Genomic DNA, 144,179 nt, shown 5'->3' with positions numbered 1-144,179 from the left:
TTGGACAATGGAGTAGATTTATGGAACTTACAGATAAGTGAACACAAGCCAACAGATCTCAGCTATAATCTAAGTGAGTGTAATCGAGCGAGGTGGCGCAGTGGTTAGTATACTGTACACGCATTCGGAACGACAACGGTTCAAATCCGCGTACAACCGTGCCTTCCTCATTCGCTTAGGTATGTGCTGGAATCGTTGTTGTGAAAGGGCACGGCCGATTTCCTTCTGAACCCTTCCTAATCCGAGTTTGTGCTCTCATTTATGTAGTCGTTGTCGACGGGGACATAAACACACATTTTTTTCAAGATAGGAGGAAGGGCAGCATCGTTCGTAAATTTTTAATCTGTTTATTGCAGATCGATTTCAGCTGCTGTGTAGCTGTCTTCAGTAACAAATGAATACAAGGACATAATGAAAATCAGGCACTAAAAATTAAAATTAAAATCATATCATAAATACATCAGCCTGTAAACAGTAAATTTACATATCGATTATAACCAAGTCATGATGAATCATCGTAAATATAACAGCATATGATACCACTATATCGCAGATAAATATCAGTTAAACTGAGTTTGCTGCTTATATTTCCATGCATCTAACCTCAGTATGTAGTAACTAGATCACCATTTGTGTTCCATATTTTTAAAAACTTATTTAAAAAATAAAAATGTGATAGTATTATACAAAATTACAGTGGCTTCCTTAAACTGTAAAATACATTCAGTAATAATGGTGAGACCAGAAGGAAGAATCAACTTTTTACTACATAAAAACTAAAACCAGTACTAATATTAAAAACAAGTTGTACAGTATATACGGAGTATATAGTTATCTATTTCAACCTGGCTTACACTATGAAAATTAACTTGTATCATTGTCAGGTACGAACCAGTGTTTCGATCACAAGGAAAGTGCAACGTAAAAATATCTTATAAAAACTTATCACTGTTTATTACACAAACATACTTGCTTCGAATTAATAATAATACAGATGCATGGGCTGTCAGCGGCTACTAGAAAAATGACTTGGTTCATGAATTATAAATTCAGTTCCCAGTTAATGAGCCGTTGTACAGGACAACACAGCCATACTTTTGAGATCATGCGTGTCCTTATTTGGCCTTCTGTAAGCTCCTTAACTTTATTACTTCGGTTGTTTTCAAAAAGCTCCCAAAATTGAGTGCTTCTCATTGTTATCTGCTCGTTAAGGAAAGTGGCACGGAGAGATCCAAAAATCTGCCCCCCCCCCCCTCTATGCAGCAGCTACAGTTGCTAAGTCAGATCAGGAGGACCACGCCCGGTGTCAACAAGATCAGCAGCAAAGTTTGGTTTTTCAACTATATCCATTCTCTCTAATGTCACATGAACACGAAATCTAATCTCAAGGCTTCTCCCATTTTGCTCTACATAAAAGGCTTTGCAGTCAGGACATTGTAATTTGTACACTCGTGATTAACGAAGAAAATTAGTTTTATGTATATTATTAACTAACACGTGATCAAGCCTTCTCTCATTTTGTTTTATAAAAGTAGATGCTTGTACTAACAATGCTTCAATAGGGCAATCTAATCAACTTCTTGTTGCATCATTAACTTTATTAGTCACAACATTTGTTCTTTCTTCTTCTCTTGTCTTTGCTGTTTATTGCAAATGATATTTGCGCAATATTTAGAACAGTTTCTCGTTTTTGCGAGGTATTTGTTAACCTTTGTGTTCTGCTTTGTTGTCAGAATCTGTCAGTGGAAGCTTAAATATCAATGGCAAAGTTCCTCCATTAGAGAGTCATCCCGCTGCAACCAGTAGCATCAAAAAACCTGATGAGCAAAGGTTTCCTCTCTTCATTTGGATATATACAAGATAAAGCATACAAAACAGCGATTTTTCGTCTTTGAGCTCTTTGATCAGCGTTCCTACTGCAATTTGTCCACTCATTTTGAAAAAGAGTGAAAGGAAAATGAAATTACCATACTTGCGTATCTTAATATCACAAACTACGACGAGTTCGTGTTTCAGTTGCTTGTTTCGTGTAAGAGATTATGAAACAAATCTTTAGAATAGCATGACCTATGTCGCTACATCCGTTCACTATAGAGATCCTCGATTCATCTAAGAAGATTACGCCAGTAAAATAACTTAAGTGAAACACGTTCTAAGAATTATTATCGCAAGCTTAATTTCTCCCCGTAAAGTGAGTTACATATTTAATGCAGGCCATTAATTGGTTCTTATGATTGCTTACCAGACTTGAATAGACGCTTCCCTGAAGCATATTGCCTGGGACGAATAATTGGAAAAAACAAATATCAAGAAAAAAATCTTTTCCAGAACTATGATTAATTCCACAGGTTCCAGAGGATAATTTTTGCGAGACTAAATCCCATAAACGTTTCAGTCTATCGGAAAATATATTCATGTCTTTGTTTCAGCCCTGCTCCCTCATTTTCTCTACACTTCATTCTCTCGCACGTCACAGAATACCCGGATATTTGTCTGCGTCAGTCGCGCGGGGGTTTCCTGGATGTCCGCCTACTGTGTGGCTTCTATAAAGTACAACTGACGTAAACTAGAAATGGTGTACCGAGTTAATAACGTCTGAAAACTGTTTCACTGTAACAGCAGCCTACAGTTCCAACAATATTTCAGTGACCATTCTAGAAACGTCAGGACCAGTGTGAAATCGAACATGGAACTGCTGATGGCAAAACCAAGTAGAGATGCGAAGCTTGTTAGCCTAGTTCAGCAAATGAATAAAAGCGACGTGGGTGAGGAGAGCACATTAGCTTTCATTAGTGGAGTAATCAGCTAATCGGCATTGCAGTGGACAGCGTGTTAACGTTATGCGTCCCCTCGTTAATTCTATAGGAATCATGAGGAGAGACAACGTGGAATAAAACATGGGAACGCTCTCCACGCAGCTGTCGTAGTTAAGCGAATCTGCGACTGCGACGTGTAGCTACTGTCCGTGTCGTATTCCGGTGAATTCAGTACTAGACGCAAAACGAGATGTGAGTTACGTAAGCAGAAAAATGTTTATACACAGCATAACGTTTTGACACCGATAGCGCTGTTAGTGAAACGGGAAGCGCAGCCTCTCTGAGGGTGAAACGAACTGAATCGAGACGACTGTCAACTGTGAAGTAAGTTCTGGTTTGTCTCACGTCGGCGTAAGTTAGGAAGAAATCTAAGGACTTTTTTATGCAAGCCACACTGAAATCGTACGAACAGCTGCTAAGTTAACATATTTATTGAACAATCGCTGATCAAATGGAGCGAGCTATCCGACGCCGGCGCCATTCAGTGGCCGGTCAGCGCCCTATCTCCCAATAACATCAGTAGCCTTCAGGGACGTCCGCAGCTGCCACACCGATACGAAGACAAGAGGGTCGAAGCCAACCTGTGCCATAGGACGATGGTGCGAGCCTATATCTGGTCTAGACGGTGTAGCGCACTTCTCGGTTTATAGCAGCTATTTTCTTTCTGTGCAACAGGGAAACATTGTTTCTGTCACATTGTCAATACTATCCAATCTCTCCTTGTCTCCAGTTATTATTTTTCGGTCTCATCTGCTAACTTTACCCCTCTTATTTTTATCGCTTTTCAAAACCATCAACATTTTCTCCAGATTAAATTCTTTCTTCACTGCTCCGATACAAGCCTGTTAGATACCGTTACACACAGCATAAGCAAGAAATGGTTAGCATAGTGTCAATAAGGCTGACGTTTCTTCAGTTCCATACGTTCAGTGTTTTATATTATTACTATTATTATTATAATTATGCAGGGAGAATCACCTAAAATTTGCACCCCAAATAATGCGGAAATGGAAAGTGCCATTAATGTGAAGTTTTGGTAGAATAGATTGGTAGTTATGGGCTCGCATGTTTAGCCAATAAATAGAAAGTGTATTTTTTGTGCAAAAATACTATCCTTTAAATGGAACAATACCTATCGATATTAACAAACCAAAATGTCAGCAGTGTTTGTTGCAGGATTTTAGTGCGAGTCGTTTACGAGGTATCGCATTTTGAAAAACTTCCAAACCGAAACTTATTTGTCCCATTCAACCTGCGTAATTACTAGATACAGTGTTATTATGTTTGATTACAGTGTGCTTGTACAGGGTGTTTCAAAAATAACCGGTATATTTGAAACGGCAATAAAAACTAAACGAGCAGCGATAGAAATACACCGTTTGTTGCAATATGCTTGGGACAACAGTACATTTTCAGGCGGACAAACTTTCGAAATTACAGTAGTTACAATTTTCAACAACAGATGGCGCTGCAAGTGATGTGAACGATATAGAAGACAACGCAGTCTCTGGGTGCGCCATTCTGTACGTCGTCTTTCTGCTGTAAGAGTGTGCTGTTCACAACGTGCAAGTGTGCTGTAGACAACATGGTTTATTCCTTAGAACAGAGGATTTTTCTGGTGTTGGAATTCCACCGCCTAGAACACAGTGTTGTTGCAACAAGACGAAGTTTTCAACGGAGGTTTAATGTAACCAAAGGACCGAAAAGCGATACAATAAAGGATCTGTTTGAAAAATTTCAACGGACTGGGAACGTGACGGATGAACGTGCTGGAAAGGTAGGGCGACCGCGTACGGCAACCACAGAGGGCAACGCGCAGCTAGTGCAGCAGGTGATCCAACAGCGGCCTCGGGTTTCCGTTCGCCGTGTTGCAGCTGCGGTCCAAATGACGCCAACGTCCACGTATCGTCTCATGCGCCAGAGTTTACACCTCTATCCATACAAAATTCAAACGCAACAACCCCTCAGCGCCGCTACCATTGCTGCACGAGAGACATTCGCTAACGATATAGTGCACAGGATTGATGACGGCGATATGCATGTGGGCAGCATTTGGTTTACTGACGAAGCTTATTTTTACCTGGACGGCTTCGTCAATAAACAGAACTGGCGCATATGGGGAACCGAAAAGCCCCATGTTGCAGTCCCATCGTCCCTGCATCCTCAAAAAGTACTGGTCTGGGCCGCCATTTCTTCCAAAGGAATCATTGGCCCATTTTTCAGATCCGAAACGATTACTGCATCACGCTATCTGGACATTCTTCATGAATTTGTGGCGGTACAAACTGCCTTAGACGACACTGCGAACACCTCGTGGTTTATGCAAGATGGTGCCCGGCCACATCGCACGGCCGACGTCTTTAATTTCCTGAATGAATATTTCCATGATCGTGTGATTGCTTTGGGCTATCCGAAACATACAGGAGGCGGCGTGGATTGGCCTCCCTATTCGCCAGACATGAACCCCTGTGACTTCTTTCTGTGGGGACACTTGAAAGACCAGGTGTACCGCCAGAATCCAGAAACAATTGAACAGCTGAAGCAGTACATCTCATCTGCATGTGAAGCCATTCCGCCAGACATGTTGTCAAAGGTTTCGGGTAATTTCATTCAGAGACTACGCCATATTATTGCTACGCATGGCGGATATGTGGAAAATATCGTACTATAGAGTTTCCCAGACCGCAGCGCCATCTGTTGTTGAAAATTGTAACTACTGTAATTTCGAAAGTTTGTCTGCCTGAAAATGTACTGTTGTCCCAAGCATATTGCAACAAACGGTGTATTTCTATCGCTGCTCGTTTAGATTTTATTGCCGTTTCAAATATACCGGTCATTTTTGAAACACCCTGTATGTTCCTTGACTGCATTGCGAATTGCTAGGCAGTTGGTGTGTGACAATCAAAGCAGTGGGTTGTAAGTGGGCGATGGGATCTACCAATCCAGAAAAAGTCGACATGCTCAAAGTATATGGAGAGTGTAGAAAGAATGCAGTTCGTTCTTGTACGGTGTAAGTATGCGACAAGATATCCTACGGGACGCCGACCACCTCCGCATTTATTTATCAATCTGTTGAACCAACCACGAGAAAGTGGTAGTTTAACACCTAGACAAATGTCAGACGGAAACAATTGACGACAAAAGAGGGGGAAATTAATGTTCGTGCTCCTGTTGCAGTTGATAAACACGTCAGCTCCCGTGCAGTCGCACGAGGAAGTGGCATGAGTCAGGCAAGTGTCCTACTTATTCTCCATCCTCGTACGTTCTGTCCCGCTTAAATATCACTCCATCAAGAGCTGCATGCAAACGGTTATGAGAATCGTGTTAATTTCCGTACGTGGGCATTAAGACAGGATACTCCAGATGTATCGTACATCATGTTTAGTGACGAAGCCCCTTTTACCAGTCACGGCCAGGTAAACCGCCAAAACATGCACTAATAGTCTGTTGACAGTTTCCGTTGGCTTCGTCAGGTGGAACGTCAGCGTCTATATATCTGTTTATATACTCCACTAGCCACCAAGCGGTGTGTGGCGGGGGGCACAATTCGCGCCAAAGTCATACCCCCCCCCCCTTATCTTTGAATGGTGATCATTGCGCTATTTGAAAGTTGGGGGTAATAATATATGCTCTACATCCTCAGCGAAGATCGAATTTCGGAATTTAGTGAGCAGCCCCTTCCGTTTAGCGCGCCGTCTATCTGCAAATGTGTACCACTTCAAACTTTCTATGAGATTTGTAACGCCCTCGCGATTGTTAAATGTACCAGTCACGAATCTTGCCGCTCGTCTAGGGACCTTCTCAATCTCTTGAATCAGACCCAACTGGTAAGGGTCCCATACAGATGAACAATACTCTAAGACTGGACGATCTAACGTACTGTAAGCTATTTCCATTGTTGAAGGACTGCATCGCTTCAGGATTCTACCAATAAACCGCAATCTAGTGTTCGCCTTAAACTTTACTTGCGTAATCTGATCACTCCATTTGAGATCATTTCGAATAGTCACACCCAGATACTTGACGGATGTTACCGCTTCCAAAGACTGGGCATTTATTTTGTACTCGTACATTAATGGGGATTTTCGCCTTGTTATACGCAGTAGGTTACACTTACTAATATTGAGAGATAACTACCAGTCATTAGACCACGCATTTATTTTCTTCAAATCCTCATTGATTTGTTCACAACTTTCGTGTGACACTACTTTCCTGTAGACTACAGCATCATCGGCATACAGTCTAATGCCTCTGTCAATATCATCAACCAGATCGTTTGTGTAGATCGTAAAAAGCAGCGGACCTATTACGCTGCCCTGGGGCACACCTGAAATTGCGCTTGTTTCTGTTGAATTCACCCCATTCAGGACGACATACTGCTCCCTGTCTGTTAGAAAATTTTCTATTCAACCGCATATGTCGTCGGATAGACCGTAAGCGCGCACTTTTTGGAGCAAGCGACAGTGCGGAACTGAGTCGAGCGCCTTTCGAAAGTCGAGAAATATGGCATCAGCCTGGGAGCCGGTATCTAGAGCCTGTCGTATATCATACACAGAGAGGGCCAGCTGTGTCTCGCATGACCGCTGTTTCCTAAAACCGTGCTAGTTTCTGCAGATGAGCTTCTCAGAATCTAGAAAGGTCATTATGTCTGAACACAAAATATGTTCTATGATTCTACAACAAATCGATGCCAGTTAAATTGGCCGGTAATTATGTGCATCCGATTTTCTACCCTTTTTATAGGTTGCTATGACCTGGGACTTCCTCCAGTCCTGTGGAACTTTCCGCTGTTCCAATGATCTCTTATAGATGATGGATAAGAATGGTGCTATATTTGTATCATAGTCAACATATAATTTTACGGGGATACCGTCTGGGCCAGATGGCTCCCTGGCGTCTAAGTACCTTAACTGTTTTACAATCCCAGATACACTAAACACTGTGTCAGCCATCCTTGCGTTTGTTCGATAATTGAAAGGGGGAATGATGCTGCAGTCCTCTGCCGTAAACGAATTTTTGAAAGCTAGGTTTAGAATTTCGGCCTTGTGTTGATCATCATCAGTTACATTACCCGTACTGTCAGCAAGAGAAGATATTGAATTATTTGTAGCGTTCATAGATTTTACGTACCACCAAAATTTTTGGGGTTATTTTTAGAATATGCAGATACAATATTGCTTTCAAATTCGTTAAAAGAATCTCTCATTGTCCTTCTGACAGCTGCTTTCATTTCGCATAATTTCTGTTTGTCAGCGAGGCAGTGTCTACGTTTCAAACGACTGTGCATAATTCTCTGCTTTCCCAGCAACTTCCTAAAATGTTTGTTGTACCAAGGTGGATCCTTTCCCTCCCCTATATTTTTGCTGGGCACATACTTCTCTAGCACATGGTGGACAATACCTTTAAATTCCGACCAAAGATGCTCAATATCTTTGCGTCCCGTGGTGAATGCTTGGAGCTTTCATTTGCTTCCCCAAACAAGAAAACTGTACGCTTTTTTTTTTTTTTTTTTTGCTACTTCCGCTGACATAGAAGTTACAACGACATTATGGTCGCTAATACCTTCTTCTGGATTAACATCCTCAAAAAGATCAAGTCTGTTTGTCGCCAAGATATCTAACATGTTCCCGTTTCGAGATGGTTTTCTAACCAATTGCTCAAGGTTGTATGTTGAGAGCGCTGCTAGAATAACTTCACACGAATCTTTGCTTCTGGGCCCTGTGATAAACGTGCAATTTTACCAGTCAATGGATGCCAGATTAAAGTCTCCACCTATAACAAATGGATAATGTGGATATTTACTTCCTATGTACTCAAGACTTTCCCTGGAACGTTCTGCGACGTTTGTTGCGGATGCTGGTGGTCTATAAAAACATCCTAATACAATGGTCAATCCTTGTCTGATTAACAACTTTACCAGACTATTTCACAGTCCGATCCAGTATCCATCTAAACATTGTCCAATCCGAGTTCATAATTTCACTGCATTTTATGTCAGCTTTCGGTACATAATACAATATTGGCATTTCTACTGTTTATTTCGGAGAGTAACTCGGAGATCTTGCTACAAACACTTCGACAATTTACTAACATGAGATTAAGCATATTTAAATCCTTAGGAATGACCTGCTTAGGTGAACTAACATGGAGTGTAAACTTGTGGAGTGGAATAGCCCCGTTTTTCATATACTGAACACTGAACGCGCACTAGTATCGCAGCCTCCTAACAGACCATCTTTGACGGGTGTTAGAAAACGTTCTTCTGCAGACTAGGAGGAGCCTGTGATACCAACAGCCCATAGAGCACGAAGTACTGCAGCATGTCTTTACGAGTTGTTACCAAATCGTTGGACTGGACGCAGAAGACCTGTACAATGGGTAGCTCGCTCCGCGAATTTGACGTCTGTAGACTTTTGTCTGTGGGGAAAGCTGAAAGACACTGCCTGATGTCTGATTAGATGTAACAGAGCGCCTAAAAGTCCAATGCAGCTGAAATGAATAATCTTCTTTGCAGAAATAGGCAGTCAGACACCGAGATACCAAATTGTACAGATGCTTGATGATATCCTCCGATTATTCTAGAAACTATTTCGAATTTCACTGACTGCAAGTATATTTTAGATGATCGATGACTGTGTCGAATTTAAGAAATGCCTGTTTTATTGACATTGTGCCATGCAATTTCCTCATTATTTCAGAAGGCGGTACGCATCGCATGGGGATGAGATCAGCCGATGTTGCACAACATGAAAATTGCAGATAGGGCCTTGTTGGATGTTACCCGCAGGAGTGACGCCATAAATGATATTGCAACTGTGCATATGGTGTCCGAAACAAAACGATGTAGTGATCGTTTTGTTAGGCAATCCAGCACCACGTTGGAGAGTCAGTGGTAATGCAGTTAATGTAGGACATGCAAATTGTTGTGCTCTTCAGCCAGAAGAATAATCTGATGCACCTCTTCACGTTGGTGTGTCCTGTGCAAGCCCCTTCATCTCTACATAACCACTGCAAGTTACATCCATTTGAGCCTGCTTACTGTAGTGAAACCTTGAGCCCATCTACAATTTTTACCCACAACACTCACCTCCGTTGAGAAACAGACGATTCCCCGATGTCTCCGAATGTGTCCTATCAAACGATCCTTTCTCTTAGTCCAGTTGTGCCATAACTTTCTTTTCTCTCCATTTTGATTCAGTACGTCCTCTCTACTTTTTCGATCCAACTATCTAAATTTCAGCATTGTTGTGTAGTATCACATTTCTACAGCTTGTACTTTCTCTTGTCTGAACCATTTATCGTCCACGTCTCGCATTTGAACAAGCTGCACTACAGTCAAAGACCTTCAGAAATGATTTCCTAACTTTTAAATTTATATTCGATATAATAAATTATCTTTTTCAGGAAATCTTTACTTCATATTACCTGAACGCATTTTATATCCTTCACACCTCTACCATCGTTAGTTATTTTGTGGCCCAAATAACAAAAGTCATTTACTGCTTTTAGTGTTTCACTTCCTAAACTAACTGCTTCAGTAACACCTGTTTCAATTGGATTACTTTCTTTGATATTCATCTCATACCATCTGTGTTAGGTACTACCCTTTCCGTTCGACCGATTTTCCAAGTCCTATACCTGCTCTGAAAGAATTACATCATCGGAAAATCTCAAAGTTTTTATTTCTTCTCCCTGAATATTAATTCTCTTTTAAAATTCACCCTTGGTTTCTACTGTGTACGTCTTCGTAGACAACGATAAGAAGAGGAGGGCTACATAGTGGTGCGACAACTGTCATCGTGGTAAACATAGACAGGAGCAGAAATGATTAGGGAACTAGATAACACAGAAATCAGAAAATTTACGTAAACTGTATTTCTACTAGCGTGTCAGGACTCACCCGTCATCTAGGGGTAGCATCTTTGTTTCGGAATCAAAACATTCTTCGTACCAGGTTAGAATCCCTCCACTGCTTAAATTTTGAATAAAAGTCATCATCAATGGCGGCCGAAGACTTCAGGCGTAAGAAGTCACCCTCACTCAGTCAATGCACTTGACAAAGAGGGCGGAGAAGCGGATAAAGTTTCAGAGTACTCTGCCGGCCGCGGTGGTCTAGCAGTTCTAGGCGCTCAGTCCGGAACCGCGGGACTGCTACGGTCGCAGGTTCGAATCCTGCCTCGGGCATGGATGTGTGTAATGTCCTTAGGTTAGTTAGGTTTAAGTAGTTCTAAGTTCTAGGGGACTGGTGACCACATATGTTAAGTCCCATAGCGCTCAGAGCCATTTGAACCATTTTTTCAGAGCACTCTCTTGCTCTAGGGGTGAGAAACTGCCCGGAAGGGTGGAAGAATCAGCAGTAATCAACTACATGAGGATGCAGAATACAATGGAAACCACTGGATTAAATACACAATGTGTATCTACAGGACATGTAATCTGAAATTTATAATGTCTCATGATGTTCTCTCCATTGGCAAAAGATTCTGAAATAGTCCCCCATTTAGATCTCCGGGAGGGAGCTGCCAATGGGGAGGTGATAATCAGAAATAGACTGAGTCATCAACGAAAGAATAACGTTCTACTAGTCGGTGATTGTAATGTCTGAAGCTTCAACGAGATAGGGAAGCTAGAAAATCTGAAAAGGGAAATACTAAGGTTCAATCTAGATGTAGTGGGGATCAGTAAAGTGAAATAGAAGGAAGACAATGATTTCTGAACAGACGAGTGTTAGTATCATTAGAGTCGACAGCACACCAACATTAGTTCAGGTATACATGAAGACGTTGCATGCAGAAAATGAAGAGATAGAGGAGCTATATGAGAATATTGAACGGGTAATTCTGCATATGAAAGGGAGTCGAAAATCTTATAATCATGTGGTATCTCAATGCGGTTGTACGAGAAGGAGTAGAAGAACGGGTTACTGGAGAACATGGGCTTGGTATCAGAAACGAGAAAGGAGAAAGACTAATTGATTTCTGTAATAAATTTCGGATGGTAATGACGAATACTCTTTCAAGAACCACATGAGAAGGAGTTATAATTGGAAAGGCCGAGAGATACGGGAATATTTCAGTTAGATACCAACATGGCCAGGCAGAGATCCCGAAATCCGATAGTAGACTGTAAAGTGTATCCAGGAGCAGATATAGACTCAGACTACAATTCAGTAATGATGAAGAGTAGCCTGATATTTAAGAGACTGGTCAGGAAGAATCAGTGCACAAAGAAATGGGATACGGAAGTACTATGAAATGAAGAGATACGCTTGAAGTTCTCTGCTTCTTTAAATAGTGCGATGTCGAATAGCTCAGTAGGCAGTAGAGCTGAAGAGGAAATGACTTCACTAAAGAGGACAATCGCAGAATTTGGAAAGAAAACCGTAGGTTCAAGGAAGACAACTGCGAAGAAACTACGGATAACAGATGAAATACTTCAGCTAAATGATGAAAGAAGGAAGCAAAGAAACGTTAGGAAAATTCAGGAATACACAAACAGGAGCGACTTAGAAACAAAATAAATGGGAAGTGTAGGTAAGCTAAGGCAAAATGGCTGTACGAAAAATGTGAAGACATCGAAAAAGAAATGGTTGTCAGAAGGACGGATTCAGCATATGGGAATGTCAAAACAGCCATCAGTGATATTAAAAGCAAGGGTGGCAACGTAAAGAGTTTAGTGGAATCGCACTATTAAATGCAGAAGAGAAAGAGTGCACTGAAGCCCTTTACGGGGATGAAGACTTGTCTGATGACGTAATAAAAGAAGGAACAGGAATTGATGTACGGGGAGATTCACTATTGCCACGTAGAATAACTCCGAAAGTATGATAGTAGCTGACCACTTTGAGGGAAAAATGTTGCATGGGACAATGGGGGCCATAATATGACGTCGCTTTTTTGTTGCTAAGTGGTGTCGCGTCAAAGATGTGAAGGTCAACTTTGTTTTTTTAAATGTGATGCTGTAGTTTGGTACTTAGTTTCTGATAGTGGCTATCGAGACGAATTCAAGGATTGAAGGTCAACGAAAGCCAAAAAGGTGGCATGAAAGTCCATTTACAGAAGGTGTTCGAAGTGACGACCGTTGGTATCAGTGCAGGGCTGCAATATTCTTATCATGGATTGAGTGGCATTTCTTATCACTTCGGCACTTGCCGAAGCACATGCTCTGACAGTTCTCTCTCGTATATCGTGCAAATAGTAAATATTCGCCGAATACGGCGCATCCATCTAATGTTCCGTTGACATTGAAACACCATTCGAAGGTTTTGCAGTAAGACTAGTATCGTCGAATCAAGCGAATGTGAATGACGTATTCCTTCAAAGAACAAGTCGATATGCTTCTCATTTATGGAGAATGTCAACGAAACTTAGTGAGAGCTAGAGACTTACACGCTGAAAGATATCCTCAACGTACTCATCCCAAACGTCGTACATTTAAATATGTGTATGATAAATTGCGAACAACTGGATCTTTAACGCATCGGAAATATCCGGTAAAGAAAAGTTACTAACGAGGAAATAGAAATTGGTACTCTTGCCACTGTGGTTCGAGATCCTAGTGTTAGTTCGCGTCAAATCGCAAGGGAATCTGGCAAAAGCCAGAGTAGTGTTGTTCGCATTCTGCATCGCCATAAATATCATCCTTACCACATCAGTCTCCACCAAGAATTAACTGGTACGGATTGTATGCGTAGCATTGAATTCTGCCGACGGGGGATGACGCATTTATTAGTTTGATTTTATTTACTGACGAGGCTACATTCTCGAATCGTGGAACTGTTAATAAGCATAACATGCATTGTTGTGCAACTGAAAATCCATGTTGGCTGCGGCATGTTGCACATCAAAATCTGTGGTTGGTGAATGTATGGTGTGGGATTCTGGAGGACAGAACTATAGGCCCCTATTTCATCGAAGTAAATCTTAATTGTAGGAAGTACACCGCATTCCTGGAAGAAAAATTATGGCTGTTATTGTAGGAAATACCTTTAGGAACAAGGAACAGGATGTGGTATCAACACGATGGGTGCCCGGCACATTTTTCGCCGATGTCTAGAAATGGGTTGCAGAGACAATTCCCTGATCATTGGATTGGGACGGAGGAGACGTATCGTGGCTGGCTCGTTCGCCAGACTTGAAGCCTCTGGATTTCTTCGTAAAAGACATCGTTTATAAAGACGTTGCAACTACTCCTGAAGATAAGCGAGAGAGAATTGTCAGAGCATGTGCTTCGATAAGTGCCGAAGTGTTAAGGAATACCGTTCAATCCATGGTAAGAGGATTGCAGCACTGCGTGGATACCAATGGTCATCACTTCGAACACCTTTAAATGGACGTTCACGCCACCTTTGTTACCTTCGTTGACCTTCAAAGACGTTAGTGTTACACATCATTGGATTCGTCTCGATAGCCGCTATCACAAAATACACTCCTGGAAATTGAAATAAGAACACCGTGAATTCATTGTCCCAGGAAGGGGAAACTTTATTGACACATTCCTGGGGTCAGATACATCACATGATCACACTGACAGAACCACAGGCACATAGACACAGGCAACAGAGCATGCACAATGTCGGCACTAGTACAGTGTATATCCACCTTTCGCAGCAATGCAGGCTGCTATTCTCCCATGGAGACGATCGTAGAGATGCTGGATGTAGTCCTGTGGAACGGCTTGCCATGCCATTTCCACCTGGCGCCTCAGTTGGACCAGCGTTCGTGCTGGACGTGCAGACCGCGTGAGACGACGCTTCATCCACTCCCAAACATGCTCAATGGGGGACAGATCCGGAGATCTTGCTGGCCAGGGTAGTTGACTTACACCTTCTAGAGCACGTTGGGTGGCACGGGATACATGCGGACGTGCATTGTCCTGTTGGAACAGCAAGTTCCCTTGCCGGTCTAGGAATGGTAGAACGATGGGTTCGATGACGGTTTGGATGTACCGTGCACTATTCAGTGTCCCCTCGACGATCACCAGTGGTGTACGGCCAGTGTAGGAGATCGCTCCCCACACCATGATGCCGGGTGTTGGCCCTGTGTGCCTCGGTCGTATGCAGTCCTGATTGTGGCGCTCACCTGCACGGCGCCAAACACGCATACGACCATCATTGGCACCAAGGCAGAAGCGACTCTCATCGCTGAAGACGACACGTCTCCATTCGTCCCTCCATTCACGCCTGTCGCGACACCACTGGAGGCGGGCTGCACGATGTTGGGGCGTGAGCGGAAGACGGCCTAACGGTGTGCGGGACCGTAGCCCAGCTTCATGGAGACGGTTGCGAATGGTCCTCGCCGATACCCCAGGAGCAACAGTGTCCCTAATTTGCTGGGAAGTGGCGGTGCGGTCCCCTACGGCACTGCGTAGGATCATACGGTCTTGGCGTGCATCCGTGCGTCGCTGCGGTCCGGTCCCAGGTCGACGGGCACGTGCACCTTCCGCCGACCACTGGCGACAACATCGATGTACTGTGGAGACCTCACGCCCCACGTGTTGAGCAATTCGGCGGTACGTCCACCCAGCCTCCCGCATGCCCACTATACGCCCTCGCTCAAAGTCCGTCAACTGCACATACGGTTCACGTCCACGCTGTCGCGGCATGCTACCAGTGTTAAAGACTGCGATGGAGCTCCGTATGCCACGGCAAACTGGCTGACACTGACGGCGGCGGTGCACAAATGCTGCGCAGCTAGCGCCATTCGACGGCCAACACCGCAGTTCCTGGTGTGTCCGCTGTGCCGTGCGTGTGATCATTGCTTGTACAGCCCTCTCGCAGTGTCCGGAGCAAGTATGGTGGGTCTGGCACACCGGTGTCAATGTATTCTTTTTTCCATTTCCAGGAGTGTATTACAGCCACCTCTCCAAAAATAAACCTTGAATCGTCAAACAAATACAAGCGAACGGCAAACGGAATATTAAGTAGTAACACCCAACATTATCTAGAAATAGATTCAGCAAAATGAACAGTATTTTCCCTGCCACATCATCAAATTGCCATACCGAAGCAGGTGTGACGTACCAAGACGTCACTTCACAATATTGGGTGACGATCGTCGGTAGTCAACTACAATCATCGAACTGCCATACCGTCCCAGGTGTGACAGCAAAGGAGTACTAAGACATCACTGTTTATGCAGTAAACCACAGTAATCATCATCGGTTAAAAGTACCACTCCATGATGACAATGTCAACAATTAAGACCTGTCATCACATGCTAGAGTACTTCTCTCATGATTTGTGACACCCATACAAATGAGTCGACACCTTCCAGTATTTCAGTGGGGATCGTCGACCACAGACTGACGCAGCACAAAAAGAAAAGACTGACAAAATACAAATGTAGAGTTAAGAAAATGATATAGTTGCAAAAATATTTTTTTTCTTTTTGTAAAAGTAATTATTTTATCATATATGTAAAGCCCATAATGTGATAGAGACCTTAAAATATTATGTAAAGAAAATTAATTGGTATAAGTAGATAATCTCAAAAATCCCTGTAAAGCCAAGTTAGTTTTTTTATATAAAAAAGGTTTTGGTTAATCATAGGTTGAAAGAAGATAGAATAAAGGAAAAACACTACTTCACTCTTAAAACAGTGGCACGAGAAAAATAATGCCTAAATAAATAAAACAAAGTCACACAACAGAGCTTTTGTGAACATTCACGCAAAGCTTAACTAAAGAAAAGATATAACCACACTCTAACATGATACACTGTACACTAACAAGTTTAGAAAAATTAATATTGTAAAAACAATTTTTGGAAATGAAAAAGAAAAAAAGAGACACGTACTGGAAACGACAAAGAATAACAATCTTCGTTAAGTCTATATTTGCCTAAGAACAAAACATAAATTGTAGAATTAACAATAGAAACAATACCTATAAAGAAATCATTACAAAAAATTGTTAAGAATGGCTGAGAAAAGTTTATTGGAAAATCTAAAAGAACAATTTTTACCTGACTTTGTCAATGTTTTCCTCGGCATTGACAAACCCCAGACAAAAATTTTGTCAGAAGGAGGGAGGTATGTAAGATGTCGTGGTCTCCTGACCTTTATTGCTTACATATTCCGTCCTCACAATCATATTCTGCACATCAAGACGGTTCATTCGAACCCAAACTCGATAAGATAAAGCCAATGTTGTATGAATTCATGTAAACAATATGCAAATGACTAGTAAATCCCAAGTGCACACCGAGATTGAAATACTCGAGGCTGGCGTACACACACACATTCAAGACACAACGGCCGCAGAGGCTTTTAGTTCAGGAGAGGCAACTGCACGCCAGGAGGCCGGTCCCTTCAGAGGACGAGACAACCTATCTACGTCGGCCAGTGACCGCCCGTAGAGCAGACAGCGATTGCCTGAGTGAAAGGAAGAATGACCCCATGTTCGGCTTAAAAGGAAATTCTTTACAAACATAGCACGCAGTTTCAGAGGTTTTCACAGGGAGACAGCAAACGCCAAACGCTGATGCTACAGATTTCTGGATTGGTCGCCTTAAACGAAACGTCATTCTCCCATTTTAGAAGAGCAATGCTGATTGGCAGACGATATTCCTGACGCCTTGAGCTGAAGGAGTAATGGAAGAGACTGAAAGATATACCCCTTCACGCCTGGCTTGGAGAGGGGCCGTTCCGTTCTCGCTCTTGGAGCGAAAACACGTAACGAGAGCGTGTGCGCTCGTACGTGGACTCAAAGAGCGAGTAACAAGTCGCTCCTCAGTACCTCACTGGGAGAGCACCTCTGTCAAGAGTGAATCGTAGTGCGACTCTATATTGAGTCCTTGCGATTAAGCGTTGTTCACTGCGTTGGCCGCCACACTTATTGTGCAGTGTGAATGGATAGAGTTATAGTTAAACGCGTGCGAGCGAATTTTTGAGTGGCATCGCGGTGGACTGGTTATCTGACCGGTGTACCACGCCAATAGTTAGACTAGTGGCGAATAGGAGTCCTTGTCTCCATAAAGGTGTAGGGAGAGTTTGATTGCCGAAGGTCAATCCAGATAGAACGAGAGTTATCTTATTTGTCAGCAGAGAGCGGCGCAGACAGCAGTCATCGCAGCTTACGGTATTGTGCGCTACAGCTCTTGCGAGCCCCATATTTCCTCCACAACAGTACACTTCACTGCATTTCACACGCGACAGCCTCGACCGCACCTAGCAACATTCTAACGGATAATTATTCAAGTTGAGTAGGCACGGCTCTCAGCCATTCTGCCAAGTCAATAACAATCTTAAACTTTGTATAAAAATTTCATTAGCGAATCCTATCTTTAAGAGGTAACTTCACATTCCGAAAAGAACCCGGAAATAACTTGTTCATTTCATAACTAAAAGTGCCATTGTGATTTCTCAGAATTTTTGCAAAATAAATAATAATTTTCGTTAGTCTCATGTTTTTCTTACACTAAGTAGCACTACTCCAGTACCCAAATATCTCACTAGTTACGTAAGAAATTTTGTGAATTTTTGGTCATTTCCTTACAGCGGACGACTCCAGAAGATATTTATTGCTGAAAGTTTTTCAGGCATTTCTCTTTAGAACGTTAAGAGCATCTGTCTGACTTCTGTAGTAGTGTGGGGGTGGAAATTGCATCTTGGTTGGTTGGTTGGTTTGGGGAAGGAGACCAGACAGCTTGGTCATCGGTCTCATTGGATTAGGCAAGGATTGGGAAGGAAGTCGGCCGTGCCCTTTCAGAGGAACCATCCCGGCATTTGCCTGGAGTGATTTAGGGAAATCACGGAAAACCTAAATCAGAATGGCCGGACGCGGGATTGAACCGTCGTCCTCCCGAATGCGAGTCCAGTGTCTAACCACTGCGCCACCCCGCTCGGTAATTGCATCTTGCAGGAGCCACAGGGTAAAGGGTACATCTCAGATTAATCCGTTCTGGCTGCTTTTTTTTCATGTGAGAACATATTGTACAGACTGTGGGACGGGAATAGTAGAGCTGTTAAAAATAGTAAATTCAGAATTGATAGCAAGTTTATGTGCTTCCTTAACAATAAAAACCAGTTTACTTAAATTTTCGAAGGCTTACTGCAGGAAAACTGCATTTACCCACCACCCGAAATTTGTTAAAATTAACTTACAGGAACTGATTCGCAACTTGAGTTACGCGGTAGGTATTAGGTTGTGGTTTCATCAACGCTGCTTCACACGGCCTAGTGAGTATCTTCTACTGCACAGTGAAGAGATGTCGTAAGGAAGCCGTACTGAGGTAGGTGGACAATGAATGAGAGAGAGTGTACGATCGAGTAAGGACGACACAAAAACCTCGCCCCGCCGGAGTCACAGACAACCACTCGGAGGCGCGTTATCATAACAGGTGCCATTTCACATTAACACAGACGTGGCCTTGCAATATCAAGTACCCTAAAAATAAGAAAACAGCACTTAACTCCACTCAGACGTGAAGGAGCCGCGAATTACAGCATTCCAAGCCGCAGTGTTATTATCTCCAATCCGTACAGGCGATCTTCGTGTTGCCATAAAATTTAAGCTTGCAGAGGAAACTGGGAACTTGGTGACCATGTTGCACGCGACGTCCGCTGCTCTTCCCGCAACTCGCCGCTACTAGTCCTTAAGCGAGCCGGCAAGGCTTGCCTCCGACCGATTTAACCACTCGCGGCTACTCGAGGACCATACCGGACAGACGGAGGCCCCCAAAAGCGACAACTAGCCGGCCACGTACCCTCAAGCCAACTGGCTGTAACAGGACCCGGCAAACCTCGACCAAAGAACATGGCTCACGACATATGATCAGATCGATATTGGCAACGCAAGTAGTTAGTGGCGCCAGCAGAGTGCCGTGATACCAAAATTAAAGCCGCCATCGCTCACTGCCAAAATCTGAATGCGTGAGTGTATATGCACTATGTATTCAAGAAGAGCAATACTTGAGTATTGCTCATCAGTGTGGGATCCGTACCAGATCGGGTTGACGGAGGAGATGGGAAGATCCAAAGAAGAGCGGCGCGTTTCGCCACAGGGTTATTTGGTAACCGTGATAGCGTTACGGAGATGTTTAACAAACCCAAGTGGCAGACTCTGCAAGAGAGGCGCTCTGCATCGCGGTGTAGCTTGCTCGCCAGGTTTCGAGAGGGTGCGTTTCTGGATGAGGTATCGAATATATTGCTTCCCCCTACTTATACCTCCCGAGGAGATCACGAATGTAAAATTAGAGAGATTAGAGCGGCACAGAGGCTTTCAGACAGTCGTTCTTCCCGCGAACCATACGCGACTGGAACAGGAAAGGGAGGTAATGACAGTGGCACGTAAAGTGCCCTCCGCCACACACCGTTGGGTTGCTTGCGGAGTATAAATGTAGATGTAGATGTAGAAGAACACAGCACAGTCTGCAATCCTGTTGGCCCAGTCACCAAGGTCTTCTTATTAACCATATTTCAAATGCAGTGATATCGAATTCTGAAGAACTAAATCACGAAATGAGACACTGAATTTTGCTATTTGGTGTGTCTTGTCGAATGGCGTCAGAACGCCACCAGACAATCTTTTCGAGTGTCGTGCTCGTGGCACGAAAGAACGGCAAGTGATGGACACGAGCAGCCATGGACGAGCTGAGGAGAGGCATGGATGGCAGTAGTTAGTCAATTAGAGCGATTGGAACCAACATCATCTTCTGAGGGCACTAACGCCACCGCGGTGGTAGCAGCAGACAGCCCTCGGGGCATTGCCAGGAGGCGGTTTGGCGTGACGGCCGAGTTTTCAGTTATGGCGGGCTAGGCCTGGGTGTTGGAGCTAGTCAGTTGCTGGAGAGATAAGAGGCAGACAGTTCTGAACAAAGCCAAGCCTGAGGGTCTCAAGAAGCTGGTGTGCGAGATGGTTAGCAGAAGAGATGGTGGTTAGCACGGGTGGGACTGCCGTGTGGGTAACAACCTGGTTGAGCAGTTGCTGTCTTTGCAGACCTGAAGCACAGTATTTTCAGAGCAGACGAAGGGACAGCTTCCTGAGCGGAAGTCTGTGGGGACTGCGTAGCGAGCTGTTTGCTAGCAGGGCGTGTGAAACTGTGTGCCGTGTTGCAGAGCGGTCGAACTGTATTACTGCACTCTGTGGACGTGATTGATTGTTTGGTTTGACTGCGTAATAACAATGGTGATGCTATCCATGACAGTATCAAAAATGGCTCTGAGCACTATGGGACTTAACATCTGAGGTCATCAGTCCCCTAGAACTTAGAACTAGTTAAAACTTACTAACCAAAGAACATCATAAACATACATGCCCGAGGCAGGATTCGAACCTGCGACCGTAGCGGTCGCGCGGTTCCAGACTGAAGCGCCTAGAACCGCTCGGCCCCACCGGCCGGCCTGACGGAAAGTCATCTAGCAAAATGTAAGTAACATCTGGCAATACCCAAGGAAGCGTTTTGTGCCCTCTGCTTTTTCTGATCTACATAAGTGATCTAGGAGACAATCTGAGCATCCCTCTTAGAGTGTTTGTGAATGATGCTGCTATTTACCGCCCTGTAAAGTCATCAGATGATTAAGACGAATTGCAGAATGATTTAGACAAGATATGTGTATGGCGCAAAAAGCGTGAAGTCATCCAGATGAGTACTAAAAGAACCCACTAAATTTCGATTACACGATAAATCACACAATCTAAATACTTAGGGATTACAGTTACGAATAACTTAAATTGGAGCGATTACATAGAAAATGTTGAGGCGAAAGCAAACCAAAGGTTCCGATTTGTTTTCAGAACACTTAGAAACAGTAACGGGTCTACTAAAAAGAAAACTTGAACTAAACTTTTACACCTTCTTCCGAAGTATTGTTGTGCTATGTAGCATCCACTTCAGACAGGATTGACAGAGGGGGTCAGAAAAGTACAAAGAAGGGCAGCTCGTTTTGTATTATCGCGAAGTAGTGGAGAGAGCCCCACACATATGGCACGCGAATTGGGGTGGTAGTCATCAAAGCAAAGGCGTCTTTCACTGCGGCAGGACCTTTTCATGAGGTTACGATCACCAATTTTCTATTCAGATTACGAAAATATTTTGTTGCCGCCCACTTGCATATGGAAACGTGATCATCATAAGAAAAATCAGAACTCGCATTGAAAGTGTAAGCCTACGTTTTCCCCGCGAGCTATCCACCAGTGAAATGGTAGAGAAGTAGCTTGAAGTTGGTTCGATGAACCCTGTGCCAGGCACCTGAATGTGAATTGTTAACAAACCCTGTAGATGTAGATGAAGCAGAAATTGACTATTCTGTGAGCGTAAATAAATTGCTTGCTCCAGTGGTTTTAAGAGTTCGTTGTTGTTGACTTTATCTGTTTGAGCGAGTGGTTCACTCTTGTTATTTTAATGTTTTGGCTTTATCGCTTTTTTGTGAATCTAACTGCATAAGAAGTTATTCAGGTATAAGTGTGCGTAGTTTAGTGGCATTACAAGTTCGCTGATGTTTTAGGTGTCGGGCGATAATAGTAACAGCAGATCACAGTGTAATTAGAGGCTGTATAACTGATCCTAGATAAGGTTATGTATAGCTTGGCATCTTACGTTTTACAGTTATTATTTAAGGCTAAGGCCGAATGCCAGACGTTGTAAACTGTTACGTTGTTGCCCGGCTGTCTATTGTAGGGCGAGGTTCAATTTGTTCTGTATGTGTATTTGTTTTGCTACTGTTTTAATGAGCCAGCTGGGGTGGCCGAGCGGTTCTAGGAGCTACAGTCTGGAGCCGCGTGACCGCTACGGCCGCAGGTTCGAATCCTGCCTCGGGCATGGATTTGTGTGATGTCCTTAGGTTAGTTAGGTTTAAGTAGTTCTAAGTTGGGACTGATCACCTCAGAAGTGAAGTCCCATAGTGCTCAGAGCCATTTGAACCATATTGTTGTAACGATAATTGTGCGCTTGATCCTACTTAAAGTTCTTTTAGACTACAGAAACATATCTTTTGTTTTATTGTAAGTGCTTTTCTGTTCTGGTATATGAAGTTTGGATGCTTAATAACATAATTGCTAAGGTGAGCCCCAAGTCTGCACAAACGCCAACCCCAAACCCCACTCCACGTAAATGTCGCTCTACCCTGCGGCAAACCAAATAACAATAGTAGTAGATCCAAGGAGGATGTAAAATACAGAGTGGCAATAGCAAAAAACGATTTGTGGCAAAACAGAAACATTTCAATATAGAATGTAAATTTAACTTTCAGGAAGTGCTTTCTGAAAATATTTTTTCGCAGGGTACTCTTATATTTAAGTCAAATCTGGACGAAAAACGGTACAGTCAATAAATGTATGAAAGCTTCTCTGGAGGTCTGAGTGTCGTGGACCATGGACGCGACGCCCTCTCGACTTTAGAGGACTTTCTTCGTCACAACGAAGAGAATGCGACGACGAGTACTCGGAACACTGCCCATGCCATGCGCTTCTGTGGAGCATATTGGTCAGAGCCCATTGTATCCGCTGTGTTAGTATCGTGAAGCGGGAGATTTGTAAATGGTCAGATCTTCAAACTTACTTTACCTTTAAACTGTACATTTCCAAACAGGTTGACATTCCTCCATCTTAGTATTCGGAAGGAAAATGCTGTTGATAAGGCAACCATAATAACTTAGGGGTAAGCTGGCGATTTCAAGAACATGAAATGGAAAAACATTCGAAAGCGTAAGATATTGGGATGTAATCCACAGATTGCGTTCCTGTTGCGAGTGAAATAGGAAAGATAATGATTAGCAGTGGTACAAGATACCCGCCGCCATGCACCGTGTCGTAGTTTGCGGAGTACGTATGTAGCTTTAGATTATCGACAGATGTTACGCTTTTTCCTATCTACTACACGATTAGAATAAACAACTACTGGTATTTACAGGTAATTATATAGTTATATGTAAATTTCACTATAGTATGCAACCCTTGCGCTACTCAATAACTTACTCTTCTCTACACTGGAAATCTGGTCATTAATCGCGAGTGCGGGACTTGTTAATCATTTCATTGAGTGATTCCATCTCTTGATACCCGAAAGTGTATTTAACAGAGAAGAAAGAACGATGTTCTGATGCGGCTTAGCGAAAACTGTCGAATCTGCATTACCTTACGTTTCACTACCGGGTACACCTACAGTCGCCGGAATGTGAGAGCGTTGCCAGCCGTTTGATTTGTGTGTGACAAATGCGCTGCGGGCAACTTCGATCGTTCGAAGCCTGTGAGACAAAACAGGCAGCCGCAACTGGATTTGGGGGGGGGGGGAAGGAGGGGGGAAGGAATCGCTTTATCTCACGCTCTGTTTGCCGTTCAACGTGTATAGGGTACACTCGTAACTATGCATTACCTGGCTAATGCACGCTTATGGTGGATAACCAACTCGGTGAGTGAACGCGCAATCCGTCCTTGTTTGCGGACTAAATGTGATTGAGCGCGCAAGGAGGGGAGTATTGTTGGTACCGATATTTTCTCTCCTCTACATTTCGCCTAGCTCTCCACTTTCCCACAAAGAAGAAGTCGTGAGATCTCGTCGTGTCTGGGGTATCAGACTGGTTTATAAATGAGTCGTTATCGTGTGTTCTTTGCTATTGTACACGCCAACAACAGAACTGTGTGGTGATTGCAAAAATAACACGGTTTGAAGCGGTCCTATATTTTCATTTTTCAATTAATCAACAGTCCTGATTGCATTGGATCCTGTACATCGAGAAGTGCAATCATTCAGTTCATTTCAATTAAATTCCCACAAAAACTAGCATGAATAAGTCACTGAATTGAAAGGGGTAGGTATTGGCTGGGGTGGAGGTAGATACTCAAGACCAAGTTAGCTAATACATTGACAGTAAATAAATTTCATCTTTTCACAAATCATGGGGACGTGAGTATGTACCTCATAGCACAGACACAAGAAATATCCAGAGATGAAGGGGTGGAGTGAGGTATAAAACCTCAAGAAAGTTCGTGTCCTATTTCCAGATTAATTTACTGACAAGATTCCTGATCTGAGAAAACCCACAACTTTTACGTCACTTTTAGATGCACATCCCCATCAGAAATCTGAAAGTCACAGCTACAACACCAACAGAAACACAAAACCACATTTGTAATTACCACAGGAGATATCACATAGTAGCCTCGCTACAGAAACTGACAATTTAACCAAACCACATAACTCACAAAATAATTGCTGTGTCATCATTTTAATCAGAGTTTAATCAGAATGCATCACATCATGTAACCTTATCAGAGTCCTGGCATGGTCACCGTTATTTTGGAAGGTTATCATACTTTTAATTTTTAAAGTAATCAACAACCTCTGTTGTTTGGATCCTGTAAGACGAGAGGTGCAATCAATCATTGGAAAATCCAATTATATTCTCGCATAAACTATGATGAATAAGTCACGAGATTAAGAGAAAGTGGGAGAGGGTAGAAAGCAAACATCTAAGGAAACAGCATCCTTTAAGTTCTCTGTAAGATTCTGATTCAAAGTAGATCATTTAATTTTCCTTACTTGACTCCTCAGAGGTAATTTTTTTTTTGGAGGGGGGGGAGGGGGAGGGCGGGTGTCATCAGACTTCTGATTGGTTTGATGCAGCCAGCCATGAATTTCTCTCCTGTGCCAACCTCTTGATCTCAGAGTAGCACTTGGAACCTACGTTCTCAGTTACTTGCTGGATGTCTGCCTTCCCTCTACAGCTCACTCTAATACCATGGAAGTTATTCCCTGATGTCTTAACAGATGTCCTATCATCCTGTCCCTTCCCATTGTCAGTGTTTTCCACGTATTCACTTCCTCTCCGATTCTGCGCAGAACTTCCTCATTCCTTACCCTATCAGTCAACGTAATTTTCAACATTCGTTTGTAGCACCACATCTCAAATGCTTCGATTATCTTCTGTTCTGATTTTCCCACACTACATGTTTTCAGATAGGCTGAGGGAGGGTCGGTGGCATATGGAAAGTACTGACACATTTATTGTATGGGAATACAATATCCTAGACCATAGTTTGCAGTAAATTTATTGTATGGGAATACAATATCCCATACCATTCAATGCTGTGCTCCAAACGCACATACTCAGAAATTTCTTCATCAAATTGAGGCCTATGTTTCATACTAGTGGACTTCTCTTGGCCAGGAATGCCTTTTTGGCAGTGCTAATCTGCTTTCGATGTGCTCCTTGCTCCGTCCGTCTTTGGTTATTTCGCTGCCTAAGTAGCAGGATTCCTTAATATGCTTCGTGACCATCAATACTGATGTTAAGTTCCTCTCAGATTTTAAGCACTTCAAAACAGTGGTTATGCATGAGTTTTGAGATAGGCTGAGGGAGGGTCGGTGGCATATGGAAAGTTGCAAGACTGTACTGACACATTTATTGTATGGGAATACAATATCCTAGACCATAGTTTGCAGGAAATTTATTGTATGGGAATACAATATCCCATACCATAGTCTGCAGGATAAAAGAAACAGAAATATGAAACACATTCATTAAAACATCGGTAACCTACAGATCTTAGCAATGGGCAACATAACATACCAGTAATAAAGATACACCCTCCAGACAAATAATGAGTTTGAAAATACGTGGATATTACGAGGTCCTCAATTATGTTCTCAGGTGAAGAAGTGGATCATTACGGTAATATATGGACAACGAAAGTGAGGTGGCTATTAAACACAGAATAGCTTCACTGGTTTAACTTTCGCCGTGATTTAGGAGCACGCACTGTGGTTAAAGTGCCGCCTCACTCGACAATTGACGCCAGGATTTGTGACGTATTCTTATTGCGGCAAAGAGCGTGAGAAAGCAGCTGAGAGCAACGCCACCACGAGGCGATGAGTGACCTAGAGTGACAGAGGTGTCTCACGTATGACAGCAAAGCGGCCACAGCTTGGAGCCAGCGATGGGAGCTGTGGCAGCAGTGACAGGACAACACTTCCGTGGAGGGGGTACCTCTGGTGTTGTCTTTGTCCTGGAGTGGCTGCTTCCTGGAGTTGGCCGTCCTGGTCTCGGAGCATATGCCTGAGGAGACAGGTCTCAGTCAACAAACTGATAACACAAGGAAGTGGCTTCCTATGTGTTGTTGTCTGACGGTCTGGCAGTTGGTTCAGCAGCAGCGGAGATATAGAATCTTGTAGTGTAACCTAGGGAGATGTGAGGGTTAAGGAAAGCCAAGGAGAAATGACTTAATAAGGAAGCAACAGAGGCGGCAGTGTGTGCAGTACGGATGGAGCAGTGGGGCAGCGGTGGGGGAGGCAGGTGTTGAGTCCAGGCTTGAACCTTTAGCTAGCAGCAACTTGTTGTAAACACGTAGACAGTGGTTCCTGTTCTGAGTGGATAGATGGTGCTGGCATTTTGGCTCAGTGACAACCAAGCAAGCTGTACACAGGTGATACTGCTGTGTGTTCATGGGCGGTGGTTTACAAGAAGAGTCGTGCCTGTGGTGCTCGATGGAAACATCTGTTCTGCAATCGCTCGTGATCTGGCTGTGAGTCACCTTCAAGCTGTGCTAGCAGCTGTGGGGTTCAGGGACTTCCCATTTACTATTGTCTTAACTGCGGAGCCACTACAAGGTCAGAATGTGCTTTCCTGAGATTCGTTGTAGTTGTGGAAGGTTCTATGTTGAATTAGACCTTGCAGGCGTCCTCTTATATCGTTAAGTTACTTTTAACTGCTTAATCTCTCTTATATTTAATTTGTGGGCCTTATGTTTTTTTATTTTTGGTGGACTAATCTATCTTTCCCTATAATCCATAATCGTGTTGGTCTTTTCCTGTGTTGCATAAACTGATTAGTTTTTGCTAATTACAGTTGTGATTTGTAGAATGAGCATTAGCTTTCAGATGTCTTCTGTCGTCTCTAGTTTACATTTAATTTGGGAAACAGTGTTTTCGGCTTGTGCACAGCAAACGTGTTTTATTATTGCCCTTTTTCACGTTGTGTACTTAGTTACCTGTAGAGTTGTTGAGGTACATTGTGCTCTCATGTTGTTGTAAAAGCAAATTTCATTAAAAGTATGAAAAGTTTTTCAAGTTGCTTAATGTAAATTACACAGCTCATGTATTGTATATTGGAGTTGATTGCAAGTATTATTTCATTATTTTTTATTTAAGCAGGTGCACTCTAATTATCTGTGTTGCATTATCCATATATATATATATATATATATATATATATATATATATATATATATATATATATATATGTGTGTGTGTGTGTGTGTGTGTGTGTGTGTGTGTGCGTGTAAGGGTGTGTGTGTGTGTTCCACATCTCCAAAACCATGGGCCAATTTACTTACTGTGGGGATAAGAACCAGCTATCTATAATAGTTCGGGAGATATGCCATCATAAAAAGTAAGATGTTTGAAAAACTGGCGCATGCACCTACGAAATTATACACTACTGGCCATGAAAATTGCTACAGCAAGAAGAAATGCAGATGATAAACGGGTATTCATTGGACAGATATATTATACTAGAACTGACATGTGATTACATTTTCACGCAATTTGGGTACATAGATCCTGAGAAATTAGTACCCAGAACAACCACCTCTGGCCGTAATAACGGCCTTGATACGCCTGGGCATTGGGTTAAACAGAGCTTGGATGGCGTGTACAGGTACAGCTGCCCATGCAGCTTCAACACGATACCACAGTTCATCAAGAGTAGTGACTGGCGTATTGTGACGAGCCAGTTGCTCGGCTACCATTGACCAGACGTTTTCAATTGGGGAGAGATCTGGAGAATGTGCTGGCCAGGGCAGCAGTCGAACATTTTCTGTATCCAGAAAGGCCCGTACAGGACCTGAAACATGCGGTCGTGCATTATCCTGCCGAAATGTAGGGTTTCGCAGGGATCGAATGAAGGGTAGAGCCACGGGTCGTACCACATCTGAAATGTAACGTCCACTGTTCAAAGTGCCGTCAATGCGAACAAGAGGTGACCGAGACGTGTAACCAATGGCACCCCATACCATCACGCCGGTGATAGGCCAGTATGGCGATGACGAATACACGCTTCCAATGTGCGTTCACCGCAATGTCGCCAAACACGGATGCGACCATCATGATGCTGTAGACAGAACCTGGATTCATCCGAAAACATGACGTTTTGCCATTCGTGCAGCCAGGTCCGTCGTTGAGTACACGATCGCAGGCGCTCCTGTCTGTGATATAGCGTCAAGGGTAACCGCAGCCGTGGTCTCCTGCTGCAAACGTCATCGAACTGTTCGTGCAGATGGTTGTTGTCTTGCAAACGTCCCCATCTGTTGACTCAGGGATCGAGACGTGGCTGCACGATGCCATGCCATGCGGATAAGATGCCTGTCATCTGGACGCCGTTGGATCCCATCACGGAGTTCTTTATTACCCACCTGAACCTACTGATTCCATATTCGGCTAACAGTCATTGGATCTCGACCAACGCGAGCAGCAATGTCGCGATACGATAAACCGCATTCGTGATAGGCTACAATCTGACCTTTATCAAAGTCGGAAACGTGATGGTACGCATTTCTCATCCTTACACGAGGCATCACAACAACGTTTCACCAGGCAACGCCGGTTAACTGCTAAATTGTGGATGAGAAATCGGTTGGAAACTTTCCTCATGTCAGCACGTTGTAGGTGTTGCCACCAGCGCCAACCTTGTGTAAATGCTCTGAAAAGCTAATCATTTGCATATCACAGCATCTTCTTCCTGTCGGTTAAATTTCGCGTCTGTAGCACGTCATCTTCGTGGTGTAGTAATTTTAATGGCCAGTAGTGTATCATGGTATCACATATAGTTCAGGATCATAAACACTGAGATGCGTCGAAAAATGCCATGTTGCTGTTAACTCCATTCGCAACATACACTGATGAGCCAAAACATTATGACCTACTGCTTAACAGCTTGTTTGTCCGTCTTTAGAACGAAATACATAACTGATTCTGCATACCAGGGATCCGACAGTTTGTGGAGGTATGTGGTTTATATGTCAAGACACGGGACACGTTATTCGTGTAAATAACGGTCCGCTGATCTGCGTAAGGGGTTGTGACCCAGATGGGTTCCATACGATTTACATCAGGCGAATTTGGTCGCCGAGACATCAAGTGAGGTGACTATCATGCTCAACAAACCACTGTACCACGCTTCTGGCTCCGAGACACGCACAATTAAACTACCGAAAGGTCGAGCACGAAGTAAAGCGGGTGGTCGTAGTTGTCAGTGTGTCTTCGATACAACCACTGATCCCATGCGGGCGCAGAATAATGTCTCCCGTAGCATAACACTGCTCCCACAAGCCTGCGTCAGTGGCGCGCTGCACGTTTCGTGCCGCCGTTCACCTCGTTTGTGGAGACGACCAACTACCAAGTGTAGCAAATATGTGATTCAGCCGAAGAGCCGACACGTTTCCATTGATTGACGGTCAAATGCCAATGGTCCAGTGCCCACTGCAACCGTAATTGACGATGTCGATGGATCAACGTGTGAACACGTAAGGGAGGTCTGCTACATAGCTCCATGTTCAACAGTGTACAATGAACGGTGTGCTCCGAAACACTTGTGTGTGCACCAGCATTACGCTCTTTCGGCAGAGATGCCACAGATCACCATCTGTCCTACTTTGCAGAGCAGACGAGCCTCCGAACCCCACATTCTATGAAGAGTCGGGGACGTCCAACTGTTTAGGGCCTAGCGGCAGTTTCACTGTCCATCTACCTCTTTCCACAGACGCTCACGACAGTAGCACGTGAACCATTCGATCAACTTCGTCGTTTTCGAGATACTGATTCACAGGTTCTGCGTAATAATAATCTGCCCTTTGTGAGAGTCGCTTACCTCAGTGGATTTTCTCATTTTCAGGCCGTATCTTCGTAGTGTGATCCCCCGTGCTTGTCTGCTACCCTTACGTACTTTTACTACTGCGTCATGTGCCCGCAACGGCACCAGGTAGTATCCAACGTCGCGGTCAGCAGTGGTCACGACATTTTGGCTCATCATATCCACATTTGCTCTTGAATATATCTTTGTACGACACGTTGTTCTAGAGATATGACGCCATAAACATGGACAAGCGTAAAAAATACCGCGTATTGCATGAAGTTTTAATGCATTTATTCTTCACTACAAAGCCACTCTTATAATCGAGTCAACTTCAGGAAAACCCTGGCACCTGGCAGCTCTTTTGACAGATTTCAACTGCGAAACGCAAACGGTTATTGCGAAAGCAATAGCTGTCTATAGAGCTGTGACGAGGCATTGCCGTAGAGACGTTTACAAAATAGCGTTGCAGACACTCGAAGCAGACGCGCCCATCGTATATAAACTGTAAACTACAAACACAGTTCCTTTTTGTGTTCCTTCCTAATAGAAAATTGGAAAAGTGAATACCCAGGCAGTCAGGGTTTATGAGCTAGTAAATAAGTAATATTGAAGTTGCTAACTATGCTACTTATGCTCCCACAACCCGCAGCCACTTACAACTCCCCAAGTTTCCTGCACTACAAACTATAAAGTAAAACGTAGCCACCGGATTCTCGCAAGGTGCAGTCCAAGGGATTCTCAGACAAAGAAACACTACAAAATTCATCAGCTCAACCTTACGCAAAGTAGCAAGGATGACCCGATAAATTGTATTTGAGAAAGAGGAGATACTATGGCGGGTTCAGCGGCGTTCGCGTCGCACCAGGCTGAGGATCGATGTGGGGGCTGGCCGTGTGGCATCACCCGCTCTGCCTGTGAGTGGACATGTCGCCGCTCCTTCAGCAAGGTCCGAGCACGCACACGGGGGGAGGGGTTTATTTGTTATCTGGGAGCTCCAACGTTAGGCGGGTGATGGAGCCCCTTAGGGAAATAGCGGAAAGATCTGGGCAGAAAGCTAGTGTTCACTCTGTCTGCTTGCCGGGGGGTTTCATCCGAGATGTGGAGGAGCCCCTGCCGGTGGCGATAGAGAGCACTGGGTGCACCCGACTGCAAATTGTTGCTCATGTCGGCACCAATGACTCCTGCCGTCTGGGTTCAGAGGTCATCCTCAGTTCATGGTGACGGCGGAAAGCCTTGCTCGCGGGGTGGAATCTGAGTTTAACTATTTATAGTATCGTTCCCAGAACCGATTGCGGTCCTCTGGTTTGGAGCCGAGTGGAAGGCTTAAACCAGAGGCTCAGACGATTCTTCGGAGATCAGGGGTGCAAATTTCTCGACCTCCGCTATCGGGTGGAGAAATGTAGGGTCCCCCTGAATAGGTCAGGCGTGCACAACACGCTGGAAGCGGCTACAAGGGTAGCGGAGTACGTGTGGAGTGCACATGTGAGTTTTTTAGGTTAGAGAATTCCATCCTTAGGCCTGGCAAGACGCTTCCTGAGATGGGACAAGGTAGTACTGGGCAAAATGCAACAGGGAATAACAATATTAATGTGGTAATAGTAAACTGCAGGAGCGTTTATAGAAAGGTCCCAGAACTGCTCTCACTAATAAACGGTCACAATGCCCACATAGTACTAGGGACGGAAAGTTGGCTGAAACCAGATGTAAACAGTAATGAAATTCTAAACTCAGATAAGAATGTATACCGAAGAAACAGGCTAGACAGTGAAGGGGGAGGCGTGTTTATAGCGATAAGAAGTGCAATAGTATCGAAGGAAATTGACGGAGATCCTAAATGTGAAATAATTTGGGTGAAGGTTACCGTTAAAGCAGGCTAAAACATGGTACTTGGATGTCTCTATAGGCCCCCTGGCTCAGCAGCTGTTGTGGCAGAGCATCTAAAGAAAAATTTGGAAAATATTTCGAGTAGATTTCCCGACCATGTTATAATTCTGGATGGAGATTTTAATTTACTGGATGTAGACTAGGAGACTCAAACGTTTATAACGGGCGGCAGGGACAAAGAATCCAGTGAAATTTTTTCAAGTGCATTATCTGAAAACTACCTTGAGCAGTTAAACAGAGAACGGACTCGTGGCGATAACATATTAGACCTTCTGGTGACAGACCCGATTTGAAACAGTTAACGCAGAACAGGGAATCAATGATCATAAAGCGGTTACTGCATCGATGATTTCATCCGTAAAGAGAAATATTAAAAAAGGTACTAAGATTTTTCTGTTTAGCAAAAGTGACAAAAAGCAGATTTCAGAGTACTTGACGGCTCAACACAAAAGTTTTGTCTCAAGTACAGATAGTGTTGAGCATCAGTGGACAAAGTTCAAAACCATCGTACAACATGCATTAGATGAGTATGTGCCAAGCAAGACCATAAGAGATGGAAAAGAGCCACCGTGGTACAACAACCGAGTTAGAAAACTGCTACGGAAAAAAAGGGAACTTAACAGCAAACATAAACATAGCCAAAGCCTTGCAGACAAACAAAAATTGCACGAAGCGAAATGTAGTATGAGGAAGACTATGCGAGAGGCGTTCAATAAATTCGAAAGTAAAGTTCTATGTACTGACTTGGCAGAAAATCCTAAGAAATTTTAGTCTTATGTCAAAGCGGTAGGTGGCTCAAAGCAAAATGTCCAGACACTCTGTGACTAAAATGGTACTGAAACAGAGGATGACAGACTGAAGGCCGAAATACTAAATGTCTTTCTCCAAAGCTGTTTCACAGAGGTAGACTGCACTGTAGTTACTTCTCTAGATTGTCGCACAGATAACAAATTGGTAGATTTTGAAATAGATGACAGACGGATAGAAAAACAATTAAAAACGCTCAAAAGAGGAAAGGCCACTGGACCTGATGATATACCACTCCGATTTTCACAGAGTACGCGAAGGAACTTGCCCACTTTCTTGCGGCGGTGTACCGTAGGTCTCTAGAAGAGCGCAGCGTTCCAAAAGATTGGAAAAGGGCACATGTCATCCCCTTTCTCAAGAAGGGACCACGAACAGACGTGCAGAACTATAGACCTGCATCTCTAACGTCGATCACTTGTAGAATTTTGGAACACATATGTTCGAGTTTAATGACTTTTCTGGGGACAAGTAACCTATTCTGTGGGAATCAGCATGGGTTTCGTCCACGAGACTCAGAGGGCCATAGACACGGGTTCCCAGGTAGATGCCGTGTTTCTTGACTTCCGCAAGGCGGTTGATGCAATGCCCCACAGTCGTTTAATGAACAAAGTAAGAGCATATGGAGTATCAGACCAATTGTGTGATTGGATTGAAGAGTTCCTACATAACAGAACGCAGCATGTCATTCTCAATGGAGAGAAGTCTTCCGAAGTAAGAGTGATTTCAGGTGTGCCGCAAGGGAGTGTCGTAGGACCGTTGCTATTGACAGTATACATAAATGACCGTGTGGATAACGTCTGAAGTTCACTGAGGCTTTTTGCGGATGATGTTGTAGTATATTGAGAGGTTATAACAATGGAAAATTGTACTGAAATGCAGGAGGATCTGCAACGAATTGACGCATGGTGCAGGGAATGGCAATTGAATCTAAATGAAGACAAGTGTAATGTGCTTCGAATACATAGAAAGAAAGATCCTTTATCATTTAGCTACAATATAGCAGGTCAGCAACTGGAAGCAGTTAATTCCATAAATTGTATGGGAGTAGGCATTAGGAGTGATTTAAAATGGAATGATCAAATAAAGTTGATCGTCGGTAAAGCAAATGCCAGACTAAGATTCATTGGAAGGATCCTAAGGAAATGAAATCCGAAAACAAAGGAAGTAGGTTACAGTACACTTGTTCGCCCACTGCTTGAATACTGATCACCGGTGTGGGATCCGTACCAGATAGGGTTGATAGAAGAGAGAGAAGATCCAACGGAGAGCAGCGCGCTTCGTTACAGGATCTTTTAGTAATCGCGAAAGCGTTTCGGAGATGATAGATAAACTCCAGTGGAAGACTCTGCAAGAGAGACGCTCAGTAGCTCGGTACGGGCTTTTGTTGAAGTTTCGAGAACATACCTTCACCGAGGAGTGAAGCAATATATTGCTCCCTCCTACGTATATCTCTCGAAGAGACCATGAGGATAAAATCAGGGAGATTAGAGCCCACACAGAGGCATACCGACGACCTTTCTTTCCACGAACAGTACGAGACTGGAATAGAAGGGAGAACTGATAGAGGTACTCAAAGTACCCTCCGCCACACACCGCCAGGTGCCTTGTGGAGTATGGGTGTAGATGTAAAACATTTATTTGGGGTAGAGCCCACCTAACTGAAACTCCAACATGTGGCTAGCCACGCAAAGAATACAACCACAGTTTACTCCCTATCACCATAATAGATGCATAGGAGAGATATATATGTTACGGAGAACATTTTTGCATAGCTTGTCACATCCATGAGCGATCAGTTTGTGGCAGTAAACTGACAGGCAGGCTCTGACTGCATGCACATAGTCAGTGAAATAATGTCAACTATCTGAATCTCTTTGCTTGTCACAATAAGCTTTCCAGAATGCTGAATCAGTAGCAAAATAATATGAGGTAGACATTCCTATAATGTATGATGTTCGATTAGCCCCTTGCCTGAAAGCAGGGATGGCGGTTATCGCTGAAACAACCGATTTTCGTTTATAACGGTCTACTTCCAAGCCGGTTTAATCTTACTGCTAAAACCGTTCAGAATAACCAGTTTCTGAAATAACCGCGTTTTTGTTTTTTTTATTGTTATCATTTCGTGCAATAAATGTAGCAATGGAACAAAGATCGAAAAATTCTAACTCTCTCCATTTCAAGGTAGATATAATCAAAACATTAAATTAAATAAGGTAATAAAAGAAAGCTTAGTCTGTCCACCGTTAGCTACTTTTCTCCAAATGTAATAAGTTGTTGAATACTAGAAAAAATCACCGGTATTCTTGTATTTATTCGAATTTCTTGTACCTCTGCTCAAAAATTATGATATTGTGGATCATACTACTATTTAAGCATCAAAGTCAGTGCTAAAAAGTGAAACCTGAGTCTGAAGAACTCTGTTTTCCGTATTTTTACTTTGTCCTTTTTCGAGGGCAACAAGCAGACTAAGGCATGTTACATAGACGCAGGCAGCCGATTTCAGTTTTTGTTACAGAAAAACAGTGAAAAGTAAAAATATATCGCACATGTCACTGCATAAAGGAAGGTTCAAAGTTTTATGTTCGCACAGACAGTGTAACATACACTCAACATGGCCACCAGTCATTTCTCGAGAAACACGGAACGGTAGTCCATTTAATTCCACACACCGAATCGACAGGTCTCTGTTATTGCATCAACAGCTTCAGCATTTCGACTTCCCCCACATCTCGCACAGTAGCTGCCACAGGTGGCAGTGCTAGTGATAAACCACCTGCTTGTGCAGAGGCGGATTACTGCTGAATCGGAGGCGGAACGCACGTTGCATTTGAACAATGGATTGGCTTCGCGCAAATTCCAACGCAGAAAACGATTTCTCTTGAGATGTAGTCGCCATTTTGCTACAAACAAACAACAGCGCAGCTATGTCAAAACTTTGAACCTTCCTCTACCCAGTGTCACACTATGTGTTTCTGTCTTTTATGAACTGTCTGTAAAAAGGAATTGAAATTTGTTCTTTCTGTTTGGATCATCCAGCATTATGAATCAAATGTTGTTAAGTGTTTGATTCATTTCTGTTATCACAATTTCCTTTAAAATATTTAATCTTTTAAAGTAAATGAAGCAGTAATTCATTGCTACGCCACTACGTGAAAATACACTCCTGGAAATGGAAAAAAGAACACATTGACACCGTTGTGTCAGACCCACCATACTTGCTCCGGACACTGCGAGAGGGCTGTACAAGCAATGATCACACACACGGCACAGCGGACACACCAGGAACCGCGGTGTAGGCCGTCGAATGGCGCTAGCTGCGCAGCATTTGTGCACCGCCGCCGTCAGTGTCAGCCAGTTTGCCGTGGCATACGGAGCTCCATCGCGGTCTTTAACACTGGTAGCATGCCGCGACAGCGTGGACGTGAACCGTATGTGCAGTTGACGGACTTTGAGCGAGGGCGTATAGTGGGCATGCGGGAGGCCGGGTGGACGTACCGCAGAATTGCTCAACACGTGGGGCGTGAGGTCTCCACAGTACATCGATGTTGTCGCCAGTGGTCGGCGGAAGGTGCACGTGCCCGTCGACCTGGGACCGGACCGCAGCGACGCACGGATGCACGCCAAGACCGTAGGATCCTACGCAGTGCCGTAGGGGACCGCACCGCCACTTCCCAGCAAATTAGGGACACTGTTGCTCCTGGGGTATCGGCGAGGACCATTCGCAACCGTCTCTATGAAGCTGGGCTACGGTCCCGCACACCGTTAGGCCGTCTTCCGCTCACGCCCCAACATCGTGCAGCCCGCCTCCAGTGGTGTCGCGACAGGCGTGAATGGAGGGACGAATGGAGACGTGTCGTCTTCAGCGATGAGAGTCGCTTCTGCCTTGGTGCCAATGATGGTCGTATGCGTGTTTGGCGCCGTGCAGGTGAGCGCCACAATCAGGACTGCATATGACCGAGGCACACAGGGCCAACACCCGGCATCATGGTGTGGGGAGCGATCTCCTACACTGGCCGTACACCACTGGTGATCGTCGAGGGGACACTGAATAGTGCACGGTACATCCAAACCGTCATCGAACCCATCGTTCTACCATTCCTAGACCGGCAAGGGAACTTGCTGTTCCAACAGGACAATGCACGTCCGCATGTATCCCGTGCCACCCAACGTGCTCTAGAAGGTGTAAGTCAACTACCCTGGCCAGCAAGATCTCCGGATCTGTCCCCCATTGAGCATGTTTGGGACTGGATGAAGCGTCGTCTCACGCGGTCTGCACGTCCAGCACGAACGCTGGTCCAACTGAGGCGCCAGGTGGAAATGGCATGGCAAGCCGTTCCACAGGACTACATCCAGCATCTCTACGATCGTCTCCATGGGAGAATAGCAGCCTGCATTGCTGCGAAAGGTGGATATACACTGTACTAGTGCCGACATTGTGCATGCTCTGTTGCCTGTGTCTATGTGCCCGTGGTTCTGTCAGTGTGATCATGTGATGTATCTGACCCCAGGAATGTGTCAATAAAGTTTCCCTTTCCTGGGACAATGAATTCACGGTGTTCTTTTTTCAATTTCCAGGAGTGTATTTCCAGACTAGGGTTGGTGCCATTTATGGATGTCCGGAGACAAAAGCGAGAAGCTACCGTATAGACCAGGTGCGGAGCCAGTCTTGCACAGTGCGCGTGCATGCATACCTTCACCCACAATATATGGCAACAGCGACGTTATTGTCTCAGCAAAGCTTGTGACATGTGTTTTTTGCTCTTTTCTACCGGCGTTCATATTAAAAGAGCACTGATTATTTTTCCCATTTTTTATAATAACGCAATATCTCAAACCAATGCAAATTTTATAAATAAAAATTAATCCTTTTTTAAAAACGAAAAATTGTAGCACTGATTCTATGGCTAATTGATATATCGTTTTTTACTCTGTTATTACTAAAAAAATTAAGAAAGACAGCTGTTATAACCGAGACCAAAAGAATACCCAAAAATATTCATAACTAAAATACCACTGTCTGTTTTAACTGTTCGGTTTTTCACATCCCTATCTGAAAGAACCTTTACACCATTGTCAATCAAAACCACTTGTAATTAAAACAGTAGTCATTTGTGAAAGATTTTAAAGAGAAAGCCTACTTCATTCCGCATTAACGCAACATCTTAAGACATCCACTGAAGACATACCAGTTTCTACAGGAATGCACAGTGACATACCAGTTTCTACAGGATTCTCGCACAGTGTGTATACCATCAGAGGAGAAGAGTACTCAAATGCGCCCAGTCACCCGAGCGCCTCTGTCGACAGAGCCCTAATCATACTACAGGCCTTATTCTTAATGATCCATGCTTCTGCCAGAGCACACCACTCAGGTACCATGTGGGGAATCCAAGCTACTGTTACTATCTTGCTACAGGAAAAAAATTGTAAAAGGATGCATTGAAGTGTGCAAAACATCAGTCATCTCCTATCTACATCAACGTCTACATGACTGCTCCTCAACATTAACATTTAAGTGTTTGGCAGAGGGTTCGTAGAACTACTTTTGCGATGAGTTTCTTCTTGCATTCCGGCTACACGATTTTTTAAAAAAAACTCCTAGCCTAAAATACCTTGGCCTCACCCTTGACCATCACCGCCCCTGGAATCCCCATCTCCTTAAAATACATCACAAAGCCCACAGTAGATTCCACCTCTTGAAATTCCTGTCCAGTCACATGTGTGGACTGCAACCTTCCACCATCCCTCACACTTTACAAATCCTTGATCCATCCCATCCTTTGTTATGCCAGCGTCGCCTGGATTTCTGCCCCTCCCAGATTCTATAAAGCCCTCCAAATACTTGAACGCCATGTACTCCATCTTACCTTCCGTATCCGCCTCCTAACCCCCACACAGATCCTCTACTACCTCATCCGCTTCCCACATCTTGTCCTTTTCCTCCTTGAGCACATCTGTACCTTGTACATTGTCCACTGACACGATTCCCTCCCCCCCCCCCTACACACCCAGCCCATTGCTGCGCTTTTACTGTGGTTTCCTGCCCTCTCTCCATCTCCACCCCCTCTATCTCCTTTCCCAATGCAACTTCCAGCACCTACCCCTCCCAGATGATGAGCTTCACCCTGATATCTACCCCCTCCTACCAACTCCAACCTCACCTTCCCCCCTCCTCCTCCTCAGGGCTCCCTCTCCCATCCTCTTCCCTTCCCCTGAACGTTTTTTTCCTCCCTCCTCTGCCCCCTCTCCTTCCAGTGCACCCCTTCTGTGTCTCTGCGCTCCTCCTGACTTGCTTTCCTTCTCCATCTCCCACACCACCAGTCTCTTGCTCCTAGGTGCACCCCCAAACCTCACTTTCTTTTCATCCTACCCCCTCCCGCCCCCTTTCCTCCACTGCCCCTTCCTCTCCTCTCTTTATCCCTCCTCTCAGGCCTCCCCTCCCTCGGCAGGTCCCTCGCATCAGTTTTTATCCTTCACTGTGTATGCTCTGTCACATGCAGTGGTGTTAAAGTGTCTTTGTTGTGAAGAGTTTTAATACTGAGACCACCTTTTAAATTTTGCGTGTGATTTCGGTGCATTTTACATGCTATTTTAACTTTATGTCGACTTTTTTAACTGTCCTATAATGAGTGTCACTGTGTAAGTGTAAATCTTAACCCCTACTGTATCCACTTATTATGTTCTTATGCCCCCTTTCTATCGCCTTTATATGTATCTTTTTCATCGTTTTATTAAATGTAGCACTCAGCTGAAGAGCGGCGGATTGTGCCGCTGCCAGCCCTCCCCTCCCCATATGAGGCAGGGGAATGAAATCAAAATAAAGGTAAAAAAGTCTTCTAGCATAGGAATAGAGTTCGTTTCTTTAACAACCCCAACAGTGCATATTACGATCTGTCGAATTATCAGCCATGTATCTTATAAAATATTCCAGTCACCTAATGTATTTTGTTGCTGATCGGGGACAGCTGATTGGAATCATACACTAGCATAGACATCATATGCTTATACATAGTTGTGGTGCTGGAAAAAAAGCTCATTTCATCTGTCAAAAATACTAAGGAACTCAGAAAGTTTCTTGTAATAATTATTATATTTAACAAAATGCTTTTCCAAGAAGACCAGTTCCTTAATGTTTCTGTACGTAGAACGACAGATCGTTCACATACTCAAATTTCCGCTCAACATCACTCACAGTTTAATTCGAGTACTCTCTCGTAACTAACGCAACAACCATTCAGTTGTTTCTTCATTACATTTCTGCCCTTACAACGTCCTTTACTCTCAGACTACCAATCCAAAGCACAGGCAGCCACCCACCAACTCGTAGGGACGCCCATCCGCCGGTTTACCTTCCCAAAGTCGTGCATTTGCTTCTCTTTACCTCCGCTGGTGTACCTGTCTGATGAAAGTGCACGCAGTGGTAGGTTCCCCAATTAATAACTATACAGATGGCATGATTGTGTCACAAGAACATCTTGCCTTGCTCCAAGAGTATACGAGTGCAACATGACATTACCGAAATCGACATGTTACGTCTCACTTTCACACTGTTTCTCGACCATTCCATTCTCGAACACCTATATTTTATCGTGCAAAATCTTATTTATCTCATTTTATTACGGTGGTCGTTTCTTCGTGTGCAGGTAAGAGTTAATAAAATATTTTAGAATGCAGAGAAAAAAGTCAGCTATTGAAATTTAGTGAAAACGTCATGAAGATAGCGTAACCGAACTCCTGTATCATGTGCATGACAAACACTCCTGTTCGCGATCATAGATAACGAGTTCCGTTCTTTGAACTTCTTCGATGTCCTCCATGACTCCTATATGATAAGGATACTGTGCTAGACCGTAGGGAGGATGAAGGGACTGGCTGGATACGTAGGTCATTCTTAACAGATTTTATCAAAACCAAATGCCACACAATAATTCTCAGGGGTAGTGCCTTAAATAACAACAATTTAGTACAAGATTATTTCGTGCAAAAAATTAAATTTAATTTCCCAGGCACAATGGCCACATAATTTTCAGACGCAGTGTGTTGAATAAAAGCAAATATGTTTTCCAAAAGTAAAACTGAATTTGACTGCCGAGGAATAACGGCCACATATCCCTCAATTACTAAAATTCTTAACAACTAGAAATTAAATGATTACATTTACAACATGAAGACTACCTTCAGCACCTGGTTGACAAGGAAAGTACTCTTATCGGGATTCCTCATAATTTTCTGACAGTTGCCTGAGGATGCCAGTTGACATGCCAGGCCGAAGGACTGCGCCACACCCACTAGGATTTTCAGGTGTCAACGGAGAAGCCGTTGCCATCAACACTGATTACGGCCGGCCGCCAATGCCATCTTGACGGCATCAGGGGGACACCAAAAGCCGTTCTGTCTGCTAGCGCCTCAAGATTCCCCCCCCCCCCCCAACACCTCATTACTTTAATAATTTCCTCTACTTCTTACAACGAAAAGCTGTTGGTTTAGTGTTAGGCAATCGGACTGACGTTCAATACGACTGTCCAAGGAACATATTGCTAACTACACAGAAGCGCCAAAGAAACTGCTATAGACATGAGTATTCAAATACAGAGACATTTAACAGGCAGAATACGGTGCTGCGGCCTGTAACGCCTATATAAGACAGAAAGTGTCTGGCGCAGTGTCAGATCGGTTACTGCTGCTAAAATGGAAGGTTACCAATATTTAAGTGAGTTTGAACGTGGTGTTACAGTCGGCACACGAACGACGGAACACAACGTCTCCGAGATAGTGGGGATTTTCCGTACGACCATTTCACAAACGTACCGTGAATATCAAGAACCCGGTAAAACATGAAATCTCCGACATCGCTCCGGCCGGAAAAATATCCCCCAAGAACGGGACCAACGACGACTGAAGAGAATCGTTCAATGTGACAGAAGTCCAACCTTTCCGCAAATTGCTGCATATTTCATTGCTGGGCCATCAACAAGAGTCAGCGTGTGAACCATTCAACGAAACATCATCGATATGGGGTTTCGGAGCTGAAGGTCCACTCGAGTGCACGACGCAGAGCTTTACGCCTCGCCTGGGTCCGTCAACACCGACATTGTACTGTTGATGACTGGAAACATGCTGCCTGATCGGACGAGTGTTGTTTCAAATTGTATCGAGCGGATGGACTTGTACGAGTATGGAGACAACCTCATGAATCCGTGGACGCTACATGTCAGCAGGAGACTGTTCAACCTGGTGGAGGTTCTGTAATGGTCTGGGACGTGTGCAGTTCGTTTGATATGGGACTTATGATACGTCTGTAAGCGACTCTGACACGTGACACGTACGTAAGCATCCTGTCTGTTCACCTACATCCATTCATGTCCATTGTGCATTCTCACGGATGTGGGCAATTCCAGGAGGACAATGTGACACTCCACACGTACAGAATTGCTAAAGAGTGGCTCCAGGAACACTATTCTGACTTTAAACACTTCCACTGGTCACCAAACTCGCCTACATGAACATTATTGAACACATCTGGGATGCGTTGCAACGTGCTGTTCAGAAGATATATCCACCCCTCGTACTCTTACGGATTTATGGACAACCCTGCAGGATTTCTCCCCAGCACTACTTCAGACATTAGTCGAGTCCTTGCCAAGTCGTGTTGCGGCACTTGTGCATGGTCGCGAGGGCCCTACACGATATTAGGAAGGTGTACCAGTTTCTTTGGCACTTCAGTGTAATTAGCCCTGGCTGTGTACCTAGTGGCACGTTCCTTTCACTCCTTTCCACCTGCTCAACGAAAATCTTTCGTTCTTTGCATATAATTACCATTAACGTGAAGGGTGGCTAAGATAAAGACTCAGTATTGAAACACCATCTTTTTATTACTGAAGCAGATAATATCGCCCTTTTATCAGTATCTGCCCTACTTCCAACGTACCAGCAAGCACTTCCACAAAGGCTTTCTGTTTATTTCGCAGAGGTAACTGTTGCCACTATAATCCGAGCAATTGGGCTCTCGCTTCACCGTTTCGTCTTATGGCTTCGTTCGCTACCGCCAACCTTCCTTCACGCTTCTCGTATAACGGCCGGTGCCAAAACTCTAGCTGATTCTAGAGTGATGCAATGGCGCGTATGCAAGTTTTGTCTTTGGTTCGTACTGCCCACATCATTTTGTACGCAGCGGTCTCAAATTAAGCTTTTCGTAATTACAGTTCCCAGGTATTTAGTAGTGTAGTGAAAGAAACATTGGCGTGGTGAGTGACTGGTGGTGCTGAGGCGTAAATACTTATCAAGTTTAAAAACGTTTATAAATAACACAATCCAGCGTTGATAGAAACAATAAGAAATATTACTTGCGCTCAAGTCTAGCACATACAAACGATCTTAATACCTGGCATAAAATATCAGTTCGCCAGAATTCCTGGCTGTTAATATGAATGTAACTTTACAACAACAGGAGAGTAAAAGGTAACTACTGCACAATTAATTAACTATACAACCTGGAAAGAGAAGTAATGGGAGTGAGTAGCTGGGCACAAGTTTAGGATCCAAATCACAAATAAAATATTATGATAATTAAATCAAGATCCTAAGCTGCCGACAGGCGTTGATATACATGAACGGGGACATTTGAGAATGTGTGCCCCGCACGGGACTCTAACCCGGGATCTCTTGCTTACATGGCAGACGTATCCATAATTTTTTTCTTTTTTTTTGTCAATCTCATTTTGTTCGTTAATGTTCGTTGCCTTTGTTCGGGCCGGACGTCTCACGACACCCGAAGAAGTTCGTTGTTGATCCATTTACTCATTTTTTTTTTATTATTACAGAGGGCTCCTAACCCTCCGACCGAACACGCTGAGCTACCGTGCCGGCTCCATCTGAGCCACCGAGGGCACAGAGGATAGTACGACTGCAGGAATTTATCCCTTGCACGCTCCGCGCGAGTCCCACGTTCCCAACTTAATGTCCACACACTACATTCGTAGTGTCCCTTCCAATTACACTCATTACTTGTGGCAGACAATTTTACCGAGTCCCATAAGAGTCGGGCAATGCGTGTGCATCCGCACAGAAGAAGGTCAATGGCCGGTTAGCGTGAACTCTATGAAGATAGTATCTGTTCTTTCGGACATATATATATATATATATATATATATATATATATATATATCCGGATTTTCGAAGGTGTTCTTCCAAAGTTTTGATAAAAACTGGGACCTATCATCACTGAGTATTTGTTTACATCTGCATACTGTATGCACATAATCTTGCCCTAATTTACTATTACTTTTCTGGTATTTAATCTGTCTTCAAACCCTGTGGAGATGGTGATGAAAGAGCTAGGAAGTCTATATAGAGCTTTTTGCAATGATCACCATACGGATTTGGGAACTTATGTTAAAGAGTTTGAGGAGATACTTAATGAGCTTCCACGCACCATCAAAGAAATATCGCCTTATGAATTGTTGATGGGTAAAACACCAAAAAGAACTGACTTGAGTTTGGAAGGAAAACATAAATTAGCTTTGGCAAATGTAATAGCAAAGAGAAAATCTTTTAAGGCGAGGCATTGATCAGGTACTCATAAGGACTCACAGTAATCATCTAAAATAGATTCTGAAATACGGAAACTTTACGAAATTTTTGAAGAATTATATGTGGCCAGTAGGGTCAAAATCCTAAAGTAGTGGAAGTGGCACATCCAGAGTCGCATGTAGTAAGGCTGTAACCTTCCCGTATAAATAAAAATAAATACAAAATAAAAATAATTAAATTTGGATAATTAACTTCTGAGGTATGAAAGCTGATAAATCTTAACTCATGAAAAACTGATAAATTTTGACGTAATCAGCGCTACACCATGGCTCTGTGATATCAATCTGAATCTGTCCGTGAGAAATAAACTGAAAAATTTTACCTCGTGAAGGTGTCACCGGATAACGCTGTCTATATATCTGCTCGTAAATGGCACAGCTTATTGCAATGCTGCCCTACTAACACTGGATAACATTTGTCTGAGATCTGAATTACGTGGAAAACTGACTTTACTTAGTGGCACAGCTGCACAGCTGGTCGTCTGATTTCTAAAGAACGTATGACTATGATCTGACAAAAATTCTGGAATATTTTAATTTAGGTAAATGACTGGATCGGGACTGGCAATGACTTAAGGAGAAATTATACTTTTATAGTTGACTGGTAAAAACAATTATATTCTAAAATATTTTTACGTTATTGATAAAGATCTACAATCCGTTACATGGGAAAATTGAATACAAAACAAATCTGAGTCAACTGGAACTGACGAATCACAAAATAAAATATTGAAACAAATTCATATTAACATCTCAGACAAGTGACTTAAGTACGCGCATGCCAATAAAAATAATAAAATTTATCTTACAGTAGATGGTTGACTTAATTACACTTGACTTTTCATTATATTAACAATTATTCATTTGTTCATCATCATCTCATTCCATGGTATCATTTAGCTCTGCGATGATCACAATAATTATTCAGTTCCATATAAAAAAAGTTTACATATTGTTCTGCACTGTAACTTTAACAACTACTAACTATAAACTGCGCTGTACCAGCGACAGACTACAACTACACTATAGCAGCGAGCGACTGTAACTGTGGCAGAGACTGCTCTGACCTGCGACTCTACTGCAGCTGTCTTTTAACAGGGGCAAAGATATTTTATGTCTCAGGCAGTGCCTGTGAATTGTCGTTCTAGCATGTGAGCAATACATCGAGATTACATTTGCTCCAGCAGGGTGGTGAACCCCTTACAATGGGCAAACACAATGTAGTTCATGTTAAGAGATTCCTTGGTAATTATAGGGAAGACTTCAAACTCTGGTTTGCTTGAATATCAGTTACGAGACACAATATCTCTCTACGAAGATAATAAAGCATAGACGTTGTAATAGACACAGACATGACCTTGAAATACGTTGTAAATAGTAGTTGTAAAAAAATAGTTATATTAAACTGCTGAGAAAGTGTTTCGAAATAACGTATGCCCAGCTTATGTGTTCGTAAACAAAAGGCAAGGGTTGAATGAACCTCCAGATGACGTTGTGTGCTGGCGTGTTGTGACGTCAGCAAGGCCATTAAAGGGATCGCTCAGGAAGCGAGATGCTAACGACTTGCGCAGAGCACAACTGGTGGCTGAAATAACCGAGCCAGGTGATTATGTGACGTGGCCGGCGGCATGACGTAAGCAGAGACACGTCACGACTGCGACACTGGAAAACATAAACCGTTGTGAAGTGTAGACGAACCAACAATGTAAACCTAAATAATTTAATATCAAGAGTTTATAGTCGTTATTAAAGAATCAATTAAGTAAATAATAAATTAATTAAAACCTGATAAATTTTCAAGACTTGATGAAATAAATAGATTGTCACATAACTTCAGAATTGTTTATTATATAATAATTATATCCAAAGAAACCACTAACTCATAATGGTAGCATTTAATTAAAAGTTTTGAATTTGGCCCTTGGGCAGAACCCAGTAGTGTTAGTTAGAAGAAACAATCCTGTGAAATTTAATTTATTATTATTGATTGTAAAATATGTGTCTTTTCTCAAGTATGCATATTTGATGATGGGGAAAGGGGGAACTCGGAGCACACCTACCCAGATGAAGTGCACTGACAGCCAAGCCTCACGACCAGTCAGCAACCAGGGACTCTTTTGGCAGATGAGCGAGTTATGGCTGATTCCATCAAGCAATACAAACATGTCGCCAAGGACCAACAATTTCGGCCAGCGAATAATAGTGCGTCTTGCCAAACAAGTGTGTCAGTGCAGTGATTTCAGTGGTGATAGTGAAAAGTCATAGTAGTGTAAAAAGGAAAAGGTTCCCATGTGGTTTAATGAAAGGTGTTGTGTATCTTAAATAGCTTGTGTACTTAGGAAATTTCTGGAAAATAATGCTGCAACTAATACCTGAGGGACAGACAACTAGCTGCCTGGAAACGTGAGCTAAATGTTTGTAATAATTTTTCTAGAATTATGTTAAACTGTGCTATTACGATGTTTGGTAAACAAATTTTACGTGCTTGATAAAGGTTTCAAAAGCTAATGTTTATTTGTCTTTGTCAATGTATTTCAAGTGTTTTCTATAATATGTTATTCTTGATGTATATTAGTGTGATAGTTTGAAAGGATTTTGGTAGTTAAAACTTAGGAGAGCATGGTAGTCAATACGCAAAAATTATGCAAATACAAATATTTGGAAGCAACGAAATCTGTTTCATTAGGTGCAATGTAATAAGATGTCATAAACCAGTAGATTTTTAATTTTAAAGATTTCTATGTTAACTACTGAACTTGGAATTCAAGAGAAAAACAGTATTTCAAGTAACTGGCTTTAAACAGAACGACCTATGGTGTAAAGGCTGCTTCTAAAAACTAAGTACTACGTTTCTATTATTTCCAAAATTCCGATAATGTCTGAACGAAAAAAATTACAATTTAGAAAAGAAACTACTGGAGGGATTGTGTAAGGTACCACTTATCTGCAGATAAGAGGACATTTTACTTTATTTCCAGTTTTGTTATTTCACACACGTGAAGTGAATGTATTAGAGCTGCAGTACGTATGGAGTAAGGAGCGATAGGTAGGTTCCCACGTTGGCTAGCAGAGGTGGTGACTATATGGCGCTTTCAGAGCCAGTGAGATGAGATGCCTATGCAGAAGTCGCTTGTGACGTCATCAAAGAGATAAATAGGGAAAGTACATTTATTGTGGCGCGAATCAAGTAAGTGTTATTGATAAATATTTACAAACAAAATTTGCCTTTTGCTGCTCAGACATTAGGAGGAGTCTGAGGATCATACTAGCTTCCAGTAATTATGCAGTGCCAGGATACTTTGATATTAAATAAATGAATAACTTTGGCGTAACCGAAGATGTACGATCTTATACGAACTGTACCGATTGTACGCTCAAGGTATAGACCGTGCGCCGTAGTCAGCAGTCATTGATAGGATGCCTTTCGATCTAGTCACGCAGTCGACTATGCTCTCTTACAGTTAATAGTGAGCAAGTTCATTTTACGCTGTTCCTTAAATGAACGCATCACAATGGCATCCCATGTAAAAAATTATTTGCACAAAGGTATTTCTTTCTTCATTACGTAAAACATAGACAGCAGTATTGCACTTTCAGAATCCGACGGCGCTGCTATGGCTCTGCAAGGCGACGCAAAACTACGAGAGAACTTCTGCATAACATGTAGGAAGAATTCCTACGAGGCGGTTCACTAAGTCAGTTGAAGGACGGACTGGCTTAATTATCGCAGAAATCGGGTGGGAAAGCGTCGCCTGTTATACTGTACGCCCCTATACCAGCATCTACAGACTCACCAACTAAAATGATACACTTCTGGAGCGTTAGTACGATCGGGGGATTCTTAAACGCATTAATCCATAGTGATCTACGTTAGTGAACTCAACTAGCAGATGTGATGAAATGTGACGGTTCCATCATCATGCGACATTTCCAAGCTTGACAAAGGTTAAAAAATTCGGGTGTATGGCTACAACATATTCTAAGCCAAAACCACAAAAATCAGCAGATGGCGATAAGTGGATCTCCGCTTTCTCGTTATCAACTGGGTCGTGAACAACGCAGACCATTCTTGTACTGTACTGTTACTAGCGTTGAGAAATAGTGTTTTTATGCTAACGTAATGGAAAGAAAGGAATGGTTCAACCCAAACAAAGTAGCAATTACCCTTAAAAAGACCTTCGCGCATCCACAAAACATAATGTTATGCCTCTGGTGGGACAGCGATCGCCTGATGTACTACGAATTGCTCCCTCGAGGTGTAACCATCACTGCTGTCACCTTATTCACCTGACGTCGCGCCCTCAGATTTTCACTTTTCCTGCCCTCTCTCGAACAACCTTCAAGGAACTTCCTTTCTGGATGAAAATGCGTTCCGAACAGTGCTCGACGAGTTCTTCGCCTCAAAATCACGTGATTTCTACAGTCACGGATTCGAAAAGTTATCCAAGCGCTTGCATACCGCTGTAAATAGTGAAGGAGAATGTATTATTATTGATGACTAAAGTCTCTATTATGTTTATCTATTGCGTTTATTAATCTTTTGGAAAAATGCTATTAACCTATGCACCAAGCCAATAATAACAATAACTTACAGAAGAACATGTACAGCTAGAATTGCTTCTGCGAAGTAGCTAGAGGGACAGCGTAGTAGACAAATTAAACAACTGAGGAGAAGACCCGCACTATGCTCGAATATGCGCAAGATAGCTAGCTCGAACAAAATCAAATACTCGGGTAACCGGTTAGATATAAGATCAACCAATGAAACACAACTATAATATCAGGGCACACCTCAACGTGTAGTTCACATAAATCTGCTACAACGGAACGTATTTCAGCCAGTACACTAGAGTGAAATATAATTTTTGTGTGGCTTTACACTGTATGCTCAACCTGTCACCCTGTGGCTTCAAGCAATCATCTTTGCCTTACTCAGTATTTACGATCACCTTATTCTAGATTTACTGGCGATGTGTACCTGCTATGCAGGCCGTTTTGACTTCGTATCCCTCTGGAGTAAGTTGAGGTCTGGAAGAGAGCTATGTCTGTGCCACGTGGATACGAAGTGATGTAAACGTCTTCTCTGGGACACTTCCATATTTTTTTGCTCCGATATTTAAATACACAGTTAGGTGAATCGCTCTTTCATAAGTCAGGACTACATAATCCAAGCGACTTCATAACGTCACGTAAGGGAAGTTATTGAAAAGGCGTTTAAGAAGAGATCAATTGTATTCCTGACTATTGACGCTGTAGGTCGCGCCTGTTTTTCTCTGCCTCCCAAAACACTGCCAAGACGCGACACTAAAAGATAACCAACTCCTTCACTGCAGGCGGAGAACTTGAGTGCCGTCGCGTTTCTTCGATGTCTCGTGCCCTCTCTTCTTTCGTCATCTCTGCACATATTTCAATATAAGGGCACGTACGATGGGACGTTCTCCATTGACTGACTACCTAAAAAGACACCTTTCGTCGGCCTAAGAGAATAATTGTTGAATATGGTATCGCGAAGAATCTCATGTTACAGTATAACACTTAGGCCTTGCAGCAGCCCCACAATTAGGACAACAGCAAACAGGAATAATCTGAACCTTCAAACTTATAGCAAAGTTTGAACGTGAATCACAACCAAAAAGCGAGAGACTGTACAACCGACCCTTTGGTCAAGCTCTACCAGCGCGGTACTCTTCTTATGCACCGCCGCTCGACGGCACTCACCGCGATTAGTATCCACTGGTGTATCGTCAGCACGGCCTCCCCCCGGGTTCCCGGGTTCTATTCCCGGCGGTGTCAGGGATTTTCTCTGCCTCGTGATGACTGGGTGTTGTGTGATGTCCTTAGGTTAGTTAGGTTTAAGTAGTTCTAAGTTCAAGGGGACTGATGACCTCAGAAGTTAAGTCCCATAGTGCTCAGAGCCATTTGAACCATTTTTGTGCTGCTCACATGTGTCTCTGCTACTCCCTTGCTGTCCTTTCTTCATATCTCTGCACAATTCCGATTACAACAGCGGCCACCACGTCTTCCGTACTTACACGGTGCCTATCAGAGGTTGCCAGCAGCCAACCGTCACTCAAATTCCCACGCACCCGCTACAATACTTCGGAACTCAGCTGCTGCCCAAACAGCTGTCAAGCCAACCAATGCTCCTTGTATACGATGTGGCTCGCTTGTGTTGTCACCTTGCTGATATGACTCGTCTCTCCAGGCGTCTGGTTCGTGACCAGGTGGTGCCGCTACTCGCTGACCACCTCCAGGAACCAGCCACTCCGGGACGGCGTGCCCCCACGGACTGACATTGAAAGCAGCAGGTGCCGACGACTCTCCTCGATGGCTCCAGGTTGTGCTGTCTTCACTGTCACACCCCAAACTACTTTCGGTTGTTACTCAAGTATCAATTATCGCCTCGCGAAGCACTGCGCTTGGCTACCTTGAGGTTTAGCGTGCTGACTGCACAGAGCATACAAGTTAATAGAGTTGCTTTCGGGTCGCATAAAGGTTGTGTGAAGCCTCCCCCTCCCTCTGAACACCTGCAACAGCAGTGGCGCTGGTCGCCCCACTCGATTAGAATCGAACGGCACATGGGGACTGCAATTTCAAGTCATCCCATTTGCCTAAAAGAATGTTTTATGTAGATGAAGCAAAGCTACACCCGTCTCTGTTGTTAGTTTCTCAGTAAACTTTTTTTTTCGAATAAGGAAATAAAAACCAATGCCTTACGATCTGCGTTTGTTCTCTACTAGGCAGTCTTTCTCATTCGGTTCTGAGGAAACTATTCGGTGAAAAAGAAATATTTTCCCGCATCTTATAGCCACACATCACAACTTGACAATGAACTTGTTTCCTTTCCTTTATTGCCCATAGTTATGATGTTGCTGAAGTAACACATGGCGCATATTTTGAAATGATTGTAGTGAAAATTGAAGTGCCTGATGTAACGTCCCAATGACAGAAAACCCCAATTAACAAACTTTGTGGAAACTTAAAGTAGGGAAGTGAGTCATCTTGACAATGACGGCAACTATTGACGATTAAATCTACACTAGTAATATTTTGATTAACACCTACATTATTCAAATACTGAGAATAGTATACAAAAAAGGCAGATAAAAGGAAAGGATTATCCTAGATTCTTTATCAAACATCTATAGAAGAAATTCAGAATCATATGAACGAGTGTTAAATCCAAGAAAGTAATTCAGTCAAAGATAACGTTTACCATGGAAGAGAGTTGTAGCCGCATCGAAAAGGAAATTCAATGCGACTACAATGCAACTAGGATATGGAAATGTTCAGTTAGTTGTTCTTGAGTCGCTCTAGAGTACTTTTGCGATAGTTGTCTTGACGCAAACGCTCTTAGATTGTTTCAGTTTTGGAAGTTTGATAATTCGTGAGGTAGAGACTGAAGCATTGCTCAGTCATCCGACTGATGAAAGTTAATCTTTACCGTTCTCAACGCGACGGTATAGTAAGACGAGTATTAGACTTCAGTTGGGTGATATTGATGTATCGGACTTAGACTTGGTATTGATGAACAGTTACAAACCTTGAGAGCAATGGATCAACGACAGAAAAACAGTTCGTATTCATGAGATGGATACAACAAAACGAAGACACGAAGACAGACAAGTACGCCGATTAGTCAAAAGTTGTCGTCAGCGTCACGATTACTGAACTGAACAAAAGTTAATCTTGAATGACATATTGGTGTGCGTGTGTTGTAGAGACAAACAATTAATTACCGAAAGAACAATAAAATCTGAGTCAAAAGTTAAATCTTGCGTGTCGCCTAACTCTTTAAACATTTTAAGTGAGTACATGAATAATGGACAGTGAAGAGTGATTAGTTTAAACCAGTATTACAGCGTATATTAAAAAAAACATTTACTCCAACATAAGTTATATCCGGAGTTACGTCGGACAGTTTTTAATAACTGGACGTAGCAACGGCATAGCAACGGAATAGTAGACAGAAAAAATTCATCCTCGCTATGTATGACGTGAAAAACGACCGTAATGATGAAATCAAGAATGAAGATTTTATTTCATCACGGAACTAACCGGGCATAAAAATAAAAATAAACGATTGCAGTTTAATAGTTCGCACAAACTGAGAAGACTGTTGCAGACAGATAACAGAATATTTCTAAACCACGCGAGGAGTTGTGTTCTTACGAGAGTTACAGGTGGTGTTCCACGTCACACGGACTGGGGCGAACATCGTCACGAGTCGCGCCTCCCCCCGGCGAGTGAAGAAGGAGGGAAGGGACGTCACACTGGTCAGTTTACTTTTGGTGCGTTTTATGCCACACATCACTGCATACGAAATATAGCTAACATACCGAAATTGTTTTTGACGGTGGAAGGAGATTCATACCGCTCTGCAATCTCGAGAAGATGTGTGACATATACTGGACACATCAGCGACGTGGTTGGCACCTACGCGGCACAAGCACAACTACTCCCGCCTGCTATGTGGAGTGCGGAGTTGCATCGTGTTTTTCTCCTTCGTAGGCTGCAGTTGCAAATCGAAGCTGTAAATGAAAGAGAAAGTTGATGAAATGAAACCACAACGGTAGTCATCAGCTGATGACGCTGATTGTATGTTTTTATGGTTCAGTACCTCGTCGGTAAAAATGGAACCGTTACAGAGTCACTTTGTTGCCTTTTTCTCAGGAATGGCCAGACGTATCGAGTTTATATTTATCTCACGTACTAAGTTTTATATTTCTCTGACTGTGTAAAAGCTTTAAACTTTTAAGTTAGTGCAATCTAAAGATACGGCCATTTGTCTCACATGCTTTGATACTCGCAAACCCATCATCAGGACCTACAGAGTACTTCACGTTGACCTAGAACCAGGAAATTTGACAAGAAGCAGTGTTGTGCAGTACAAGTAAAGGAAAAAAATCCGGAAATTGTCAGTTTGTTATTATATCACCAAAAAAATATATTTTGTCATGTTATCCGTCTGTCTGTCTGTCTGTCCCTCTGTCACGCCCAATTTTTCTCAGGACCAAGAAGAAATATTGAGCTGAAATTTATGTCACATGCTACAGTCAGTCACTTGGTGGCGCAAAAAAATTTAAGCTTCTACTGCAATGCAGTCGACAAAGTCCATTTACGTCATATTTGATATCTTGCCAATATCGATATCGATGACAGGTAAAAATCGTCGCAATTCTCGATTCCCAGCATCGATGATATATCTACAGACATAATTAAGTTTGTTTGGAACCCTCGATACGCGAGTCCCACTCGCAATTATCCAGTTTTGTTTTCAGTCTATGCTGCCTGGTTCAGTAAACAATGACACATAACCTGTTTTCTTTACAATAGTGCCTATGTTACTGAATGTATTCGCTCATTTATGTAATTAACTTGTAAACTAACAAATGTAAAGTAAACCCGGTGGAAAGTCGAGATAAGGCAGTCAGCAAAGAAGCAGAGACAGGGAAAACAGCCGCGAGACTGGTGTTGCCCCAGCCGTCATAGGAACCCAAGGAGTGGGGAATCGGAGCACACACCCTTCGGTCCGTCACGGGAAAGGCCCCTCTACTTACTTCTATGCTCTGTCGCTGCCTACCTTCGAGGGGATACAACCAGAGCTGGTGGCAACTGCAGTGAAGGCGGGATTTCATGTGTGTTCATGTATCATAATTACGACACAGTTGACAACCTTTAAATTTGTGTGATTTATCGTGGAACCGAATTTTAACGGACTGTTTCTAGTACTTAAGTACAGGATTTCACATTTTTTCCTGCTTACGGCCAGTTTCCTCTTTTCACGACATTGAGATATTTTGTCTAAATCAACTCGATATTCCTTATGGTCTTCTGATTACCATTAAACTGTAGACGACAGCACCATGTACAAAAAATCTATGAAGGCTGCTCAGATTGTCGTTTATGGAGGTTGGGAACAGAACATCACCTATAACATTTTTTTGCCAAGGCCAGACATACTCCCGTTTCACTCGATGCCTTTCCGTCAGTTACTGCGAACTGTGACCTTTATGACTGGAAATCACGATTCCAATTTCAGAACTCAGACGCTATTCGATAGGCAACCCATAAATATGCATCTGGTAATCTATAGATACGAAAAAAACTTGATATTCAGTGTAGACAGTACTCATTACTTCGTGTGAATGAAGAGCCAATTCTGTTCCCCAGTAACGATATTTTCTGAATCCATGCTATGTGCCTACAGATCGTTTTCTTGACGTATTTCATAATGTTTGAACACAGTATATGTTCCAAAACGCTGCTGCAAATCGATATCGGCTAATTGAGCTGATGACTTCTATTTCCTATCTTGTGTACTGATGTGAGCTGTGCAAATTTCCAGTTTTAAGGTACGGACCTTTCATAGATGAAATATAATTGCCAACAACGGAGTCATAACCATGCTCCGAGAGAAATCTAATCGGCTTTCAGTCTGGACGAAGGTTGCCTTTGTTAAGTCACTTAAATTGCCTCGTTACGTAGAAGGTAACATCATAAGTAACAGTCATGTTGGCAGCTGTTACTGAAACGAATTCTGGGATACTTACTGCATCTTCGTTGGTGACAGAGTTGCGGAAAACTGTGTTTAGTAACTCCGCTTATGTGGCCCTCTCATTGGTGACGTTACCATTGCTGTGGCACAGTGAAAACACTGATTCTTTTCCCTCGTAAGCTTTACATAAGACAAGAATCTCTTTCGATGCTCTGCCAGATTTCAAGACAAAATTTCGTTCTGGAAACTATTAGAAACATCTAGCACTGAAGTTCGTACTTCGTTTCTAGCTTCTGCATAATGATGACAATCTTGGAGATTTTTACATTAGTATGCTTTTTTCGTTGCAACAGTGACCTGACATCTTTTGTGTAGCATGTCAGAGCTATTCCGTCTCTGATGAATTTACTTGGTATGACAGAGTTTCCATCGAGAGTATTTCTCTGAATTCAAAGCCGCATTTGGTCGACGCTTACAGAGTTAGATACGAAAGAATGGATAGCGTAACTAGAAATTCAGTCACATTCCGCAAAGCAGATTGCGGAGTAGGGATGTGGACGCAGAACACGTAGTGTTTGTGTAGGCTCACGACTCCTTCGCCGTCCGACTAACGCCCCCGTGACGGGCGCTGACCGCCTCTGGACGCTATCAGGGCGTTTCCAGTTCGCCCCGTGCAGCGAGGCAGTCAGACGTCATTCAGGCTCCCAGCTCAGCTATGGAGGCCATTAACTGGAGTGACGCGGGAAGTGGCGTGGCAAGGGGGGGGGGGGTGAGAGGCCAAAAAGGCCGTTGCCCGCCGGGCTGCCCTGGCCTGCGATAGTTTGAAGTTAAATTGACGCCACACGCAACTTGCGAGTGAGTTCCCGCCTGTTGCAGTTTCCTCCGAGCCAGAAGCCATTAAAAGCACTCCTGCGCAACTCCGATTAATTCCTGACCACACCGTAGCCAAAATGTAGAGTTTCGGGAGCGAATGTCAAGCAAACGGGGCGCTAGTCGTAAAGGAAGCCGAACTCTTACTTCCGTCTACTGCTTCAATTTGTAGTGCTATAAAAATAAAGAGTTACACACTCGATTCCTTCCCGCCTAACGGCCAAAGATGAAATTATTAGTTTTTAAGTATTTAAGAGAAGCATTCGAGACGTCGTGCTACAGAAGAATTTTGAAAATTAGGTGGAATGATGAAAGGTGAGGAATGAAGAGGTTCTCCGCAGAATCGGCGAGGAAAGGAGTATATGGGGAACACTGACAACAACGGATAGGACGATAGAACATTTGATGAGACACCAGCATGCAGCCACTATGGTAGTGGGGGGAACTATAGAAGGTAAAAATTGTAGAGGAAGGCAGGGATTGAGATCCAGCAAATAACTGAGGACGTAGGTTGCAAGTGCTACTCTGAGATGATATAGTTGGCACAGGTGAGGATGTCGTGGTAGGCCGTATCAAACTAATAAGAAGACTAATGACTTAAAAAAGGTCTTTAATATTATCAACAGAAGAACGGAACGAGCTGGGGGAGAATCAGTCTGTGGTTTTGGAAAAAGTACGAGTACGTGAGGCAATACTAACATCGTGACTTATCATAGATAAGAGGTGGAACAAAGAAAAACCCTTGTTTGTGGTACTTTTAGATTAATAAAATGGGTTTGACAATGTTGACTAGAATATACACTCTTTGGAATTGTGCATTTATCCAGAATAAGGTAACGAGAACGATGATTATCCATGACTTGTGCAGAAACCAGAATACGGGTCTAAGAGGTGAGGGACATGAACGACATAACTGAGAAGGGAGTGACACAGCTTTGTACTTTATCCGCTATTTCATTCAGTCTGTACATTGAGCAAGCTGTGAAGGAAACCAAGAACAAATCTGGAAAGCGGATTCAACTTCAGGTAGAAGAAATAAAATCTTATAGATTTGCCGATGACATGTTAATTCTATCATAGAAGGCAAGAGCAATTGAACGAATTGGACAGTGCCTAGAAAAGAACTCATGGTACGAATATCAACAAAAGTAAAAGAATGATAATGGAGTGTTGCCGAATTAAGTCAGGTAATACTGAGGCCATTAGATTGGAAAATGAGCAAAATAGCTATGATGGCAGTAGTAAATATGATACAAAAGGCAGACTGTCAATAGCAATAAAAGATATTCTGAAAAAGAGGAATAAGTTAGTATTGAATGTGAATTTAAATGTTAGTTAGGCTTTTCTGAAACTATTTGTCTGGAGTGTAGCCTTGTATAGAAGGGAGACGTAGCAATAGCAACAAACAACCAAGATAAGAAAGTAGAAACTTCTGAAATTTGGTGTTACAGAGTAAAGCAGAAGGTTACATTGGTAGACAGGATGACTAATGAAGAGGTACTGTATCGAACTGGGTAAAAAAGAAATTTGTGGCACAATTTGACTGGAAGAAGGGAAAGGTTAACAGGACACATTGCAGGGCTTGAGGGAATACCGAAATTGGTAATGGAGAAATATGAGAGGGAGAAAGTGTGAAGGAAGGCCTTGATTACGATAAGCAGGTTCAGCTGATATACGGGGTTATTACAAATGATTGAAGCGATTTCACAGCTCTGCAATAACTTTATTATTTGAGATATTTTCACAATGCTTTGCACACACATACAAAACCCAAAAACTTTTTTTAGGCACTCACAAATGTTCGATATGTGCCCCTTTAGTGATTCGGCAGACATCAAGCCGATAATCAAGTTCCTCCCACACTCGGCGCAGCATGTCCCCATCAATGAGTTCGAAAGCATCGTTGATACGAGCTCGCAGTTCTGACACGGTTTTTGGTAGAGGAGGTTTAAACACTGAATCTTTCACATAACCCCACAGAAAGAAATCGCATGGGGTTAAGTCGGGAGAGCGTGGAGGCCATGACATGAACTGCTGATCATGATCTCCACCACGACCGATCCATCGGTTTTCCAATCTCCTGTTTACGAAATGCCGAACATCATGATGGAAGTGCGGTGGAGCACCATCCTGTTGAAAGATGAAGTCGGCGCTGTCGGTCTCCAGTTGTGGCATGAGCCAGTTTTCCAGCATGACCAGATACACGTCTCCTGTAACGTTTTTTTCGCAGAAGAAAAAGGGGCCGTAAACTTTAAACCGTGAGATTGCACAAAACACGTTAACTTTTGGTGAATTGCGAATTTGCTGCACGAATGCGTGAGGATTCTCTACCGCCCAGATTAGCACATTGTGTCTGTTCACTTCACCATTAAGAAAAAATGTTGCTTCATCACTGAAAACAAGTTTCGCACTGAACGCATCCTCTTCCATGGGCTGTTGCAACCGCGCCGAAAATTCAAAGCGTTTGACTTTGTCATCGGGTGTCAGGGTTTGTAGCAATTGTAAACGGTAAGGCTTCTGCTTTAGCCTTTTCCGTAAGATTTTCCAAACCGTCGGCTGTGGTACGTTCAGCTCCCTGCTTGATTTATTCGTCGACTTCCGCGGGCTACGCGTGAAGCTTGCCCGCACGCGTTCAACCGTTTCTTCTCTCACTGCAGGCCGACCCGTTGATTTCCCCTTACAGAGGCATCCAGAAGCTTTAAATTGCGCATACCATCGCCGAATGGAGTTAGCAGTTGGTGGATCTTTGTTGAACTTCGTCCTGAAGTGTCGTTGCACTGTTATGACTGACTGATGTGAGTGCATTTCAAGCACCACATACGCTTTCTCGGCTCCTGTCGCCATTTTGTCTCACTGCGCTCTCGAGCGCTCTGGCGGCAGAAACCTGAAGTGCGGCTTCAGCCGAACAAAACTTTATGAGTTTTTCTACGTATCTGTAGTGTGTCGTGACCATATGTCAATGAATGGAGCTACAGTGAATTTATGAAATCGCTTCAATCATTTGTAATAGCCCTGTAGTAGTTATGACAACATGAAAAGACTTGCACAGGATACACTAGAGAGGAGAGCTGCATCTAACCAGTCTACAGACAGAAGATCATAGGAGCAGCAACAAGTATTCTACAGAGATAATGTGATATAAAGTGTTTTAATTTAATTCTTGCAATAGTGAATTTTACTGTCTGATTATTAATACCTAAGTTCCTTCTTATATTTTATGTGGAACGGACAGAAGATGTGGTCAACTGGAGAGGAATTCTTCACACGTGCTGTGTTTATGCTGAACTAGTTATCTATCCTCGATAATACAGCTAGCAACCACAACAGATTCCCTAAAATTACGTACTGCTCTCTTAATATATTATTGAACCATATGAAAAAGACACGAGAAGTGGTTACAAACTACTGCTTACACACATATTGTTGAACATGTGAACGTCACTACAGATATACGGATTTCAGTTATGACATATTCGATATGCCTGCAGTCATTGGTGTTGATGTGGCGCAGACGAGTAGCGAATGCGCGGCCCCTCCGGCCGGAGGTTCGAGTCCTCCCTCGGCTTTGGGTGTGTGCGTGTTGTTCTTAGCGTAAGTTACTTCAAATTAGTTTAATTAGTGTGTAAGTCTGGGGCCGATGACCTCAGCAGTTTGGTCCCTTAGGAATTCACACACACATTCGAATAGCGAAATTCTGCATGACCCGCTGAGATGTTCGAACATCGATGCTGTCGATGACGTCCTGAATGGCTGTTTTCAGCTCAGCAATAGTTTTGGGGTTATTGCTGTACACTTTGTCTTTAATATAGCCCCACAAAAAGGAGTCGCATGTGTTTAGATCCGGAGAATACGGCGGCCAATCGAAACCTATGCCAGCGGTCCTGGGTACCCCAGAGCCAGAATGCGGTCCCCAAAGTGCTCCTCCGGGACATCACTCTCCTGCTTCATTGGGCCAAACGGATGAAAGTTGGAAGGTGCAAGATCCTGGCTGTAGGACGGATGCGGAAGAATAGCCCAATGAAGTTTTGTGAGTCCCTCACGGGTCCGCAGACTTATGTGAGGCCTTAGGTTGTCATGGAGAAGGAGGAGTTTGTTTGCAACGAACGTGCTGAAGCCGTTTCTTCAATTCCCTGAGGGGTATCACAATAAGCTGTCGAGTTGATCGTTGCACCGTGATGGAGGATATAAAACAGAATAACCCCTTCAGAGCCCCAGAAGACTGTCACCATGATTTACCGGTGGAGGGTGTGTCCTTGAACTTTTTATTCGGGGGAGAGGTGGTGTTGCGTCACACTCCATGAACTGTCGTTTTGTTCCCAGTTCGAAGTGATGAACCCATGTTTCACCGCCAGTGACGATGTTTGGCAAAAAAATTGTTAAAGTCAGTCTCGTAACTCGCAAACTATTCTGTGCATATAGTCCTCCGTTGCTCTTCATGGTCTTCTGTTAGACCTTTGAGTACACCAACTGGTGGACGAGTGTGTCAGCACAACGAACAGAGACGTCCAGCAGTGTAGCGAGGTGTTGGATTGTGATCCGTCGATCACCTCCAGTGAGAGTGTCCGGACATCCCAACATTGCAGGGGTCACAGTTGTTTGCGGTCGACCGGCACGTGGGAGGTCAGACAAATTTGCGTGACCTTTTTGCAATGATGACAGACCTCTAGCCCAACGAGTCACGATGGTTCTGTTCACTGCCAGGTCTTCATAGACATTCTGCAAGCGTCTATGAATATCTGCAGTGCTCAGGTTTTCCGCCAAAGGAAACTCAATGACGTTTCTCTGCTTGGAACGCATTCCGTTACGGATGCCATCTATCGAAACCTCATAAAACTACATGTGCTGAAGCGAGAATATTCCACGATGTCCCACAACAAATTTCGTATTTTTCATCCGAAAATGGGAGAGAAAAAAGTGTTTTGCGTTACTTACTGAGCGGCCCTCGAACACAATAAACATATTACAAGCGAATTAAACGTTCGGATTACGAGCATTGAAATCGTATCCTCATAATTGAAATGGATTCTTTTGTCCCCGAATACGCTAAACCAAAGGCTGTGACGCAAGTGCTTGTTTACCCGTAGTAACAAAAAATAACAAGCTACGCTGCGTAGTGCTTCGACACTTAATTTTTCAATGTTTCAGTGTGAATAAGAATATGCAAAATTAATGACGTAATTTCACTTTCGAGGAGAGTGAATTAACAAAATATTTCTCGGAGACATGGTGACCTTTACGTTGAGACAGCTTCCCAGGTTCTTCAAAGTTCGATCGCTTAGCTTGGCTCTAAGCACTATGGAACTTGACATCTGAGGTCATCAGTCCTCTAGACTTAGAACTACTTAAACCTAAGTAACCTAAGGACATTACACACATCCACGCCCGATGCAGGATTCGAACCTGCGACCGCAGCAGCAGCGCGGTTCCGGACTGAAGCGCCTATAACCGCTCGGCCACAGCGGCCGGCGATCGTTTAGGCAAACAGCAGAACTTTAAGCATCAAAATCTGATGGTGAAAAGATAAATTGCAGTCTTTTGGCTACGTAGCAGAACTTCATAATTGCGAAAAGATCAACAAATGATCAACCGGAGAAGTATTTGAATGGACCACTTCAACATACAACGACATTCTTTCAGTCTGAGAGACGAAAAAGGTGGAAGATTATGATTCAATATCGTGAGTTCATTAAAGGCGGTACGGAAGTTCGACGAGGGCAAGGTTGTGGAAGAAATTCGGTTGCCTTCCTTTCAAAGGAATTACGAATTTCGAGAAACATAGTACATAGAAATCAATACAGCCAATTGGGAGTTTTGACCACGCTACTCTCGTATTCATGTCCAGCAGCTTTAAAACAGAGTCGGCCCCTTCTCTTCCCTCTTTATGTAAGTTCGTAGGCTTCCACAGCCAGTATCATTTTAAATAAAATAATTTTGGGTGTTAGTCTGCTTCATTGTAAAAACACTAAAGCAACTAAATTGCCGACGTTTCGACCGATTTGCTGAGGTTCTCTTCAGAACGGTTAACTGCTGGATACTAATGAATGTGTAATTATTTTATTCAAAACGGTTTTTTCTTGTATCTTCGTGCCCCAAATAAAGACTAGAAGCTGGTACTTAGCAAATTAACAAGCGTTTAGACGAGTTTCAAAGTAACATTAATTATTGAGTACTGAAGAAATATTGTGTGTTTACAGCGATCTGTATATACATCTGTACTTTGCAGGCCACATTACTGTGTGGGGTGGAGGGTACCTTTTGTACCACTGTCACTTTCTCCATTATTGTTCCAGTCGCGAATGGTTCAGCGAAACAAAGATTGCTGTCAAGGCTCTGTAATGGCCAGGAATGGATGGTTACTGCCGTGGATCGTGGAACAGGGTTGTTAGCGTCAGGAAGTCAGCAGTTCACCACCTTAGGTGGGATGGCAGTGGAGCGGCGGCTAGTTGTCTGGTTACAGTCCGATTTATAAAGGAAATGCCATCGGTTGCGCATTATTTCTTTTTTTCTTTTTTGTTTTTGAGTCATCAGTATTCTGACTTTGACACAGTCCGCCACGAATTCCTGTCCTGTGCCAACCTCTCAGAGTAGCATTCGCAACCTACGTCCTCCCTTATTTTCTGGATGTATTCCGGCTTCTGTTTCCCGCTGCGGTTTACACCCTGTACAGCTCCCTCTAGTACAATGGAATTTAGTGTCTGGTGTCACGTCCCGTCGCCATGTCCTGCTTCTTATCAGCTTTTTCCATACATTCCTTTCCTCGCCGATGCTGCGAAGAAATTCCACATTCCTTACTTTATCAGTCCACCCAATTTTCAACATTTTTCTGTAGCACACAGTCTCAAATATTTCGATTCTCTTCTGTTCCAGTTTTTCCACAGTCGAAGTTTCACTACCGTACAATACTGTGCTCAGAAATTTCTTCTTCGAGTTACGGCCTATGCCTGATACTAAGTAGACTTCTTTTAGATATGAACGTCCTTTTTTGCCAGTGCTAGTGCTTTTCACGGCCTCCGTGCTCCGTCTGTCATGAGTTATTTTGCTGCCTAAATAACAGAATTCCTAGCCTTTTCCACTCCGCGATCAAAAATTATGATGCAAAGTTTCTCGCTGATATCATTTCTGCAACTACTCATTGCTTTCGTCTTTCTTCGATTACGCTCAATCTATATCCTGTACCCGTAGACTATTCATTATACTCAACATATCCTGTGATTCTTCTTCACTTTCAATCAGGAAGCAATGGCATCAGCAGATCGTATCACTGATATCCTCTCACCCAGAATTTTAATCCCGCAGCTGAATCTTTCTTTTAATTCCGTCATTGCTTCTTCGACGTAGAGATTGAGCAGTATGGGCGAAAGACCACATCCCTGTCTTACACCCGTTTCAATCCGAGCATTTTATTAGTGATCACACTACGATAGTCGTAACAACGTTACACGGTGGCAAATCGACCCACATCCCCCATCACCCCGGGGGCGTATGCTGTAGGCGGCAGCGGCGGAGATGCTGAGGCAAGAATGCAGTCTGCGGTTTGATAGCTCGGAGAGGCGTGCACCCGAAGAACATAGCCGGAAGTAATTCAGCGAGGGCGTGCGCCGTGTGCGTGCCGACTGGGCGTAGCTTCACTGCTCAGGTCGGGACGCATCAGAACGTGCAGGATCCTGTCGTGAACGAACTCCGCCACGTTAGGCTCAGAGCCAGCAGTGGGCCTGCAGTTAGTGTGGGCCATTTATGCCGACTCATAGATGGGCGTAGACCTCCCCTTCAAGGGTACGGGCGTGAGACTGCATCGACATATCTAAAAGCGAGGGGTATTTGTATGGGCTTGGTAAGTATTTATAGTTATAAATACAAAGTCAAATAGGGGTAATGCAGGAGTAGGTTTAATAATGAATAGGAAAATAGGAATGCGGGTAAGCTACTACAAACAGCATAGTGAACGCATTATTGTGGCCAAGATAGATACGAAGCCCACACCTACTACAGTAGTACAAGTTTATATGCCAACTAGCTCTGCAGATGACGAAGAAATTGAAGAAATGTATGAAGAAATAAAAGAAATTATTCAGATAGTGAAGGGAGACGAAAATTTAATAGTCATGGGTGACTGGAATTCGAGTGTAGGAAAAGGGAGAGAAGGAAACGTAGTAGGTGAATATGGATTGGGGCTAAGAAATGAAAGAGGAAGCCGCCTGGTAGAATTTTGCACAGAGCACAACTTAATCATAGCTAACACTTGGTTTAAGAATCATGATAGAAGGCTGTATACATGGAAGAACCCTGGAGATACTAAAAGGTATCAGATAGATTATATAATGGTAAGACAGAGATTTAGGAACCAGGTTCTAAATTGTAAGACATTTCCAGGGGCAGATGTGAACTCTGACCACAATCTATTGGTTATGAGCTGTAGATTAAAACTGAAGAAACTGCAAAAAGGTGGGAATTTAAGGAGATGGGACCTGGATAAACTGAAAGAACCAGAGGTTGTACAGAGTTTCAGGGAGAGCATAAGGGAACAATTGGCAGGAATGGGGGAAAGAAATGCAGTAAGAGAAGAATGGGTAGCTTTGAGGGATGAAGTAGTGAAGGCAGGAGAGGATCAAGTAGTTAAAAAGACGAGGGCTAGTAGAAATCCTTGGGTAACAGAAGAAATATTGAATTTAATTGATGAAAGGAGAAAATATAAAAATGCAGTAAATGAAGCAGGCAAAAAGGAATACAAACGTCTCAAAAATGAGATCGACAGGAAGTGCAAAATGGCTAAGCAAGGATGGGTAGAGGACAAATGTAAGGATGTGGAGGCTTATCTCACTAAGGGTAAGATAGATACTGCCTACAGGAAAATTAAAGAGACCTTTGGAGATAAGAGAACCACTTGTATGAATATCAAGAGCTCAGATGGAAACCCAGTTCTAAGCAAAGAAGGGAAAGTAGAAATGTGGAAGGAGTATATAGAGGGTCTATACAAGGGCGATGTACTTGAGGACAATATTATGGAAATGGAAGACGATGTAGATCAAGATGAAATGGGAGATACGATACTGCATGAAGAGTTTGACACAGCACTGAAAGACCTGAGTCGAAACAAGGCCCCCGGAGTAGACAACATTCCATTGGAACTACTGACGGCCTTGGGAGAGCCAGTCCTGACAAAACTCTACCATCTGGTGACTTCAAGAAGAATATAATAATTCCAATCCCAAAGAAAGCAGGTGCTGACAGATGTGAAAATTACCGAACGATCAGTTTAATAAGCCACAGCTGCAAAATACTAACACGAATTCTTTACAGACGAACGGAAAAACTAGTAGAAGCCGACCTCGGGGAAGATCAGTTTGGATTCCGTAGAAATACTGGAACACGTGAGGCAATACTGACCTTACGACTTATCTTAGAAGAAAGATTAAGGAAAAGCAAACCTTCGTTTCTAGCATTTGTAGACTTAGAGAAAGCTTTTGACAATGTTGACTGGAATACTCTCTTTCAAATTCTAAAGGTGGCAGGCGTAAAATACAGGGAGCGAGAGGCTATTTACAATTTGTACAGAAACCAGGTGGCAGTTATAAGAGTCGAGGGACATGAAAGGGGAGCAGTATATTGAACAAGCAGTAAAGGAAACAAAAGAAAAATTCGGAGTAGGTATTAAAATCCATGGAGAAGAAATAAAAACTTTGAGGTTCGCCGATGACATTATAATTCTGTCAGAGACAGCAAAGGACTTGGAAGAGCAGTTGAATGGAATGGATGGTGTCTTGAAGGGAGGATATAAGATGAACATCAACAAAAGCAAAACGAGGATAATGGAATGTAGTGGAATTAAGTCGGGTGATGTTGAGGGTATTAGATTAGGAAATGAGACACTTAAAGTAGTAAAGGAGTTTTGCTATTTGGGGAGCAAAATAACTGATGATGGTCGAAGTAGAGAGGATATAAAATGTAGACTGGCAATGGCAAGAAAAGCGTTTCTGAAGAAGAGAAATTTGTTTACCTCGAGTATATATTTAAGTGTCAGGAAGTCATTTCTGAAAGTATTTGTATGGAGTGTAGCCATGTATGGAAGTGAAACATGGACGGTAAATAGTTTGGACAAGAAGAGAATAGAAGCTTTCGAAATGTGATGCTACAGAAGAATGATGAAGGTTAGATGGGTAGATCACATAACTAATGAGGAATTATTGAATAGGATTGGGGAGAGGAGAAGTTTGTGGCACAACTTGACCAGAAGAAGGGATCGGTTGGTAGGACATGTTCTGAGGCATCAAGGGATCACCAATTTAGTATTGGAGGGCAGCGTGGAGGGTAAAAATCGTAGGGGGAGACCAAGAGATGAATACAATAAGCAGATTCAGAAGGATGTAGGTTGCAGTAGGTACTGGGAGATGAAGAAGCTTGCACAGGATAGAGTAGCATGGAGAGCTGCATCAAACCAGTCTCAGGATTGAAGACCACAACAACAACAAGAAGTATTTCCTTCCCCAATGCTCTGATGAACATGACGTATGGACCGACAGAGCCCATAGCTTGGACTTGATGCAATAGAATCACCAACACTACAGTGGATCTGTCTTTCTGCTGTCTCGATGGTATTGCAACTCCGGTCCCCTGGCTGGCACGGCGATACGGTAACTGAAATCCCTGAAATTGCAGGACAGAGCGGGTGTGGAAAGGGGCTCAAATAAGTTGCTGTCAGTTACACTCAACATATAAATTTTATTAATTAAAATTCACAGTAACATAAGCAATAATTAATAACTCTCAAGGTTCTAACGAAACAGCTCCTTTGATTTAATTTAAATCGGCTGAAGGCCACATACGAAAATGCATGGCCCAAGGCCTAAGCAAGGAATTGAGGAACAGGAGTTCTTCTGGAAGTTTCGCTTCTTTAAAAAAAATATTTTCACCAATAAAAATCCGCTGAAGGCCACACATTAAGCAAGAACAGTGTTAAGGCCAACACAATGATTTTAAATGTTGTTTCTAAATAGGCTGAAAACTCGACTGAAGGCCGCACATCAACAAACAATTTAACGGCTTAAGGCCTAGGAAGAAGAGTTTTCAATAAAAAAAAATAAAAAAAGACTGAGGGCCTTAGCTTAAAATACAGGGTGATTCAAAAAGAATACCACAACTTTAGGAATTTAAAACTCTGCAACGACAAAAGGCAGAGCTAAGCACTATCTGTCGGCGAATTAAGGGAGCTATAAAGTTGCATTTAGTTGTACATTTGTTCGCTTGAGGCGCTGTTGACTAGGCGTCAGCGTCAGTTGATGTTAAGATGGCGACCGCTCAACAGAAACCTTTTTGTGTTATTGAGTACGGCAGAAGTGAATCGACGACAGTTGTTCAGCATGCATTTCAAACGAAGTATGGTGTTAAACCTCCTGATAGGTGGTGTATTAAACGTTGGTATAAAGAGTTTACAGAGAATGGATGTTTGTGCAAAGGGAAAAGTTCTGGACGGCCGAGAACGAGTGATGAAAATGTAGCACGCATCCAGCAAGCATTTGTTCGCAGCCCAGGAAAATCGACTCGCAGAGCTAGCAGAGAGCTGCAAATTCCACAATCAACTGTATGGAGAGTCCTACGAAAAAGGTTAGTTATGAAACCTGAAAGCCAACTACCCGAGGCGATGGATCGGCCGCCAGGCAGCCCGTGACACAGCACTTCATCACTGGCCTCCAAGAAGCCCTGATCTTACCCCCTGCGATTTTTTTCTTATGGGGGTATGTTAAGGATATGGTGTTTCGGCCACCTCTCCTAGCCACCATTGATGATTTGAAACGAGAAATAACAGCAGCTATCCAAACTGTTACGCCTGGTATGCTACAGAGAGTGTGGAACGAGTTGGAGTATCGGGTTCATATTGCTCGAGTGTCTGGAGGGGGCCATATTGAACATCTCTGAACTTGTTTTTGAGTGAAAAAAAAAAACCTTTTTAAATACTCTTTGTAATGATGTATAACAAAAGGTTATATTATGTTTTTTTCATTAAATACACATTTTTACAGTTGTGGTATTCTTTTTGAATCACCCTGTATTTCGTGTAAAACTGGGCTAAAGGCCTCATACCAAAAAATAACAATGTTATGACTTAAGGGCAAGACCAAGATTTTGAGTGTTTAGTTCAAGAGAGATTAAAAATCGGCTGAAGACCGCACACACAATGCGGAAAACAATTTCACGCCTTAAGGCAGGGGCGGGCAGGAATTCTGCACGTGTGCGGTGCACATGCACGCGTGCAGTTAACAGGTGTTCTGCGTGCACACAGGGGCAAGCTGGCCACCTGCTTCTCACCCCTCCCCACCATACCGTCTCTCCGCTTCTTCCTCTGTAATGCGTTTTGTTTCCTGGCCTGCTTTATTAAATGAAGGAATAAAGTTAGTAGGAGTGCTTGACAGGAATCATGGTTTGAAAGAGTACCTATTACCTACGATACGTTTTATTTAATTATCACAGGTGGAGTTTACAATACGTTTAATGTCTGGAACAAAATTTCTACATACAGACAAACGCAGACAGTTACGTAAATTTTCATCACTGATGTTTGCTCATAAACCGAGACTTATTAATTTTCATAACAGAAAAAAATCTCTCACAAAAGTATGTCAAGCCCAACATTGACTATCTTCCTGGCTTCACGATGGAGACGAGGAAACTCTTGCTGTGGAAAGTCGTGATAAAAATCTATTACACGTCTTGCCAAAAGGAACTTGTCTCTCAGACGAGAATTACACTGTAGATCTATTAATTCCATTTGCAAACTGAGATGAATATCATCTACAGAAACCAGATTCTCTCGAGAACTATTAAAAACCTTGGGATAAGTAAGATATATCCCCAAATCGCTTGAGAAATTCCTCTTTATTGCACTAAGAACGGCAACATACTGAAATTTATTATAATGGCATTCAATATTAAACTTCCGCTCACCAGCGACAATACTGTCACATATTATACATTTCCAATTTTCACGTATTTCCACAGAGAACAAATGATTCTCCCATTCCTTTTTAAAAGATAGCAAATCTCCAGTTCTCCGTTTCCTTGATTCACTCTGCATTTTCCGGTTATTGAAATACAACGTTCACTACGTAGTGGTCGCTTCGCTTCAACGTCCGCAGCTTAGCCTGGTACTACACTGCCGCAACCTGCAGGCTGTCGGCACTGTCCCGTTCGACGATTGCACGCGAGCAGCACACGTGCAGCGCTGTGTGCTCATGAGCCGCGTGCAGCGTTTGCTCGCCCCTGCCTTCAGGCCTAAAGGGAAAGAGCTCAGAAGGTTCCAAGGGTCGGCCTGGGAAGCAACACTAACGCACGTTTACGTGAGACAGGCAGCCAGACCGACAACCTCTTAATCGGAAGGGAACACAAGCAAGGGACGGTTCACGACCGACCGACAATCTGACCGATTTCCAACGGAAATCACAGATAATGGACACAGATAGTGGAAAATATTGGCCGATGAAGAGTAAACCAAGATCACAATAACTTGAAACTCGGCCTCACCAAGATCAAGGCATCAATCAGCACTCAAGGCAAGTTTAAAAGAATACAAAAAACACAAGTCACAACTGTCAAGTCACTCCGGGAAGCTGCAGATTCTAACCAACAAATACACGACTTGTTACCACACGGGTCATCGGCTGAGAAAACAACACTCCACAAATAACGAACAAATCATTACAGTCGAGTTTTAAGAACATGTAACTAATTACTCGAGGATCCTGCTTCGGAAGAAGGCGAAAAGTCGCTCACATAGCTAGCGCCTCCAAATGCAACAGCGCGTGCCCGCCGCCAAAAGCCCCGGCCTGGCTTCGCGCTGTGGAGACTGCGTCGCTGCTCATTTCCAACGAATCAACAAGGTCCAACCACATCCCAACTTGGAAAATGGCGTTCGTCCTGAGGATCCAAGATGTCGTCGACTGAGACGACCGGCTAGCAAACGACCAATGGCAGCCCACCTTCACCGACAGCGGTCCCGGTGAATAGTAACACCGTACGGACCCGACTGTTGCTGGCTGCCAACTGCGAACTCTTCCCCGACTGATACTGGTGTCAGTGCTCAGCAGACCACATATCACCATGCGACGACCAGGCGACCGATCGACCAACGGCCTTCTGTCTGCGTCGGCCACTGTCCCGGCGCGTACTTGCACTGTGCTGACCCGCCTGCAACCCTGACTACCAACACCGTGCCCTAGTGCTGCTCCCAACTGAACTGACTTCCTTCAGACGGACGACGTGCCGGAGACACTGACTCGGACCCAACCGTGCAGAGGGAACACAACCGACATCTCTGCACAGGAAGGAACGACCCAAATACACGTCGTCGATGAGGCGACCGACCGAACGACCAATCAACGGTCGTTCCCGCTGGTACTGGCTGTGCGGGCCTCACTGGGTCTGCGTTCCAACCGCCCTTCTGGTCCTTCTCCAACTGACTCCCAACTGAACTCCCGACACACGACGACCCGGAAATACTGTCGGTCGCTCCTGAGATGGTATGACAGTGCACTATCGATACGCGCTGCTGCTGCCACTCACGGCCAAGTAAGGCAGGAAATTAGTGACGCCACGAAAAGGAGTAAGAAAACGAGGCGGCAGTACCGTAATAGAATATGACAGACAGTAAATGGGATAAACGCAAGCTGTGCACGGCTCAGTAACTTCCTGACGTCTTATTGGCAGCTCTCGTTCTACCAGTAGGCAGCTCCTGATGTAACAGCGTCTGATCGACCCTTGTCTGACTCACTTCTCCGGCCTCTTGGGTTGGCCATAGCAGGGCTGTTACTGTATTCAGCCAAGCCAAAAAATAACGGTGATGCTACAACTCCACGTCAACTTGAATCTCTCTACTTTTCGAGGAGAATCCAGTAAGTAATGCCACACTTTTTCGGAAATCAGGACGGTTTTATTCAGCATTCCAACACACCATATTATTCCCCACTGCTTTGACTATAAAACCCTATTTTTCAACATAATCTCCGTTCAATTTGATGGCGTTACGCCACCTTACTGGGAGGGATGTATGCTTGCATGGTACCATTCCAGTGGTCGACGTCGAAACCAACATCTTGCTGGACATCAATAAGCTCCCCATGATCCACATACTTTCCCTCACGAAGTGCATCCTTTATTGGGCCAAACAGGTGGAAACCGGAGTGTGAAACACCCGGTCTGTGAGGTGGATGAGAAGGAATTGCTCAGTGACGTTTTGTGAGCTCCTCTCGGATGCGCTGTCTTGTAGGGGGCCTTGCGTTGTCATGGAAAAGGAGAAGTTCGTTTGCATTTTTTGTGGCGACGAATACGCTGGAGTTGTTTCTTCAGTTCCGTGAAGATAATCGATTATTTTCGATTTATTCCTACGAATTTTAGACCTCTTATCTAGAAACTCTAAACAGTTCGTACATATTCGTTAACCTTAGTGACACAATATTCTATATTATTTATGTAGTAGTGAATCATGTTAACAGTAACTTCTGGTGATATTAATGTATAAATAAAACAGAAAATTTGAAAAACAAGAATGAGTTAAAAAAAAGGGGAATTAACTCAAGTTCCAAGTGAATGACTTCCATCTTACATTGTTAGATATGTTATTGGCAGCCTCTCCACATTCACAGATTGGTATGCTACTACAGCCCATACGATGCAGATGTTTGTGATATGGAGCGTGATTTGTTAATAGGTGCACCATACCTCGAATAGGGGCACTGTCTCTCAGTTTGAGCCTGTTCCTGATGCTTCGGAATATGCTATAAACAGCCTTGCATTGCTCCTAGTGTCCCAGTCAGACTGCTATTCATTTAACTAGCAGGCACGTAAATGTCTAATATCAGTAATGTGCGTTCCTATTCTAAATTTATTGTTGCTACACTATTCTCCATCATCCACACTGGTATGTTCGTATCTCAGCAATCCCCGAGTCTACGGATATCCGTGTGAGTGGCCATAGCATTGTTTCTTTTCTTTTTATTTTCTTTTATTTTTATTTCCTTTTCTTTTTATTTTATTTTCTTTTTCTTTTTCTTTATTTCTTATTCATAAATGTATATGTTTGAAATTCCTTTTAATTAAATTTACATGTGCCTATCATTATCTATAATTGAGGAAAGGCTCCTTGTGACTTGTTGACGTTATTTTGATATCCGAGCGTCCACTTGATCTTATAGAAATGAAATTAAGCAGTTGACTTTTAGATATTCCGTGTGCTATCATATTGATTTTAGTCCACAGGTCTTGCTCAGTTACAATTATTTGCAGATCGCAGTCTGTCTGCAATATCTCTCTACCCGAGAAAGGGAGCATCTGAGAACGACATGATCAGCGGAACCTTCCTCTCCACACTCACGGACTGGAATGTTATTACATCTGATTCGATGCAGATGTTTGGAATATGGACGTTGACCATTTAATATGCGCACCCGACGTCGAGTAGAGCAATTTGAGCCTGTTACTGATGCTTGAGAATACGCTGTAAAGACGCCTTTCAGTGCTCCTAGTGTCCCAGTCAGACTAACATTCATCTAACTTCCAGACTCGTAAAATTCTTCCATTAGTAATATGCATTCCTGTGCTCACGTCCCAACCAATATAGCGCTGTCCTGTGCCGTACCACGATATCCATCGGACATATCCCGAGGATTACCAGTAATTCCTGGACAGGTGTTGTGCGAAAGGCACCGGTGAATCTCAGAAGTCGCTCCGCTGAATTCGTCGCAGTATTGTTTTATAGCTGCCTGGTCGGAGGCGATGCGCTCAGACGCTGAAAGCGAAGCCCACAACGGCGCTGAAGATAGTTTCGTGATATGACAGCACCACGTCCAACGGTAATTTATGGTCAGCAATGCCAGCACGGGCAGTCTTGTGCATAATCAGTTTATGAGTAACAGATTGTACGTGTCCTAGGAAGTTTTTTTCTCGTCTAGAAGAATACATAAATGTCTACAGTGCTGCGTTCTACAGTATTCCTTCAAGCTTCAGGGAAGTATTTTTGATAAGACAAAGTCTTCCCTTCAGAAGTATGTATGTGGTTTTATGAGCAGCTATAGTCAGCTGCTCTTGCACCAGCGCTGCATCTGAGCAAGCACATCATTCGCCTTCTTCTCGAGTCTCGCCCTATAATGTGCAGGATGTCATCTGCGTATGAAGCAACCACGTCTAACGGATGTAACAGGAGTTCAACTAAAAGAGCCCACAGTGGACCACTTATGGAGCCTTAAGTACAACCCTTGGTAACCGTTTTGATTACGTTGTTCTGACCCTCAGGTCGCTGGACGTTACGTCCACTACAATAATCTATGAAGTTCTAATACAGACATTTGGGGACCCTGTGATCTTGAAGCCATGCAAACATCGTAGGCCACCAAACATTGTCGAATGCGCATACGGTGTTAGTCATGAATTTTCTATAATCTGAAGAGCTCTAAAGTTTAATAAGCAAAGAGGTCTATAGCTTTTCGGTGATGCCGCGTCTTTATCCTTTCCTTTTTAATTACTGTTGCTATAGCTATTTTCCAGATCGCCGGAATCTTACCTATTCCCATTTCCTCGTTTAGTAATGCCGTCAAATATGGCACTCAAATGTTATTTATTCCACTCTTCGATAACATTACAAATTCCTTTGACGACGACCGGTTTCAGTTAGTAATGACCATCTTCAGATCTGTTCTACACCACGTCCTAAACTGGTAAAGCCGTAATGGCATCGTCAAAACATATAAATACACTCAGCATAGTTATATGTTTTCACGATGCCATTACAGCTTTATCACATTAGGACATGGTGTACTACAGATCTGAAGGTGGGCATTGCTGATTGAAACCGGTCATAGTCAAAGGAATTTATATTGTGATCAAAGACTAGAATTAAAAAAAAAAACATTTGATAGTATTGGATCACTGTTCATATTCGCGGCCGTGTCGCAGCTGATGAAATATGGCACTATCAGTAGGCTTACCGTCCGCAGGACCTCATAGTAGACGCCATCCGGAGCAGGTGCCTTTCTAGTTTCGATCTTGGAAATTGCAACAGCAGCTTTTTCTTGAGCGAACGATATCAACAATATGTGATTGTCCGTTACATAGTTCACTTCTAAGTTATCCGTGTATTTCAGTATCTACGTCTGTGTTATCACCAGGAATTAACTCATCCTCCTTATGAATTTTGGACATGATAACAGGTAGGCAACTAAGCCAACCCAGTCCATTTACCTGATGTCTAACTCTGTCCCATTTTCCTCTGTTGGTTTCCCTGTCTTATTATCATTTCCCCCTTCGATGACAATTGCATTATGATAACTGGATCGGCTGGTCTTCTAGAGGTCCACCTCGTTCGTCAGTTTGCCTGCTGTGCCACAGTCAGCATTTTGCATTCGCATCTGTTGCCCGTTCATACAGAGCAACCGCCCTCAGTTTATTTACATAAGATACCACAGGATGAGAATACAGCATGTATATGCTTACTACAACCCACTTTGTCTGCTCGTCCGTCACTTCTACTGTGCCCATGTGCTTGTCACACAGCTGTGCCACCTTTGTCACAGGGAATTTCCTATTTATAACGACACTGGCAGACATTGCCCCACGTGGCCACTGTTAACATATCTGCAGGAAAATGCTGGAACTTATTGTTTCTACAGTATGGTTCTTGCAAACAGACTATATCAGCACTCAGATCGTTAATTAGTTTTCTTATTTCAGTCATTGTCAGCTTATTTCGAGTAGCATTTATCTCTAGTATTTTGTTCCTTTACGTGTTTCGATTGTGAACAAAACGCTTCGGAGGGGGTAGGGTTGGATCAAAGAAAACGCGTCCATACACTTTTACAAAATCCTCGTATAAAGAAAGAAGGATCCTTTATTGTGTGATTATATGATATCGGAACATACACTGGTAGCAGTTGCTTCTGTAAAATATCTGGGAGTATGCGTACGGAACGATTTGAAGTGGAATGCTCATATAAAATTAATTGTTGGTAAGGCGGGTGCCAGGTTAAGATTCATTGGGAGAGTCCTTAGAAAATGTAGTCCAGCAACAACGGAGGTGGTCTACAAAACACTCGTTCGACCTATACTTGAGTATTGCTCATCAGTGTGGGATCCGTACCAGATCGGGTTGACAGAGGAGACGGAGAAGATCCAAAGAAGAGCGGCGCGTTTCGTTACAGGGTTATTTGGTACGCGTGATAGCGTTACGGAGACGTTTAGCAAATTCAAGTGGCAGACTCTGCAAGAGAGGCGCTCTGCATCGCGGTGTAGCTTGCTGTCCAGGTATCGAGAGGGTGCGTTTCTGGATGAGGTATCGAATATATTGCTTCCCCCTACTTATACCTCCCGAGGAGATTACGAATGTAAAATTAGAGAGATTCGTGAGCGCAAGGAGGCTTTCCGGCAGTCATTCTTCCCGCGAACCATTCGCGACTGGAACAGGAAAGGGAGGTAATGACAGTGGCACGTAAAGTGCCCTCCGCCACACACCGTTGGGTGGCTTGCGGAGTATAAATGTAGATGCAGATGTATAAATGCTCAGTGACTAACCGTTCTTTTCTTCTCGTGAACGCCTGCCGAAGGAGGTCACATAATCATTTAAACTCTGTCGGCAAATTATATACTCTCGAAAGAATCCTGCCTAATGCTCTGGGTGTAGGATAGGTAATAGAGTCTCCCTTAGGATGCACAACTCTGATAATACAATTGAGAGTAACCTGCAGTACACTGGAATCCTCCAAACGACTTAACTGGACATTAACTTTTAAATCTTGCAATTGAAAATCAGTTTTAGTAGGGCTCGAAATGCTAGAAAATGTTTTTTATTTGGTAGAAGGACTTTCACTCAATTCACTATTTTGCGATTATTGTACTGATCAGTATTATCACGGCCACCACATCACACCTGACGCGGAAAAGGGGAGTCCTGCAGTGACGTCGAAGCTGCGTAGGGCTTACTGGTACAGAAGAACTGGTGTCGATATTATCGTGATCGTCACTTGGCAGGACTTCCATGTAGATTCGGCGTCGGATTGGACAGATGAGAAGTCGGGAAGCCTCCAGATGCAGGCGTAGCTGCACCAGGAACATCTTTGTGTCAGAAGCCTCCGCAGCTGAGGCTGACGCAGGTGTTGCCCACATGGTCTTTTCTTGAAAGAAGTTCACGATCATCATCTGGTGTATTTTCGCAAGTGGTGAGGAAGTGCCCTCTCGTCTTGAGGACAGGTCATTATACTGTCTGTGTTAAAACTTCCTGAATGTTCAACTTCACTCGCACAAAATTGCTGTAGATCAAGGTCATTTACCATGCAACATGCATTTAAGAGACAGTCTTCTAAGTTCTTTTGCAACTACTGTCTCTAATCTCTCCTGTAGTATCATGTCGTCTACGAAGTTCACGAAATCGAGATGCTGCTTCTTAATAAACTCTGTAGTAACTAGAATGTCGAGAAAATGTGACACTCCCCCCCCCCACCCCCCCGCAGTAAAATCCCATGTTATTGACGCCAGGCTATAGAATGACGACAGTTCCTAGCTACTGTCGACGGACACTAGGGCTTCCGTCTCCTGTGCAACATATCTTCTGTTTCTTGATTTACTTGGAGTTGATATGGAGTTGACCACTCTACGTTTTCTTGTATTTTAGCTGGATCTAGCTATTTCTAGCTATTTCACGTTCTAAAAGCACATCATAAGTCCCACAGTCTTTCCCATGGGAGTCACATTTTCTGTTCCTACTGCAATAAGGGATGCAGACAGGTTTCTCATTGATTTTTGAGCTTTGCTCTACATTGGCAGCACACTTGCTCCTTACACTTGGAGATTTTCTTAGTGTGACCGAAGTCAGAGAATTTATAACATTTTGCTACACTTAATCATCCACTGTAAAAGCACTGAAACCGGTATACGCCTTTTATATTTGCAGCAGAAGGGTACCAACAAGAGGCTTATCTTCCATTGCGCGATTGACATATGTTTTCTCTCGCGGTCCAGTTTGTTAACTCAGTCGAACCTCTCTTCAAACTCCTTCTCTTACAAGAACTCAGACAAGTTAAGCTCATAAATATCTTCGAGAAGTTCATTGTCGTTCACACCCTTGCGCACATTGTACACAATTAACACAGGCCTCTTCTTTTTCCGTGCTTCAAAGCAATGTATTTGATTTGCTTTCTCTTGACGCTCTCTGCAGTCATCATCATTTTCCATTTTCACTATGGAAACGATATTGGCTGTCCGGATCGATTTGGTCCTAATCTTGTCTAGCTTCGGATTTGTTGTATTCAGCAAGTTTCTTCTTTACATCTATGGCATCCTTCTTCTCGATGGATCTAAGAAAAATTATGTTGGTTTTCTTGTTAGCTGATTTATGAATTTTTGTTGTACTTAGCTTTCGTTTTTGTGAAGCTGCGACAGCGGCATATGAAGGAACAGACGTAGTTGGCTTGGAGTACTTCTGCTCTAGCAGCTAGACGCGGGCTTTCATTGCTCCCGAATCTGATTTGGCGATTTCTTGACGTAACCTTACATTCTCCTCTCGCAGTTCTTGCATCTGTCCAAGAAACCTGGACTGAAACGTGGTACGTTTGGAAACTTTCTGCGACCTTTCGTTTGTTACAGCAACAGAAGCTGCCTTAGTTTCTTGCAGGGAACTGAAGATGTCGCCATAGAATTCCTCAGATGATTCCCAAGCCATATTCAGTGGTAAATGAATATGCCCCTTGTTACGTTGTCCGCTGGTGCGGCTATCGAGGCGCAAACAATTACTTGCTGTGACACAGCTGTGTCTTCTGGCTTCAGTTGTTACCAGAGAGACGTACACTGTCTTGGCTGCCTGCTTCCAGAATTTGGCCGGAACGACAAGGCAGCTGCCGGCCGGCAGGTGCCGACGCAGCGCGGCGTCCCAGCTGCTGTAGCTGCTGCTGCTGCTGCCGTCGCACGGCGATGCTGACGCGACGCGCCTGCTGAGATGCCAGAAAGTGACACACGTCCGACCGTCGGCCTCTTCTGCGCGTATGTCGCGACGAACACATTTCACAACTTTAATGATGTGGTTTGCACAGTTTACGGAGTCTACCAGTGTAACCGATAACGCACTGCACTACTACATACTCGTACTTTAAGCTCACACGGCTTGAAACGTTGACTGTCAGTAACAACACATTCTCGAAGAAAAGGACAGCTAAATCAGGAGCTTTTTCAGGCAACGACCGTTGCGGCAACCACCTGGGCGTAGCACAGTACACTTAAAAATTGATCGTTACATAATGAGGAAGGACATCAAAGGGAATAACACCTTCAGAGTGCCAGAAGACCGCCGCCATGACTTTACCGGCTGGGAGGCCGTCTATGAAGTTTTTATTCGGAGGAGAGATCGTGTAGCGTTGCTCAATTGATTGTTGTTTTATTTCCAGTCCGAAGTGATGAACCCATGTTTCATCACCTGTGACGATGTTCGACAAAAACCGTCACGATCTGCCTCGTGGCGCCCAAGCATTTCAGCACAGACTGTCCTTCGCTGCTTTTTATGGTCTTCCATTAGGTGGCGAGGAACCAAACGGGCACTCCACTTGGAGCACCTCGGCTGGAGGACCATCACCAGCAGAGACATCCTGTTGTGCAGCGAGGTGTTTGATTGTGACCCATCAATCAACTCTAGTGAGAGAGTACGCACTATGTGATCAAAAGTATCCGGACACCTGGCTGAAAATGACTTACAAGTTCATACCGCCCTCCATCTGTAATGCTGGAATTCAGTACAGTGTTGGCCCATCCTTAGCCTTGATGACAGCTTCCACTCTCGCAGGCATACGTTCAGTCGGGTGCTGGAAGGATTCTTGGGGAATGGCAGCCCATTCTTCATGGAGTGCTGCGCTGCGGAGAGGTATCGATGTCGGCCGGTGAGGCCTGGCACGAAGTCCTGTTCTATAGGATTCAGATCAGGACACTGTGCAGGCCACTCCATTACAGGGATGTTACTGTCGTGTGACCACTCCGCCACAGGCCGTGCATTATAAACAAGTGCTCGATCATGTTGAAAGATGGAGTCGCCATCCCTGAATTCCTCTCCAACAGTGGGAAGCAAGAAGGTGCTTTAAACATCAATGTAGGCCTCTACTATGATAATGCCTCACAAAACAACAAAGGGGTGCAACGCCTCCATGAAAAACACAAGCACATAATAACACCACCGCCTTCGAATTTTACTGTTGGCACTACACTCGCTGGCAGATGACATTCACCAGTCATTCTCCATACCTACACCCTGCCATCGGATTGCCATATTGTCTACCGTGATTCGACACTCCACAAAAAGTTTTTCCACTGATCAATCGTTCAATGTTTACGCTCCTTACACCAGGAGAGGCGACGTTTGACATTTACTGGCGCGATGTATGGCTTATGAGCAGCCACTCGACCACGAAATCCAAGTTTTCTCACCTCCCGACCTCCCGCCTGTCATACTACTTGCAGTGGATTCTGATGCAGTTTGGAATTCCTGTGTGATGATCTCGATAGATGTCTACCTATCACACATTACGACCCACTTCAACTGTCTGAGGTCTCTGCCAGTCAATAGACGAGATCGGCCTGTACGCTTTTGTGCTGCACGTGTCCCTTAACGTTTCCACTTCACTATCACATCGGAAACAATGGACCTATGGATGTTTAGGAGTGTGGAAATCTCGGTTACAGCGAATCATCTGACCACGTTCGAAGCCCCTAAGTTCCGCAGAGCGCCCCATTCTCTTCTCTCACCATGTCTAATGACGACTGATGTCGCTGATATGGAGTACCTGGCAGTAGGTGGCAGCACAATGCAGCTAATATGAAAAACGTATGTTTTTGGGGCGTCCGGATACTCGAAACGAAACTCAATGACAGCTCTTTTGTTGGAATGCACCTTCGTTACAGGCCATTTTGAAGGCTAGGTAGAGGGCCGCCAATAAACGGCACTATGAAACAATAGGTGCTGAAGCGGGAATATTCCACGATGCCCCACAATAAATTCCACATTTATACAAGACAATACAAGAACTGTATTCGCAGTTGGGGATGCGGACAACCATTAGATGTACAATGGATTGACGACAATGTAAATCAGTGCCAGACCGGGATTCGAACCTGGATTTCCCTCTTATCGCTAGCGGTAGCCTCACAATTTGGTTACCCGAACACCACGGCCAGACCCAAACTTCCATACGTCGTCAACCACGTGTCTACAACCTATACTCGTACGTCCATTATGTACTCGTGTATTGCCGTAAAGGGGAGGCTTATTGCTTGAGAATCGCTTACCCGATGTCGGAGGATAAATACGATACCACAGTGCCTGTGCTATTCCAAATTACGATGCAATGTTCCATCGGACGTCCGTCCCTATAGGATTCCGCATTTGAGTTCACGTATCACTTCTGTAAAACTCGCGTGTTGGTCGAACCTGCCTGCAGCAAGTGTAGCAACACGCTTCTGAACTGTTTCGATGCCTTCCTTTAAACCTAGCTGTTGTGTATCCCAAATGTCGAAAAACTACTCAAGAATGAGTAGCAAGCTGTCATTTTGTTTCAAATATACTGCATACATAATGAACGTCGTAGTATGAATATTTTACTTGCACAGATTTCGTTTTGTCATGATGTTTCCTTCTTTTATCGAAAACGGACATGATAGAATCGTGGCTGAGAAGAAAATACAGGCCATTATTTTACAAAAATTTAAGACAGCAACTAGTCATTTGCAATAAAGCTTTTTACTGGGAACAAATAGCTCCGTTACTGGTTTGAATACACAGGTTCATAACAAGAGCTGTGATCACTTTTAAAATTACATCTAGTTTATGCTGTTTTTATTAACAGCTCAAAACATTTTGCGCTGTGTCCGTTTGTCACCAACAATGCCCAAGGATGTGATTCACGCTGCCGGTAGTTGTGGAGTGCGAGCCCTCCCGACAGCCAATGTTGGTACATGTGTGGGAGTAACCCATTAAAAAGGTATTATATTATTTATTTTTGCATAAAAACTATATTTGTAACATATGTGGATTATTTTGCGTGTAGATTGTAGCTCAATGATCGATGTGAGCACAGGAACTAGTGACATTAGTGTTTTTGTTATTTTGACCTCGCTATGAGTCAAACAATGTGAACTGAGGGATAAAATTGAACAACGGGAACAAGTGTTCTGTTCATTGTATTTCTCAGCTTATTACCATGACGCTTGATTAATGTAAAATTCATGGTCGGATTGATATTTTATAGTGGTATAAACTGCATATAATGCTAAAAAGTAAACTTCACCAAACACATTTGCGAGTTTGCTTTTAATCTTTTATTAGAGTGGGGACTATTTTGTTACGTAATTTCTTATTTTCAACTTTTATGCTATTTTTAGATATCTTTTACACTACGATTTTTAAAACATAATAATAACAATAATAATAATAAATAAAATAAAATCTGTACGCAGGGGGCACTCTTTTACACTGCTGGCCACAATTTACGTGTATTTAAAGTTCAACACTGAACTCTTTTTTAGCATTTGACACAGCTACATGGGAAGCGAGTATGACGACTGCGCGCCGGGCGTAAGATGCTACCTATACGTTTTACAATTCACTATATACCATGATTTAGCTGTGATAAAGGATAATATTTTTATAAATTGCTCCTCCACTTGTATTACTTGATCATAGTATGGCCTGAGGATGGTACTATGTACCGAAACCGGTAGCTAGTAGGTAAAATAAATAAATTGCTTCTGTACCCACAAAGATATATTGCTTCAATTTCACACTCCTTATGACCTAGAGTGCCATCCATCCTCACTCGAAAACAATTCGTTATTTGGCCGCCACGATTTGCCTATGAAGTCAACAAGGTAAGGAGCTACCCAAGTCTTCTCCCTAAACTCGCAGTTGCATCTGGGTCTGGCAGCGTCTTTCTATTATCACTCCTTCCATCAGCTCTCCGCCACTCATCTGTGTCACAACATGAGGGCGTCTCCAGGCACGTCTTCGACCTGGCATGTCATTCACTGGAGTAGAATTCGATGCAGTGACCAGTACCGCTTCGAACTCGGCCACGATGACCAGGGAAGACGTGTCTGAAGACACCTCGGACGGCGGTGGGATATCAAATTCTCTGCGCCCGCGATACGGCCTGCCAACCAGGAGTGATGGCCTGGGGTGCCATTTAATTACATATCTACATCTACATCCGTACTCCGCAAGCCAACTGACGGTGTGTGGCGGAGATACCTTGAGTACCTCTATCGGTTCTCCCTTCTATTCCAGTCTCGTATTGTCGGTATACCTCTGTGTGGGCTCTAATCTCTCTGATTTTATCCTCATGGTCTCTTAGCGAGATATACGTAGGAGTGAGCAATATACTGCTTGACTCCTCGGTGAATGTATGTTCTCGAAACTTCAACAAAAGCTCGTACCGAACTACTGAACGTCTATCTTGCAGAGTCTTCCACTGAAGTTTATCTATCATCTCCGTAACGCTTTCACGATTACTAAATGATCCTGCAACGAAGCGCGCTGCTCTCCGTTGGATCTTCTCTATCTCTTCTATGAACCCTATCTGGTAAGGATCCCACACCAGTGAGCAGTATTCAAGCAGTGGGCGAACAAGTGTACTGTAACCTACTTCCTTTGCTTTCGGACTGCATTTCCTTAGGATTCTTCCAATGAATCTCTCTCTGGCATCTGCTTTACCGACTATTAATTTTATATGGTAATTCCATTTTATATCACTCCTAATGCCTACTACCAGATAATTTATGGAATTAACTGCTTCCAGTTGCTGACCTGCTATATTGTAGCTAAATAATAAAGGATCTTTCTTTCTATGTATTCGCAGCACATTGCACTTGTCTGCACTGAGATTCAATTGCCATTCCCTGTACCATGCGTCAATTCGTTGCAGATCCTCCTGCACTTCAGTACAATTTCCCATTGTTACAGACTCTCGATATACTGCAGCATCATCCGCAAAAAGCCTCAGTGAACTTCCGATGTTATCCACAAGGTCATTTATATATATTGTGAATAGCAACGGTCCTACGACACTCCCTTGCAGCACACCTGAAATCACTCTTACTTCGGAAGATTTCTTCCCGGTGAGAATGACATGCTGCGTTCTGTTATGTAGGAACTCTTCAATCCAATCACACAATTGGTCTGATACTCCATATGCTCTTACTTTGTTCATTAAACGACTGTGGGGAACTGTATCAAACGCCTTGAGGAAGTAATGAAACACGGAATTTACCTGGGAACCCGGTTCTATGGCCCTCTGAGTCTCGTGGACGAACAGCGCGAGCTGGGTTTCACACAACTGTCTTTTTAGAAACCCATGCTGATTCTTACAGAGTAGATTTCTAGTCTCCAGAAAAGTCATTATACTCGAACATAATACGTGTTCCAAAATTCTATAACTGATCGACGTTAGAGATATAGGTCTATAGTTCTGCACATCTGTTAGACGTCCCTTCTTGAAAATTGAGATGACCTGTGCCCTTTTGCAATCCTTTGGAACGCTACGCTCTTCTAGAGACCTACGGTACACCGCTGCAAGAAGGGGGCAAGTTCCTTCGCGTACTCTGTGTAAAATCGAACTGGTATCCCAATAGGTCCAGCGGCCTTTCCTCTTTTGAGCGACTTTAATTGTTTTTCTATCCCTCTGTCATCTATTTCGATATCTACCATTTTGTCATCTGTGCGACAATCTAGAGAAGGAACTACAGTGCAGTGTTCCTCAGGACTATTTTGGTTGTCATCCACGGCAACCTTATAGCGCAGTGGTATGTCGACGATATTCGACGCCCCGCTTTGTTGCCCTTCATGGTCAGCCGTCCTGGGTTTACGTTTCACCAAGACGATGCCCGCACGAACGTAGCGAGAGTTCCTACTACTTGTCTTCGTGCTTGCCGGACTCCACCTTGACCAGCAAGGACGCCGGATCTCTCCCCAACTGAGAATGGAGCATTATGGGTGGGGCCCTCTAACAATCTCGAGATTTTGACGAACTAATAAGTCAATTGGACAGAATCATACAAGAAGACATCAAACAACTCTGTCAATCAGTTAAAAGCTGAATAATTGCTTGATTAAGGGTCAGAGATTGGCCCACTCGTTATTGACTTGCTTACGAAGCTTCAAAATGGTTCAAATGGTTCTGAACACTACGGGACTTAACTGCTGAGGTCATCAGTCCCCTAGAACTTAGAACTACTTAAACCTAACTAACCTAAGGATATCACACACATCCATGTCCGAGGCAGGATTCGAACCTGCGACCGTAGCGGTCGCGAGGTTCCAGCCTGTAGCGCCTAGAAGCGCTTGGCCACTCCGGTCGGCGCTTACGAAGCTGCCTCTGTTTAATAAATTATCCAGTTTTTGTGCAACTGTAATCATTTTCTTGTCTGTATATGTAAATCATCTCTACCGATTTCCGTCCCATTCGCATAATTCCATCGTGGTGTGTGATATTTTATTTTTATTTATTTATTTTGGGAAGAAGATGACAACGCAGTTTTTTTACTTGCATCCATCAGGAGGCGAATTCCCACGAATATCTGCTAACTGCACCCAATGCAAGTAAACTCGTAACTCTGGTACGGTTCGTGTGTTCGCTTACCTGCGGCCTGGAAGCCCGTCACCTTATGCTCCGTTGCAGCACTCGAACGGCTTGCTTACGACGGTCGAAATACTGGGTGTGGTTTTCGTTTATCTCGAATGTTGCTAAACTGATACAGCAGCACAGCGGGTGTTTGCAGAAAGGCCTGTCTTTGCAAAAATTAAAAAAATATCAAGAATCTAGAAGAGTGAAGATAAAATGTGGCAACGAACATGTGCAGTAACTGATGAGACAGATAAAACCAACACTTTAGCAGCTTTAACACACAGTACTACGTCATTATGAGGTAACTTCAATGCACAATCGGGATCAACCAAAACAGTGTTCTGCGAATACTGCTTTCCAACGCATTTCATCTTTTCCCAATTTCACTTCATCAACAGCTTCATGTCAACGACTTTAAAAATCGATTGCAGTTCTCCGAATGGTGTCTAAAAAACTGCAAAGTGGAGCGGTTTTTCTATGCAAGATTTTGCTGACAGATGAAGTGTTTACAAAGGGTGGCTAAATTAGTTTTCGGAATATGCACTCCTGGTCAATTGAAATTCCACGTTGGCTGAGAGAAGTGGACAAACAGCAACCTCGGCCTGTCAGTCTGTTATGTGGCGTTTTCGAGAATCGCAGCATTCGTCGCTGTTTTATTGGTTGAATTCAGAATAGCCAGGAGTATCGACAGTTCCAGGAATGTGTTCTGCCGCAGTTGTTGGAAGAGACTCTAAGCGCCTCTTGTACATTATCGAAAAATCGCTGCTGCATTTCTCATATGGTCGTTGTGGTTTCTGACCACGTTTGCCATACCTGTGCAGGGCTTATTATCAAATAAAACATGCTAGGTGCATTTGCATATTCATTAGGTCCAGCCAGAGCATGATGTAGATTAAATCAGCCACCTTTCGACGGTACAAAGGCTGCTACCGTTCACTGAAACAGAGAGAACCTGAAACTGTCAACTACGTAGGAACAAATTCGATGATATGTATACTGTGTAAATCCTTCAATGGAAATAACCAGTTGCTCTTCACATTCGATAAATGTTGATCGTATGTGTGTAGCTAGAACTAAATACTAATTGTTCATTATTGCACGAGTAAGTTCGACCTACTAGTGCAGTAAAGCCGCACTGAAGGCAAATAAGTTTGTGCACCAGAAGTTCAGTTTAGTAATGTTATAGAGGTTTCATAATAACACAGTCACAAGTATGTTAGTAATAATTGACGTTCGCGTATGTATAAAGTCTGAGAGCATACGACACTTTCCATTCCTTTGTGAATACAGTACATCTACACCTACATCATACTCCGCAAGCCACCTAATGGTGTGTGGTGGAGGGTACTTTCGGTACCACTATCTGATCCCTCCAACCCTGTTCCATTCGCGACTAGTACGTGGGAAGATTGATTGTTGGTAAGACTCTGTTTTGGCTCTAATTTCTCGATTTTTTTGTCCTCGTGATCAATACGTGAGATGTGTGTGGGGGGAAGTCAAAAGTGCTGTCCCAAAATTTCAGTACTAAATCTCTCTGTGATGCACAACGCCTCTCTTGTAACTTCTGCCAGTGGAGTTTGGTTAGCATCTCCGTAACACTCTCTCGCCAGCTAAACGATCCCGTGACGAAATGCTCCGCTCTTCGTTGGATCTTCTCTATCTTCTCCATTAGTCCTACCTAATAGGGATCCCAGATAGATGAACAATACTCAATAATCGAGGAATCAAGCACCTTGTAAGCCACTTGTTTCGAGTATGAGTTACATTTTCTTAAGATTCTTCCGTTGAATTTGGTGTCTGCTTTTCCCGCTGCCTGTTTTATGTGGTCATTTCAGTTAAGGTCGCTCTGGATAGTTACGCCTAGATATTTTACGGTAGACGTTGTCTTCAGCTGTTTGTCATCAACAGTGTAGCTGTATGGTAGTGGAGTTCTTTTCCTGTGTGTGAGCAATATGTTACATTTATTTACGTTCAGGGTCAACCGCCAGAGCCTGCACCATTCATCAATTCTCTGCAAGTCGTTTTGAAAGTTATTACTACCTTCTGGCGTCACTACTTTGGTACAGACAACTGCATCACTTGTGAACAGCCTTAAAGAGAATCCGATGCCTTCTACTAGATTAATTATATATATTGTAAACAGCAACGGTCCTATCACACTTCCCTGTGGTACTCCAGATATTACCCTTACATCTGTCGACTTTGTTCCGTTAAGAACGACGTGTTCAATTCTATCTGTAAGAAAGTCTTGAATCCAATAGCAAGTCTGTTCCGATTCACCATAAGGTAGTAGCTTTTTCATTAAACGACAATGCGGGACAGTGTCAAATGTCTTACTGAAATCAAGGAACACGGCACCAACCTGAGCGCCATTGTCCACTGCACTGTGGAACTCATGGAGGAGCAGAGAGAGCTGAGTACATTTCTGTATACAACGAAAACGAGGAGATGAAAGAAAAAAGTAAGAAAACCTTTTTATTTAAAAAGCAATCGTCATAACCGTTATTATATTTATCCCACTGCACGACAAGATTGTCAATACCTTCGACGAAAACTGTTTGTAGTTGCATACAGTACCATGATTGGACACAGGCGCGCACCTCTTCGAAGCAAATCGACGGCAATGGCCCCAAAAATATGGAAGTCCCATGAAGAGGGATTGGGACAGTATGGAGGACGTGTAAGGGCTTTGCAGCGAAACTTCTGCAGTGTAGACGAAACAACCTTAGCAACATCTGGTCAGATGTTACCCTGCAGCAGGATGATGGCGTTACAGTATCTTATCTGATCTGACAGTTCACTATGTTAACCAGAGTAATTATGTGCAATGGCAGTGTGCCACTGTTTGACCAACGATTACATGAGGATTCTTGAGGAATCAAATTTTCCGAGATCGCTAGTAGCAGTTCTTATTATTACTATGACATGCTTCGACAAATCTAGGATACATCATCGGCTGTTGTAACGTTATTAGATGCATAAGCTTGTTACAACACTGAAAGTCACATAGTGGCACATCCGATAATAGTGTAGATCTGTCAAAAGCGGTCGTACTAATGAAAAAAATTGTTACTAACCTTGGCAAATTGAATCTTCAGCAAAAATACAGTTTTCAGATCACCCCCAACGACTGACACAGTGTCAAACATACACAGGATTATATGAGTATCATATTGTAACTGTAATATGTGCTCATTGTGCTGATTATTCCTTGGTATCAAGTACAGAGTCATATCCACGTATGGAGTAGCTAGGTTTGGTTTTGTATCATCTCAATATGGGTAAGTCTTGAAGATATTTATTAACATGTGAGAGTGACTTGTTTGTCATTACATGTTAACTGAATGCAAATGAACCATCAAGAACAAGGAATAAAGATTTGTCATTATGAGATCGCTGATGAGACAGATCAAACTATTTCGACTGCTTAGTTTATTAATCAGTCATCAAGATTTCAGTTACCACATACAGGCTTAACACAAATTTTGGATGCTGCAGATGAACCTGCTACACGGTCAACACTATCTCAGACCTCTGTGTCAAAAGTTTCCAGCTTCACTGTCTGGGCATGCAATGCGTATGGTGGAGTCTCTCCAACAAGTGGAGCTGCTTCATAACCCGGACATCTTCATAAAATCTATAAAACTAAAAATTTAGACATTTTTCTATACTTAATAAACAACATATAATGGATCATCTCAATAGATCTGAGTGTAATATTAATAATATCGATAATCAGAATTAGTTTACAAAGCTTCTAGCAGATAAATATCAAGGAAGTAAACAAAAAAATTATGAGAACAATTTACCAGGTTTCAATTTTCTAGATGATAACGATATTTAAAACATCTAAACGAATTTATAGAAAAGCTTATGCTTTTAAATCGACAATAATGACTTATGGAATTCATAATAATGATAATATTGTTGCACAAGAAGAATATTTTAATCAGATTAAAGAAGAAGTAATCACCAATTAAATAATAATACAGAATAGGGTGGTTAGAGTTAATATATAATTTTATTGTAATATTAAAAATCATACAAAACACATGAATTGAATTTTACAACAAATAAGTTTTATTAAGAACAACTAATTTAAAGTATTATTACAGAAAAAACAACAAATAAACTATTAAATGAAATGGAAGCAATGCAAAGCGAAAGTGTATGGTTGGTCTTCATTTTATATAAATAATTTAGAATTAAATGTTAATAGACACAATTTATTTTTTGGTTCTTATGACATCGGTTTACAAAAAGAAATTGAAGATAAAAAACTGCAATTAATGTTCAGTTCACAGAAGTCTTCTTTATTCAATAAATATCAGCTTTACATCCTGCAGAATGTGATTCTTAATTGCATTAACTGATATTCCGAAGTTTGAAAAAAAGTCAAATATTTCAGTTCATGTTTATGCATTAATGAAAAATTTATTGTATATCCTATTTACCACACAAAAAATTAACAAGAAAAACATGTTAATCTTTTTTTAATTTCAGATAAAAATTAATCTCCTAAACTACTGGATAAAAAATGTATCTAGATAATTAGTTTAAATATACTAAAATGGACATTAAATTTATCCTTGTGATAAATGTTTAAGATATTTTTATTCTCAAGAATGTAAAGAATATGAAGAAGTGAAAACAGATGAGTCTGTAGAATGTGAAAAATGAATCAGGAAAATATTACCATTCATTATGAGTACCTATTGTATTTTATGCACACTTAGAACGTTCATTGAAAGGTATTAACACTTGTCAAAGAAATACAGAAAACGCTTATAACAATAAATATCAAAAATATTTACCAATTTCACTTAGTTATTACATCTATTTAAAAGGTGATTGTAAAGAGCCTAGTATGTATACTTGTAAAAATGCATCAAAAGATTTGTTGAAATATTAAAAGAAGAATCAAGAGATATTGCTAAATATATGAACAAAATATTCCAATGTCAATGATAAGTGGAGACAAATTAAATTTAAAAAATTCAAAAACTTGTTTTATTTGTGAAAATTATTTTACTAAAGGAGGGAAAAATAAGACATCATTGAAATTTAACTGCAATAAATTTAAAAAATTCAAAAACTTGTTTTATTTGTGAAAATTATTTTACTAAAGGAGGGAAAAATAAGACATCATTGAAATTTAACTGCAAATAATCAAGGAGCTGCACACTATGATTGTAATCTTAATCATCAATACCCTAATTTTATTACAGTTTATATCCATTAATTTAAAAACTACAAAGTTCATTTTCTTATAAAAGAAGTGGCAGTAGATAATCAAGATAATGGCACAGTTCCAATTCTTTTAGAAATGATGTTGAAAATGGTTAACTTTAAGTTTTGTAGATACTTTTAACTTGACAGCTACAAGTAGTGGTAAGTTACAAAAGAAAAATTTAGGGAAACAGCAAAATATTTTGAAGGTGAACAATTAGATTTAATAACTAAAAAGGAGTTAATCCTTACGAAAATATAGATTCTGAAAAAATTACAAGAAACTAAAATACCTAAAACATTTTTCAGAATTAAAAATAAAAGTATTGTTATGTTTAAATGTAATGGTTTTAGATTTAAAAACAACAAAATTACATACAACAGCAAAATAGTTGTGATAATTAGTGATGAAAGTAATAATCAATGGTTCAAAGCCAAAGATGTGGCTAAACTATAAGAATATAAAAATGTAGACAAAGCCTTCAAATATTATGATGAAGATTAGAAAACTTACAGCAAATTGAAAAAAGTCTTAAATAAAACAAATGTAAACATCATAATACAGTGTTCATTAATAAAAAAATAATTTCATTATTGCAAAATCTAGAACAATTACTTAAAAGATGAAATAGGAAAGCCCATTAGCGATTTTGTTTTAAAATGAAATGTAGGCACTCAAACAAAGTTTCAAGAATTACTTCACATGAACAACAACTGTTTTAAAAATGAAAAATTTGAAAGATAATTCTCTATTGAAAGTATAGAATCGATCTATTTTTCACAGACAATGAAACTGCAGCAGAATGTCATGAAAATAACCATAACAGTAGAACATAAGAAAATCAGGAATTCATATAAGATTAAATAAAGTGTAAAGTCATTCATTTTAATCCCAGTGAAGAACTGTTTAATTTTTATTATATAATGTTATAATCAATAGAATAGAGTAGTGGTGAATTAATAAAATGAATATAACTTTAAGAATTTTTCATCATCTAAATTATTTCAATATTTTAGATAATTATTTGCAATTCACAACAATATGACGATGTAATTAATCTTAGTAATTGTTATTATGAAATAAAACTAAATTTATAGCTACTTTCTTCATGATTAAATTTCAAATAACATTCATATCGATTTTGATATACATCAGATAAATAAAACCCATTGATACCATGTGACTCCAAAAAGTCCACTTCAAAACATTCAAGTAATTCCAACATTAATTCATTTTTGCTATCCTTTATTTGAATGCCAAAATATATTCTATCATCTATAATAAAAGAATGAGAACATTGAAAATTATTTTCAATACTGAACACGTTTAAAATTTCTGTAGCTAAGCCTAGTTGCTTGTAAGAATTTTCACTAGGATTGTGAGAAATTACTTTACTTTTATCTGACCAACTACTGTGTTTATTATCAAAACCTAACCATTTCACATAACTCTATTACTTTTATTTATAAAAACGTTTTAACAAAACAAACATCAGGAAAATAAATTTTCAGTACTTCTTGTTCATATAAATTATCTTTTATTTCTGGAACATATAAATTTTTCAGTTAATATGTGGTTGGATTAGAACGAATAATACCTTGAGTATTGAGAATTTCTGTTAACCAGTTTGCTTCATATCCTTTCTCAAAGATTCCTTTTAATTTATTTATTCCTACTTTGTCACGAATTTTATATTTAGCATTAGCATTTACAAATTTGTTTCATAAATGGTTTTAATAATTTTTTAACTTTCTTTATTTTCATCTTCTCATTTCATTGTTATTGTTGAACGTTCTGTGTTATTATGTTCAACTAATTTCGAAACTTGTTGAACCATTTTATAATTTCGTTATGAGCCAAATTTTTCCCACATTTTTAATATTCTATTAAACTATTCAACAACATATGCTTCTAATTCATTAAAAGTTTAATAATGATTAATATTAAATTTTTCATTAATTCTTAAATATCTTTTCCATTTTCTGTTTGTATACTTTTTAGTTTTCTCAACTGAAACATTTTTCAAAAATGTCTACTATATTTTTACCTCCTTATCTTTAACTGGAATAGCACAACCAAATTTTGAAAAACAAACAACTATGATGGTTAATAATTATTTATATCATTCATTTAATGTGAATTTTATTTTAATTTTCCAGAGCGGATTAAAAGTTAATCAGCTTGCCATTTATGTCTGTACTAAGAGAAATTACATTTCTTCATTTAACATTTTTCTCATTTGTTTATGTAATTAATTAACAATTTCATCACAAGTACTTAATCCATTACCTAAAATTATTTTTAACAAATTCGCTTTCCTTAGTTTTACAATCTTTAATTTCTTGTTTTCCATTTGTAGTTGGTAATCTGTCAGGACTATGTGTATCAATATATGTTGTGCATTTCAGGTAAAAGTTGTGATTATTATTCTCCAGTTACATAGAATAAAGGTAATAAAATTATTACACCAATTATAATTAACGTTATATCAACTGTAACAGTTTTAACAGAATCTTTTTATATTATAGTCAGAGAAATTTATTTGCACACTATATTCATCTATTGTATGTCAGGACTTTTTTTGTTAAGTCAATCAAAAATACTCACCGAATGATCAAAATCATTAATTCTAAATTGTCAGTTTATATTATTACCAAAAGCAAAAAGTTTTTCAAGAATAAAATCATATCTATTGAAATTGTACATTTTTTGTCTCCATCATAAAAGTAAATTCCATTGTTTGTCTTAATATACTTCGAATTTATGATTACTTAACTCTTTGAATAAGGTGTTGAATCTGTTTCTGAGAAATAATTACAATAGCTTTAATATTTTTTGTAAAGCAATTAGTTACACAAGTTTTATTAAGCAGATTAAAATACATTTTACTGGCATTATTAATCAACTGCAGTAAAATACTTGTATATTCAGCTATGGACGAAGATTCTTTAATTCATTAACTAAATACTGTTATTTCTCTACATTTTTATGTCAATTAGAGCATTTATTCTAACAATTCTTCTACCTTTTAAACTAATGTAATGTTTAGTTACTCAAAAAATGTAATTTACTTCTTTATCTATTTGTTTAATTCATTATCTATATTTGGGTCTACTGATGATTAAATTTTGTATCTAATGACTGTAGAGATGATTTTACTTTTCTTAATTTCTGATGCCAATTTTTCCTGAATTATTATTGATTATTCGTCAGTTTTAGTAGAAAATGTTTCATCTTTGTTTGAAAAGCTTAAAATCTAAGATTAATTTATTCTTAATTTTTGGTTCTAATGATTGAAAATCATTTATTGTTTATAAATCGTGATGGAGTTTAGTATATAACATATTTACAACAATGTCCATTTATTAAATTTTAAATATCATTGAACTTATAATTCATGCATAATGGTTTTAAAGCAAATAGACATAAATGACTGCAAATAAGTTTGTTAAGATTTTTTATCCTTTCATTGCTATAAATCATTTTTCTTAAATAATTGGTTATTACCACTAAATTACCACTAAATGAACCAAACAAATGTTATACTGTTATTCATATGATAAAAATCCAGTGAGTACCAAATGATCAGATGTATCTAAAATTATTATTTCATACTCTAATTTTTTTGGTTTACTAGGTAATCAGTCAATCATATTGAGTTTTTCGTTGTTTAACCAGTTGATCAACATCACAAGTGGAAATTTTTAAATCTTTTATTTGAAATTTTTTTCTATATCCTCTTTCTTTCTTTTCCATTTGTAAATTTTGTGTTTTTGTTCTTCAAGTCGTTTAACAGCTATTTTCTTCTTTATAACTGCATTTTCAATTGCTTAATATCGACGAGTGAGTGAACCAATTGTTGCTATACATGGTAAAGCAGCTAATAATGATGGCAAAAATCCACCTTCGTTTTTTTGTGTTTTTGGTCATTAAATAGTCAATGAATTTTTTCACAACAGTAATATCTAAGGTAAAAAATTGAATTTACTCTAGTTTTTTATCTCTTTTACTTTTTTGTTAATTTTAGATTAGTTAAGTAAGTAGTTTTTTCAGATAAAATTGATCAATACTACTTAATTCTTTATTACTCAATTTAATTTTAATTCATTTTCGTTGTTGTTTGCCAATTGGAAGTTTAGAATAATCAATACTGTAATTATGCATTATATAAATAAAAAATTAATAAATAATTTTTATAGTCACAATCCATTTTCATCAACATTTAATCGAAGTCTTAGTTTTTGTTTTCCATGGATTATTCCTCTTACTGAAGTTTAGCTAATGTTTCAGCAATCAAAGTACAGTAGAACCCCTCTAATCCGACCTTGGATGGTCCGTCAGTCCGGTTAGTCCGACCATGCTCAGGCTCACGAGCCTGTGCCGACTTGTCACTGACTGGACGCCTGTCAGGCCACTGTTGTGGTGTCTATTGCTGTACATATTGCTATACTGTACGTTACTATGCAGTTTTATCCTTCATTGGGATTAAAAATATCGTTGATTGCTTTATTCCATGTTCTCTACAATACTTATCACTGTGTGTACAGTTGTCTGTTTTTCAACATGTCTGGATTCAAATGTAAACACGTAACTCTTTCACTAAATGAAAAATTAATAGTGCTACAAAGACTGGACGAAGGAGAATCGCTCCAAAAAATTGCAAAGGGACTGAATGTAGGTGTTACGACAATTAAGGATTGGAGGAAGAATCAGAAAGACATTGAATCCTATACAGTTACGATTCATGGTGAAAACACTCTGAAGAATCGTAAAACATTAAAAAAGCCTAAACTTGAAATGCTTGATAACGCATTGTGGATGTGGTTTTGTGAATATAGAAGGAAAGGAACTCCAATATCCGGGCCAATCCTCAAAGAAAAAGCGATAGTTTTGCACAAAAAACTAGAAGCTGAAAGTAAATTCGCTGCCAGTGAAGACTGGAAAACTCGTCATCGTGTCCAATTTGTTTCTATTTCCAGTGAAAAACTGTCTGCCTATGCCGCAGCTGCTAAGGAGTTTTCTGTTAAGTTTCAAGAAATTGTAGAAGAAAATGAAGTGTTACCCTGCCAAGTGTATAACATCGACGAGACAGGGCTGAACTTTAAAATGTTTCCAACGAAAACGCTCGCAGCTTCAAATGAATCTGTGGTAGAAACAAAACTTATAAAAGATAGAATAACAGTCATTCCTTGTAGCAACGCAGATGGTACCCACAAGCCCTCTTTGTTCGTCATTGGCAAATCTAAGAAGCCAAGGGCATTCAAAAATATAAACTTATCTTCCATGCCGCTTTAGTACCGCAACCTTTTTAAATCCTGGTTTTTCGACGAGTCAGTGCCATTGGTTGAAAAAGACATGAAGCAAAAATATCTGCCTGTTCATGCTCTACTGCTGTTGGATAACGCACCATCACATCCATCTGAGGAAAATCTGGTGAAAGGGGACATCAAAGTTCTCTTTCTGCCTCCTAATGTGACCTCACTCATCCAACCAATGGATCAGGGCGTTATCGAATGGTTAAAAAGGCGGTATCGCAGAAAGTATATCAGCTCAATCTTGGAAAAATCTAAAGGAGGTCATAACTTGTTTCAGGCAAATGACATCCCTGAACATCAAAGAGGCTATCTAGGCAATCGCTGCAGCATGGGGTGAACTGAAACCTGACACACTGCGGAAATTGTGGCTTCAGCTTTGGCCACAAGTTATGACTGAAAATGAGCATACTTAAGATGAGCAAAACAACGACGCACTGGAAATCGTTAAAGATTTACAAACTCTGGAGCCAAACGTACATGCCAATGAAGTTGAAGAGTGGATCAACGAATGTGACAAAGACTGTGACACTTTTGAAGAGCTCAGTAATGACCAGATTGTTGCCGCTGTTAGCCAGATAACTGTGAATGAGGACTCGGACGGCGAAGACGAACCTCCCACCCAGATTTCACACAACGATGCAAAAAACGCTTTGGACATCGCCCTTCAATACACCGAGCAGAATCCATCTTCTACTCCAATGGACGTTTTGTGGAAGAAAAAATGGAGGGACACTGCAGCTAAATCTAGAATAACATCTGCTAAACAAAAATGTATCACTTACTTTTTTTCGAAGTAATTAGTTTTCGTTTTTACTGTAAAAACAATGCATGCAGTATAATCATTTCTTAGTTTATACATAAAGTAGTTTATTTCTTCGTGAAAAATTTCTTTTTATATACAGTGCTATAAACATTTTTTAGTTTACAGTATGTATCGTTTATATGTTATGAAGTACAGTAAAGTACTGTAATTTGTTTGTCGTTTTTCCTTTACAACCAATACATATTATAGTGTGTGTAGACGATTTTTAGTTAATATATTGTATAACACTGTAAAAAATATCTTTTTATTTTACTGTTGTTGTCCTTTAGTACTTAAATCATTTAATTTTTTGTACTAAATATCTTTTTTTGCAATAAATATTAGATTTTTCAGATAATCCGACCTTTTTTCATTCCGACCATGGTCCCGGTCCTGAAGGTGACGGATTAGAGGGGTTCTACTGTATCTGAAGCTTATAAATATCCTTTTGAGGCTAATTGAAGTTATTTGCTCGATGTCTAGATCTAAGTCTTTATTATCATGATAGATAATGTTATGTTATTTGTAATCTTCTACTAGTTCATTTATCCTTGGATCATTATGTGTTAGTCTTCCATTTACTTTGATCCCAGGGCCACACCAATTACAACCAGGTAAATGCATTTCAAATGGAGAACTATTAGTTGGATCATTAACTAACCGTTTTTCATATCCTCTACCCTAAAATTTATGTTATAAATTATTCAGAATTCTAATAAAAAATAGAATCCTTGTGGCTCGTTAGTTATAAAATCAATAAATTTATTAGCAATCATTTTTGTTATTCCAATTTTTTCATATAATAATTTTCATTTCTCGCTAATTCTTAACTGTGAATAATTGTTAATCAATCAATTAATTGATGAACATGCTTCTTTTCAGGTGTATTCAGTTGGTTTTTCTGTATATATCGTTACTAAGTCTTTACCCTTTTTCTCAGATGGTTTTATTTCTGTATAATACAAATAACCTGAAGAATTTATACACGGTCCCTTTAAGTTGGGAAAATAATCATCAACAATTGTTTAACTCCTGTCATAATATGTTTTACCTCCACTTGATTTTATTTTATTTGGGTTTTTATCACAACTCAACGCTCCAGATTGATATAATATATCTGCATAATTAGATAAATCAACACCATAAAAATTTCTATTTTTATTAGCAACAGTCATCTGTTTTTCAGATAAACGATACATTAATCCATCAGTTACTTAATATTCCTCTCCACCAGCAATTAGTTTATCTCTATCGAATTCAACAGGTGATTTACTAACATATTTAAATATACCTTTGGGTCTTAATACAAAATCTTTATTTTCACAATGATTAATAATCGTTAAAATTCATTCACGAATATTTATTTTCTTACCATCAATATCCACTATTATTATAATTACTTTTAATCCCTTTCTCATACTTCTGCAATACATCCTGCATTTCAGATTCACTTAATGTATAATAATGTTGTGAATGTTCATATGATTTAATTTCTGCATATCTCCAAAGTCTTTGGCAGAATGACGATGGAGAATTATTTGTTTTCCACTTCTCAGTTTTCTTCAGTGTCTCCAGAATATTATCACCTAAACCTTCGATTCCTTGCTTAACTTGTACAGTTGCATGAACAACAGACTGATCTTCTTTTCCTATTTTCATCATGTGGTCTTCATTGATTTTTCTGTTTTTTGAACACTTCTTTTAATTGTCCATTTACTTTTTCATCCCATTTAGCTTTCTTAACAACTTCTGGAACATGTTTTGAATACAATAATATTTTTTATCTTTCATTCAATATTATTATATTCATTGCTTTCATATTTACTGCTTATATTCAATGTTTTTCTTGTTTGACATTTATGTGCAACATTTTTATGTTCAGCATTATTAACTTTAATGTGTGTGCTCAATGTTTTTATCTTTGACATTTATATTTATAATTTTATATTCAACATTTATTTTTAAGGAGCCTTGTATTTAACAGTTAATGTTTAAAAAGTTCTAACCTTTTCTCTGTGTCTACCTTTATTAATTTTTCTTATCATATCAACTGTTATAAAATGAATCTCATCTGTATTCCAACATTTACTACACAGTTCACTAAAGTCATTAAATTTAAATATCCTCCAACAAATTCATGATAAATATCATTTAAGTTTATGTAATCTAATATGAAAATGTTTAAAAACTTACGATTGTCTCTAATTGTTTTTTTATTTTTGAGTAAGTTTGAGGTAAGTAATAATAATCTATCCCATTATATCTACATGCAGAAAAACATTCTCTTACTACATCCTGATTTTCATGTATGAAGTCATCAATAACTACAACTGAATTATCATCACACTCACCTACTGGATCATTTCATCATTATTCTGAAATAAAAGCAACATTTTCATTAGCTTTCTTCAATTTTTTCACATTGTTTTGTTAAGTATTGATCATTTGACTGGCCTAAACTTTTAGAATAAATGCATAAATCATTATATTTCTCCAGTTTATCTATACTGGAGCTGGAATACGATTATCAGTCATTAATATTGTTTTTCCACAACCACCTGGTGTCATTGTTGAACACTGAATAGAATTGAATATAGTTTACCACATTTTTATTTTTTCAGGATTTTTTGTGTTTCTTAATTTGAAATTTAGTCAGATAATTTTTTAATATAAATGAATAGATTATTTCAGTTGAGTGATAATTCAACTGTTCTGAAAAAAAGATTAACTGTTCTAGTAAAAGAAACATATAAAAAATTTTCTAGTTGGTTTTTATCAACTTTTTTAACTACAAATGTTACAACAGAAAATAGTAAATTACACACTAATAAAGAAGTTATAGAAGTCCCTGCTGGTCAGTACAGTTTGAAAAATTTGGAACAATTTATTCAGTGACGAAACCTAATACACACTTTAAAGACGATAAAACTTTAAGTACAGTCGTCACTGAAAGTGATACTGAATTACTTACATATAAGGAAGATTGTTCTGGGCAACTTTTAGGATTTAGTAATAAATTTATTTAAACTAATGAAAAAGCAATTGCTAATAATGTTCCTAAAATGATTCCATCTTAATTGATGATATTAACTTTAATCTAGCTGATAGAAAGTTTGTTAAACACAGTAATCATTTTCATAGAGAAACTAATATTTTTCTCCATATAAACCAATGCTGAATTCGGAGAATCAATAATTTATGAACTAAATTATCATATACATATTTCAATTTTTGATTCTATTCGAAAATTAATAGTTACTATCACTGATGAAATTCTTAATTTGATTGACTTCACTGGTGCTTGTGTAATTGTAAGATAAAAAAGATGAAATAATATTTTTTCTCTTCAGCAAATCATGAATGGAATTGAGAGTTATCATCTTTATTACTTTCCTGTTAATGAGAAAACAAAAAATAATTTAAATCCTCCTAAAAGAGAAAAAGAAACTAATATTAATAACGGTTATGGTTGAATTTGTCCTAAAAACTGACAACTTCACCTTTGATGTTTTCATGCAGATGGAACGAATTTTTCAGCATATGATGGTAAATTGAATATTAAACTAATTGATAATTATGTGATGAAATATCTCAATGTTATTACAATTGAAGAAGGGGACATTCTTTTATCTAGAGTAGAACATCAATTTATTTTTTTCATCTGCTATTTTTTGATTTTCTTCATCTCTATCAAACGAGTATACCATTGAACGAAATATTCTTAACAATGATAAAATTAAAAGCAAACAAAATGAAGTACTTATCCTTTATACTTTTTGGTGAATTTTTAATGATATTAAAGAAATAATTAGGGAATGAGATTTTACAGTAATTTTTTCTTGGAGTTTAAGAAAAGATCAGGAAGATTCTGTTTCTCAATAGAGTGCTAATAATGATCATAGTACACTTTCAAAAGAAGGTAAACATATTGTAACAAGTATAGAACTTGGAGTTCCTGATGTTATGTTGTTAAATATGAACCAGTATATTCGCTTGACCTAGAAGAAGACAGAAAAATCCAAAGATTCCAATCTCTTTCTTTGACTTACAAACATCTGAATTTGCTGGATGAAATGGAAAAAGAAATTTTGATGTAGTTTTTACTAATGATTACAATACTGATGAATTTTATTACAATTCTGCTGAATTTGTTATACCTTAATTTATATTCATTGTTTTTTTAAACTAATCGAAAAAATAATCAGTCAAATGATTCTTCTTTATTCGATCATGTTTAATTACTAAATATTTATGTAAAAAATGGAAGAAATGAAGTTTTTCCTTGAGAATTATGGGACCTTGATCCTCTGAATAACTTTTAAAAGCTTACAAAACTTTTAGAGCTTTTGAAAGAATAAAGCAATAAAATAACGATGTAAATGTAAATCTATTCAATTTTATTTAAAAATGTCCTATCTACATCATAAATATGACTCAAAGAATGAATGTTTTAGCCAATCAGAAAACGACTGTGAAATTATCTCCATTTTTAATAAAAATATATCTAATGATGCTATTGCAAATATATAATTTATAGGAAAAAGAATTTAACTTATTATTTACAATATGGAATATTAGCTGAAAATATTTCAGTTGCATAAACGAATAAAAAATTGAGAATGTAGTTTTTCCAAAAATTAAATCGTTTGTCCAATTGCTTTAATTTTTGAAAACCTAAATTTTCAAAGTTTTATAATATTCAATTTTTAAAATTTAAATTTTAAATTTAAAAAAATTATTCACTAAATTGTAAAAAGTAAACCTTAAAATTATTCAGTAAATTGTAAAAAGTAAACCTTACAATATTTCTTAAGTTGAAATTTTGATAACTATGGAAAAAAGTTTATAATTTTTAGAAAACAAATATAAAATTACTCTTCCATATGATTACACTAAAATCTTTGTAGATGATGAAGATAAATTAGAAGAAATTGTTGGATCAAAATATATTTATGGAGGTAAAAGCAACATAAAGAACGTTCAATTCATATTATTGAATTTGAAATATTTTAGAATTTTTGTTTTTTTAATTTAGATTTTTGAACATAAAATTTTATTGAATAACTTTATTTTTTAATTTAATGAGGAACTCGTTTGCAATGAATGTTTAAATGGGGAATAACAAAACTTAAATGTTGGTTTTATGTCAAGAAATTTTTAGATGGGGAAATAACAAAACTAAAATCTTGGTTTTAAATCGAGAAATTTTAACTATATAAGCTTTTTGTGCTAGAACTGGTATACATGTACTACTCATCAACGACCCCCAGTGACATGAAATGCTTTGTAGTGTGTATCTTCACTGTGATAAATCTTTTTTGTCCAATATCTCTATATGGACCAGTGTTTAGGGCCTACTGTTTGGTCACTTGGTGAGACAGAATAATATATATAGCATACTTGAATTAGGTGTTTGTTTACATATATGTCAGGCAATATATCATGGCTCCTATCTACGCACTGTGATGTAGCAGAAGGGACAATGGCAGTGTTGTGAGTTCTCTTACCAACAACCATTTGTGGTAATCGGTTACAACAACTGGAGCCTTCGCTCAAAGTGTATGAGGTGTGACTGGAAAGTCTTATAATGGATCTGCTACTGAAACTTCCTGGCAGATTAAAACTGTGTGCCGGACCGAGACTCGAACTTGGGACCTCTGCCTTTTGCGGGCAAGTCCTCTGCCAACTGAGCTACCCAAGCACGACTCACGCCCCGTCCTCGGAGCTCTACGTCTGCCAGTACCTCGTCTCCTACCTTCTGGAGAGCTTCTGTAAAGTTTGGAAGGTAGGAGATGTTTATGGTGATCTCTATTCCAATTTTCCGTACAGGTTCTGGAACTCTCGGAAGCGAGGTGATGCAAAACTTTTTTTGATGTGTGTACAAACAAAAAAATTAGAAACTGATATATGTGTAACCTAAATCGTGTAATAGGGACTGTAATAGTGGAATGCCTCCGTTAAATAATTACTGAGGCGCCCACCGTTATACAACAGACGAAGCACACAACTCAACAGGCGACTCGCAGCTGAGATGTCCCCTCTTCGGAACAATGGAATGGACTCGCTCTGTGGCCAGCACGAGAATGCGTTTCTGTGCACCGGCTACTTTATTTTGCACGATCTTTACAGTAGGGCAAACTTTTGTGGCATCTCCTTCCCTGATGCTCTGACAGTGATTAGTTGTTCCGTTAGTTTGTTACTCTGTGATCAAGTTCTGCACATTTTGTGACTCCCAAGTCCGCTATGAAGGATGTTTCCAATGACAGAAAAAAATGTCCTTTCGTTACAAAAAGGAAAGATAGTCTGTATCATAATTGAACCACTATATTCGTTAAAAATTATCAGCGTACGTCAGAATATTTCCGTGTCCGCTTTGACATAGCGGACACCTCATGTCCATATACAATGTGCAACAAAATCGAAGATCATTTTTTTGGATGTCCCCCACTCCCGACGCGGAAGTCTGATATTTGGGTCAAAGGTATCTACAGTGGCCAAGAATGGTATGATGTATATGAACATTTAAGCAGTGCGTCGGTGCTTTTAATTTGATTTGAGGCATTGTCGACGGAGACGGTCATTGTCGTCATCTGTTCGTGATGGTGCAAAAGTGTGGCACCCTGTGGTGGCAGCCTCGGTCCCGGCGATGCTTTAAACAGCAAGATGGCAACACATGTGAAAAAAATGCTGGAGCTAAGAAGTCTATGTGAGCTGTGAGGTGGGTTCATGATGTCACATTGGCACCAAATTTCACCACAGTTCTGTCCAGTGCTACCGCGGACGTGTCACACGACGGAAACGTTATCACGCACCACCTCTTACCCACATTTCACCTCTTCTTCTGACGCCTCTGCGATAGAGGTCAGAACCGCGACGCCCATCGTTGAAATCATGTGTACAGTTGGCCGATGGAAGCATTTCACACAAACCGCCGCTCAGAATCGACTCGAAATAGTGCTATGACAGCATTTGGTACTGCTAACAGCCTGCGGTCTCTTGAACCCTTCTTTAAAGACATCATGAGCCAGCAACTTCAATGAACATGAAGGCACCCCTTTGGACTGCAGTGCGACCGCAAAGACTTGGAAGTTGATACAACGGTTCTACAAGTGTCCAAGTCGGAGTGACGACTACGTAGAGAAGTTGCTGGAAGATGTAGCAAACTATTGCAAATAAATTTTTTTTATTTTCACTGTGGTTTCCATTTCGCGACTTTCCGAAAAGCCCTCGTAATTTCTGTTTAACGTTCTCGGAGTACTAAAAGATCTCTGGCGGTCGTCGTAAAGAGATTTCTCTGTTAAATTACCTTAACTTTTTAATTATTTGACTGAATAGTTTAAACACGATCCAAAGCAGCAAAGCTTTTTTATGCTTTTCTTTCTTCCTGTTTTTCGCCATCTTGTGGTGTGATACCAGTAGTGTGCAAGCTTGACACATACGTTAAGATTCGCAATTTCAGAAATACCTTAGTGTCATCCAACCACCTTTGTTGAGCACATAAAAATGTACCTGTACAGAGACAGAACATAGCAGTTCTAGGGTTCTGCAGGCAGGCAACCCCCTGATACCCCTCCGAGTCCGCAAGCCTCGAGAAGGGCCGAGAGCATCTGTGTAGACTGCATGCAGGCGCCTAGGACTCATGTTTCACGTATGTTCTCTGCTGAAGTCCAGTTTTCAGTGCTCAACAAATGTGGTCGGTTGGCACTGAAAGATGTTGCTGAACTGGGGGATATTAGAGGAACCTGTGTTATTCGCGCTATGATTACGCCACAGGAGGAGGCGAAACCGGATGGCTGTAAAACCATAATCAGTCTTGGCTACGTCGGATCATGTTCAGATTTCGTAGAACGTTTTTGAGCTGCCCCTAGTGGTTCCACCCTGTACACCAGAGCAAACACTGTGGTCGCTCTACGCTCCAAAGTGTGCGATCACTTTACTGGGGTTGCAGGCTCAGATGTCCTTAGAAGAGGGTTGAATCGTGTGGAGGACGTCAGCAGTCTCAAATGTTGTCAAGAACGTCACCTTGTTCGTCATTACAGTGGTAACTGTCGTTTTAGAACGCGAGATGTGTGGGAATCAATGCCCCAAGGAGAGGGGTGATTTCACTGACGCCCTGTATGCCACCCCCGACGCCTAGTCCTATAGATTCTGAGCGGCGATGTGCCTGAAATGCTTTCCTCGGCCACTTCATGTGACTTCAACGCTGGGCATCGTGGATCTGACCACTGCAGAAGTATCAAAAGGAGGGGTGAAATGTGGGTGAGAGGTGGCGTATAACGACGTTTCTATCGTGTGACACGTCCAAGGTGTCATTGGGCAGAATTTAACGCATCTTACACATCATATGAATGAACTATGGTTTTTTATGTGTCGACATATTCGCATCTGAAGAGTTGCACCTGGAGAGCGAGCCGGCCTATGTGGTCGAGCGGTTCTAGGCTCTTCAGTCTGGAACCGCGCGACCGCAACGGTCGCAGGTTCGAGTCCTGCCTCGGGCATGGATGTGTGTGAGGTCCTTAGGTTAGTTAGGTTTAAGTGGTTCTAAGTTCTAGGGGACTGATGACCTCAGATGTTAAGTCCCATAGTGCTCAGAGCCATTCTGGAGAGCGACATCGCAGATCGCTAGACTTCTGCATCGTTGCAATTAATGGTTGTAGAAACCTATGAGATAAATGTCAAACTAATACGTCCCCAGTAGAAGACAGTTACGGGATTTCGAGAAAGTTATGTTGCACAGTGTATGTACCGGTTCTGCATGTTCTGAATACCCTGTCTTATCTGCCTAATCATGTGCAGGGGCCAAAATGAAACTGGTCCAGAAAATATTTCGTACACCTTAATATAGGCAACGCAACTTATTTTATTCGCAGGTGGGGTAGACTAAATAAGTTGGGTTGCATATATTAGGGTGCAGAGACTACTTATGGATGTTTTAATTTGCCACTAAAGTGCAGTATATGGTTCTGTAGTTAACTGTCCCAAGCAATATTGCCTCTATCGGTTTGCTTTAAAATAACGTGGTATGGTATGAGATATTACGTTGTACCCTCTTCTCACGTGAATCGTGAAAACACAAACCAGATCAGTACGCCTAATGCGCTAATCGTGTTCGTATGCTCCGACCAAGCACAGTTAAATCTTTTCATTGTGGAGGCTGAGCTGCGTTTCTACAATCCTCAGTCAGAAATATCCTTCTGCTTGGGTGATATTTAGCTGTTCGCCTTGTAATTTTATCGCCCTTTTGAAATTTTGTTTCTCATGTTTCATCCCCAACTAAACATACAGGTGAAACAGCCTTGTTGAGAATCAATGACTCATTCTACACTAATTTATGTGTTTTCTTCGTGAGTTACTCTAAAGTTGTGTTCTGAGAGATGGCGTAATATCGTTGATCTGCTGTGCTACAAGGGGCCAAATACATTGGCAATTCTATGAGCGCGCTGACACTCCTCGCGTTCGTAAATTGTACCGACCAAATTCATTTAACTAATCAGCCGTTTTGTAGCAGTGACGAATTTTGTTATGTTTGTTTCCGATTTATTCAGCTATTGATGCGCAACAGGGAAGCTAAATGAGATTTATCTCGAATATTTCGGCAGATATTATTCAGCCCTCTGACGCGAGCTCATAGAGCTTAATAGGCGCACGTGGGACGGAGATTCGTAGCTGCTGGTGCCGCACCACTGAAGCATTACCGGGACATTGTTTGTGTCACTAAGCCAATATTCGGTGACAGAAGGGTAATTGAGCTTCCATAAACATGTTTTCAGATGGACAAAAGAAAGCTTTTAGTTGTCGTATTCAATATTACAATCAGCACTTTTCAGAGTTCTGTGTATTGCAGTCTGGAAAGGGCGTTAAAATTCGGTTCCACAGGTTGCAGACGATATACGAATGTCCCTTAAGATAAAAACAGACAGAATATAGGAAGTCGACGCTGCAGCTAAGGAAGTGTTTTTATTCAGTCAAATAATTAAAAAGATAAGGTAATTTAACAGAGAAACCACTTTATGATGCCATCCACAGATCTTTTAGTAATCCGAGAACGCTAACCAGATATTACGAGGGATATTCGGAAAGTCGCAAAACGGAAACCATAGTGAAAATCAAAAATATTTTATTTGCAACAGTTTGCTACATCTTCCAGAAACTTCTCTATATAGTCGCCGCTCCGATTTGGACACTTGTCGAACCGTTGTACCAACTTCCAAATACCCTCATAATAGAAAGCAGCCGCCTGTGCTTTCCGCCAAATTCTGTATGCTGGTCTACAACTCGTTGTCTGTGCCAAAATGTCTTCATAGCCAGCAGTTCATCTGAGCAGAAATGAAACAAAAGTGGAGACAATTAAGGGATACATTGTGGGTGACCAGATAATTCCCATCGAAAAAGGGTGCAAGGGCGTCCTCATTGCCCCTGCAGTGTGCGACCAAAAATTGTCATGAAGAAGAAATGCATGGCAGTTATGTTGTATGGGGTTGCATGAAATCAGGCGAAATCTCTCAGCTGGCACCCATACTCAGCGGGAGAAACTAATGTCCTAGACATTTTTACGTGCTCATTGTGTGCTCAGTCCTGAAAAGAGCGACGTGATGCGATCGATAGGCATAGTAGAGGCACTGCCTGACACATCTGTGCAAAGATTCGTTAGATTCTCACTATAATTTCCATTTCGCGACCGATCGGATCTTACGTTTTGAATAGCCCCCGTACTTAGAGTAGAATGAAAAACTAAAGATTATCCTCTACATGTGATACATGTTTTGAGTAGCCTGTTCATAAGTACGACTGTCATCCAACCTGTAAATGATAAAAAGACACACCCTGCATTGGCAATTTAAGGGTCAGACAATATGAGTACTATAGTGCATTACCCACGAATTTTCACATCTGGACGATGCTGCTCGTACATAGAAAGTCTAGCGCGCCTCGTTAATTTTTTCTCTTATTTTGAGACAGTGCTACATCTATGATACAAGATGGGGATGACCAATAACAAGAAATTTACTAGTTAGACAGTTCATCAACAATAAATGTAAAACAAGTGGTACAACAGGAAAAGAACGTATGCTGAAAATAATCACATGAAAAACCGTCAAAAACTATGAAGACGCCATGCAACGAACGGCAAAATGAAGATTACCATGTGCTTTAACATGCAAATGATTAGCATTTCTGCGCAAACACACGAAGTAATAGTGTAGTGTGGTTGCTAAGACTCTCGAAAAATTTGTGACAGATTTACTCTATATTTTTACGCGATACTCTAACAAATGGTCGGACGAACAGAGCTCACACATTTTTGATAACATACTGTATATAAGTATATATGCACAATACAATAGGAAAGACTGTTAACGAACATCTGGAAAAGTTCTTGACGAAATTAATACTGATTTTTACATGACGCTCTACTAAACGGTGTTTCAGACATAAAATATGTTGTTGTTGTTGTGGTCTTCAGTCCTGAGACTGGTTTGATGAAGCTTTCCATGCTACTCTATCCTGTGCAAACTTCTTCATCTCCCAGTACGTACTGCAGCCTACATCCTTCTGAATCTGCTTACTGTACTCATCTCTTGGTCTCCCTCTACGATTTTTACCCTCCACGCTGCCCTCCAATACTAAACTGGTGATCACTTGATGCCTCAGAACATGTCCTACCAACCGATCCCTTCTTCTAGACAAGTTGTGCCACAAACTCCTCTTCTCCCCAATTCTTTTCAATACCTCCTCATTAGTTATATGATCTACCCATCTAATCTTCAGCATTCTTCTGTAGCACCACATTTCGAAAGCTTCTATTGTCTTCTTGTCCAAACTGTTTATCGTCCATGTTTCACTTCCATACATGGCTACACTCCATACAACTACTTTCAGAAACGCTTCCTGACACTTAAATCTGTACTCCATGTTAACAAATTTCTCTTCTTTAGAAACGCTTTCCTTGCCATTGCCAGTCTACATTTTATATCCTCTCTACTTCGACCATCATCAGTTATTTTGCTCCCCAATTTAAGTGTCTCATTTCCTAATCTAATTCCCTCAGCACCACCCGACCTAATTCGACTACATTCCATTATCCTCGATTTGCTTTTTTTGATGTTCATCTTATATCCTACCTTCAAGACACTGTCCATTCCGTTCAACTCCTCTTCTAAGTCCTTTGCTGTCTTAGACAGAATTACAATGTCATCGGCGAACCTTAAAGTTTTTATCTCTTCTCCATGGATTTTAATACCTACTCCGAATTTTTTTTTCCTTTACTGGTTGCTCAATATACAGATTGAATAACATCGGAGGGAGGCTACAACCCTGTCTCACTTCCTTCTAAACCACTGCTTCCCTTTCATGTCCCTCGACTCTTATAATTGCCATCTAGTTTCTGTACAAATTGTAAATAGCCTTTCGCTCCCTGTATTTCACCCCTGCCACCTTCAGAATTTGAAAGAGAGTATTCCAGTCAACATTGTCAAAGGCTTTCTCCAAGTCTACAAATGCTAGAAACGTAGGTTTGCCTTTCCTTAATCCATTTTCGAAGATAAGTCGTAGGGTCAGTATTGCCATATTTCTACGGAATCCAAACTGATCTTCCCCGAGGTCGGTTTCTACCAGTTTTTCCATTCGTCTGTAAAGAATTCGCGTTAGTATTTTGCAGCCGTGACTTATTAAACTCATAGTTCGGTAATTTACACATCTGTCAACACCTGATTTCTTTGGGATTGGAATTATTATATTCTTTTTGAAGTCTGAGGGTATTTCGCCTGTCTCATACATTTAGCTCACCACGTGGTAGAGTTTTGTCAGGACTATCTCTCCCAAGGCTGTCAGTAGTTCTAATGGAATCTTGTATACTTCTGGGGTCTTGTTTGGACTCAGGTCTTTCAGTGCTCTGTCAAACTCTTCACGCAGTATCGTATATCCCATTTCATCTTCATGGACGCTCACATAGAAAATGTTACAGCACAAATGCACGCTCACACAGAAAATGTCACCACGCAGATAGATAATGTTGCAGCACAAATAGGTACTGTAAATAAACGTGTAGAAAATATTACGACACAAATGGACAAAATAGAAAATGACGTGAAGAACCTGACCGACATGAAAAACAACCTGACGACTCAACTGACCCAGTTAAGAAGAGAGGTAGCGTATCAAGTGATAGAGGTAGTACGCGAAGATTTAAATTACATGAGCCTAGACATTGACAACTTAAAGTTCATAGCCAAGGATATGCCAGAACAGATCCGTACCTTAACCGAAAATTTTGGAGCTATGAGTTTACAGCAGACCGAGCTTAGTGTCAAAATGCAGGAGGCTGTAGACCAAGCTGATGATATGACGAAACAACAAAAACAGCAGTTTGACGAAAGTTTAGAGGAAAAAGACAAACATATCAACCATACTTTAGAGACAGAACTAAAAAAAGCAATAACTCATACTGTAGAACAGGTGTACACTACCCAGAACACGTCCGTAACTGAACTACAAACTGACCTAGCTCAGTTACAAAAGACTCTGACACAGGACTTACATGACTGGAAAAAACGTGTAGACGAGCAACTAAAGACTAAACACCCTACACAGAACGAGAGAGAACAACATCCAGAAGAGGAATTTGATGACAGACGCACAGGTAAAAGTGACGATCCGGCAAACAGTTATCTTTATCCCGATGTACCCGTGTTTTCATCTAACCAAGGTCGTAACGGTAACCGACATTACCGCGACGAACGAGAGAGACACCAGACAACCGAACCAACTTTGTCGGCTGTTCTGTTAGAGGAATGCCTTATAAAACACAGGCAGTTCCAAGTGTTTATCCCAGAAAAAAAAATCCGTCCACCCGGTAATTTTTATAAAGTCATTTAAGAATGTGTTGCCTAAGACCTGGTCTGAAAAGCAAAAAATACAGTGTGTAACTGGATATATACAAGGCGATGGTGCCGTATGGGCAATGGAAATGTCGGAAAACTGTCAGACTTTAGAACAATTTGAAGGTGCATTTTTATCTAAGTATTGGTCACAAGGTGTTCTAGAGAGATTAAGGAAAGCTTTGTTCAACCCGTAGCAATACAATCCAAAATATGGATCACTCCAGAAGTATTTTGAAAAATACTTAAATAAAACGCGGTTCTGGGACGAGCCCGTTACACACACAGAAGTACTGCTCATCCTGAAGGCAAAATTACCGTTCAGTATCCGAGAAAAATTAGTACAAGTACCAGAGAGCAATCTCGAATATTTCCTATCTATATTAGATTCTATCGATTTAATTAATGAGGGTGCCAGGCAAAATAAAGCCCACCAAAAGAAATTTAGTGGCAGCGGTAGCAACCAGCCTGCGCAGCGCCAGCCGCATTTCGGCGTCAACCATGCAGCGTGCGCGGCTGAGTCGCGACCGGCTTTTGTCGATCGCGCCCCGACGGCACAGACGCCAGGCCCGAGTTCGGGAGGAAAGGAAATTACGGCAACAGCTACAACCAGACCTACCATCCACAGTACAATAGAAAAAGAAAAAAACGGTGATAGGATTTTTTCTGGTTATTCCGATGACCGAAAACGCAACTGAAACAGCAATGACAATAGGAACCAGTGGGGAGACAGTTACAATAATTTCCAACCTGAATTTAGCCGCAACCACACGGGGGATCATCAAAGTAGGCAGTGGCAATATCCAGTTAACAGCCAAGCCTATCAATCTGAAACACTAGGTTACAATATGCCGCTAAACTCAGGGCAAAACCACGACAGGAATACTCAGCTAAGGAACAACATGTCAGGGGTAAATATAATTGAAGTCGCAAACGAAACACAAACAGATATGAACCGCTGAGCGTTAAACTAAACATAGTCTCATTATGCTCTCCAATGTTGGCCCTGATATGCAATAAGAAAGAGAATAATGAATGGGTAAACCCTATCCCGTCTGTTCCTAGACAACCTGTGGACCTAAATGAAAAAATAAGGCAAATATTAATCTCTATCACACAACAAGCCCAACGCCGAAAGAAGCATTATGATAAATAGCTACATGGTGTTACCAGATTTACAATCAGAGAAAAGGTGTTACTCAAAACTCATGTGAAATCTCCCTTGTTAGCTAAGAAAAACGCTAAGTGGCAAATAAAGTATACTGGTCCGCACGTAATTGTACATATTCCGCACGACGGATGTTATTTACTTGCATACCCTCACAATGGCAAGATCAAAGGACCGTATGCACACAGAGACTTCAGAAAATTCTACTATAATTAAGTATCACACGCCATACCTATTAATGCACACGTATAAAATAAGTTACTGTGATAAAGAGAACGAACAAGATTAGGATAAGGAAAGTACATCTTATGCAGCTAAGTGAATAAGAACTTTTCACTATTATTGTTTACATTTGTCAGTGAACGTGGACGCAGGACACAGGTAAGCTAGGACATACGCGTCAGTTGGTGACTAGCGATGTTTAACACGAAGTGTACTTGTAAGTTTTGACGGAATGTTTTTGTTTGGTCACAGTGGTATTTTAGTTTTAAGTTTATATACGGAGGCATCTGGAGCGAATAATTAGCACAGACCTCGGAACAATAGAGATGTAAGTTATTTTTTTTATGCCATTTGTGTATCAAAGCAATAAGGTACAGGGTAAGTTACAGAAAAATATTGGACTCCCTAAGGTACAAAGGATAAATGTGTGACGCAAGTACACTATAGGTTGCTGAGAAAGTGTGTGTTTTTGACGTATCCACACCACGAGTTTTTATCTATAAATGTATCACATGGAAAATGATGTTAATTTTTTTTTGATGCTGCAATTATAAAAATGATTTCTAGCTGTTAATGAAAGTTTAGCGTACTGTATATCATACGCACAGTAACCTAATCTAAGGAAAGTGCACCTAAAGACAGGATTCATGAATAACAACTTGTGTGATCTTACTGTCATACAGATAATTTTTTTTTAACTTTATATACATGTTTGAATGCAAGTACAATGTTGAGATACGATTAGTGAATGTTAACTGAGGCAAACATAACACCGTCTCTTATAACAAAATAAAGGAGTATGTACAAGGTAAGTTACAGTAAACCAAGTAGCCGAAAAAAATGAGGTAACGCCGAAACAAACAATTATTTACAGGTGGCGCTCGGCGAGATACTGCGAGACTTCAATCGGCGGAGAAAAGCCACTAAGTTCGATTAATGTCACTATGAATGACGATTGACGTAATAAAACATTACCAAGATCACTGAGAAATACACTACGTGACACTAAGTAACGCCAGAGAATTTTAATAATCTATTTTTTCAGTATGAAAACACTAAGGATGTATGCTGACTTTAGAGGGATGCAGTACACTTATTTTTTTTGCTAGGTTTATAGTATTTTGTCCAATCTGAGCAGAAGACATTTGATGGAAGGAAAAAGTAACACAAACATGAACACAAAGAAACACCAAATACGCAAGCACAGACTTCAGAGGCAGTAGCGCACAGCAGCCAAGCTTCATTATTGATCTGTTGTTTGTACTACCTAGCAATTTAAGTATAGTGATTTATTTATGTATGTATTTTCTTTTTTTTATTTGTTTGTTTATGATGTGTGTACCATGCGTTGTTATAAACGTGGGTGACGAAAGGATAAACCCCCCCCCCCCCCACCCTCCCGCCACATAGTAACTCGCGGGTAGAAAATGAACAGATTTTGCCTCATTTGGAGAAAACTTCTAAAAAACACTTATAGTGCGTTCATGTCCTAGTGTTGTCATTTCAATACATAAGTGCATCAGTAGTACGACATAAACTTAGAAAGTGCTGTTGTTCTCAAGCGTGTTCTCCTATGCTCTATGAGATGTCAGGCAGTGTCGCGACCGCGAAATGTAGTATTAGAGGCACGTACTCTCTGAGAACACAATCACCTACCAATTTATGTAATAAAATGTTGTGAGCAAAATAAGTACGCCGACATAGTTCCGTATAGAAGCACAGGAAAAAATAACGAACGTGGGCATTTATCATAAAAGACAAGCTAGTAGTATCATGAGCTACAGTTTTGTTTCTGAACGAACTGGATAATGAACAGGACAGTGTATATTTACCCAGTGACAATGAGTTATTCAGTGTCAGTGACTTGTGAGCTATACGCAAATAGACAAGTGAAAATACGTTTCATATCACAAACCTTTTTCTTCGAGGTAAAAGAGATATAGTGAATCGAGGAAGCCTGCTACGGTACGAATGTTTGTGCACTATATAGGCCAGTGTGCCGTTGCAAGCCAAATAGTGAAGTGCAATAAATTACATTTTTTGCAGTAAACTTAGGAGGCACCCAGTGGTCCCTTCCCACAGCCAAGGTGTACGGCAAGTTGAAACAAGTGGGGTTGGTTTTTCGTAAACTCTGCGAACCCTGCACGAGACACTGAGAAGTATGGACCGGGACGCGCGGCATCGCTTTACGGCGGTGGGCCCACGCAACTGCTGAGCTCCAAACGGCGCGCAGCGCGCCATCAAACTGATTGTTGCGTATGCAGTTATGCGCATCTGACGCATTATTGGCTAACGGCGTAACATAGGAGGACAATTTAAATGCAAAGCAATATCTACGTTTAAATAGACACCCAACAAAGTGCCAAGACATGTAGAAAAACAGTTCCCTGACACACTAAATAAAGTCTGACTACTACAGCTCATGATTCACATCCCACAAAACCTTTGAACATGTCACTAAGCAGATCCTAGCGTAGAAGAGGGAAGCAGTGGAAAGCACAAGCAGCTCTAAGCAAGATCTAACGCCTCTTGCTGCCCCAGACACCTCTGCTAGCCCCACACCCTAGATCCGTACACTCCGATAAATATGTGACTTTCCTGTATTTTTTTTTTTTTTTTTTACTCAAGAGACAAAGACTTATGAAAAATGAATTTTATTGTCAACATGCGAACGAGAAGGCTGTTTATACGGCGATATATTATGTATAAAACAATGTAATACCCTTGTATAATACAATGTACAAAGAGATAATAAAATAGTTTTTTGTATACTGTATGACATAAAAAAAGAAAGAAACGGAGAGAAAGAAGGTAAAAGGAGTATGTAACAATTCTGGGTATAATTATCCAGATGTGATGATTTTATGTGAAATACGAGGTAAAGACAATGTAAAAGATTTTGTGTGTATAGTATGTAAGTTTGTGTGTTTTACGAGTGTTGTGTATATCCTAATTGATATGTTTTGTCCTCATTGCCTTGTGTCGGAACTGGCTTCAAAACCATGTGTGTAGAATGAAGGTATGGGAAGAAAGACACTGACAGTGCAGTCCCATTACGTGTGTATAACAGTCAAGTGTTAAGTGTTTGGGCTCATTGCCCAGAAAATTGACATTTATTCGGACAATTCGCCCAAGGGGGCGATGAAAAGGAACTAAAAAATGTTGTAATTTAATCTCAAAGATACAAGAAGAAAATTTGTTCGACTGTTATACCAGAAGAATACTCTAAAAAACTTTTTTTATCATTGAGAGACAAAGGAATAATTTCGAGATTCTTTTATTACTTCTAGTATTAACTACCCTTTTTGTTCTGTTGTGCTGGCGTAAAGACGTACTGTATAGTTTCATGTCTACGTGTGTGTTAAATGAAGGTGTCAAATGATGAAAAATGTGTTTTATAATTTCTGTCAATATCAAGCCTAAATCCCATACCAATGGAGTACAAATTATTCTGTTAATTCGAGAAGGCGAATTTTAGATGGAGGCGACGATCTTTACGACGGCGCTCCTCAACAATAGAGGTACGTGATTGTGCTCACTACTTTCCTTTGGTGGCCGCAAGGATTAATTTCGATGTGTTTTTGCCGAGACATTCAGAACCTGCATTCTTCCTTTTCGTATAAAAATAGGAGTCCGATTGAAAAAGAAATATTCTTAAATTTAAATAATTGCAATTCTTTTACCCAGGTCACGGGGAATGATAGAAAGTACGTGCCTCTACCCTGATTGTACGTTCGCAATCTCCGAGTGTTTTACGACGTAATTATTTTACACAAAAAAAAATTAAGATAGATCTTTCTCATCAGATCGCAACCACTCGTACGCGAATGTACGTACCCTCTGAATATGTCTAGTCAGTCGTGCGCATTGTTCTAAAGCTTTTCTGTTAATATTCTGTGGATTGAATCTCCGCAATTAATTTTTGTTTATGCCGCAAACCGCACTTCACGCGAAGTATTTATTACGCAAGTTTCAAGCCCCATTTAATGTCAAAAAATTCCGAAGTACGGCTGACTAAGCAAACCGCTACAATAATTTCATATCTCTGCAACTACAAAAATAGAAAACAATAGCAAAAAAACAAAAACAATATCAGAGAGGGTACGTTACAGATCCTTGCAGATGTTATTAACGGAGAACACTGAAAAAGCTCAAAGAAAGGCAGCTCGTTTTGTACTCTCGCGAAACAGGGGAGAGACTGTCACGTATAAGGTACGTGAATTGCGCTGGCAGTTATTAAAGCAAAGGCGATTTTCGTTGTGGCAGGATCTTCTCATGTAATTTCAATCCCAACTTTGTCCTCAGGGTGTGAAAATATTTTGTTGGCGCCCACCTACAGAGGTAGAAATGATCATCATAAGAGAAATCAGAAGTGGCACGGAAAGATTTAAGTGTTCGTGTTTCCCACGCGCTGTTCGAGAGTGCAATGGTGTAGAAATAGCTTGAAGGTGGTTCGATGAACTCTCTGCCAGACAATTGTGAATTGCCGAGTAATCATGTAGACATGTAGATATAGGAGAAGATGTAAATATGAACAATGTGTGCGGGAGCTTGGGGCAACTTTCCATGTTTTCTGACTTCTTTTAAAGATAAGCATCCGCCGCCTGTAGAAAGCGAGGGCCACAGTAAACAAATTTTAGCCCCGAAGCGGATCCCTTTCTGAATTTCTCGAACTATTTGCGGGGTTATTGACATTCGTGGGAGAGTGTGCGGTTGGTTTTAAGATGTGATAGCAAGAGAGAGTTTCAAGTTGTCATTGGAGGTGCTTCTTTTGGTGGGATTGTCCGTCGGTGGAATCCTCGATATTGGACCACAGTGATTTGTGATTTTGCAACTGGCGACTGGCACGTTTTGGAGGCAAGAAATATGCAGGGTATATGTGAGCGCCGTGAGAGAAGCTGATTTGGAGAGGACGTGAGAATGTCCACATCGAATTCAGCTTAGGACGCCGCGGCGCCCTGATAGACATGGCGTAGCACGACGGTAGAGGCTGCCACATCTTGGAGTCCCGCAGAGGTGGTGACGACTCGTTCTTCTCTAAGGGGCCAGCACGTCTGCAGCTAACAGCTCGGGGCCACTGTCAGAGCTATGGTGCGTATGTTTATCAACACCGGCCAAGCAATTTGATTTCACGTTTGTGAAGTCCAGGTCGAACATCTGTCTCATCTCTTTTCGTAATAGCAATGAATGCGTAGAATTTTAGGCTTTAGTCACCAATTTGCAGTCACTGTTCCGATCGAGAATTACAGTATTAAATAGTTGTCAGTTATAGCTGAATTTCGGAAGACAGTACATTCTTAACAGAGCAAGAAGCAAATGAACTGATAGCGGCAGTGACACTGCATGCAAATTTGATATAAGTGTCACTGTTTTTTTATTATTCATTTGATACGTTGATAACGTAAATTTCTTTATGAATGAATGTGAGTATTGTATTTAATCGTTGTTCCTGTTCCACTCCTTCACTTACTTTAAGTGCAGACCTGTAATCTACGTCTAGGAAGCTATTAGCAACCAGGTCAAACCGTAACCAATACACTATTCCACTCAGCTGGCTTTAGTCACAGCGAAATTTTGAACAAATTCCCCACAGAAATTTTGAGGTTAGTTCTTAAAGTGGTGGCTTGCCCACAATTAATTTTAGAAGGTTAAGGGAAATTCTGCACCGCGAAGTTTTGCACACTAATGCACTCTTGTAGCCGTTCTGCCTGCCAAATAGATTTGCAACTCTAATCACTTACACACTCAGTGATGGTGCGTCTGTGTGACCGAAGTTACGTTGACGTCCGACCGTATCTTCTAGGTGTTCCCCATTTTTTTTTCTTTTGTCAGGCGGTGTATTTTATTTTTGATGGCAGTGACGGAGGATGTCTCTTTGTTAGTTCACTCCACAGCTTTAATATTGCCATGTAAGCTGCTAGAAATAACTTTAAGATACAAATAACTTCCGGGAATTCAGCCAGGTAACACTTTCAGCGACCGCCGATATTTCGGCGGGAGAACACCCCGCCATTTTCAAGGCATACTCCAACGGACAGGCGACGTACATGCAAATTTAAGACCTCGGTTCTCGGACTGAAGCAGGAAAGATAATACACACACAATGAACACTAGTGCCACCGAAGATGACCAGAGTCAGAGCTATCGATAGTGAGACTACGAATTCGCAGGTGAGATAGCATTGACTCTGTCCCTCTGTTTTTTGACAAGGGAGAGAGCCGGATTCCAAACAGAGTTTAAATAGAAACCTCCATCCCTGTGAACGAGGTTGCTCGCTAATTTAATCTCAACTGCCTCCTTAATACCACTGTCCCAATAACTGAACGTGCATGCCAATATCTGGTGTAGTTATATAATATGGGGTGACCAGTATCTAAGCAATGTTCGGCAATAGCAGATCTACTTGGCTGCTGTAATCGTGTGTGCCGTTTATGCACAGTACATCGGTCCTCCACGGTCCTCGTGTTTGACCAGTATACGCCATGCCGCAGCTACAAGGAATGCGATATCCACCCGCCTTACGCAGACCAAGATCATCCTTAACAGAACTCAAAAGCGCACTAATTTTAGATGGAGGTCGGAAAACACATTTCACATCGTATTTCCATAAAATACGACCGATCTTGTTGGAAGTGTTTCCTACGTAAGGCAAAAAGGCAGTAGACTTAGGTGTTGACTCAGAATTTTCATCAATCACCCGATTTACAGTTGGTCGATAGCGCAACGCAAGTTCAATCTGTCTATCACTATAACCATTTTGACGAAATGTAACTTCAAGATGGGACAGCTCAGCTGGCAAAGTCTCAGCGTCAGAAACGACATGTGCCCTGTGTACCAAGGTACGAAGTATCCCTTCACACTGAGCCGGATGGTAATAACTATTAGCCTGTAAGTACAAGTCGATGTGAGTAAGTTTCCTGTAGACTGCATGTCCCAATGATCCATCATCCTTCCTCCTAACCAACACGTCAAGAAAGGGAAGGCCACCATCCTCTTCCACCTCCCTCGTAAAACCAATGTTCGGGTGGATCGAGTTCAGATGTTCTAGAAAGGCATTCAAATTCTCCCTACTATGAGGGCAAACAACAAAGGTATCGTCAACATATCTAAGGAAACAGGAGGGTTCTAAAGGCGCCGACTCCAATGCACGATACTTGAAGTCTTCCATAAACAAATTTGCAGTCACAGGAGACAATGGACTACGCATCGCAACTCCATCTGTCTGCTAGTAATACTGGTCATTGAAAAAAAAAGTAAGTGGATGTCAACACATGCCGAAAGAGATTAGTTAATTCAGCACCAAACCTGGCCTCAATTAACCGCAACGAATCAGAGGAACACGAGTGAAGAGAGAGACCACATCGAAACTAACTAAAATATCAATCATTCAACTGCAGTCCCTCCAAACGACGTAAAAAACCAGCTGAGTTTCTGATATGATGTTCACACCGACCTACTTGTGAACTCAACACAGAAGCAAGATGCTTGGCTACACGGTATGTCGGAGCGCCGATGTTACTCACTATAGGACGGAAAGGAACCCCTTCCTTGTGAACCTTCGAAAGGCCATGTAACCTAGGGAGAACAGCACTATAGGTGTTAAGACTCTTGAGAGTGTCCTGCGCCAAACCACATTTCTTCAAGAGGATGTTGGTCTTTCAACACTTTTTGTGGGGTCAGCATCGATTCTCCGATACGCTGAATCAGATAGTAAACGTTGCATCTTTTGTACATAATCATGTTTATTTAAAACAACGGTGGCGTTGCCCTTGTCCACAGGTAAAATAACAATATCAGGATCAACTTTGAGACAGCGTAAAGTAGCCCTCTCTGCTGCTGCTACATCACTCTTGGGTGGACGAGCCCTAGTCAACACACGGCATGCCTTCCTCCTAACCTCCTCTGCAGCGTCAGGAGGTAGTTTGCAAACTGCCTTTTCAATTGAACTAATAAAATCAACTACCGGCAAACTCTTCGGAGTAGGTGCAAAATTTAAACGCTTCCCAAGCACGGATAAGGTTGCGTCGTCAAAAGACTTCTCTGTGAGACTTATCACAGAACGTCGAGATATAACATCAGACTCCACGCGATGAAAACGTTCAAACTTTGTCAAATGTCAGGCAGTGACGGAATTGTATTCCCAGTCAGCTTGCGTCCATGAGCCACCGTCCAACCAATCCCAAGTGAAATCAAACACTTCAGATACAACCATTAAATGAAAGAGATACAATTCTTTGGAAACAGAATCCAAACGTCGACGAGTAAATCGAATCCTTTCACGAACAAGAGCCAAGCCAGCACGTTGCTTGATGCGATTGGCGGCAGGAGAATTAATATGGTGCACAACCTTGGCAATGTTGGGACATGATTTTCATCACGACACCTCAATAAAAACGACAAAGCACATTGCAGTCTAAGTCGACAGCTACGAAGTTTATCCAACTTACACAAACACCGATACATTTCCTCGCCGTAGAGGTAAACAATGTGAGACCTGAGTTTCTCCTGGCGTATACAACTTTCAAATAACTTCCGCGGATTCAGCCAGCTAACACAGAAGAACTCGGAATTGCGATTTATGCGTGAATAGGGCGGAGGGGGACGACCAGAATATTCAGTAAGAATGTCACGTTTTTAGTTTAAGAATCGCATTAGCACGAGGAACGACGTTTGTTATCCGCTCTATAATCAGATGGCCAAAACGCACAAAACGACTGATTTGACGTGATTTTTGGCCGATTTGATCCATTAACGATTATAGTAAGCTGGCACACTTTCAGCCAAACTTACTACAGAGACAACTATCACAAGAATATTTACTATGTGACTTCAATAGCTTAACATTCGTAGGGATTGAAGTGGGCGCAGGGAATGAGGGTGATAGGTAAGAATAACTCCGAAATACCCGCAGAAATTTCAGCCAAGCTTTATAGTACTCATTGAACCGTGACGGCGTATGTAAGGGCGCGCGAGCAATCCTACTGGCACCACTTGATCGCTCCATCCCATCGGTACTTGCCCTCGTCGTATGTTCGTCGTGTGTTCCCTCTGGGGCTATGTGGTAAAGGGTGGTGTGTGGGACACGGAGCTGGACGGATGTGCACGAGTACCCAGCGTCCTAGCGGTTGTCCCTTGGGCCATGCGGGCCTGAGTTTTCCTACAGCGTTGACCGTTGCTGTTGGCGAGTTTACTGGCCAAGGAGCGGCTCTTGTCCCGTGCATCATGGTTACGAAGTGCCTCAGTCAGCTGTGCTGGGCTAAGTACGCCGAGATGTAATGAACAACGTGCCAGCAGCTACGAGCTGGAGGGCAGTACTATCCGGTGCCTACCTGGAGTCCTGAAGCTATTGGCGTGCTTGGCATTTATCTGAAATTATGTATGAAGACTTTTCAACAAATAATATATTAAAGATTGTTAATTCTGCCCCGGTGTGAGTTGGCCAAGAATCTGGTTCCTTTATGCCTTTCGGTGACCCCTTATGGGGCTGTGTGCGTCCATCTGGAGATTTCTATAAGCGCCAAGCTAGTATTTTGTAATGTTAATCTGGTACTTGGAATCATTGTTTGTTGTCATTAAGTATTTGATACTACTGACTGTAATTTCTGTTTGTTGTAGACCTTATGACCCTTGATGGGTTTGGCCTGTAACTAAAGTTGTGCGCGCTCAGCGTAAGAGTAGTTACGTGTGGGTCATGTGTGTGTGTATGCTAGTATTTGCACACTCTCTTACTCCGTGTTGAGGAGCCTTTCGGGTTACAGGTGTACATTTTAAGCGGCCGTCTGCCACTTGGTGCGTGTCCAAGTTACAGCGTCTGTTAATCCTTAAGAGGGCCCAGTAATGGTATAACTTCACTTATTTAATCTTATTTGATTTATCATGTAATTATTCTTTTAAATGACTTGTACATTGTTTCTGTTATTGCTAGGAAGTTTAACTTGCAGTTTTCATGAGCAGTCCGCTTTTATACTGAAGTCGGTTTTCTTGAAAATAATCTTTAATTACCCGTTTAAGTATTGCTGTGTATGTCAGTTTCTATCAAACTTGCTTGCCGTTTATTGTTTGGTATATGTTGACAGCCTTGTATCAGCATCCGTTGACGTGTTGCTGTTCTGCTGGCCCGGGCAGGGACGCGTTTTCCTTCTTTTTCGGCGGCTTTCCCGTCATCGCAAGAGGCTTCTGTGTCGGCGGGTCACACACGCTTCTGCGGATCTCCCGTTCCAGTCTCAAGTTGAGTAGTTTATTGTCATTCTTTCGGTATCGTGCCGCGGCCGGGGGTACCACCGGACTCGGACTTGGCTTTAGTGATTTTGGAAAGTAATTTTCTCAGTGTCTCTCTTATACTGGTGGACATGTGATGGAAGCCTTTGAGCAAACTGAAGACTGAGTTTCTTGATTTCTTTAAACAAATATGGGTTTAGTTGTCATTATCATTTTAATAGTGTTGTAGGGTCCCGATAGTTTATTAAAGTGCTTAACTTGATTTATGTGCAACAGCCTTGTGGCCAATCGCTCGGTTTCTACACGAGGGTAGCGTTTGGCCAGCTTGGCCGTATCTTGTCTATATGGGAGCAGAATAACATTGTCTTATGACACCAAAGTGTCGTCATTTGCCTTACGCTTCCTAGTCCTGCTAAATTTAACTTGGTTGTATACCTCCGAGTGGAGAGATGGCTAATGGACTTCGGATACCAACATTATATGTACCTGTGTCTAATTTCCTGCCTTGGAGTAAGCCTGGAGCTTACTGTTTCAGTGGAGACATATGCATTTTTAATGTCTTTTATTTAACGTTTGTGGAGCTTATATTAAAGTCCTATTGAGGGGATTAGATGCGCTGGGTAGCCGCGCGGTCTAAAGCGTCTTGCCACGGTTCGCGCGGCAGTCCTCCCTCGGACATGGGTCTGTGTGTTGTCCTTACCGTAAGTTAGTTTAAGTTAGAGTAAGCAGTGTGCAAGACTAGGGACCGATGACCTCAGCAGTTTGGTTCCATAGAACTTACCACAAATTTCCAATTTGTTGTGGGATTGCCCACAGGTGTGGTCCTAGTTGCGTGGCCCAGGCCCAGGTTATTTAATAATTTAACTGTTTGTAATCAGGCCACCATAGTATTGCACAGTTGACGTATTCTTCGAGTACTATCAGTAATTTTATGTGTAATGTAAATATCCTTATACACTGTGGTATTAATTTAAAAACCTTAACTGTTTGTATGAATTTGGCAAGAATCTTGGCTTATGATAGAATTGTTATTAAATAAAAATTTGGCAAGAATCTTGGCTTATGATAGAACTGTTATCAAATAAAAATATTTGTTTGAGAATGACAAATGACGTCAAGTTGGGCCACCCTTCCACATATTTTCCTTAAATTAATCCCGATCCTTGTTCTGGCTCCCAATTATTAGCGGAGCGTGGTTACGCTCTGTTTGGGAGAAGGGGTTAGAGTTGTCTATACTATAGGGAGAGACGGTTAATATACTATATGTACAAGAGCCAAGAGGGAATAATAAGACTGGACGACCAAGAAAGAAGTGCTCGGATTAAAAAGGGTGTAAGGGATGTAGTCTTTCATCTCTATTGTTCAATCTATTTATCGAAGAAATAGTGATGGAAATTAAAGAATGTTTCAGAAGTGGAATTAAAATTAAAGATGAAAGGACATCAATGATACGATTCGCTGATGACATTCCTATCCTGAGGGAAAGCGAAGAAGAATTTCAAGATCTACTGAATGGAATGAACAATCTACAGAATACGGACTCAGAGTAAATCGAAGAAAGACGAAAGTAGTGAGAAGCAGCAGAAGTGAGTGCAGCGAGAAACTTAACATCAGTGTTGATGGTCAGGATGTAGATGAAGGAAGGGAACTCTGCTACCTACGCAGCAAAATAACCAATGATGGACGGAGCAAGGAAGATATCAAAAAGAGACTAGTACTGGCAAAAAAGGTATTCCTGGCCAAGAGAAGTCTACTAGTATCAAACATAAATTTGAGGAAGAAATTTCTCAGAATGTGCGTTTGGAGTACAGCATTGTATGGTAGTGAAACATAAACTGTGGGAAAACCGGAACAAAAGAGAATCGAAGCGTTTGAGATGTGGTGCTACAGATGAATGCTAAAAATTAGGTGGACTGATAAGATAAGGAATCAGAAGGGCCGCGCAGAGCTGGGGAGGAAAGGAATACGTGGAAAACACAAGGAGAAGGGACAGGATGATACGACATCTGATAAGACATCAAGGAAAGGCATCAAGGAAGACATTGTCCCAGAGGGAGCTGTAGAGGTCAAAAATCGTAAAGGAAGGCAGAGATTGGAATACAGCCAGCAAATAATTGAGTACGTAGGTTGCAAGTGCTACTCGCCACTTTGAGATTAAGAGGTTGGCACAAGAGAGGAATTCATGGTGGGCCACATTAAACCTGTTGGAAGACTGAATACTCAAAAAAAGAAAAGTGTGAAAGTGTGCTGCACTACTTCAGCTTCCACTGATATGTCGTTAACTCTGATGAACGAAGAGGTAATAAACGAAGGGAGTGTATGTCGCTGCCGACTAGATAGCGAGACTCAAGAGGCGTTGAGAAGGACACATGACGGGGAACAGCTTCAAGTGGGCCAAAACGGGTGCAGTAGCGAGCGAGAGAGTCAAAGACAAGTGTCGGACGTTATGTAACGAGATGGAAAGACGACATCGCTAGCGAGACAGGGTGTGACTCGAACATTCGAAGTAGATACGATTCCTCTTGAAAATGTTCTCCGCAGTTGAGGAGACGGGTTTTAAGGTTAATTCCATTCGACCATGGAATAACAGTCCGGAACACTTTCTTTATAGTGACATTTCCGGCCGTGGAAGTTTACATTTTACAAGCCATATCACTGTTGGATACAAATTAATGTCTTGGAACTTGACTGCAAAAACAATCTCAATGCAATCTATTTAACGTTAATGTTGTTAGTGCTTTCGGTCAATAGACCATCATTACACAGCACTTAAGGCAGCGACTACGTGGTCGTCCAGGTAAGGTATCAGGGAAATGCTGAGCAACTGCTTGCTGCAGCAAGAATCAGCCTGGCAGATCCTCTACAACTTTGCTGACACAGTGTCCAAAAAGGCGTGGGAAGCTCATCGACTACAGAACCAACACGCCTAGCCAGCGTTACTGGAGCAACAGCGCAGCTATAGTACTGGTCTGCGCTCACGAGGAATCCCAGAGACCGGGTGACGCGGGTCGTCACGCGACACACTGAAGCCTGGGAACACACTAGAAATATCAACTTCTTCAGCATAAGCACCACAGCCTCGATAAATCTGAAGAAAGACGTAGTTCCGCGAGGCGTTACTTTAATACTGTACTGTATTGGGCACTATTGCTTTCGCTCATCTTCAAAGAGAAGTAGGGTACCATGGAAAATTGTACGTAGTGCGGTTGTCAAAATGCACGGTCTCATGGTGCATAGCCATAGAGTACACCTACACCCAACTGTTTATAGTACCGCTGTACAGGAGAAAAGTGTGGCGACGATGACTGCCGTGTAAACAGAAATGGACGAATAATTCAGATACAAACGTCCTCTGCAAATCCTACAGAACCGAAGTGCCCCTACAAACTACAGTGAGAAAGAGTGACTGTGGGGCACCTCTGACGCAAAAACTGTTAAAGTGATAAACTGCAGAAGCGAAAACGGTGGATATACACAAATGTAGGTGGTAGTACTAGCAACAAATATAGAAAGAGCAATATTTTGATAGATGGTTAATTATAGCGTCACCGTTTCTCAACTTAAATACTAGGTAATAAGCCATAATGTTGCATAAAAAATAATCAGTCAAATACGTCTGCAATGTACGGATACCTGAACTGCAATGCAGCGCCCCTCGTTAGTACGTCACATTTTTGAGCAAGATTTCTGCGGTAAAAACACACTAAAGTTTACTCAGACTAGATTAATTTTTTCTCGAATTTTTGCTTGTTTCTGAGTTGCCCTAACTGACGGAACCAGAGTAACGGTACTTGTAAGCGCTTTCGGGTAGAGTGGGGTTCAAAGCCTCTAATGACGATGCAGACTTGGACTACCATGGTCTCCGTAAATGATTTGCTATTATTCTTTCCCTTTTACCCTCGTCTTCGACAGCAGGTGAATCCCCAGTCTTCGTTCCTCCCTTGCAGGTGAAGTGTTAGGTGGAGACAAGCGGGTTACCCCTGAGACCTGGCTGCACTGCTCGACATCAGTGTTGTGATGGTTGCCGTCTTTCAGACGTAATCGCCCTTAGCAGTAGAACATGCTACTACTTTTCTGAGGGTTACGAAATATCCCAGTGTTGGTTTCAGAATTTAATTTAGTTTCTCATCATTTTATTCTCGCATAGTTGTGATTTTAGAACTAGCCTTCTGCAAGGAGTTGTCAAGTGTGATCGTCTTTGATAATGGTGTCTTTTCCTGTCTTGAGGTTTACCGACTGTCAGGCTGCATATCTGCTGATGCGATCAATTACATGATTCGTACCCATTTCATATACTCCTCCTATTCTCCGACTGTTCACTGTCCATTTATTACCCTCATTCCAAAATCTTCACGTGAGTTAAGACTAGGAAAATGCAGACAAGTTAACAGGGTGAACACAAAGTTTTTCCTGCAATACAAAAATTTACTTCTGAAAACTGTGCTAGATACAGTTATGCGGTTTACTGTAATTGTAGCTTAACTCGCCAATTTTTTTATGGATGCTCTTCCACATGTTCCGCTTTTTGCCCGTAGAACATCTTCAGCGATATTCAATTTCACTCCATGTGTTTGTCTCTTACGTCGCCACCTCTACAACGTATCGTATTCTTGCCGTAAGAGTTAGGACGTCAGGCATTGGCGAACTGAATACGTTATCCTTACCGTAACAACATAAAAAAGTGAAGAGGAGCTATGTCTGCTGAAGGTCGTGGCCACGGTGTTGGACTAATCTCCCGACGCATCCGTTCGAAAAGGTTTCATCCAAGAACTGGCGAACACATAACCCACCGTGTGACGGTGCACCATCTTGTTGAAACACTACCCACTGTTGAAATTCCTGTAACTTTGAAACTTAAAATTTCGACATGTTCAGGTAAACTGCTGCCGTAATGGTGGGCTCAGTGAGAAAGATGAGTCCAATAATTGCGTTTTGCCTTAAACCACACCACACATTCAGTTTCAGGCAACCCTGTATCATGATGTGTGGTTTATCCAACCCTCCAGATCCGTACACTATGCTTGTTTACCTTCTAGGACACGTGAAAAATCGCTCATTGAAAGAAAAACCATCCTTTATTGTGATGTTCATTGTCTGCATCGATTCGTTCCAGCAGCTTCCTAGCAAACTCAGCACGTCTGGATTTATCATCGGGCTGCAAGAGTTGCTTGGAAAAGTAGCCGTTTGTGTAAAATCTTCACGGCTGTGCTCTGAGGCGTGCCTGTGTCTCAGGAGACACGACGCTGCTGTTTCCGCAGACAGCGATTAAATTCTTACCCACGGAATCAGTAGTGCGTATCCAGGACTGCCGCTTTTGGTCTTGCTACCAACACTCCCACACCCTTTAAACTTTTCACACCATCCTTTGAAGCTCTTGACATCTGACAGATCGCCGCGCGGTTAGAGGCGCCATTTCACTGACTGCGCGGCCCCTCCAGTCGGAGGTTTGAGTCCTCCCTCGGGCGTGGGTGTGTGTGTTGTTCTTAGCATAAGTTAGTTTAAGTAGAGTGTAAGTCTAAGAACCGATGACCTAAGCAGTTTGGGCCCTTAGAAATTCACACACTCACACACACACACACACACACACACACACACACACACACACACACACATTCCGATAGATCTCGACAAGAGGCACTTCGGAACTGTCGGTACTGGTGAATTGCACTTTATCCTTACCGTAGCCCCGTAAGAAAGTGAAGAGTGGCTATGTCTGCAATAGGTGACCATGTTTCATGAAACCACAAAATACATTACTCTCCTGCACTGACGCCACCGTAGCAGCAGCACTTCTAAACTTCGCTGCCTTTCAGATTAGGAAAAGAGAGAGAGAATAAATCATATGCTGACAGCACGTGTAGAAGTGACTCCATAGAAATTTCATGAGTTAAGCTAACATTTGCGATAAGCCACGTAGTTCTCTCTAGACAGTTTCTTCGGAAAAAAAAGAATTTTGTAGTCATGGAAAGATTTTACGTTCACTCTTTATATTTCTCGGGAATAATATCCTCGACCCAATAAGAGCACAAGAAATGCCTACATAAATGGAAGTGCACTTTTCGTGACTGAGATTCACAAAAAAAGGGACTTGCGTCGTAGATGAACTTTGGGTAGGCACAGGTAAACCACTGACGTACATATAACGCCAATGTGAGTTCAGATGGCTCTGAGCACTATGGGACTTAACATCTATGGTCATCAGTCCCCTAGAACTTAGAACTACTTAAACCTAACTAACCTAAGGACAGCACACAACACCCAGCCATCACGAGGTAGAGAAAATCCCTGACCCCGCCGGGAATCGAACCCGGGAACCCGCGCGTGGGAAGCGAGAACGCTACCGCACGACCACGAGATGCGGGCGCCAATGTGAGTCCGATTGCTGAACATAAGGAAGATAGCGAGGGCAGCGCTCCTGTAGGTAGTCCAGGCCCGTCCGCGTTAGCGCCATAGAGAATGTTAAATGAATGCGGAAGTGATTTGTGTAGTTCACCTACAATTCGGATGTGCTACAGAAAACTCCATTCCTGGCCCACGTGAATCAAGGCTGAATACCTCACAGTGAAACGTCCCCTTAGAAAAATTTTTACACGACTGTGCTTAACCTGACACACAATATTATTTAGCGCAACGCAATCTGACTATCAAAGATCCCTGCAAAAGAATGGCCCTGAGTAACATTAAATTATACCTTTCAGAAATCACTTACCTCACAAAAATCTTCATTACTCGAACTACTGCAATACAGCGAGCGCCACTACTGCCAGCTAAATAAAAGATTCAAACTACTGAAGGCACTAACTACTGATAGGGATAGTTAGCAAATGAAAGATTTTAATAGAGAACAAACAATGTATTTACCTTAATATTCATAATTGACATTCAGTATTACAAATTATGAAAACTCCGCCATCTCTCTCCCCACATCCACCACTGCTGGCGGCTCACCTCCAACTGCGCAACGCTACGCGCTGTTCACATCCAGCTGCCGCTGCCCAACACTACAATGGCAGACAACAATGCAAACTAGCCACAGACTGCACACAGCACAGCCAGTGATTTTCATACAGAGCGCTACGTAACGTTGCCAATAAGAAACATAAACAGCCTACTTACATAAAGAAAACATAAACAGCCTACTTACATAAAGAAAACATAAACAGCCTACTTACATAAAGAAAACATAAACAGCCTACTTACAACAGTACAAAGCATATTGTATTGTACCATTTTCAATGGTTCAGTATGGACGTGAATTCGTCGCATTCAAACAATGCAGTAAGTTGCGCTGTGAAATGCGTTACTTCAGTTTAAACCTTAATTCGTAACAAGAGGGTGCAGGCAACAAATCTCACAGCAAATTTGTACATCATTCTTCTCTACAAGGAACGTGCCAGCACAAAGCCAAATATGGGCATAATTGTTTACAGATGTGACAGTATACATGTGATGTGTTACGATAGCGAAAAGAACCTACGACCACTGGAGGCAGTGCCGCAAGTTCCTCAAAAAATCGTAACACAATACACACACAAATGTCATACTAACTGATGTAAATCCACCCTATGATGGAGGTTTAAACCTTTGCGACACGTCGTGAAAATAAATAAAACGGTGACTGGTTACAGTAAACTTGTTCTTTCATTTACTGTCAATAACAGTCACGGTAAAGCCTAACCTGAAATGTTCACATTTAAAGTAAAACTCTGACGACTCTGTGCTCGGCAGCTTTGAGGCTCCGCGTATCTCTAGCCACGTTCCGAAGACGCCACCAACCTCGGAGCCAACTGTCGAGTGAGGCAGAACTTAAACTGTGCCGCAGAATCATGTCACATGAGAACAGAACCAGTAATCTGTGAGGTGACTCCGATTATCATTATGATACAGTGAGTCTTGCACAGAACTGACCTTCAGCTCTATTCAAATTTTTATAAAGAATAATGTGGGATGATACCACAATCCAAGCAGTTAGAAGAAAAAATGGAACATAGAGGAAATGGTGGAAAACTAAAAATGACGAAGACCATAATATATATATAGAGGAAAAGAAGAAGGGCAAAGAAATAGTGGAAACAGCAAAGAAAAAGACATGGGAAGAGTCTACAAAAAAACTTTAAGAAGATGTGAAGAGCAATAAAATGATGAAAAATAAAAGGAAGGCTTCTGAAGTACCAGTGAAGATGGAAACGGAGGACGGTACCGTGATTGAAGATCCAGGGAATATAAAAGGTCTCTAGAAAGAACATTTTAAGAAACTGTTCAACGCTGTGGAGCAGGTACACGAGGAAACAACAAATAATGGAGAAACAGAGAAGTTGGTAAGCAGAATTAGGACAAATTACAGTGGAAGAAATGGAAATAGCTGTGAAGAAGATGAATGGGGGGGAAAGCCCCAGGACCTGATGAAGTGTCAATGGACATGGTAAGAGCAGCAGGTCCAGTGATAATGCAGTGGCTGTATAGAGTACTATCAAGTGTGTGGAGAAATAGTACAATACCTGACGATTGGAGAAGAGGAGGCATTGTTCCCATCTTCAAAAAAGGCAATAAAAGACCTTGTAAAAACTACAGAGGATTAACCCTTATGGTCATACAGCCAAAATTTCTGAAAGAATTTTACTAAATCGAATAAGTGAAAAGATAGAAAAGGAGCTGAGTGAAGAACACCATGGGTTTAGAAAAGGAAGAAGCACGATCGACATGATATTTTCTATCCGTCAACAGACGGAAAAAAGTTGGGAATGTAACAAAAGGGTGATAATGGTTTTTATAGACACAGAAAAGGCTTATGACTCAGTTAACAGGAATAGACTCTGGGAAGAGATGAAGAAGATAGATATACAAGATAGATACAGTAATGTAATAAAGACAATGTACAGAAGACACAATTGTAGAATTAGAACGCCATTGGGGAACTCTGAATACTTCAAAATAAGACAAGGACTTGAACAAGGAAGTATTCTATCTCATGCACTTTTTAATTTTGTGGTGGAGGGAATGAAAAGGCCGTTAAAGATATAGTAAAAGAAAAAGACAATAAGATGGTTTTTGCAGATGATATGATAATATTGGGTGATGAAGAGGTAGATGTACAATTTCAACTTGATGAGCGGAAGGAAATAATAAAAAGGTATGGATTAAAAATAAATAAAGATAAGAGTGAAGTAATGGTATTTGGAAGAGACAAAGCTAGACAGTTTCACTTATTTAGGGAGTGAAATATCTAAGAATCGAAGAATAACCAACGAAATTAATAGGAGGTGTCAGAAGGGAGGCAATTTCTACCAAACAATAACACACCTGATTTGGAACAAGGAAGTTTCAGAAGAATCAAAACTCCTTATGTATAAGAATTATTACTTCCCTATTGTCACCTATGGTGGAGAAACTTGGACAATGACAGAAAGGGACTGGAGCAGACTGCAAGCAGGGTAAATAAACTTTCTCAGAGCAGTTAAGGGAAAAACAAGAATGGACAGAGTAAGGAATGTAGAGATTAGAAAGGACCTTGAACAAGAAAGTATGAGAGAAGAAATTTGAAAAAGAGATTAAGATGGTATGGGAATGTTTTGAACAAGAAAGTATGAGAAAAGAAATTTGAAAAAAGATATTAAGATGGTATGGGAATGTTAAGAGGATGCATGGACAGAGATGCCCCAAAATTATGGATGAACTAAAGATGGATGGAAAAACATCTAGAGGGCGCACAAGAACACGGTGGAAAATGGGAGTGAGAATACCTGTGGAAAGGAGAGGTGTGATCTGGCAGCAAGTGAAGGGGGAGGAGGACCGAGCCAAATGGAGAGGACTCGTCAGCACCCAGACCCGGCAGTAGCTGGAGCGGGATCCGGATATAGATAGATAAAGAATAATTTGTGCTGATTATGACGTACGGGTTAGTTGACGCACGAAGAGAGGCGTCACAAGCTGCATTTTCAATAGAAGCGGCTTCAGCTGAAGAAAGGCGGTGGCTGGTCTGACCAGCAGAAGCGGAACGTAGCGCATCACTTGAGATGGCACTAGATTTTGGTTTTGGGCAATGCATTATAATTATTTTCACATCCAGGACAGTACAGCATAGTATTTAAAAATACAAAATAATACAGTACTACAACACATACTCATCAAATTGAGCTTGAGGACCAAATTCGGCAGTCATGATTACTGGAACATTTGCTGAAACCAGGTCTTCCAGTGAGCAGGCTTCATGTCCTTCGGGCAGACCACGAGGTGTTCAGCGTCTTGAAGTTCTCTACATTCGCATTTTGCATCTCCAGAAATGTACCCAAACCGCTTCAAGTTTTGTTTCCAGGGCGTCACTCCAATTCTCAGTCTGTTCAACCTTTAGGCTTCGGTTACTACCTCCATTTGCTTTGTTTCACCACAGTCCTATTCGGCGAGTGGAAGGTGATGTTGTATTGCCTTTAGTAGTTCGAAGAAAGCTCATTGTCGACCTCAGCCTACGACATGATTCTCTGCTTCCAAACAAGGGGTGCCTGGAATTATTTTCCTGTTTTTTTCAGGCAATGGATGATGTTAATTATGTACGTGTTTATTAGTGCCGCAGGTAAACGTAATGAAGAAATATCTCTCCTCCTGGTGAGTTTTGCTGAGATGAGGTGAGAATTGGAAACTGTAAAAAACAGTATTTTAGACACGTGATAAAGAAAAACATATTTTAAACATGCTAAGCTAGGCTAGTATTCCGAAGGACAGACGGACACAGACAAAAAGGACAAAAAGGCTCCATGAAAATAGTATTAATCGTTTTGGTGGATCCCTAAATAATTGACCTTTCATTCGTATAAGAGGGCTATTCGGAAAGTAAAGCCCGATCGGTCGCGAAATGGAAACCGCTGTGAAAATCAAAAATGTTTTTTTTTTTGCAATAGTTAGCTACACCTTCCAGTCACTTCTCTACACAGTCGCTGTTCCGACTTAGACACTTGTCGTAGCGTTGTACCTACGTTCCAATACTCTCCTCATAGAAGGCAGCCGCCCGTTCTCCACACTGGTCTACAACTCGTTGTCTCTGCGAAAATGTTGTCGTCATAGCCAGAGGTTCATGTGAGCGAAGAGATTAGAAGAAGCCAAGTCGGGGCTGTAAGGCGAGTAATCTAACACTTCCTATGGAGAACGCAGCAGGAGCATCTTCATTGCCCACACAGAGTGGGCCGTAATTGTCATGAAGAAGAAAGTGCATGACAGTTATGTTATGTAGGCAGCATGACATCAGGCTAAGTCTCTCACTAGGTCTTCATACTTGACATGAGACACTATTTTCTAGGAATCTTTACGTGCTCACTGTGCGTTCAGAACTGAAAAGAGTGACGTGACGCGATCGACGGTCACACTAGAGACAATGCCTGACACATATGTGTAAAACTGCGTCGAATTATCACTGTGGTTTCCGTTTCGCATCTTATCGGACCTTACTTTCCGAATAGCTCTCGTATTATATACATTAAATGTAACTGATTCTTTGGTTACCTTGCAAATGAACATCATTGTTGGTGCTTTTCCTTGAACAATACGATAACGCAGCTTTCCAGTCTCTCGATTAACATAATCACAAAGAGAATTCTTGTTGGTGACCTTCAGCGCAACCTCTTTCCTCAAGCGATTAACTTCTTGTTAGCACGTGCGTCTCAACTTATCAGTATGTCGTTTAACATACACTTTCTAAAAGCTTTGATTCAATTTGTGTTGAACACAATAACATCATCTTTATATGCGCTGAGAATACCACGAGCGACTCACTGACGCACGCAGTTCAAATAGCTCTAAGCACTATGGGACTTAACATCTGAGGTCATCAGTCCCCTAGACCTTTTTTTTCCGGCATCAGTCTACTGACTGGTTTGATGATGCGGCCCGCCACGAATTCCTTTCCGGTGCTAACCTCTTCATCTCAGAGTAGCACTTGCAACCTACGTCCTCAATTATTTGCTTGACGTATTCCAATCTCTGTCTTCCTCTACAGTTTTTGCCCTCTACAGCTCCCTCTAGTACCATGTCTTAGCAGATGTCCTATCATCCTGTCCCTTCTCCTTATCAGTGTTTTCCACATATTCCTTTCCTCTCCGATTCTGAGTAGAACCTCCTCATTCCTTACCTTATCAGTCAACCTAATTTTCAACATTCTTCTATAGCACCACATCTCAAATGCTTCGATTCTCTTCTGTTCCGGTTTTCCCACAGTCCATGTTTCACTACCATTCAATGCTGTACTCCAGACGTACATCCTCAGAAATTTCTTCCTCAAATTAAGGCCAGTATTTGATATTAGTAGACTTCTCTTGGCCAGAAATGCATTTTTTGCCATAGCGAGTCTGCTTTTGATGTCCTCCTTGCTCCGTCCGTCATTGGTTATTTTACTGCATAGGTAGCAGAATTCCTTAACTTCATTGACTTCGTGACCATCAATCCTGATGTTAAGTTTCTCGCTGTTTCTCATTTCTACTACTTCTCATTACCTTCGTCTTTCTCCGATTTACTCTCAAACCATACTGTGTACTCATTAGACTGTTAATTCCGTTCAGCAGATCATTTAATTCTTCTTCACTTTCACTCAGGATAGCAATGTCATCAGCGAATCGTATCATTGATATCCTTTCACCTTGTACTTTAATTCCACTCCTGAACCTTTCTTTTATTTCCATCATTGCTTCCTCGATGTACAGATTGAAGAGTAGGGGCGAAAGGCTACAGCCTTGTCTTACACCCTTCTTAATACGAGCACTTCGTTCTTGATCGTCCACTCTTATTATTCCCTCTTGGTTGTTGTACATATTGTATATGACCCGTCTCTCCCTATAGCTTACCCCTACTTTTTTCAGAATCTCGACCAGCTTGCACCATTTTATATTGTCGAACGCTTTTTCCAGGTCGACAAGTCCTATGAAAGTGTCTTGATTTTTCTTTAGCCTTGCTTCCATTATTAGCCATAACTTCAGAATTGCCTCTCTCGTCCCTTTACTTTTCCTAAAGCCAAACTGATCGTCACCTAGCGCATTCTCAATTTTCTTTTACATTCTTCTGTATATTACTCTTGTAAGCAGCTTCGATGCATGAGCTGTTAGGCTGATTGTGTGATAATTCTCGCACTTGTCAGCTCTTGCCGTCTTCGGAATTGTGTGGATGATGTTTTTTCGAAAGTCAGATGGTATATCGGCAGACTCATATATTCTACACACCAACGTGATTAGTCGTTTTGTTGCCACTTCCCTCAATGCTTTTAGAAATTCTGATGGAATGTTATCTATCCCTTCAGCCTTATTTGACCGTAAGTCCTCCAAAGCTCTTTTAAATTCCGATTCTAATACTGGATCCCCTATCTCTTCTAAATCGACTCCTGTTTCTTCTTCTATCACATCAGACAAATCTTCACCCTCATAGACGCTGTCAATGTATTCTTTCCACCTATCTGCTCTCTCCTCTGCATTTAACAGTGGAATTCCCGTTGCACTCTTAATGTTACCACCGTTGCTTTTAATGTCATCAAAGGTTGTTTTGACTCTCCTGTATGCTGAGTCTGTCCTTCCGACAATCATATCTTTTTCGATGTCTTCACATTTTTCCTGCAGCCATTTCGTCTTAGCTTCCCTGCACTTCCTATTTATTTCATTCCTCAGCGACTTGTATTTCTGTATTCCTGATTTTCCCGGAACATGTTTGTACTGCCTCCTTTCATCAATCAGTCCGCCCCGGTAGCTGAGTGGGCACAGTTCGACGCTAGCGGCCGTGCGAAGCGGAGGTCCGCTACTTCCGCCTGTGCGGCGTGTGCGAGTGTTTGTTTACTTGTGGACTTAGTCTGCGCGCGGGCTAGTAACAACGATCATGGCGAACAACTACAGGAAAACTACATTACGATTCACTTTCTGCAAAGACTACGAACGACCAAAGGCTTTAGCAGTGGAACGATTCATTCGAGAGGACGTCAAGATACCGCCAAACGATATTGTCGGAATTCATCTGTGCATCGTTAGTCCCACGGTGTATGTTAAGATGGTAAATGACGCGGCGTGTGAGAGAATTCTACAGGCGACAAAAGCAGGTCTCCGATTTTGCCATAGTGACGGGAAAGTCGGCACGGTAACTGTAGAACATGCTGGTCTGGGTGTACGGACAATACGTGTTTTTGAGCTGCCTTTTGAGCTCCCGGCTGACGAAGTTATCGAGGCGTTTAAGCCATACGGCACGGTACATGGTCACACAGCAGAACGCTGGACACAATTCGCCACGTACCCAGTTCTTAACGGAGTACGACAGATCACTATTGATCTTCAGAAGCATGTACCGTCCTATCTGACAATTGGTGGTTGTCGGGCGGTGGTGATTTACGATGGTCAACCACGTACATGTTCTGGCTGTGGCCAGGAGGGACACCTCAGGTCGAACTGTATGCAACGGCGGATTACGCAACTGCCTTCAGACGTGCGGGAGCCGTCGCCGGCGATGACAGTACTTCCGATCACCTATTCCAAAGGCCTCACTGCGTCCGCTGATGACCGAAAAGAGACAGCCCTGGTGGAAGATGGCACTCTCCGAAACCTTGTAGCAGACGTCGGGATGACAGAGGTTGCTGCTCCATCGAGCATACAATCTACGGCGACAACATCCGATGAGACCGAACTCCCACCAAGCACACCGATAGTACATGAAGCAGTTCCAGCCACTACGGATGCTGTACCGTCTGGAACGCACTCTGTGACGACAACATCAGTTTCGACCGAACTCCCGCCAAGTACAACGATGGGACTCGAAACACTTCCTGTTCCTATGGATGCTTTTCTGTCGGGCAGCCGTGATTCCCTACAATCTGAGGACACGGATGAAAGATCACGCAAACAACGTTCCCCAAAAAGGAGGAAACGGCGTCGTCGCACGACATCTCCTAGGGATGACTCCCCTTGCCCCGACGACGATGTGCCTGTGGACCAAGACGACACAACAGCCTCTACGAAACAGGATGAGGCAATGGAAACTGTTCGATCAGACCCGCAGCGGTCTGTCACATTGACGGTACCGGGACGTGGTGATGCTGAAGAGGAATCACAACCAATTGGCTCTCCCGAAGCAGATGCTGTGGCAATGGACACGAATATATTACCGCCTGCAAAGATGTGGTATGACGATATTGAGGAGGCGCCGGACGTCATACAGAGGCAGCCGGCACTCACGAAGACGGCCTAATAATTGTTGAAGGTGTAGGGAGAGGGGCGAGAGACCGTCTTATAACTCAGCCCCCAGCGCCGATGCAGGGAGATGGTGTTGCGCATCGATAGAGTGGGATTCAACGCCATGCGAACCGTATTGCGACATTAAATATCAATGACGTGCGTTCACCGGCCAAAATACACCTACTGAAGGAAACGATTTGGGCATCTGATGTGGATATTGCTTTGCTGCAGGAAGTCCACATAGCTGCACTCCCATACATCGCAGGCTACCAATCCTATTCGTCACATGGAGATCACAATGGGAGTGGGGTGGCAGTTTACGTGCGAGATGGCTTCCCAGTGGAAAACGTGTGTTACCTTCCATCGGCTAGGGGAATGGCTTTCACGACGTTTGGGACACGCATCATCAATCTTTATGCACCGTCGGGAAACAATCGGCGACGGGAAAGGGCGCGATTTTATGCAGAAGACATTGCCCCACTTTTCCATGGACGTTATGAATGTGTCATAATTGGTGGAGATTTCAACTGTGTTCTCAGCCCGAAAGACCAGTGGCCGCAAGCAAACATCAGCCAAGAGTTGTACTTATTGACACGTGGGAATTACGACATGGCGATGCACCGGGATACACCTATGTGACAAGTCATTCGGCGAGCAGGTTAGATCGCATTTATATCTCACGCGCTCATGCAAATGATGTCCAGGACGCGGAACGCTGGCCATTGGCATTTTCCGATCACAGCGCTTACATCTGTACGGTGCTTCTTCCCCGTAGAGAGGTGTGGAACAGTAAGGCCCCGTGGAAATTAAACATTCAACATCTACATGATCCTGAATGCCGTCACCTGATCCTTGAGACATGGACGATGTGCGAGCGAAGGGTTGGAAGGTATGCGACGAAGCTTGATTGGTGGCTGACTTGTGCTAAACCGGCGCTTCGCCGTACGTTCATCTCATATAGCAGGGAGATGGCAGAATGGCGCCGCCGTACGACCGACTTTTATTTTGCAGCGCTGCGCGACCTGGACGATGGTCCGCCGGGACAGGACGTCTGGATCGAACGCAAAAGGATAAAAGCTAAACTCTTGGCTTTAGCTCGGAAACATCTTCAGGGAACCATGGTGCGCGCCAGATGTCACGATACGATAATGCACGAGATTCCTTCCATGCACCACGTCGTGAATGAACGAAAGCACCGACGACGCGTATTGGTACGGGAATTAATTACCCGCGAAGACCGGAGAGTGACGCGTCAAGCGGACATTGTCTCTGCATTCGTCGACCATTACCAACGCATCTATCGGGAAGAAGCAGCCCCTGTCGATGACCTCGAACGTATAGCCACGTACGTCTCCCGTACACTGACGGTGGAAGCCGCGGGAACGTTACTGGAAGCCATTAGCTGTGAGGAAGTACGTGATGCGTTCGCAAAGGGTGCGTTGAATCGGTCCCCAGGCATTGATGGACTTCCTGCTGAATTTTATCGAGAATTTCGCAACGAAATGGCACCGCGATGGACGGAAATGTACAACGAGATGTTAAATTCCGATGCGCCTATTCCACCGGCTTTTATGGAAGGCCTCTTGGTGCCAGTACATAAACCGAAGCCAGGAATTACGGTCACACATTATCGCCCCATCACCCTGCTTAATGCCGACTATAAGATCTTTGCACGGTTGCTAGCGTCCCGATGTCGTATGTTAATTCGTAGCGTTCTCTCTCCAGAACAGACGACACCGGGTGGATCGGTGAATGTGCAAACAGCTACTGGCGAATGCCGTGATATGATAACGCTGGCGGAGGAGTGCCGGCTTAAAGCGGCGATGGTGGCGGTTGATTTTGACAGTGCTTTTGATAAGGTGCGCCACAACTATCTGTACGCTGTACTGGAACAAATGGGATTTCCAGACCGTTTTACTGGTCTCATTAGAAGGATTTATGGGGGCGCACAATCCTTGGTACAGGTTAATGGGCGTATAGCAGGGCCCATTCAAATTCGACGATCCATTCGCCAGGGCTGCCCTCTTTCGATGCTGCTGTTCGCGATAGCGTTGGAACCATTAATTGGGAGGCTAACAAATTCTCTTTCTGGGATGGAACTGCGGGGCTACACCTTCAAATGTCGTGCCTATGCGGACGACCTCCTGCTGCTCGTTCGTTCTGAAGAAGAGGTGAAGACGGTCCTTGAACTGTTGTTGGACCACAGTGTGACGGCGGGTAGTGCAGTGAACATAAACAAATCGGCAGTAATGCCGGTTGGAAGAGGCCTTACGCCAGAAGAAATCAGTCCGTTTCCTTGTGTGCAACGATTCCGCTATCTCGGCATAGACTTTACCTCATCTGTAAAACATACTGCGGCAGTTAACTACCGACGTATTTTACACACAACACGTACCATGGTCCGACAACATCTCCTACGGCGCCTCGATTCTTTGCAGCGAGTCGAATATCTGAACACTTATGTGGTTTCTCGAATGGTGCATATTTCGCAGATCCTGCCCCTACCACTCACGCTCGGACGTCGACTTCAATCAGCACTGGGCTATTTTGTGATGATTGGATCGCCCCTCAAAGTGCGATACACAACGCTCACGCTCCCTACGGACAAGGGGGACTCGGACTTACGAATGTTCACTGCCGAGCGACGGCGCTCCTTCTAGCCACGATGTACAAGCAATGGCGTAGCGGGCGTGATTCCCTTACATCCCGCCTCCTGGATCTCCTAGTTCCAGCGTCCCTCACACCTCCGGTAGCGGTGGGCAACATTACGCCACATTTTGCGCATGTATCAACATTTATCGTGGAACTTAGTTATGTCTGAGACGAGCTTCCGCGCACGAGACCACCATGCGCGAAGGATTTTTATGTTTGGCTGCAACGACGGATAAGTCGTAATGTCATTGAACTCAAACACCCCAAGTTGCATTGGCCGAAGATTTGGAGACATGTGCACCAAAAATTCCTTCCTACCTTCGTTCGGGCACTGTGGTTCTCTGTCACCTGTGGCAAGTTCAACACCAACGAACGACTCTATGCAATTGGACTAGTGGACACTCCACTATGCCCGAAATGTCGCCAAGTGGATGACGACCACCACCGCTTAACTTGTATCGCGGTGGAGGACGTATGGCTCCTAGGAAGACAGATGGTGGGTTGCTACCTCCGTGTGACCCCGCAACATATTACACCTGCTTCCTTCTTATATCCGGAGAGTGACTACTTTCCGGCGACTAAATCACACTCGATCATCTGGGTCAAAGGTTGGACGATCGCGTACCTCTATGGGGATGCTGCCAAGTCGCGACTCGACTTTTGGTATTTCTTGCAGCAAGCCCACAATGAGGTTCATAGATGGTCACACTATGGGAAAACCTTTGCCAGCTATCTTCACGCAGTCTTCCTCGACCCCCCACGCAGTTGGGATGTGCCGGGTGCAGTCGGTGTGCACATTTGACGCTTCTCTCACCGCTCCATATGTAATGCACATACTATACCATGAAATGATCTACATGTTCCTTTTAACAGAGTGATCTTTATGGGAAAAAAAGTGGTCAGCGTGACAGACTGTCAATCCTAAGGGCCCGGGTTCGATTCCCGGCTGGGTCGGAAATTTTCTCCGCTCAGGGACTGGGTGTTGTGTTGTCTTAATCATCATCATTTTCATCCCCATCGACGCGCAGGTCGCCGAAATGGCGTCAAATTGAAAGACCTGCACCAGGCGAACGGTCTACCCGACGGGAGGCCCTAGCCACACGACATTTCCATTTTTTCATCAATCAACTGAAGTATTTCTTCTGTTACCCATGGTTTCTTCGCAGCTACCTTCTTTGTACCTATGTTTTCCTTCCCAACTTCTGTGATGGCCCTTTTTAGAGATGTCCATTCCTCTTCAACTGTACAGCCTACTGCGCTATTCCTTATTGCTGTGTCTATAGTGTGAAACGTCCCCTTAGAACAACTTATACAAGACTGTGCTTAACCTGGCACACAATAATTTTAGCGCAACGCAATCTGACTATCAAAAATCCCTGCAAAAGAATGGCCCTGAGTAACATTAAACTATACCTTTCAGAAATCACTTACCTCACAAAAATCTTCGTTACTCGAACTACTGCAATACAGCGAGCGCCACTACTGCCAGCTAAATAAAAGATTCAAACTATGGAAGGCACTAACTACTGATAGAGATAGTTAGCAAATGAAAGATATTAATAGAGAACAAACAATGTATTTACCTTAATATTCATAATTGACATCCAGTCTTACAGATTATCAAAACTCCGCCATCTCTCTCCCCACATCCACCACTGCTGGCGGCTCACCTCCAACTGCGCAACGCTACGTGCTGTTAACATCTAGCTGCCCCTCTACAATGGCAGACAACAATGGAAACTAGCCACAGACTGCACACAGCACAGCCAGTGATTTTCATACAGAGCGCTATGTGGCATTACCAATATAAAAATCTAAACAGCCTACTTACAAGCGTTAGAGAACTTGAAACGTATCTCGTCATTCCTTAGTACTTCCGTATCCCACTTCTTCGCCTACTGATTCTTCCTGACTAAGGTCTTGAACTTCAGCCTACTCTTCATCACTACTATATTGTGATCTGACTCTATATCTGCTCCTGGGTACGCCATACAATCCAGTATCTGATTTCGGAATCTCTGTCTGACCATGATGTAATCTAATTGAAATCTTCCCGTATCTCCCGGCCTTTTCCAAGTATACCTCCTCCTCTTGTGATTCTTGAACAGGGTATTCGCTATTACTAGCTGAAACTTGTTACAGAACTCAATTAGTCTTTCTCCGCTTTCATTCCTTGTCCCAAGCCCATATTCTCCTGTAACCTTTTCTTCTACTCCTTCACCTACAACTGCATTCCAGTCGCCCATGACTATTAGATTTTCGTTCCCCTTTACATACTGCATTACCCTTTCAATATCCTCATACACTTTCTCTATCTGTTCATCTTCAGCTTGCGACGTCGGCATGTATACCTGAACTATCGTTGTCGGTGTTGGTCTGCTGTCGATTCTGATTAGAACAACCCGGTCACTGAACTGTTCACAGTAACACACCCTCAGCCCTACCTTCCTATTCATAACGAATCCTACAACTGTTATACCATTTTCTGCTGCTGTTGATATTACCCGATACTCATCTGACCAGAAATCCTTGTCTTCCTTCCACTTCACTTCACTGACCCCTACTATATTTAGATTGAGCCTTTGCATTTCCCTTTTCAGATTTTCTAGTTTCCCTACCACGTTCAAGCTTCTGACATTCCACGCCCCGACTCGTAGAACGTTATCCTTTCGTTGATTATTCAATCTTTTTTCATGGTAGCCTCCCCCTTGGCAGTCCCCTCCCGGAGATCCGAATGAGGGAATATTCCGGAATCTTTTGCCAATGGAGAGATCATCATGACACTTCTTTAAATACAGGCCACATGTCCTGTGGATACACGTTACGTGTCTTTAATGCAGTGGTTTCCATTGCCTTCTGCATCCTCATGTCGTTGATCATTGCTGATTCTTCCGCCTTTAGGGGCAATTTCCCACCCCTAGGACAAGAGATTGCCCTGAGCCTCTATCTGCTCCTCCGCCCTCTTTGACAAGGCCGTTGGCAGAATGAGGCTGACTTCTTATGCCGGGAGTCTTCGGCCGCCAATGCTGATTATTTATCGAAATTTAGGCAGTGGCGGGGATCGAACCCGGGACCAAATACATTTTGATTATGAATCAAAGACGCTACCCCTAGACCACGGGTACTACCTAGACCTAGAACTACTTAAAGCTAACCAACCTAAGGACATCACACACATCCATGCCCTAGCCAGGATTCGAATCTGCGACCGTAGCAGCAGCGCGGTTCCGGACTGAAGTGACTAGAATCGCTCGGCCACAGCGGCCGGCGACGCACTCAGTGCTTTCGACCAGCGTTGCATCCCGAATGAAATCTGACAGTTGTTCGGAAATTGTTTCAAATCAGGGAATTCCGGACATGTATGCGTGTAAAGCATTCAGTTAAGTTCAGTGAGACCATGGAGGCTGGTGGTCATTTTAATATTGTCTAGGCTAATGTTATCCATTGTAATAATGTATATTCTTTGAATTAAGAAGTTGACGTGAGATTTTCCTTGCCCTCTCTCCGCCTCCCCCCTCCCCACCCAAAAAAATGAGATTTGGAGAAATTTTGCTGGATCTCTGGCGATTTTGGGCTCATGTAAGTAATGGACGAGCTCTAACAGCAGTTGCGTTAAATGCCAGAAAATAAATATAAGTGCATCTCAAGTGGTTGTTCTATATGCTCAGTGATCCATCACGTACGTAGTGTTCACACAAAGGCATGGCACGGTGAATGTAGAACCATGTTGAACCCAGGAAGAGTGGAGTGTTGTTTGCAGTGCAGTTGCAGTTTAGCCTAACTCACCTACATCTGACGTGCCTCCAGAACTCAAGCAATAGGCAGAAACGGACCAAAATTGCAGCTCCGAAGCACTCGTCTGGCATATGTAAGCCGCTGTACGTGTTTTCTAATGCTACTGTGGTGTTTGAAGTCTGACTAACTCGTACAGCGTGCATGTTGGTCTACATGATTTTTGGGCTTGCTGTCGAGATGGTGTTTCCTTTTTATTCGAGATAATGTCTCCATCAGGTGTGGAGCGCCGCTTTGATTGGTCGTTATTTGAAATCCAGTCTGTGGATGCCAAACGCTGCGCATTGCCTTACGGATTGCCTCTGAGTGCCGTTAAACAAGAAAAAACAGGCAACATAAATTCAAATTGTAGGAAAGTTTAACTAAGGAACGATACAAAAAAAAACTGTCTACGTGAACATTACTAACTACCACGTGCAGCCTGTATTTTTTAAATAATTGTATCTGTCCATTCAGTTGAGTGAGTGAGTGTATGCAGCAAATTATCTTTATTTCATTTACAAGTGAAGACGTGAGACGTTTCCACATATCAGTACAGATTGGGAATTTGTTCATTTCCGATTTATTTTGATAAAACACTAGCGAATGTGGAAACAGGCATTCGAATTCTAGTTAAGAAGCAGTTAAGAATAGTGACCGATACTCACATATCGTTAATTCACTCATAATAAACATTTTAGTACTGTTATAAACATCTAGTCGGAGACTGTATCTGCATTTGCTCGTTCACGTACTGATAAAGTCGGAATGAGAACGCAGTGCAGCTAACCTTACTTATTTAGTTGCCTTTTCCTTCGTCGCAGAACAATTTTCCGCATATTTATAATTTCAAAACTCGCGTTTAGCGAATATTT

Source organism: Schistocerca cancellata, chromosome 2 (genome assembly GCF_023864275.1).
Source record: "Schistocerca cancellata isolate TAMUIC-IGC-003103 chromosome 2, iqSchCanc2.1, whole genome shotgun sequence".
NCBI classification, from domain to species: Eukaryota; Metazoa; Arthropoda; class Insecta; order Orthoptera; family Acrididae; genus Schistocerca; species Schistocerca cancellata.
This window is presented reverse-complemented; position numbering follows the sequence as displayed.